Source organism: Andrographis paniculata, unplaced genomic scaffold (genome assembly GCF_009805555.1).
Source record: "Andrographis paniculata isolate CXL003 unplaced genomic scaffold, ASM980555v1 Contig65END, whole genome shotgun sequence".
Classification (NCBI taxonomy): Eukaryota; Viridiplantae; Streptophyta; class Magnoliopsida; order Lamiales; family Acanthaceae; genus Andrographis; species Andrographis paniculata.
Genome location: NW_026137601.1, coordinates 2764826 through 2883409, shown reverse-complemented (window position 1 = coordinate 2883409; position 118584 = coordinate 2764826). Strand labels below are relative to the sequence as shown.

The window sequence follows — 118584 nt, the reverse complement described above, 5'->3', positions numbered from 1 at the left end:
AACAAGTTTTCTATTCAGAAAATAGCTACAGAGCACAATCCAGCTGATATGTTGACAAAGGCGCTACCGACGGAGAAGTTTGAGCACTGCTTGAACTTGGTGAATATTCGTAGGAGGTAAAGCCCTCTCGGGGCATCTGGCAGGAAAGAGACGACTGAGAGATACTGACGAACCTTTGGCGGTTGGAGAAACTCCAAGTCAATGTGGAGATTGTTGAAACGTGACTTGGATTTAGCGGTCTACCCGACCCTAAACCAAAGCGAAATGGCTGTTTCAATTGGCAGAGTTCCTTTTGGCTTATCCTAATTAATAACAAATAGGTTTAGGATTTAGGGTGTTTTGGGGCGCTTATAAATAGACAACTATGGTTCTTAGTCGGATGACACATTGTAAATCTCTGAATCAGTATAATAAAATCTCTCCGGTTCCTGCCCGTGGACGTAGGTTGACACATCGTCACCGAACCACGTAAAAACCTCTGTGTTCTTTATTTGTTTTCTTTCTCGTTTTCTCATAACAGGTTTTTTACTCACAATTATTTAAAAATTTATTTTTAATAACGTTTAGTTAGAACTGATAAAAAAATAAATATGAATAAAAAATCTGAAAATTTGATTCGGACATGATATAAAAATTCGAAATTTGGCCGAACCAAACTGAATTTTTGAAAAAAAATATATATATATATATTTCTTAATTAAGAAACTTTAACGATGTACTTAGTTTGATATTTGGATTTTGAATTTGCGATTTTAATAATAAAAATTTTAATTAAATAGTTTTGTGATGTAATATAAATATGTATTAATACAATATTTTTAATATAATTATTTTTAATATAATATAAAATTGAGAAATAGGAGTTTAAGTTGAATATTTTTAGAAGAAAAAATTAGTAAATAGACTCTAAGAGTATGTTTGGTTAGGGTTTGAATTTTGAAAAAAATAATAATAATTTAAATAGGTTGTTTATATATTATTAAATATGTATTGAAATGGTATTTTGAATGTAAAATTAAATTTAATGTAATATAAAAATAAAAAATAATTGATAGCTTTAGAAAGAAAAAATCGGTGTTAAAGTTTTTACTATTCAAATTTTTTTTCTCTTAAAAAATATCACATCAAACAATTATTTTTTTTTATATTATACTACAAATTTATTTTACATTCAAAACATCACATCTAACTTCTATTTATAACACATCTAACAACTATTTAAATTCAATTTTTTACTATTCAAAAATCCAAACCCAAAAACTAAAACATACAAACAAACGCACCCTCAATGTGTATTTCATTAAGGTTTAGATTTTAATTTTGGATTTTAAACAGTACTTTTAATTTGAATATATTTTGAACAGTACTTTTAATTTGAATATTATTTTTATATTATATCAATAATTATTGATTTTATAATTTGAAGATGAAATTAATTTTTAAAATATATAAAAATAAATAAAAATAAGAGTTTGTTTTGATTTTTTTTTTAAAAGTAAAAATCGTTATTAATATGTATTAATGTGATATTGTGATATGAAATTACTTTAAATATAATATAAAAATAATAGAAGTTTGATATAATATTTTTAGAAGAAAAAATTATATAAATAAACTATAACTGTATGTTTGGTTGAGAGTTTAAAATTTAAATATTAAAATTTTTTTAATTTGAATAATTGCTTGATATTATATAAATATAAATTGATGTGATATTTTTAATACAACATTAGTTTTAAATTTATAGTTTAAGTAATTGCAAAATAATTAGTTATAAATAATTAATTTTTTTTAAAAAAAATAGTATTGTTACAAATAAAAAAAATTATTTATGTCAAAATCACTTAATATTTATTGCACTTGTAAAACATTAAATATATAAATGAATTTTACTTTATTATAACTATCACATCAATTAAATTAAAAATAATTAAATTTTTATAAAATATTATTAATATATCATTTAAATTAAAACTTAAATAAAAATATTTTTGTGAATTATAATATTGCTAAAAAGTAATTTAAATTACTTTAAATATTTTGTTAAAAAAATATATATTTATTAAATATATAGTTTTTTTTATTAAAAATTATAAAATTAAAAGAATAAACCCATAAAATCACTAGTTTGAAATTTAAATCTTGGCTATTTTTTTTTTTATTATTATTAATACTTTTTTTAGGGGGCACGGCAGGCACATGAAATCTTTTAAAATAAGTCAACTCTTGTTGGTTCTTGCAATATAATAAATAAATATTTATTAAAAAAGCAAGACGTGTGTTTATTTTATGTTTGTATTTTAATATTTGAGATAATTTTTATACGTCATTGTTTGTTTTTTCACGTCATTTTAAAAATATTAGTATTATATTTGGATATAGTAAAATAAAGTAGAAATGACTAAAATAATCTTATTAGTATGTATGATATAAAAATAATGACATTTGTGTAATATATTGTAAATTGTAAAGATATTTGTAACGAAAAAAATGAATACGTTGTTATAAGACGGAGAGAGTATATTAATATAGAAAATCACAATATTGTAGTATAAGAATTAAACAAGAAAAAGAAAAATCAAAATAGAGAATAAATTAAATAAATGAAATTGTTGTTTTTGAATTTAAAACGTAGCAAATTCGTCTGATAGTCTTATTATAATTTTATCAAGTACTAAAATAGAACAATATTAATACATATAAAAATATTATTGCACATATTCACCTAATATATATAATATATATAAATTTTATTTTCTTATAAAATAAATAAAAATTTAATATAAAATATTATTTATTATATTATCGACACAATTAATTATTTATACCTCAAATAAAAAAATATTTGTTTGTTTTGTGAGATTGTTATAAAGAAAAATAATTTATGTGAGGTATAGAAAGTTGTATAAGAAATATAAAAATAATAAATGCATATAGTGTATTATTATTATTTTTTTGAAAAATATGCGGAAAAAAATATAGAAAGAACAAATCTTCCGATTTATCGCTCTATTTTCTTTTGAAGTTTAATTTAATTGTTTTATACTCCTCCGTCCCAAAAATATAGTCTTGTTGTGTTGGACAAGTGATTTAAAAAATATTGATATTATATTGGTAGTCGGTAAAAAGTAAGGATAAATAATTTTTTTGCCCTTGTGAGTATATTAGTGTAAAAAGTAGTGGTAATTGTGTAATAATGAAAAAGTAGAGATAGTTTTACGGTGATATAGTTATTTATGGAAATGAGACTCTTATTTTGAAACGGACAAAAATGGTAAACAAGACTATTATATTACGACGAAAGGAATATATAATAATTACAATTTTCTATAAGCATACATTTTAATTATCTTATTTTATAAAATATTATATTTAATTATTCTTCAAATAAAATAAAAATCAAAGTAAAACTATTTATAGTTATGAGTTCATATTATATTATGAGGTCGGAACCCATGACCTCGTTAATATAATGTTATAAATTAAATTAATATAATATAATATTATATTATGAGAATAATTATTAAATAGAATATATTATATAAATTAAATTAATATAATGTAGAAAAATAAATAGATAGATTTTTAGGTTTTTTTTTATAAAAATATACTTCATTATTTTGTTGATATAGTATTATGTTTAATATTTTTTTTAAAAAAAAATTACCAAATAAACAAGAATTTGAATTAATTAATGAATTTAAAATAACTTATTGAAAATTAGGCTAAATATATAATGAGTGCGTTTACGTGAAAGATTGTATTATAATATTTAGATTATTTTAATAGATTACATAATCAATGAATTAATTAATATAACAACGTTTACTTTGTGTGATTAAATATTAGATAAAATTATATTATATTTATTTTATTTGATTATATAGTATGATTATTATTTTTTTACCCAAAATATCTTTAATAATAGTATAAAAATAATTTATTATATATGTTCCTTTCTAATTATAGCAATATAATATATAACAATATTAAAATTACATTGTAATATTGTCATGACATAATATATATAATTTGATATATTTTTTTAATTATTTATTAAATATATTTAATTTTTTTCATCAAAATTATAAATTATATTTTAGTAACATATTTTGTATCATTCTTATTACTTCTATATTATTAATTAAAAAAATTTTATACAAAAAATAAAAATAAATTACATTTTTCAAATGAAATAAAATATATTAAATAAAAATATTGTTATTATATTTATACAAAATGCTTCTAATGTTGAAAGAGAAAGAGTAATTTAGATAATTTAATAAGAAAGATTAAATAATACTAAGGGTTAGATTGTATTAATAACTCTATAAATTAATATAATTGTAATGAACTTTTAATTATATAGGGTTTTAATACATTAAAGTAAAAATAAAATTAAGTCCGATAAAATAATATGATACACTCTAATCTCATTTAGTAAATACACATTATATATTAAATAAATATAAAATGTATATAAAATGCAATTATTGTAGTACTAAATTTTAAAATTTTTTTATGTATAATAAAGACATGTGATGTTGGTTCATAATTACAAGTGTTATAAGTGTGTTATACAACAATATAAGGTGTGTTGTAATCAACTATTATTTGTGTTACGTAAGACTATAGCACGTGTTGTTAGTTTATTTGTTGTATTTATGTTAATTTATGTATTGTATTTGTATTATATGAATGCATACAGTGTGCTGTCTGACCGTCATCGTGGTGCTGAAGCCGCTGCTTAAAATCTTTTATACATTAAAAACTTGATAAATATATAATAAATTCTAAAAAAAAACATTATCCTATTCGAACACAACCGAAACAAAGGTTACTTTATGTAAATTACATGATGCTTGTGAAAAACCTAAAAACTGATCTTTTACCTCTTTTGGAAGTTCAACTTTCCAATGCAATATGCAAATAGTGAAGCAAAAACAATGGGATACAAAATCATCATCACACCAACAAGAGGCAGCCGATCATGCCGATACCCAAAGTAGTCTCTCAAGAATGCTTCCACCGACTTCGTCTCTCCGAACACCGTGATCGCCGTGTCGATGTCGCCGTACTGAGAGGTCAGCATCCCGTTTAACGACCACGAAGTCGGTACCAAATAATAGAACCATATCCACCACCGAGGAATTTGCTGCAATACGATGATGATTGTTAGTTTATATGTTAAATGACCGTCTTAGAAGGACGATGGAACTTAAACACGGGACCTTCTGCTCTGATACTATGCTAAAAGACCATTCTCAGCTAAAAGTGATGTAAATTTATATTCCACGTGAGGGGTATGACGTTCAATATATAATCAATGATACATTTTGTCGGTTCATCCTATGCTAATTTGATCGAATCTATAGGGGTGAGCAATATATTTTTATATATATCTCAGCATATGTTGTGTTATAAGATGACATATGCTGAGCTATAATATAATATACTATCTACATTCGGCTCTAAAGATCTCATTTACTTTTTGCGTGTTGATCTTTGAATATTAATTATTATGTCAAAACGTAGTACAAATTAAAAAAAAATTACAAAAATACTTCTATTAATGTCTTATTATACTAATATAAGGACATTTGTAAAAAAAAATTATACAAATATAAGGATATTTTTAATTTTAAGTACAATGATTCAAAAGGTAAATGTAACTATTAGAGGCGGACCGAGGGAATATATTGTATTACAAATATATTGAGATATGTAAAAATATTGTTGATCACTCTTAAAACATATGCTCATCTGGTCAAATCAGCACTATGCTGACTTGACCGGACCATCAGCTGATCTTAACCATACATTTTACTATTAGTAAGTTTTCAGGCAAAATAGATTATTTAACATAATGTTTTTTTCAAAAAACCTTCAATTTTTAGATGATGTAGTCATTTGATATAATTTTTAAAAATTTAAGTTTTTAGGTGATATGATCATTTAAGAGTCTAGAAGTGAATACGTAATAATAGTAGTAGCACTTACAGGACGGGGAATCAAGAATCCCGAAAACAAGTTGAACATCGTGTAGAAGGTCGACTGAGAAACTGCCGCGACCGGGAAGTTTGGGGTGATCGACACCAGCATCATCCCGAGGTAAGTGAAGGACAAGAGTGTGCAGAACATAGTGTAGAAGTACCAAAACACCTTGTACGCCGACCAGTAGTATCCGATCATCGGATAGGTGATCACCGTGAACGCTAAGGCTTGTGCAAACAGGTACGGGATCTCGATGATCACCTGTTGTTGTAATACAGTCGATGAATTTTTTTGCGCATCAAAACCAATCCAACAGTAACAACACTTACCTGCGCGATGGAATAAGCCCACGACGCATACATTCCGGCGAACCTTTCTCTATAAAGAACCATTCGTTCTTTACTGACGTATGGCAGAACCGACGAGGAGTTGTTTATGCCGCAGAAGAGAGTCGAGCTGTACATCGAGCCAAGCAGAGTGAATAGGCTCTGCTGATTATGTCTAGCAAAAACAGAGCTTTGTTAATAGAAACTAATGATCGAAGCTTAAGGTTTGTCGTCGCGACAAAAAGTACTTACATTTTCTTGCCTTGATCCCAAAATAAAAAGCCGTAAAGAAAAGCTGCGATTAGCATATGAATCGAGCGCATCAAGTTGTACGAGGGGCTTCGCCAATACGACCAATGTTGCTTCCACAGGCAGCTTTTGAACTGTCCCCAGCCGCTTTGCGCGTAAAGGGTCGCAAAATTTAAGTCCTTCGAACCAGGCGGCGCAATGCTTAGTTTTCGGATGAGTTCTTTGTTAGTCCTTCAGAAAAAAGAAAATGAAATGTTATACTAGGCGATGTTCGATTTTGTAGTTATATAAGAAAGATATAAATTGTCGACGCACTCGAGCAAAGTAGAGTTTTTGTATATCTCGGCGAAGTCTATCGCAAGCTCGGCTTCTGAGGATGCGGATGTGACCTCTAACATCCAAGTCGCCGGATTGTAATTGTCTCTAATTTTTGGCACGCCGGGGATACCCTGTCGAGTAATACATAGGCAACGATAATCAAGATTCGGATCGAATGAGTAAAAAATTAAATTGATGGAGAAGACTTGCCTCGAAATATTTTATCACTTCAGACGAGCATCGACCTAAGGGTCCGCAGTAGATCATTCGACCTCCGGTTTTCAAGAGTAGCAGCTGCAGGTACCAACGATTTATTAGCAACAAATCAAATTAAAGATAAGTACAAATAAAACGCCTCGGCGATTGACTACCTCGTCGAATGCTTCAAAAATGTCGATGCTAGGCTGGTGAATGGTGCAAACAATTGTTCTACCGGTAGTCGCAACATTCTTTACTGCGCGCATGACAATTGCTGCTGCTCGAGCATCTAGTCCAGTCGTCGGCTCATCCATAAAAATGATGGAGGGGTTGGCAACGAGCTCCACAGCTATTGTAAGTCTTTTTCGTTGCTCGGTTGACAGGCCATCGACGCCAGGCAAGCCTACCAAGGCATCTTTTATGCCATCAAGTTCGATGGTTTCAAGAACTTCTCGGACGAATTCCTGCAAGACAAGCAAAGATTTTAAAGAATTCTTTGTGATGGAATCCTTGGAGTACAAATGTTAACCATACATATTTTGTCTTTTTATCGATGTTTGGATCTAGACGAAGCCATGCAGAAAATATAAGAGATTCCTCCACGGTAATTTGAGGCGAATGAATGTCGGTTTGCTCGCAGTAGCCTGAAATTCGAGCGAACGTAGTTTGAACTTTAGGATAGCCTCCGATTTTGATTTCTCCTTGGACAATGCCACTCGTTTTTCGACCAGAAAGAACATCGAGAAGAGTTGTTTTTCCAGCTCCGCTTACGCCCATTAGCGCTGTAAGGACACCGGGTCTGAAAGCGCCATTGATGTCGTATAGAAGCTGAAACCTTTTCTGAGAGAAGCCATGCTCTTTCATTGCCTGAGGAGAAATTAAGGAACAAAGTAAAGCAGTTGTTCTTGTTGTTATTTAATCATTCGAAGATGAGAAATATCTAAGCCCCATACAACATTGAATGAAATTAGAAATAATAAATTAAAGTAATTAGTTTTTTTTATCTTTTCACATCAAAATCAACCCAATTCATTTCACATCATTTTTAATAAAAATATACTTACTATTTTCACAAAATATCACATCAAAATATTATTTAAACAAAAATTCGAATTAACACCTCATTTCAAATCAATTTCAAACAATGAGACTTTGTTTGGGTGTGTTCATTTTAAACAAATTTCGCCAAATTTCTATTATTCACTAATTTTTTTTTTCCAAAAATATCAAATCAAATACATCTTTTTTATTTTTATATTATACTAAAATTAATTTTGTGTTCAAAATATTAAATTCAACGTTTATTTATATCAGATCGTACCACTATTTTAATTTAAATTTTTAACTATTTAAATTCAAATTCAAATTCAAATCCAAACCGGCAAACGAACACTTATGACTGTCAAAACAATTATAGTTACATCACACTTTCTTGATTATGGAAATGATTCTTTAAATTTAACAGTTTGGGAAAATTTTTGTAATTTTCAAACTACCTTATTAAATTGAAGCGTAAACTGTTTTTTTCCGTAACTGGACCCCTTTATCATTTTCGTTCCGTAGGTGAAGTCTGTCGCAAACTAGTCCTATAAGTGAAAAACTTTCGTTGTTTTAGTCCTCCGGCGTCAGAGGTAACGTGTCCGCCAGGTGTCCCGTCGACACCTGGCGGACACGTGGATTTTTTTTTTATTTTTTTTATTTTTTTAACTTTTTTTAATTAGAAAAATTTTAAAAAAATTAAAAAAAATAAAAATAAGTTTTAAAAAAAATTAAAAAATTAAAAAAAATTAAAAAATTCACGTATCCGCCAGGTCAGCGACACTTGACGGACACGTCACCTCCGGCGAGCCACGCAGGCATCTCCGGCGCCGGAGGATTAAAACAGCGAAAATCTTGGGACTAGTTTGCGACGTGCAACTGATAAGGGTCCAGTTAAGGGTCTAAAAAAAACAGTTTACAATTTGAAATTTATAGTTTTCAAATTAGGAACTATATTAAATAAATTCCTACATAAAATCTTCTTAGATTTAAACTTATTTAAATTTAATTTGGCAAATACATATTGAATGATTGTATCTTTTGAAAATATAAAATTAATTATGTGTCTTCAACAAAAAGATATATTTTTGGATTCAAATTTCAAATCACATTTTCGAAAAAATAAACAGCATGAAATACATATTAACAACTTTTCACCTAAATTTTCAGTATTATTTTGTTTTTATCTAACATACGATTTTTTAAATCACATATCGTGTATAAAGAAAGCGTATTTTCTACCATTTTCCACCAGTCTTATAGGATATTCCCGACAATTCTGAAGTATAACTATGAAAATATGAATGAATAAGTTTGAAAGTTTTACCATGGGAGTGTCGATGAAGTACTGTACATCTTGGAACACAATACTTAGAGGTTCAAATGGCAAAACCATTCGATCTGCAGCAGATAAAAAGCACATCAACATTGAAGATCATATAACTTTTCTAAGTAAATTGAAGTCAAATTGTGAACCTGTATGAGATGTTTTGCTAGGAGGTTCTTTTGCATTAGCATTGTTTTCTGAGTCTTTACTTCCTTGTTGATTAGACAATTGCTCGGACGAAATGATGGCGCGGGAACCAGCAGCTGTTGCAATTCAAAAATGGTGTTCGATAATCAAAACATCGATTGTTAAACTACTATGTCGACTACTACACAACATTATAGTGATCGATGCTCTTACGCTTCAAGAACGTTAAAGCCAATGTAAACCCAATGTTGAAGACAATCACAAAGCCAAGTAGTGCTCCGAATGATATCCAAAAATAGTTCGCCGTGTAATTTAGCCCCCGGCTTTCAAGTGTTTGATGTCCTATTGTCGTATTCCCGATAAAATCCTTTAGAAAAGAAGTTAAGAGTCAGCAAGAAAAACTTATAAGCTCTGTTTACGTAGATACTTTTGTTTATCAAATACTAATTTTTACTATTCATAATTTTTTTTTTTCAAAAATTTCTATCTAAACAGAGCTAAGATCGCGGAAGAAATGTCAAGTTTAAACACCTTTTGCCATCTCGGAGCAAGGAATTCATTGATTGAAAGTCCTATCTCCCCGTACGAAAATGGCGAAACCCAAAAGGCCCATTTTAGCCACACAGGCATGGATGCTGCAACACAACTCAGTTCTTAAGTACATCTTCAAAGAACGTCGAATGCGCAAGAAAAAAAGAATGCAACGGCGCAAAGTGAGACATATCAATAAAGTATACGTACGCTTTGGGATTAAGAAGCCGCTGAATAACATAAGGAACAATATAGCCAAACTACCGGCAGTTGTAGCTGCAACAATAGTCCGGAAAACAGATGCTAGAAAGCGAAACATCGACATTGAGGCCATGTGTGCAGCAAACATCAGCATCATTTGTCGAAAAAATCTGAAAAAAAAGGCCACGCCACGATGTTAATTATCACAGGATATGAAGTTTCTTGCATGGTAATGAGTGTTTGATTAGTGATCTACTAACCTTCCGGCCTCAGGCGTAAACCCGATGGTGTAATAGGTAAGAACAGTCCATACTACAGCTTCTAATAATGACAAAGGGATCTTCAAAATGGCAGCTGGAATTGCATATGCCCAAGCAGGATAAAAGTACAAGTCCCTCTGTTTGTAGAAAACCGGGAGGCGAGCAACTGTCATGGAGAGCTCCGGCATCCCATCGATGATAAGAATGATGAGGGAATAAAAGATAGCACCTAAGTAGTTATTGGCATGGACAAGATCAACTCCCATTTGTGTTCTTAGGAAGACGGTCATCGTCACAGCTGCAATGATGACAATCTGCAGAGGAATTGGATTTTCAGAAATGGCGAAACCAAGTTGAGATCATCGATGATTTGCCAAAAAAAGAAAAAGGATGAGTTCCGCTGACCTGAGTAGCTTTGAATATGTAGACAAATGAATTCCTTTTCATGAGAAGGATTTCGCGCGACATACAGGCTCGAAAAAGAGTCCATTTCGAAAGGGAATACACGCTGAAGCTGATCGCATTCTTATGTCCCGTCGACTTATCAAATGGCGTAGAAAGATCTTCATTGAGCTTCTTTCCATGCTTAAACTCTTTATATTTGCGCGTAAACATGTCAACCGACACGTAGCTGTATGAAGCCCCGGGGTTGTGCCAATATTGTTCTTGATCTTTTCTTGAAATCACCTGAAAACCAATCAGCTATTTAATCATAAAAGATTAACTATCGACGAAATATATAAGTAATGTACTTGCCTCTTGGAGAAAATCAGCTACTCCTTTTCTTTCGGGACACCTAAATCCACAGATCCGGAAAAACTCTAAAACATCACTTCGAGGTCCATGATAGACGATTTTTCCCTCTCCCATAAGAATGATTTCATCAAAGAGATCGAAGGTCTCCGGTGCAGGCTGGAGAAGTGAAACAAGTATTGTAGAATCCGTGATGTGTGCTAGTTGCTGCAAGAAGCAAGTGATTTGATACGTAGTCGAGCTGTCAAGACCGTTCGAGATTTCATCCATGAATAAAGCTTTTGTTGGCCCAACGATCATCTCACCTGCATTTTTTTATCGATATGGACTTACTCATCCTCGCTTATGTTGAAAAACTTACTGCAGTTAAAATTCAGCACAATACTGACAACACATGCTACTATTTGTTTCATCGCATAAAATATATTCATACGGCGCACCTTATAAATAGAACGGTTAGAAAATAGTTTCAACTAACAGCGCATATGTTGTGTTAGTTAAAACTATTTGGCGTACGTCTATTAATGATTTGGAAAATCAGCATCGGAAAAAAAAAACATTTATGTAAAGATTACCTGTTGTCAATCTCTTCTTCTGACCACCCGATATTCCTCTTCTCATCTCATCTCCAAACATCGTGTCGGCGCATACATCAAGTCCAAGAATCTGAAATACGTAAGTATGAACTGTCAGCACAAGGTGCTCTACTACATGAAATTTGTAATAGACATAATAGTTTGAAGCGTAATGAATTTGAAATACTTTCAATATGTAGTCTGTCTGAAGTGTGGTTTTTTGTCCCTCGACAGAAATCGCCTGAACAAACGAGAAGCTATTACGACCACAAGCAAATCTTCGCCGAAATTCAATCAAATTTGCACTTAACTACCTTCATGTAAGTATCTATATCAGGGTCAGGAACAATTTTGGCATCTTTCTCCCTCCTGGTGACCTCAGTCATAATTTCTTCGAGGGATGAAGAGAACATCATTCTACGACTAAAAAAACATTTTTGAAGTAGAAAACTCGACTTTTTTGTGAATTTCTTACATACCTGCTCTGCTGCCAATGCCCTGACAACGAGAAGAAAAATCTAACGTTTCTCGGACAGTCATTTCAGGGATGTGCAGATCATATTGGCTAATGTAAGCTGAAGTTTTCTGCGGCACAAATTCGTCGAGTGAATATCCGTTGTATGAAATCTCTCCGGTAACCTGTTGCAGTGTAGGAATACAGCTCCAAAACTGAAATGTGACTTGAAACAACATGTGAAAACTTATGAACAAATGAAGACCTCGCCTTCAATGATTTGTCTAAATTCCCGGATAAAGCTTTCAACAATGTAGTCTTCCCACACCCCGGGGGACCGAGAAGTAGAGTGATTCTGTGAATCATACACGCTACGTGGTAAGAAAAATTGCATATTATGAAATGATTTTTCATAAAAATACATATGCCAATTCGAACTTTTTAGCCTTTTTTTTTTTACCTTCCCGGCTTGATGACACCGCTCACATCATTAATGATGCCAATGTGAGCCTCCTTTCGCGGCAAGCCCGGCAATCTCGTGATATTCTATCGAAAAAAGATTGAAATGCATAAACAAAGCAAGAACTAAAACTTATTGAATCAAACAAGGATTGAATAGGAAACCAAATGTGTCTCAAAATAATAGCTGAAATGGATAACATATACATTGACCGCTGTTAATTATAATTAATCAGTACATTGCTAACAACATATATATATAATATATTTTGGCAGCACATAAAAATATAAATCAACAGCACAAGATATATGAGCACATGAAACGAAAATACATGACAGTAGTCCAGACAAGACATCCGACATCACTCACCAAAATCGAGCTTTTTAGAGTTCCAAATGTCAGATGCAAGACAACACATAATAGTAGTTCATACAGTACATACTAAGTAATTTGCATTTAACAAACTAAGAATCGCACGCTAAAATCAAATTTTTTAAAGAGTTCAAAAAGATCACATGAACGACAATACCTAACAATAGTCCATATATCACATACTACTACGTAGACTTGTAAAACAAACGAACAGTTCACGAACTTGACTTGGTTCGGCTCATTTGAGCTCGCTAAGAGCCCGTTTGTTAAGCTAAACGAGCCGAACACGAACATAAATTATAGCTCGTCCTATTCACGAACGAGCTCTAACTTGTTCACGGGCGTTCGACAGTATTTATTAGAAAGTTTAAATTAATAAGTTTATAATTAATAAGTATATATATATTTATAAATTTTATATTTTAATTTATTAATAAAAATTATAATTATTATTAGTTGAATTAATTTTTTTAAAAATTTAAATAAATAAAATAAAATTCTCTTAACAAGCCAAGTTGAGTCGAACACGAATAAAAAAAAAAATTCTAAACGAGTCAATCTCAACCATGACAAGCTTAACTCTGTTCGGCTCGTTTACAGTTCTACTAATACGTAATGTGCATTTAACAAACTAACAAACTAAGCATCACTCACCGAAATCAAGCTTTTAAGAGAGTTCCAAAGTGTCGGGAGAGGCTTCCCGTAAACGACCTCGCACTCGGCTTCCACGCGCAGATTCGAATACCTAACCTCTATAGTCGGCAGCTCAACTCCAACTCTACATCGACATAAATTGCACCTATAAATACACGACGACTGAAAATAGTAAGAATGGACAAAATTGGATTAAGAGCCTCTCCTTACTTATCGATTCTTCTCCTCGTTTTGTGTAGGAGTTTGAGGTTGTCGTGCTCGATGTGCTTGATGAGCTTGTCGATGAACATATGCTTCTCGGAGGCGTTGAGTTTGGTAACATCGACAACCTTTTTCTCCTTAGGTTCGTCTTCATCGACTCTGGTTTGATCAAACAGAGAAGATCTCAGCCGTTCAAATGTTGGCAGCCTATCGATCGCCGCCCATTGCGCCGCCGTCTCGTCGTCGAGATTGACGGAGCTCACGGCGGAATCGGTGCGGCGGTGGAAGGATGACCGGAAGCTTCGACGGAGCTCGGAGACTTCGATTCGGAACGACTCTATCTCTTCTCTGCCGATGAACTGATCCATTATAGTGTAATGTATCGTATTGATTCTGCTGTGCCGTGTTGTGTGGAGCTACTCCATTAATGGAATTGAAGTTCCGTTGGCGTGGATTCTGTCATGATGCTTTTGTACATATTTATAACTATATACAAACTATCTAATAAAGTAAGAATCATAACTACTATAAACATAATATAATATATTATGTCATCTACAATCCATCATCTCCATTTATCCAGTTTTAACTACAAATATGCAGTTGCTACAGTAATTTTACTTCATCATAACTCCATTTTTCACTGTTATTCTTCAAATATTCAATTTTTCTTATTATTTTAAACAACTTTTTATTTAAAATTTTAAAAAATTTTAAAAAATAAAAATTAAATTTATAATTTCAAAATTTAGAAAAATAAAATAAAATAAATGGCGTTTTGCAGACTCCAAGATTGGAGCTTAAAATGGCGCTGGATTGGAGCAGCGTGGCGGCAGAAATGACATTGAAATATCGTAAATACAACGTTATTGGAAATGCTCTTACTAAAGTATATCCGAGTCAGCGCCATTAATGGAGTTATAGGTTAGAAATGCCGTAAATATATTTTAACATTATTGATGAGGGATGATAGGTAAGACAATACGTCATTGCTTGCCGTTGAATCCATGAAATGAGCCGGCGAGGTGGCTTTTTATTTGTTTTTATTTATCAAATAATTGGTGGACTTTTGAGGGGTGGAATTATAAAAATAAATAAATAAACTTCAAGTATGGGTGTTCAGTTGGGGGTGTTTGCTTGGGGCGTAAGATTTCAAATATAATACTTTTTCTTAATATAAAATTAATTTTTAATATTCTTTTGTCCCAAATCAACGGTCTAATCAAATAATAGTTTTTTATATTTTTTATTTTTTATTTTACGTATATAATATAATTATATGTTTGTAATTTAAGTAAAAGTTAAATGATGTTTTTGTATTAATATATAATTATTTTTTAAAAATAAAAAATATATATATTTTGAAGTGTGATAGACAAAAATAGTAAAAATAAATATATATTTATATTTAGAGGGTGTTTATTTAGGGTGGTTTAAGAAAATTTGAGTTGGAGTTTTGATTTGATTTGAACTCTAAAATGAGTTTGAATTTATGTGGTTTTCTTTTTTTATATATATTGATTAGACGAGTAATAAATAATAAAAATATGTATTAAATTTAAAATTTTAAAATTTATAATGTAATGATTTTAGGTCGAATCTATATTATATCTATGCATATGAGTATTTTTCATATTTTTATTTTTATTTATTTGTATTATAAAGAATTTATTTTATACAAAATGATATATATATTGTATATATTTTTTAAATTATAATTATTAAAATTATCAAATAATTGTTTTGCAATGATATCTACACAATTGTGCACATGCTACTGTAAATTTCGAACTTAAATTTTTGATAAAAAATCTATCCCGATTCCGCCTCATTTCAAATACGCTTAAATTAGTAAAGATAAAAATTAATAATATATTATTTATATAATCAATTATATTATATAAATTTATAATTTTGTCATTTTTATTAGTTTTTATTTTTAATTGTATTGTATTTTTCAATTTAATATCTATTCAACTCACTATTATGTTATTACTCACCATATCTATGTCACTCATGTAGAAAATATATTATTATATCTTTTATTGAAAATTTAAAAATTTAAATTTAATTACATTTTTAATATTTTATCCTCACATTTTGTTTGATATGTTATTATAAATTGTAGATAGGTAAAAATAAATAAATAAATAAACCTAGTCTTGTGTAAATAAAAGAGTTGTAAAGAGCCTCTAGGTTGTCTGTCACACATGATTCCCTTAGTGTGACTTTCATGTCAAATTTGGTTTGTAGGATATTAAGCTCGACCGAGAGTTTATTCAGTGCGCATTCTCGGATAGTGTGGATTCTCACGTCATATTAAAAAAAAAAAAAAAGGCTGTGAAGGCCTCATATTAAAAATAAAAAATAATCAAAATATTTTGAACAAAATAAATATACAAAAATATTTATAAGTGACGAATGCGTGTGGTGATTTTAGGGAGGAATATATTTTAGGTCAACTATTGGAAATAGAAATAATATTAGTAAATATTTTATAGAAGATGCATGCATGTACCATCCAGCTCTAGCTCTATTCTCTATAGTCTTTGGGGTTTTAAATAATTAGATTAAATAATTGTTTATAAATTATTTTTATAATAAAAATAACAGTGGGTTTACTTTTAATTTTTATCATTTTTATTGATCCAATTTTTAATAAAATTACATATAATTTTTTTTTTTTTATAAATAATATATATTTTTAAAAAAATATTTAAGAAACCAATACAAACATATATTGTAATACTTTTACCATTCTTAATAATTAATTATAAATATTTTAAATATTAAAAGAACACAATATGAATAGTTGATGCACTTTTTTTAGAAAAAAAAAAACTAAATAAACATAATCTTTAGTGTGTGTGATACAGAGAATTATATTAAAAATATGATATATTATTTTAAATTAAATATCTGATTTTTTGTAATAATTTTTAAATTTTTTTTTATAATGAATATTTTGACTTTTTAACTTTTGTGTAAAATATTTTTTTTATTATTATTATTTTTTTTAACAAATTGTAATTAAAAAATAATGTTGAAAAAATAAAATCATGAAAAATTAAATGAATAAACCATTTGATGTGGTTTTTTAGGTGTGAAACTAAAACCCCACTAACGCAAATAGACACATAGGTGAAATTTGTTTATACTATTCACTATTATTAAAAATTTAATCTAATATTTAAAATATTAAATTAATATATATATACATATATTATATCAAATAATTATATAAATTAAAATTGTATTTTATATAATTTCAATTCCAGCTCCCAATCGCTGGGAACAAACCCACCCAATGGGTTTGTGCATTAAGTGATTTTTATTTTTATTTTTTAAAATCGTTATTAAATATATTTTTCGTCCACCAAATTTATTTTTTTTTTTAGTCCGTCTATTAAATTTATTTCATTACTAATTTTGGCAAAATCAACAAATTAATATTTAATTATTACTCTTTATTCAAAACTTATTTACAACAAATATCACAAACTTTATTACATTTTCTCTCCGTTTACTTTAATTTCTAACTAAAATTTCAAATATAATTCCAACTACCTGTTACTTTTTAATAAAATATTAATTTCTCTTAAATTCCCTGTGAATTAATTTTAATGAAAGGAGGGAGTACAATATTTTGTATTTTATTTTTATTCCACAAATACATCCACTAGAAATCGAACTTGAGTTGAAGCTTCTGATATTCATATTTAAATTTGATCTTATTTATAGATTAAATTAATTAGATTTAAGTATATCGAGTTTATTTTATATTGACTATATATATATATATATTTTGATGCTCAATAAGACAATTTTATTATTTTTCAAAAAAATAGATACGATCAAATGTAAATATAAATCTACTAAATTTAAAATTGAATATCTAAAAAATATCTAACACTCCCAAACGAGGATACCTCGTAACTTATCTACAAATTTCTTTTGCCAAAATTAGCTTTTTACTATTACTACTTTGCGAGAAACACACCACATATTGTAATAAATAAAATGTATTTCATATTTGTTAGTTTCAATTATTTAACAATTAACAATGACACATATACAAGTTCAATTTTGAAACGCAAGTCCATAAGTAATATAAGAAGCTAAACAAATAAATATATGACGTCATTCATCTTCTAAAATAAATAAAGATCGACGTCATTTCTTAACTCCGAAGAAGTAAACGAATTTCATATTTAAATATATAACGTCACAAGTGTATAATGTATATCCCAAATCCTTGTATGACAATTAGGGATCACAATTGGGCGGGTCTCGCCCCGACTCCGTCCTTAATGGAACGGGTTCAAATTCAAAATTTTATAGTGGGTGAATTATAAATTTTGAGATTTTAAATTCGGTCAGATTCGAAATGGGTTATGAATTTGATAAATAAGATCCAATTAAAAATTATTATGGTTCCGATCATTAAAATTTAAAAACTTAGGGTATTTTTTTTTTTTGATAAGTTTGAGAAAATTTTAGTTTGAGTTTGATATTGAAATAATATATGATGAGATGTTTTGTGAGAAGAAAAAATGTATTTTTTAAAAAAATCTCACAATCCAAATAGTAGAAACGTGGGATTTGGTGACTAAAGAAGCAAACCCTTAATATTTAACATATGAGTTTTTTATTATATTTTATTATACAATCTATAAATAAGAATCAATATATAAATATGCTTTATAAAATAAGACGATTTTTCGACTTGGCCGCGATTCCGGCGAATTCAAGAATAGGCGGATTTTGGGGCAGGACTGAACCGTAGCAAGGTGGGATGTAGAGCCTATATATAATTTTCTAGCAGAGTGGATTCTGTGACCTACAAAACCTTTCTCGAATTCGCCCGTTGCCACCCCTAACGACAATATAGCAAGATAGGGGTGGACGTTCGGGTTGGATACTTTGGGTCCAACCCGACTTGATTGAGTTTGGTTTAATCGACTCGGTAATTAAAAATTACAAAAAATTGATTTTTGAACACTCGATCAAAAAGTTGGGTCAAATATTGCGTATGAAAATTCATATCCAAAATCCGATACCCAAATTTTATTTTTAATAAATATTATAATCTAGATTGTTAATAATAATAATGATGATGATAATAATAATAGATAAATCATTAATGTTTAGTTATAATATATTTAATATAATTTAAATTATAAATCATTAATGTTTAGTTATAATATATTTAATATAATTTAAATTATATGTATTTTTATATTTTGTTAATATACGTGGTCAAGGTATTAATAATATATGTTTTCCGTCTCAACTTAAAGTATCACTTTTATCATTTTTGTCCATCTCAACTCAAAATATTTTTCTCATGTTCGTCCGTCCTACTAAAAAATATTCATTTCTTATTTTAGTAAAAATAATCATACATTAATATAAAAATATCCTTAATTTAAACTTAAATTACAAATATATAATTACACATACAATTAATTTATTCGTTAAGTCAAATGTCAAAGTCCCTTATATACTTCTATTAACCAATACAAAACTATTACTCCCTTCGTCCCGATTCAAAGTACTACTTTTACTATTTTCGTATATCATACTTCAAAATATTCATTTATATTTTAAAAGAGTGATCATACATTAATACCAAAATATCTTTTAACTTTTACTTAAATTATAAATATACTCATACATAAAATCAAATGACAAATATGTCAAAAACTCTGAAAATCCAAAGGACCTCTTTGAAATAAAATGGAGGGAGCATTCTTTAATTTTACCATAAAACCTCCAAAAGCTCATTTGAAATGAGACGGGGGGAATAGTCCTTAAATAAAATAAATGAAAATCATTTCAAAATTAAGATGATAATATATCTCCCATGCTACATGTACGAAAGTGCTATGCATACTAAAAGAAATAATAAAACTTATATTTTAGACACAAATAAATAAATAAATTAGAATGCCTTAATTTAGAAATATCAAATATCCAAAAAAAAATTGGGTCGGATTTGGATAGCATTTTGTGCTACCCGAAATTTACTTGGTTCAATTACAAAAGACTTGTGTCTGTACGAGAGTTTAAACCAATGCATATCCACTAAATACGTAGGCTCATACATATCAACGTGTTTGTTCTAGGTTTTGAACTTTAATTTGAAATTTAAATAGTAAAAATTTTGAATTTAAATACTTATATGATATGATATAAAATACTTATATGATATAATATAAATAGATTTTGATGTGATATTTTAAATATAAAAATAATTTTTAATATAATATAAAAAATAAATATTTAATTTGATATTTTTGAGGAAAAATTCTTTTATGAATACTAAAATTTGGTGAAAAACCTTGAAACGAACACACTCGAGTATTTATTGTCATTTTTTATCAAGCATTATAGCGTAAACTTATACTTTCTGTCTCACATAATTTATTATTTTCCTTTTTTAAAAAAAAAATATAATTATACACTTTAATTACATTTTAAATTTTATAATTTATATTTTTTAAAAAATTTTAATTCAATTATTTAATTATAAACACCAATCAAACGAAATAGATATAGTACAATTTTTAGACATAGATATTTCATTCGATTTGTATTGTAATCAATAAATTGGCAACTATTTTATCAATTAACAAAAACAATATATGCACACACAAAAAATATATATACAACAGTGGTTAGAGAGCTAAATTGAAGCATGAATGAATGAAAGAACAGAATTCAACTCTACTCACAGTTGGAGTTGGAGTTGGAGTTGGAGTTGGAGGAGCCATTCAAGATGGCTGCAGCCTGTTTTACGCGCTCGGAGAGCTTCCCGTGTTGTTCCTCGTATTCCCTCTTCAGTTCCTCCAATCGCTTCGACACCTAGAGCAAGATGTGATGTGGTGTTAATGATCGATCACAGCGCAGCAGCATCTTTGGTATAGAAGAAAATGATGGAATCATACCTTTATGGAATAGGCCATTGGAAGTAATGTGTCGGGGTTCATTGCATCCTCGGGGAAGTTACGCAATGCATGTATAAGTTTTTCGAAAGGTAATTTCACCTGTTAATGTAATTAAAATGCTACTGAGGACATGAGCTGAAAAGGAAAACGGAGGGCTTAGTCGCGAGCGAAGGTAATCTCACCAGATCATCGTGGCAGTATTTCAATAGCGCCAAACCAACTTTGAAAACAATTTTGACACCCTGACAAAAGATGTATAAGAAATTAAGAATCTGAAATGACTTGAATGTGTGTGTTTAAGCAAAAGTTGAGATATAATCTTGTAGATGGAATGAACCTCGTAAAGGAAAACGTCCCATATCCTAAGAGCCAAATGGAATGGGAACGAATATGAAAAAACCGTTATGAACCACTGGCTCGCATACATGCTTGGATTTATCATTTCCTTTGTAAAATGCTCCGACACCATTGGTATGTATTCTTTAACCAAATGGTCAAACTGGTAAAGATATTGCTGGACAAGAGGTAGTCCAACCTGCGGCGAAACACATAAAATTTTCAAAATTAAATTGATGTCATAATATATAGTAAGAGGCAATGATGATATAATAAAATGAACACACATAGGACATCAAAGAGATGCAATCGTGCAATTAATCTCAGAACACAAGCTTCAAAGAAACCTGGTCATCTATCATATCTTAATAAATAAATAAACAAAAATCACGTCAACATTCTATGAATCCTACCAACACCTGAAGATGTGGTTTCAGGTGGACCAAAAAAACATTCGAAAAAACAATAATTATAAGAATACAGAACACTTTGCCTTATTTACCCGTCAAATGCAATGGGCCAGTGATTACATGAACTCCTTTGAAGGCATGTGATCAAGTTCAAAAAAGGGATAAGGACTTCTTACTAAAAACTGTGCCAGTATGTGTAACCACTTCATACTACAAATGGAAATATACAAGTCGATTATAAGTTCCTCCTCAGATTGTGACGTCATTTCTCAAATGTAATATAGACTAGCATGCTTATAGAAGATTCATGCAATAGAGTTTGACTTTTAAGATCAATGGTTATGATTATAGGTACAAGGTAAAATGAACTTTTTTCAACATAAGGATTAAAAGTTATATGATAGCTGTTCATTATTATGATCAGCCTTCTCAATAAAGGCTGAAATTGGTATGATTCATTAACATATGTTTCCAAACATAAGAATTCAAGGACTACTGTTTACCGATAAAGCTCTAGTTTAAAGAAAATCAAAGATTAACCATACTCTATTTCCATCTACATTTTAGAAAGACTCCCTTGCAGGGCAGTCAACTACAGAAGAAAATTAACGGGTGGAAACATACAAGGAAAATTTTGACTCAAATATATAGCTACATAAACTAACAACTCCTTCATAGACCCTAAACAGAAACATCCTAACAGAGTTAAGCATTAAACAGGTTGAAAAAGTCTGTGTTTGAATCAATGAAGATTGTATAATTCATTAGAAATATGAATAAATCATTGGAGATACAAAGATATTTCTATTTCAGAATTTATGATCCGAAGCCTAAAAACTCATTACACTATCAACACAATATTAAAAACACCATTGATTAAAACTTACCAAATACAATCCTTCCATGGGGGCATGGACAGCTCCTTTCAGTAATGCTACCAATAACCAAAATGCATCTTCTTCACTCATGTAAAGAAGCAAAAGACCGGCCACAAATCCCATCCCCTGCAATCAGTATTATCATGATATTAGCATACGGGTCAGAAGCCAGTAGCTGGATGGATACTTAAAATTGAAAGGTACAAACCTGCACGTATCCAACCTCTCTGTCATATACAGAATATGCTTTCAAAACATTGTAGAGCGATCTTTGACCTGGACCATGTCTCTGCTGGAAGAATACATGTGAAGGAAATGTACGAGAAATATCCCTGATAATATCTAGCTCAGAAGCAGATGTCTCGTATATGACTAGTTGCTGCGAAAAGAAAATTAAGATCTCAAACACCACAACAAATGCCTTCTCCATTATTCATGAGAGGAGGAACTAGACATGAAAAATAGTATAATATAATATTGCTTCTAGTTTATTGCTTCTAGTGCAATTAATTGGAACGGGGTAAAACATGAAAAGAAATCAGATTTGCAACAAAGGTGATGAACAGCACAGCTTCTCAATCAGGATAATGTACTTCAAAATTATAGTATGCCTTCAAAATGTGAAAGATAGCTAAACGGATTTCAACAATGCATATTTTGCACCCAATGCCTAATAAGTGCATTAATCATCAAAGAACAAGAAGATCGTTCAATTACCTCATAGACACCTGGATTCATTAGCAGCAGGTCCCGGCTTCCAGAAATTAATTGCCAGACTAGCCCTCGTAGACAATCTGGAATGCCTTTTCTTATTCTCCTTTTGACAACATGAGGTTTCCTCCGAGCATAATGCTTCCAATCACTCCCCCCAGCCCCTATCATCTTTCTCCATTTTCTAATTTTCCTTTCCTCCCTAAAAGAGCTATTGCATGGTGAGAAAATAAATAAATAAAAATCCTCCAAAAAGAGGAAAAACAATTATTATCTGCAATGAAAGAGAAAGTAACTTGGCATTGAGCAACATTAGTCTGTGGAACTTCATTATATTGAAGAAAGAGAGAGTTCCATGAAATTTTATCTCTTAATTCTGTCTAAAATCACTGAAAATTCCTATGCATGCCCAAGTGCCCTTCTTATTTACTATGAACCACATTGAGATCTCAAGTTCCACAGGAAACAAAGCACATTATGGCTTCTTAGGATACAGTGTCAAAATTCTCCAAACAAGTTTAGATCTGAATACATGAGTCAGGATAGATACCAAGGCTACTATGGACAACCTACAGCTAAACTAATAGCATTTCAGAGGAAAACAATTATATGACAAAAATAAGCACTTAGAAGGGCAGCAAACCTCTGATACTCAAGGGGTGATCTGCTCCTTGCTAACCCATCAGGAGAGTTCGATTCAAGCTTAAGAAATCCAAATCTATCAACTTTCGGCTGTGCAACAGGAGCAGCCACTTGTTCGTCCACTTTTTTCTTTTCCATCCAACTGCCTTACCGACACAACACAACCTTTAACTCTGCACCAGCAAGACTCTAATATGTAAGAAGTACTCCATGGAATACTATAACATTCTTCAGCACTGCGGTACAAGCTCCACTTTCAACATAATAATGAAATCTGGAAATCACAGCACCACAACATTACAGAAAACCAATCAGTCTAAAATCTAAATGTAGTTGAAACACCATTACTTCAAAGAAATTTCACAATTAATAGGGGGAAGTGTACAAATTAAGGAAAATGAATAATATGCAACTGAATATTCACATAATGAAAAACAGAAAAACAAAAAACCTAAGATCACAAAGCTCTCAGAGAAAAGTTCATAGTAAAGAAACGGAGTTCCATTCCACTCTACCTTCAAGCAAAAATGCGAACATGAAGAAAAAAAAAAAAAATCAATCAATCAATCACATAAATCATTCCAACTACACCGAAACATAACATAAATTCGCATCTGCAATCATTACATCCAATGCAAATAAAAACTCACAAAAAAAGCAAAGATACGCGAGACACGATAGTAATAAAAATGAAGCAATGAGACGACAAGCACATAACCTTAAGAAATCAGCAGAAACTCCCTCCAATTCAAGCTCCAGATATCTTGCCTTGAATAACGACGGCAGACGGACTGCGGATTCTAAACACAAAATCTTTCCCGATTCCAATTTCTCCCGATTGGTGTGTTCTCCGCTTACCCTTTTCGGGATGAACAAAACAGCGGAATAACGCGTGAGAACGAATGACTCGACGTCGTTGTCGTCTTCTTTGCAATTAACAATACGACGTCGTCGCTGTGTTTTGTAAAGTCCATCCACATATTTTTCCGTCATATGTCAGTTTTTAAACGAAAAAAAAAAATTGTATTTAAATTATATTATTTATTTTAATTATTTCAAGTTAAAGTTTACATTTAAAAAAAGATAGAAAATTAAAAACGTTGTATAAAGAATGTAATGTTACATGTTATTATTTATTTTAATTATTTCGAGTTAAAGTTCATATTAAAAAAATATATATATTAACTTACGGGACAGCTACAGTTTCCCACGTCATCAAGAAAAATAACGATTAATTTATTACGACAAGTCTTTGTGGATCCTTCAAGTGTTCTTGATAGATAACCACAATTCAAGCTCTTTCATAAACAATCTATTTTTACTTTTTGTATAATTTTTTCTAACATTAATCTACATAAACTATCAAATATTATTTCTAATAAATAACATTTTTCATAAATCACCTAAATATAATAATAAATTAGTAAAATAATACAATAGATTATAATAATTAATAAAAAAAATATATAAAGCAAACTTATAAAGATATAGATAAAATAAAATTATAATATCAAACTATCCATATTTATAACTACAATTGAAAGTGTCAATAATTATTATTTATTTTAAGATTTAAATAAATGAAAAAATTATATTATATGTAAAAATATTTTTAATTAGAAAAATTATGTAAAACAATTATATAATTTAATATTTTATTATCTTATTATTATTTTAATAGTTTTATCATTTTTTTCATCATTGTAATTTTTTTTTTTTTTGTATATATGCTCAAAAAATAAATTAATTTGTAATTATAGCATTATTGTTAGTAATCAAAAAAATATATATATATATATATACACATTATATATAGAAATAAATAAAAATTTTCAGATAATTTTTTCAATGACAACGCACCGACAGACAACTGAATACAATCAATTAAGTATAAAATAGAAAAAAAATGAGAAAAAGAGATGAAAAAATTAATTTGAAAAATAGATTGGAAAAAGAAAATGCAAACAAAATTGAACTATATATATGAATATCTGCATCTATTTTTTTTTTAATATTTTTTGCAGATATTATAAAATAATATAAATAAAATTTTCTAAAATACCTATCTAAAATATTATACACCCTCCGTCCAGCAAGAAGTTATGTGTTGATCTTTGAATATTAATTATGATATCAATATGTAGTACAAATCAAGAAAAAAAATAAAAATATGTTTATTAGTCTTTTATAATACATATACAATGATATTCATCGAGTAAATTATTCAAATATAAGAAATTTTTAATACTTGACGCAGAAACTAAATGACAACCTTCTTGCGCGACGGAGAGAGTATTCAATTTCAATCAATGAACAATTTCTTATGTTCACATAGTAGTGTATGAATGAATATTACCTAATGAATACAAGTATACACATATACACAAATCAGACAGATAAAAAAAATTATATTTACGGCCAAATTTAAAATAAATTGAAATTATAGAAAAAAAAAAAAAATTACTAGAAGAAAAATTGGTAAAAACGGCCACAGTCTCTCCAGTAGTGGTAGATTTCACCACATCCATCATATACAAAATCTATACTCCATAAAAATATGTATATAGTAAGAACAAATAATTTAGTAAATAAAAAAAATCAAGAAATTAAAGAGAAAAAAAATAAATAAATGATATGTATCTACTATGATTTTCTTCTTCAATGTAGATTTGTCTGGTGTGTCTAGTCTTCTTTTTCCATGAGAATTTATTTTGGGTGTATTTGTTTGGGGGTTTGGATTTTAGATTTGGATTTTTGAAGATTTGTATGTATGGATTTTTAAGTTGGGATTGTTTGAAGGTTTGAATTTTGTAACGATTATGTTGAAAGAAATTATTATTATATTGAAAAAAGTGACGTATTGACGTAATAGTTTGAAATAAATGATATTTAAATATTGTTAAAATAAATAAAAGTGATAAGTAAAGAGTAGCGTTGGAATTGATATTTTAAAAATAATTTTTTTTTTAAAAAAAATTAGAGATATTATTTATTTTTTTAATTTTATTTTAAGGGTTTGTTTGTTTGAAGGTTTTGATATTTGTTTAGAGGATTGGATTTTAGATTTGAATTTTTGAGGATTTTTAAGTATGAATATTTAAGTTGTGTTTGTTTGGAGGTTTGAATTGTTGGACTAATTTTATATTTGTTTATTTTATATTTTCAGATTTTGTTGTATTATTCTATCAATTTTTTTTATACTCATTCAATTCTTTTTTACACAAAAATAGCAAATCAAATAATTTTTCTATTTTCTATAATTATATAATAAAAACTTATAAAAATTCTTTTTTACACAAAAATAGCAAATCAAATATTTTTGATATCTTTCTATTTTTTATAATTACATAATAAAAATTTATAAATTTAAAATATAAATCATTAATACATATTATTTATTTTTTTACTAATAATAATATTATTTTAAGTTTATAAAAAATTAATAATATATAATAATGAATATCTTTATCCTAATGTGCTAATCAATGAATCCACCAGCAACGCCAAATTCTTTTTGCTTTCCCTTCTTCCTTTCCAATTATCTCATTTATTCTTTTTTTTTTTTTTTTTTTTTTTTTCTTTCGTTTTCTTCGCCCAGCAGTCTTTACCCACCGTCCCTGCTGCCCCACCACCTTCCTCATTCCCCACCTGTTAATATAATTTTTTTTAAAAATAAAAATAGAAAACCGTCGATTCGAATCAAAAACTGTTTATTTGAGTTAAAACAAAACCAGTTTTGGTTTGATGACGGTTTCGGAACCGCCGGTGTGAAATCGGAAAACCGGTTTCGGTTTGACGACGCCTGTTTGAAATCGGCAAACCGACGTTTTCAACGGTCCGTTCGAAATCGACTGAACAAGTTTGGACAAGACATACTGCGACCATTTCTGACGAAAAGAAAGCCTATGAATCAACAACAGACATAGGTTTTAGGTTTGAGATTTTTAGGGTGCGTTTGTTCGGGGGATTGGATTGGATTTACACTATTTATCTAATTTTTTTTTTCCAATAACATCAAATCAAACATCTATTTTTCATTTTTTATATTATACTTAAAAATAAATTTTACATTCAAAACATGCGCGTCAACAACTATTTATATCACATCATACAACTATTCAAATTCAAAATTTTTACTATTCAAATCTCAACTCAAAATTCAAACCCCCTTACATAATTATACAATATTTTCTAAATCCAATAGGCCAACCGAACACAGCCTTTATAAAATTTATCCAGATCAATTAAATGTAAAAATAAAACTAATTTTTTTATATTTAAAATTAATTCTAAAATCACCCACTGTCTATTATAAAATTATTAAATATTAATTTTAAAATAAAAATTACTTATATTAAATTTTGCCTTTTATTTTTCGTTTAAAAAAAGCTTATAAATTAAAAAAATAACTTATAAACTCCAAGAAAATAAAAAGTTTGGGAATCCACGCCCTGTGATATAGTTATATAGGATATGTAGGATTCTATTCACTCGAGAAACGACCCGACCCGACCCGACCCGACCCGAATTCCTTTTCCCGCTCAACCTCTTTCGAAATTCGGCTGCTGTAATAAGGTCGTCTTGGAAATTGGAATTTGACAGTCGGCATATGCCGAAAGAATGGCTTCGCGGATCGGAGGTACGTAATTTCAATGCATATGCAGAATAGCACAAGTGTGAAACCTCGATTTTCAAATGGTTTATCGGCTGTGCAGTTGATCTTTGGGCGGAAATCGTGGAGGAGGACGAGGAATATCAGCCACGGAGGGGAGTTTCGAAGCCTGATATTGCTGTTATATATCGGAGGAAATGCAGCGACGTCGTTGTAAGGTTTGTTTACGCAGTTCGCCTTTTGCTTTCTCTTTCAGAAATGTAAATATACTTTTCATATTGATGTGGTAGGTTGGGAAAAAGCTTTTGATTGTTTGCTTATGTTCTTGTTTTAATTTCAGGAGGCAATCGGATACAAGTAGTGGGAATAAGCCGAGGAAGAGCCTTGCATCTGTTAAGAGAGTCAGTTGGAATCGCTCACTATCTACCAGGTTTGTGCTCTGGACTCTGGTGTCGATACTTTTATTTTCTCTCATCGAAATCGAGCATAGGGACAGCATTTTTGTTGCATTGAACTTGGTACTATTTCATGGACGGAATTTTAGCTGTTTGTTTATGGCAATGCAAAATCATCTCGGCATACCTTGTTATTGATTATCATGTTATTTCCTTTCCTTTTACTATCTCCGTTGCAATTATATTAGTATATAAAAATTTACCCCAGTGGAGATAGTTTCAGTATTGTGACATAGTCATGTTCAATGATTAGAGGGAAATGGATTGAAGTTTTGAGTGTATCTGTTCGTTAGCTTTTCTTTTGTTACTGTTTTGACATAGTCATTTGGGTCTCATTAAATTTGTGCCGCTATTTGGATATATTCAAGCACATGAATGGTTTGAACTTAGTTTCAGAAATGGACATGCTTAGTAGAAGGGTGAAAATGATTGAACTTAAATGTTGCGAGTTCCCCTTGTTTATAAGGGTAAGGGTGATGGGCAACTTTTCTCATTACCAATTGGTTTTGAGATAGAGCCGGGATCCCTTTTAACATCTTATCAGAGTCATGGTTACCTATATTGGGTATGATATTGATCCTGATTAGGATTCGATTTCGAGATGGATATCATTTCGAGGGGGAGTGTTAAGAGTCCACATGGATAAAATGTTGGGAGCGCCCCATGTTTATCTAGGTGAAGGGAAAATCTTCTTATTACCAATTTGCTTTAAGATGAGTCCCGAATACCTTCTTAACACATACCAGCACAGGTAGAAGATGATCAAAAGTTTGACAAGTCAAGTGTTAGTATACTGCAGTTGCACCATGGTACCAGGAATCCAGAAAATTTGCGCAACCACAGACATTGACTTTCATGCATAACTTCACCTGGGAAATTTTTAACATGGAATATGTGGGAGTGGCACAGGGATGTGTATTCATAGATATTCTCTTCATGGAAAAGAGAGAAGTAACAGGTTTTAGATTTAGGGAAGATTAATGACAATTGGAATACATTGGGGTTTCTCAATATGCATATTGAATGACTGTGATAGCTTTACTTTTTATTTCTAGATGCAATCTTTATTTTGACCCATGTTATGTTACTTTTCAAATCAAATTTTAAGTTTAAACCTTGAACCTTATCTCGTATATCATAAAAGACGAATGAATGGCCATCTTAACAGTTTAAGAACCAAAATTTCTTATTTACAGAGGAAGAACTAGCATTGCTGCCACTGCATGTGTGGAACATCAGCCACAACAAAGGAAGCCTAGAAGAAATGCTAAGCCACCTGTTCCAAGAGTATGGCTAATTTAGATTTGTTACCTTTCTTTTCCTGAATTCCCTTACTGTACTAGGGACTGATATGTTGCCTTTCAGAATTCTTCTAGTGGCATTATCAACATTTACTGATATTTATTTTATTGGCAGAGGGAGAAGCCTCTGGTATTGTAGATTTACTGATGCATTGCTAAATGGAGACCAATAATGTTAATAAACAATGTCCAAGTTACTAGAGTGGAATATATTATAGTCTCTAATGAAACTTTGCACTATATTATTGGTTCTCAAAATCTTCTGATGGGTCTGAACAGGGAAAAGCAGCTCAACTTCACAATTATGACAAAGAGCGGGCTTATTTTCAGGACGTTGATGCCTTTGAATTGCTTGTAGAGAGTCCTTCACCCAAGAAGCCTGCAACGTGGATAATGAACACCGAAGCTGAAAATGTTATCTTACCACATTTATCCTCAGTATTACGAAAATGGCTGATCTCTAGGAAGTTAAATCCTACTTATTCTTTGCATGGATCACTTTCTAAAATATTGGAAACCCCTGCAATATCCAAGGAGCCCATCTTCCATGATAGTTTTACCTCTTCAGCTACAATAATGCACCAAAAAGACTATATGGAAGTTTGTTCAAGCTCACATTCTACCCAACAAAGTCCTAAATCACATCTGAGCAATAAACACGATTCTGAAATGGCAGTAGAAGAGTCATGTGAAGAAATTGAAGCTGCAGTTGGTAAACTATCTTTGACTTCAAGGCCTTCACTTGATGCTCAGGGCTGGAATTCTTTTTCAGCTCTTCTGACTGCTTGTGGTCAGTCAGCTCCTTCAACAATGACAGAAATTTTATTGAGCTACTGGTTTGTTTTCCCTCCCATATTATTGAATGCAGTTGAACTAGGCATAATGTGCTCGTTATTGATTTTAATGATCTCACATAGTAATTAAGTCGTTTGAATAGAACTTTAACCTCTGCCTATTGCTTGTCATTCTTGCATAATTATAACTGTGTTCCATTTGGTTTGTGTTTATGCTCTTTTTGTAATCACATTTTCCCATCTATTTCTTGTAGAGAATAAAATTTTTTTAAAGTTGCATTATCCATTGTTTTAAAATCATTTCTCCAAAACAATCTACAACTGTATATTGCAAAAATGAAATGGACGGAATGAGTCGGGACAGATTTTGAAATCTGATTTCTTTTAACTTCATACAGTTATGATTGTTGAGGGCAGAAGATTTTACATATGGTTATTTAATCATATAATATGATTGTAGTTATCTGAACTTGTATGATCTTTGTTGCTTTTCAAGACCATTTTTATGTAATTGTGGAAACAAATACTATTATTCTATGCTTCCTCATCTAATTCTCATTTACGTTTTATGTGTTTCTTGTTTTCTCATCATTATGGGATCCTACAACACAAAAAATCAGTGATTGCAAAAATATCACGAAGGTTGGAGAAGGAACTTATGGAGAAGCTTTCAAGGTTGGAGATTATGTTTGTAAAATTGTCCCATTTGATGGAGATTTGCAAGTCAATGGAGAAGTGCAGAAGGTATCTGTTATAATTGTTATAGCAAGCTGGTAACCTTTTGATTGAACAGATAAGGACTAAGTCATTATTCGCATGCTCTAGCAGCTCTAAAAAGCTAGAGTTGTTTTTCTTGTAGTAATGGCTGTTCTCTATTTTCTGAATTACTGAATTTGAGCCTCTGGTAATCTCTCAAGTCTTTCTTGCAAAAATCTATATCCTGAAGTATTACAAATGAAGTGGCTGCTTGTTTCCTTTTCCTAATTTGTTATAACACAAAGTTTGTTACAAAGTTCTTCTCATTGTGTTTCAATTTAACATGTTAAGAACATAACCTGTGGCTTTTGATTGTGGTACCTTGTCATGCTTCAGAAATCAGAAGAACTATTGGAAGAAGTTGTGCTTTCCTGCACTCTCAATCGCCTCAGAGGACATGAGGGTGACATATATAATGCTTGCACTACTTTTATACAAACAATAGAGTAAGATTTCTTACTCCCCTGATCTCATATTTAGTCCAAAAACTAATGACCAAAGGTTGGCTATACCATGATCACAGGTAGGAAGGGTACGACTAGAGAAACTGTGTCTGTCTTTGTCTAAAGATAGACACAGGTACTTCTCAAATAGTGTGGTTATAACTTCCAATGTTACTGCAGTAAATCTTTAGTAAAGTAAGATGGTCTGCTGCTAAAGCTACAATAAGCATTTTTGTTTCCTTGTGGTAACTGTCAATGTGTATATGTTCTTTTGTTCTACTATTAAAATTCGAGCAGGATGCCCATGACACCTGTACTGATCTACCATCTGAATTACTGTTTCTCAGCCTTTTAGTGGCCCAAGTTTGGCTTATCAGTTCTCGTCCCAATCCATTATTTTTTCTGGATTCTTGCTGGTCTGAATAATACACTATTAGGGTTAGAATGGGTAGTCATTCTGTCATCGATTGTCGTGATGGCTACTGTTTGAACATGGTAGTTACTTGTAGTGATGCTATAAAAAACAAAATAGTTTTATTCTTAAGTAAGAACCATGTGGTCTATTTCATGTTTTACTTGTTGGCTTTCTTGTTTTGCTAGTTGGTCCAGCGTTTCTCTTTTATGTACATAATTCCTAGGTATATAAATATATTGAGCTAAAACCGAAGATTTTAGGATCAATGTAAGATCTGAAAATGAACTATGTAACAATGTTGGCATGGCCCCTTATTACGGATTTTTACTCCTGTAGTTTGAGGGTGTGCCAAGGAAGTTATGATTCTGCTCTAGTAAGTGCATGGGAGGAGTGGGATGGAAAGCATAGTTCAGAAAATGACCATCCAAAGGAATTTCCTTCTGATCAGGCAAGTGGTAAACACTATTTATGATAGCTGTGCTCTTCTACATAATGTTACGAAATCTTCTTAAAATCACTAAGCAAATTGTTTCCAGTGCTATGTTATGTTTGTTCAAGAACATGGTGGTCGGGACCTTGAAAGCTTTGTGCTTCTAAATTTTGACGAAGCACGAAGTCTGTTAGTTCAGGTAATATCTTCTATATACGTCTTTTGGTTATAGGATCTATAAATCACTTAGAGTCTTATAGCAAGCTAAAACTGTTGCATTGCAGGTCACTTCAGCTTTGGCTGTAGCAGAGGCTGCATATGAGTTTGAACACAGAGATTTGCATTGGTTCTGTTCTTATACTTCTAGTTATCTGCAGCTTATAATTGTTCTGTTCCTTGAAAAGTATTCACTTGTGAATTTATCTTAAATAGGGGAAACATTCTCTTAAGTCGGAAAGGCTCTGCTTCTCTGCCATTCATTCTTGAAGGAAAGACGTTACAAATCAAAAGTTTTGGATTGGTTGTCTCCATAATTGATTTTACACTCTCAAGGATGAATACAGGTTTTACTTTTCTTCCAAACTTTCCACTTTACCATTCAGATTCCAGAAAGCATCATAAGGCAATAAAACTATGATTGAAATAATAGGGGAGGATATACTTTTTCTGGATCTATCATCAGACCCGGAACTTTTTGAGGGTCCAAAGGGAGATAAACAAGTAAGAAAAAATCCAGAGTCATAGATCTTTCTATTTTTCAGTCCTTTTCTTTTTTTGGTCCAATATTTTAGGATTGACTAATGACATTATTGTGCAGGCAGATACTTACAGGAAGATGAGGAATGTCACTGATGATCGCTGGGAGGGAAGGTTAAACCATATTCATTTTAAAGTTTATAGTGTAGTTACACACAAAGACTGAGTTAAAAGAAGAATATGAATTAGATAGTATGAACAAGACTCTAAGCTTGCCAGAAAACAACTTTACACCATTGATGAAAATCATCAAGATGAGCAGTACTTTTTCTTTCAAAAACTTCAGTCTAAGGTCTAGCACACAATAGAAGTAAAAAAGTGAATTCCTTTTACCATGAAATGCTATTGAAACTGATTTACTAATGTTTGGTTTCAATTAAGGATTTTGTTGAGAACGAAGGAACACAGTTTCAATGTAACAAACTTGGTTTAGCATTTAATATCATGAAAACTTATTCAAAAACCTCGTTAACTGTCTTCTTAGCAACGATAATAGAATACCGCGGAGGACATGCACTAGGATTTGAAATCCAAGCATAGTAGAGAAGTTTACATAATGGAATCTTTCTGAGTGACTCATCCTTTTTAAGAATTTCCTGGTGACACTTTGTGACTTTGTTTGACTCAACATATATCATATATCCTATTTTATTGCTGTCTCAATTACATTTCTCCTTTTTCTTTATGATTTCTCTTCGGCCTCAAACATGCATAGAAATTCAAAGAACCAGTTGCTTTTAGGGATTTTTGACCATATGAAATCTGCTTTATCTATATTAAATGAATCGCAAATATTTGCAAATAATAACACCATGGAAAATTTAAGAATTCTTGATTTGGTGCTAAAGCTAGAAAAGTAGGATGATCTGGTTTCCATGCAAAAGAAACTCTTTATTATCCTTTATCCAGATATTAATTTCCTCTCAATCCTATTGGTTTACAGCTTCCCCAAGACAAACGTGCTGTGGCTGCAATACTTGGTGGACATTTTGTTGTTGAAGAAATCCTATGTAAGCTTCCAATCAACTACTCGACATAATAATATTTGGCTTCTTTGTAGTTCTGTCAAAGAAATACCATAGAAGCTACACCTCAGTTTAGCAATGTTCAATGTGATTGGACCAATTAGTTTTTAAGAGATGATTTTTCTTCCATTTCACTTAAGGGTCTGTTCTGGTGTCCTAATGAAATTTAATCTGTCAGGAAAGAACCTCTAAAGATGAAAGGGATCTGCGGTCTCTAAAGAAACGCTTAACTAGTTACAGCTCTGCTAAAGAAGCAATTACCGATTCATTCTTCAGCAACTTGCTGGTGGAAGAATCATGAAGCTTGCATGCATAGCAGGATATGCACTTCAGGTATAATACTGTAAATGGAAATATGGATTACCCCTTGTTATTAGATATCCTGTGTTGGCTTTCGTCATTCTGGCATGCAACAAAGACACCATGTAAGAAGAGAGTAGGGACACTTATCTCGTCACTGTGTTGCTGTCATCTAGATAAGTATGGGATATCACATCAAACTTGAATTTGATGCTTATATCAGCCCACTACTATTTCACCAGATAAATTAAGTGTTCTATCTCTAAGCAATCCATGAGGTAAGAAAACTTTGCCGATGCTTATCTATTTATACGTATCTGTTATTGTTTGTGAGAATCCAGTCAGATATGAGAAACTTTTGTATCTTTTCAAAAGAGGTCAATAGATGAGGCCACATGGTTGGGGGGCCTTTAATGTGGCCTAATAGATTATAAGATAACAATAGGGTGTGTCATGCATCTGAGTTGATTCTTGAAGAAAGAACAAAAGCTCTGTAAAGACCATATGAAAAAAAAAAAAGTCTTTCTGCCGTTAATCCTAACCTTATGATGAGTGGTCCACGATTTCAGTAGTGCATCGAAAAGTAGAAATTTAAAATGTTGCCAGTTTGGCAACATTTTTCAATGATATTTTTAGAGCTTGAGTTAGTTAATTGAAAGAGTAGATTAAAAGGGTTTATATGAAGTGCTTAATTTGTGTTCAGTAAATTGATTAGGATTTTTGGTTTTTGTATGAGAATTGGAAGGCCAGATGAGATTTATATCAACCGTTTCAATTTCTTTTTCTTGAGATTCATCTTTGGTTACATGCATGTTTATCAATTCCCAAAAGCCTTTTTATGAATGCATGTGTTGTGTACATGCAAGATTCTGTTTAGGTTGAGGCAACCATAAAGAATCACGAATTCGAAAAATGAGTCAGGTGAAAAGGATACTGAGGTATAAATGTCTGTTTTTTATTAAATGGAAAGTACTTGCATTCTTTTATTTGAAGTTCCTGTCACTACATATATGACATATATTTTACATAAAACTTGTTATGCACAAATATATGTCTAAACAGGTTATAATAGTAACAAAAGCAGTAATTAAGTTTCAAGAACACACACAATTCCAATGTATTTAAACTGAAATAACTGTGGGTTTTGGTTAAATTTCATACTACACATTATGGCTGTTTATTTGATTGTCTGTTGCTTAGATTAATTCAGAATAAAATGCTCATTTTACTACATGTGCTGTAAAAGAAAAAATTTATATTGCAGAACTTGCTAAGCATTAATTTTTTATATTTTTTCCCCTTAATGTGTAATGGTATAGCTTTATTACCTTTAAGTTTAGCTTTCTATGTTAGAAAAAGAATAACACAATGACATGCATTCACATGGTGTAAGATACACAATATAAAACTCAATCTTTCACTTTATAAACCTGTTTTTTTTTTTTTTTTTTGTTATTATTATTATACAATGTATTTAAATTTTTATGGATTACTTGTCAATGTGCCTTAATACCATCTCTCTCATGTTTCCCAATATTTTATATCTGCTGATTTGATCACATCCTCAAAAACACAGATTATGTTCATGACTTGTCTTTAAATGTTGTTTATGTAAATTTTAATTTCAAGTTAGTCGATTCCTTTTCGTTATAAAGAGGCAATACTTATTCATATTTCATTCTTGATGACCAAGAAAGTGGTATTCTTTCATCACAGTGACACATTCCTTCTCTCTTTTGCTTTTTCTGATCCCTACTTTTATCTCTCATCTTTTCCTCTGCCGCCAACTTTTTCATACCATTCTCTCACCCCAAATACACATATATGTATTTGTATTTCTGGTAGTATATATGCATATACATGCATTGCAGGCATTAGTTCAATTGCAAATCTTCATATTTAATTGACATATTTGCCATTGAAGAACTGGAACTCTCTCTCTCTCTTTCTCTCTCATTAGAATGGATGCAGCAGCAGCAGCTTCCATGGTTCTCTTTGTTTCTATTTCCATTGTTTCATCTTCCTCAGGTATGTAGTACAAATCTATGGCTGTCTTGTGTGGTTTTAATTAGAAATTATGATTTTTCTGAGAGATATCCAAAACCCAATAATTATTTATTTATTTATTTATTTTTTGTGTGTAACACTTTAGAAATTACTAGTAATTATGGAAGCCATATATAATTTTTTCATCCATTTTATACAACTCAAGAATGCTGCACTACTTCATTTATTAGGATGCATGTCATGAAGTGCCATAATAGAGTTTACTTAATTATGAGAAAATTGTTTTAGCATTATTGTATCAAATTCCTTACATAAAGTCTATGTGTAATCATAAATATTACATAGTAAAGAAAAAAAAAAATACAAACAACAAGCTAAGATCTCTTTGTATTTTCAATGCTATTTTATATTGGTAATCAAATAATTATTTTTAAAAATATATATAATATTTATGAATCTGTTAAAATTTATATTTGTACTATTATAAAAAAAAAAAAAAAAAGCAATGTTCTATTTATATATATATATATATGTTTTCAAGTTATATATCTTAATTATTTATTCTTTAAAAACTTATTATTTAGACACAATGTCTCTTAACACTTATATATATAATATAAATATTTATTTATTTTAAATTTATTTTTACTAGTTCTTAAATTATTCGAAATACTTTTAACATATACTTATTAAAAAAACCCAAAAAAATCTAAATACATGCAAGGGTTTGCTATATACAAATTATAGTAGCGTGCAAGCCGCCATGCATGTTTTGATGTTAATTAAAATTACGATTATTGCATCCTTCATTTACTCACAGTAATTTATTGGAAATGCTTGTTTCGAAAGGAATTTTGAACATTGAATTTTTTTTTTTAGAATATTGTAAAATTGAGTATTCAATAATACTTAAATAAATATCAATATTCAACGAAAACATACATTTTTAATATAATATTTTAAATAAAAAAAATATTAAGCTCAATTTATTATTACATTTTGTAAGCGCAATATACTTTTTTTTAAAACTAATGTCAAATATTTATATTACATGCAGCAGCAATAGCAATAGCAATGTTGCCTTCTTCTTCTTCTTCAATGAAGCAACAGATCCTCCAAACTAAGCTCCTATTACACTCTTCTTCCCGGCGAGGATTAGCTTCCTTCGTCCCCACCGATTTTACACTCCCTCCGGACACCGCCGGCGCCGGCGCCGGTTCCATCCCCATTCCCCCGGAAGCTCCGGCCGCATTCCCCTCAACAACTCCCTCAATACCGACACCGGTAACCAATCCCGTGACCACTCCCAGCACCGGCACCGGCATTCCCGGTCCCCCGTCAACCACCACTCCCGGCACCGGAATTCCAGGTACCCCGCCGGTGACCAATCCCGTCCCGCCCCCCACCCCGATGACCGGAGGGTTCCCCGGTACCGTCCCTGCAGTAGCTCCCCCTGTTTCCACCGGAGGGCAGGGGCAGGGGCAGAGCTGGTGCGTGGCCAAGAACGGCGTGCCGGAGACAAGCATTCAAGTGGCCCTCGATTACGCCTGTGGGATCGGAGGTGCCGACTGCTCGGCAATCCAGCAGGGCGCCGCCTGCTACAATCCCAACACCCTTCAGAACCACGCCTCCTTTGCCTTCAACAGCTACTACCAGAAGCATCCGGGGCCTATGAGCTGCGACTTTGGGGGCGCGGCCATGATCACCAGTGCTAATCCGAGTAAGAAATATGCCGGGACCTTTATTGAAGAATGAAAGACAACTTCTCTTATTACCAATTGATTTTAAGATAGAATCGAATATCTAATAGGATTGTGTTTGATGTTTGCTTGTTGCAGGCACAGGGTCTTGTGTCTTCCCAACGTCCTCGTCTTCTCCCACCATGGCAGCTCCGACTCCTCCTACGGCATCTTCGACTCAACCGGCAACGACGATGTCTCCAACCACAATGACGCCCCCGGCTGCTGCGACGGATCCGACGATGGCGCCGCCTTTCGGAATGGCTCCGCCTGATTCATCTTCAACCGGAGCAACACCAATGAGGTACATATAAAACATTATATAGAAAATCGGTTTGTGGTTTGTTTGGTTTAGTTTAAAATTGATTTGAAATAAAATATTGATTTGAATTTTTTTTTGTTAAATAGGATTTTAATACTCCCTCCGTTCCGAAACAATAGTCTTTATATTTATAAATAATCATATCACTATAAAACTACTCAATACTTTTTCATTTTTATTATTGTCACTGTAATAATCATATTATTACTGTAAAACTACTCATACTTTTTCATTTTTATTATTGCCACTGTAATAAGAAGACAAAAAAGTCTTTTTATCTATACTTTTTACAAAGTACCAATATAATATTAATATTCCTTAAATTTTGTGTCCAACCCAATTAAAACTATATTTATGGAACGGAGAGAGTAAAATATTTTGTAAAAATAAATAAATACTCTCTCGTTGTCTTATTTTTCCATTTTTGTCCATCCCAAAATAATTGTCTTGTTTCGTTATTTATTAACCATGGTCCCCACTTTATAACAAAATTATTCTTACTTTTTCAAACTATCTCTAATTATTACTTTAACCTACTTTTAAAATCCTTAAAAAACTATATTTTTTTATTAAAAACTATACTAAAAATTTACATATGTTCACCACCAAGGTATAAAACATTACACAGAAGTTTATGGCTCTATCTACATATATTTTCAACTTCGTTTTCATATTATTCATTATTTTATATATTTTTACTATAGGCCATATTCAATATGTATATGTAGGCATCCCAATATTACATTGAAAATCTCTCTTTATTTAAATGTCATATTCAACTTATATGTTTTATTAAACGTTTATTTACTTTCTTTTATTAAATATATGAAAAAATAGTACAATTATAATGATAAATAATAATTAGAATGACGTAAATTGATTAGTCCAAGTGTGTAAAATAATTTTGATATTTTTATTATTTGTACTTTATGTATAAATTAATTATAAGTGTGATATATTTGTAATTTAAGGAAAAATAATAAATTTGATGTCAGGTACAAAATCGGTAATATAAAAATAATGAGTTTATATTATATATTAATTCATTTTAGAAAAATATGTTGGATGTTTTTGACAAAAAAAACACATCCTACCCTAAGTATTTTTTAATTTATATGGTATATTTATATTATAATATACATTAATACTCCATCTATCCACAAATTAACGTCCTACTTTCTTATTTGAAATGTTCAACAATTATTGTTCTCTTTCTACTTTTATACACAAAATTTATTCTTTTATATTTACTTTATTTACTCTATTATTTTCTGTACACAAGATTAAGGGCAAATTTATTATTTTATAACAAAAACTCTAATTGTCTAAAAAATAGGTGTAAATATCAAATAGGAGATAGTATTATATTAGGCACACTTATAGTCTATCATTTTGGATTCATATTTGACGACGATAATTGATTAAGCACAAAACGAGGTAACTAACAATATAACTGCACTAAGTATTATGTGTTTGAAATTTACCAGTTCAGGCATTTCACCAAACATCTTGAATGCAAGCAGCCCTGACATGGGCGGCGCCCCGGCAGGCTTAGGGTTTGGTGCCAACGCAACTTCGACGGCCAGCGCGCAGCCACTCACCGGTTGCATCATCACCGTGATATCCATCGTCGCAGGGCGGATCATCAGTGCTGTTTAGAGCTGGATCATTGCATTGCATTCACTACTCTAGAAAGTACATACATACAGACATATCGATATATGTATATGTATATTTATATGAGATTTGATTAGGTTGGGGATTGTAGGTAGAGATCCGAGTTCTTTGCGATATCATTGCAGGTGTACTCCTGCGTGGTAACCAGAGAGTGATGAGATCCTTCAAAACATTCGATTATTCAATTAAGTGCGAGCAGCAGCAGAAGAAGAAGAAGAAGAAGAGGATTAGGGTTTCTCTGATGAAGGAGTAATTTCTTAGTATGCACAACTAGCTAGTAGCTAGATATATATAATCAATCATGTATAATGTAGATATATATATATATAATATGCCAATTTTATTTTATTTTTTATTTATTTTATATGGTTAAGAGTGGTTGTTTTGTTGATGTGTGTTTCTTTTGCTGAGTTTGGAAAAAAATTGATTTGAGTTTGGTACGAAAATAATATTTGATGGGATATTTTGTGAGAGGAAAAAATGTATATTTTTTGAGAAACTCAAAATCTAAATAGTAAAATCTTAGAAAACTAGGCTAAAGAAACATATCAATTTCCTATGTGTAGTGCGCGATTTGGATTAATTCGATCATGCACTCTGAACATGTGTTTCGGGTGCCCAGGAGGCGTAATCTGTAAATTTATTTATTTATTTTTAATTTTGTTTTTCCACTTCTCCATTGTCTTTGGCGTGGCAGACTTCTCCAACGACATCTGTAATCGAAGATTTTATGTTCTTTAAGTTTATAACGCAATATTTTCTAAAAAAGACCGTTAGAGTTTCTACTGTTATTACCGCCATGAAATATGGGAAGTAATGGATGCTACCTTTAAACCTCGCATTATAATCCTAATTATATTCTTTATTATTTCCATGGCCCAAATAATTAAGTTCAACTGACAGTTGAATTTTTAATATATATCTTAGAAAGTCTAAATTCTCCCTCCCAATTTCTGGAAGGTTTTTCCATTAGGAATAATTTATGTGTTTCTATTTTGACAAAAAGGTTAATCCATTTTTTGGGGAGATTTTGCATTTTTATAGGTTTTGAGTTTTGGAATGTGTAATTTAGGGTTTGAGGTTTTTTTTTTTTTTTTTTTTTTGTCCAACCATTCTTTGAAAAACTTCAAGGAATTCTAAATCGAATGATTATTGTGCTTTGGCTTTAGCTCACGTTTTGCCTTAGTTTTGTTTTTTCAAAAAGATAATTAATTTGAATACTATTTTGATTTTATATTTTATAAAATTAAAAATTGTCTTCTTTTACTCAAAATAAATAGGCATATTTCTCCAAACAAAATTAATATATGTCTAAACAGGTTATAATAGTAACAAAAGCAGTAACAAAATATTTTATTCCCTCCTCCGTCCCATAAATATAGTTTTAATTGAGTTTGACACGGACATTTAAAGAATATTGATATTATATTGCTAGTTGGTAAAAAGTATATCTAAAAGACTTTTTTGTCCTTGTAAATGTATTATTGTAAAAAGTAATGTCAATTGTGTAATAAAAAAAAAAGTAGGGGTAGTTTTACAGTGATATAGTTATTAATAAAAATAAGATTATTGTTTTACAATAGACAAAAATGATAAATAAGATTATTGTATCGGGAAAGAAGAGAGTATTTTTTACATGCTAAAGAGAATATAAATTTATAATAAAATCCACTTGCATAATAAATAAATTATAAACAAATTTCAAATAAATAAAACCCTAATTTACATTAGAAAAAGTAGCATATCTCATGATTGAACCAACTGTTAAAATTAAAAAGACATTTTGGTGTGTTTGTTTGGAGGATTTTGTAAGATTTTTATTATTCAATAAATTATTTTTCCTAAAAATATCAAATTTATATATTTTTCATTTTTTATATTATAATAAAAATTAATTTTATATTCAAACATCATGTTAACACATATTTATATCACATCATATAATTATTCAAATTCAAAATTTTTACTATTAAAATTTAACTCAGAACGAGCGTTAATAATAATAATGATAATAATAATAATAAAAAGAAGAAGAAGAGAAGATCAGCCCATACTGCACAGTCCCGGTTGGTTTTTATTTTTTTAATCAAAATTATAATGATTTAATATGAATAATTTTCAATTAAAAAATATAGATTGTATTATAAAAAAATTTTACCACAAATTTTTATTATTAATTTTGTTTTCTTTTAAAAAATATTACAACAAACAAACACACCAATAATGTTTTATTTTTAAGAAAAAATATTATATTAAAATATTATTTAAATAAAATATTGAAAATAAAACCAAATAAATAGTATGTTTCTTTTTTCTTATTTTTATCTTGAATAGCAACTTTTACCTTTATAATTTAGTATGAACATATATCATTTCTTTGAATACGATACAACATTTACGGTGTGTTTGTTTGGGGAATTGGATTGGATTTACACTATTAATCCAATTTTTTTCCTCCAAAAACATCAAATCAAATATCTATTTTTTTATTTTTTATATTATACTAAAAATCAATTTTACATTGAAAACATCACATCAACGTCTATTTATATCACATCATACAACTATTCAAATTCAAAATTTTTACTGTTCAAATCCCAACTTAAAATTTTTACTATTGAAAGTCAAATAACAAAACAAAACATATCCCAATCTCTTCCAACCTTTCGTAGCAATTAAAATATGTCAAATTAGCAACAAATCATTCAAAAATGATTTACTCACTCCGTCCCGTAAATTTAATCTTATTTTTTTGCAAAAATATAAATGAATTAGGCTAAATTTCCCGGACTAACAGTATACTCCTTCTGTCTAAAACAATATGCAATATTTGTTTTTTATAGAGTTTTTATAAGTGGGTAGTATTAAATAAGATAATTTGAAAATTAGGTGATGTAATTGAAAGAGAAATGTATATTTTATTCTTTTATTTAGATGATGTGAGGATAAAGACTAAGTATAATTAATTATTTACTATTAAAAATATTGCAGATGTTTGAAATATAAAAAAAAAAAAATTGCAGAATATTTAAGACAAAGTATTATTTATTGCACAAAGCTTTTCAAACATGGCAGCAGGAAAGTGTAAGATACCAATAAATGTCCATAAGCAAAATATTTCAAATTCAGAATCCCTTTGAAGAAGGGCATTTTAGATGACATAACATAACGGTCTACTTCCATTTATAACAAATTTGAAATTCTAGAATAGATATCACATATGTATATATATGATATATATATATATATATGCCCTGGTTAGGATTAGAGCCATAAAAATGGGTTGAGCCCGGGTTGGCGGCGCCCGCCTTAGTTTTAAGGAGGGTTGAGTTATGATTTTTTAAGCTCGTTAAAATACGGACCTAAATAGGTCAACCCATGTGGGCCGCAGGTTGAGGGTGGATTAGCCCGCAATGGGACGAGTTAGCCTGCGAGCTAAGTAAATATAATAATTAATACTCACCTATCACATTAAAAAATTATAATAAAACGAATTAAATATTAATATCATAATATATTTTAATTTTATATAAACTACAAATATATTATTATAAATACAATTAATTTATAAATAACATAAAAGAGTAAAAAATATCAAAATCATATTGTACACTTTATTTAATAAATCACATAATATTATTTTTAATCTATCGAAAAGAAATATTTTAAGTTAAGACGAATAAAATAATATTTTTATTATCATTAGCTTAAATAACACGCTCGTTTTTCTTCTCTACCTCTATTATCCATGTCACTGTTATTTGTTTTAATTTTTCATCATTTGTTTTGTTCGTCTTCCATTTTTATTATTTTATAATTTTACATATTCATAAAATTAATTATGATTTATTTTTAAAATAGAGTATTTTTTATTATTAATTTCTTTAAATACGTCAACTAACAATATTTAGAATTGAGAATTTTTATATTTGTTATTTATTTTAAAATATTTATTACTTAAATTCTATAATAAAACTATTTTTAGCTAATTTTAAATATTAATTATGAAAATATTTATAATATTAATATTATTTTAATATTTTAAAAAAGTCCGTAGGCTAGCCCGCTTAGCTCGCCACCCGTCGTTGAGTTGGGTTGGGCTGATGAAATTTTGATCCGCCCCATCGCGGATTGACCAACAAACAACCCCTTATTTTCGAGTTAGAGTGGGTTGTGGGTCAATCCGCTCCACTAACCCGTTTTGACAGGTTTAGTTAGGATGTTGATAAGTAATAACAAAATAATATACTATATTAAACAATACATTATATATAAATTTTCGATACACATATAAAATAGTACTCCCAACACATATTAATACTTTATACAATATATCCTATCTCTATTATATTACATATGTTCTTTTAATATATTTCTACGTGTTGATTGGAGCCATCAATATAATGCTGATAAATTCTCAATCAATACTTTAACCGAAGCTCGTGCATCCTTTGGATAACATAACAGTCTACTTTCATTTATAACAAATTTAAAATGCTATGTCACAAAATATATGCATAATTTTAATGTTCATAAATGTAGAATAGACATCATTTACATGCATATCACATATAAATTAATGAAAGAATTATTATTCAAATGGAAGTATGAATATGGCAATACCCATACTTTCATTTTCAGTTATGGCCCTTCAATGCCGACCTCTTCCTTTTATATAATTGAGGGAGATTCAACATTGAAAGTGACCCTACAATTATGTATCTAATTACTACCAAGAAGAAACAGGGAGGTGGGGGGGGGTACCCCAGCTACTCAACTACTACTACTCAATGTCTACACTAACCGTAAGCCGTTGGATCAAAATGTACAAGACAGAAAGGTTGGATATATATTACCGTTTTGAGAACATTACCATGATCAGCATCGACATTGAGATCGCAATCTTGAAGCCTGATGTATCCCAGAAATTCTGTTTCTTGTCACTATTTGCAGCCTGTTTTTTGGCTGCTAATTGATCCTTTAGCTCCTTTAATGCTTTATCTTTTCTTTCTCCCGTCTGCAAGACCAGAAAAGATCGACAAATGTGATTATAATAAGCTTGTGTGTGAATTTGTTCTTTGAGCCTATTTGTTGGATGTAAAGGGTAGTGAAAATCAGGATTACTCGTTGCAGCTTGCGAGTTTGAGCTCGAGCTTCTTGAAGATAGAATTCTAATTTCACAACTTTCTTTCTCAACTCCTGATCCGCCCTACGATGCTTCTCTAGCTACGCAAGAAATAATGTAATTGTTGCAGATAGTTAAATCAATAAAGGGCGAGGCGAGCAATGGATGGAGAGACAAACCTGAGATTCGAGCTCTTTAGCTTTGAGCTTCCAATGGGAAGACATAATCTTTATTTCATCTCTGAGTCTATCAATTTCCTCATCCTTTAGTGAGAAAAGCTTGCTTAGCTTTTCGATATGTTTCAGGGACGACTCATCTAGAATCTTGCGAAGCTCGCCATCTATATCTTCCCCGGCCCTTGCAACTGACTGCATGATTTCATACTCGATTCTTTTGACTTCTTCTCTCAACTGCATATTGGAAACTTCCCTGGCATGGAGATCCTTCTGTAGTAGTTCTAATTGCTCTGCCAGTTTATTTACACGACCCTCTTGCTCTTTCAGAGACCAATTCTTTTCTTCCAACTCCTTCGCCAGCGCAGAACGCCGCTGCTCTGCAGATTGTGCAGCACGAGCGCTCGCCTCTGCAGTCGCTTGTGCTGCTGAAAGCTGCAGTCTTAGATCATCCAATTCCTTTACATACTGCAGCAATTTATCATGGAAGATCTTAAGATGACGAAGCTGAGAAAATCTCGGTATGTCACTATGATAAGGAGTTCCCTCCCTCTCTCCATAAAGAAACAATAAAGCCATGAAGATGATAACCAACGGGATCCCTCTAATTTCGAACCTCATGCTATTCGCTTTCCGGAAAGATCAACCAAAAAAGCCAAAATTTTCCCAAGCACAAAAGCAGGTATGCTCAAGACATTCGACCTATGCAGAAGTTTGACTCTTACTGGGGATTTTCGACCTATGGAACAGAAAGTCTAAAGAGGCAAAAGTTTGAAAGCTTCTACTATCCATTATCAAATAAAGAATCCAAAATTTCAATGTCGAAAATGGTATATTCACTAGGACAAGTAGCCAATATTCATATGCATAAATGCTTCAGACTCATCTTGGTCAACTGCAGGATAATTTACAGTAGACAAGTTTCTATATCCTTTTAAAATACAATACTATGACAAAGTTGAATTCAAGTCCCAAATTCACAAACACAACAGACAAAGAAAGGCCAAAAGCATATCAAGAAAGCAAATTGTGGCCTCCATAAAAACCAGAACAAATGAGAACAAAAAGTGATAAAGTAAGTTCATAAAGCTAAAGGATGAAAAGAAGAAAAGGGGGAAAAACTGCAGTACCGTTTCAGCAGCAGATGTTGAAGCCTGCAGCTGAGAATTTCTCTCCTTTATGCTCTTCTCCAACCTATCTATCTCCTTCTCCATGTTCTTTGCTTTTGTTTCAACTTCCTGTAGAATTGAAACATGAGCCAAACAAATCTGTATCTATGTTCCCAACTAAGGATTAATCATCTGATACAGTAAATAAAAATTGGATGATAAGCACGCAAACTATGAACTGAGTTCCATGCCTGTTTACTTCGTGTTTCTTTGGCGAATGCCAGCTCTTGAGAAGCGAGGCGGCTGCGCGCCTCCTTGAGCTCCGCCGCTAGCGACACCACGCTCCGGCGAAAGGTCTGCTTCTTCTCCGTCAGATCCTTCAGCAAAGGATCAACCTCCCGCGCAGCCGCCGCCGACGACGACGAAGAAGAATTAGCAGCCTCTTTTTCGGAAATCATCGCCGGTCAAACCTACCAAATTCCTCACTAATTCAAGGCCTATAAAATGAAGTGAAGAATTGGTTACCATAACTCGGCGCCTAGAAATCGTAAGAGGAATTACCATTTCCGCTGCTTGTATTTATTTTGATTCTCACTTTGCATTTAATGAACGCCAACCCCGCCCACCCCTGCAATCCCCCCTATCCATCCATCTCCATGTGAACACGTTGCTGGCAGCATTTAATACTCGAGAAACTTGAATCGAAAAATATTGAAGAAATAAATTATTTATCCTCGTGATAAATCTCGTTGAATAAGAAAGCAGCATCGCTACTCAACCACGAGGCAATCGATCACAGTCGCACAATTGTTGCATCCAGCTTTCAAAAGGCTTCTGCAGATTCCAGCACCAATTCCAGATGGAACTTCAACCGTTTCTCATCGACCAGCTCACATCCGCCTGCGCATCAGAGATACTAGTGAAACTGACAGTGGAAAATCAACAACGAAGTCATCTTCTTCTCTCTCCATCAACGATGATCGAGCTGTAACAACATCCGCACGGAGATACCCGCAAATGCAAATGCATTTGGTATTACCACTACTTTTTCTTCTAACGTCACATCCTCGCTCACTTTCACTTCAGCTCAAATATTCTTTTCTATTTTATATTCACAATAAAATATTTTTCCTAGTTTTCTAATAAAGTTTTATTTTTATATTATATATATATATATATTTTTAATTATAATTATAATTTATAGTATTAATTATTTATTTAATTATTATACTATATTATATTATATTATTATTTATCAATATTTTAAATTATTAAAAAATTATGAAAAAAAAGTTATATTATTTATTATTTAATTAAATTTAATTTTAATTTATTTTTAAATTTTAATTTTAATATCAAATTTATATTTTTATTGTTCTAATTATTATTGATTAATTAAAAAAATAAAATATAAAAATAATAATTAAATTTTTGAAGAAAAAATTACATTATATTATATTACATTGCAATTACAATATAAATATTTAAAATTAAAATAAGAACAAATAATTTAATTATTCATCGAACTAAATTTTTGTCATATGTTTTCAATCAAATCTGCTTTGAGTTGTTGATGTGCTCCTCTGTGTCGAAGTCACATTCTATTTCTTAGAAACTCAATCATTCCAGCATGCCTATCTGCAGAATATGTCTGACTCTGACTTGAACAGCTTAAATTCTCGATATCCACTTGTTCGAATTGGAATACATCATAATGATGTAGATATGTATCTTTTTCATCTTCAACTATCATATTATGCAAAATTATACATGTTTTCATTATCTTACCAATCAAATCAATATCCCAAATGAGTGACGGACGTCGAATAATAGCGAATCGAGCTTGCAAAATACCGAAAGCACGTTCTACATCTTTTCGAGCAGCTTCTTGACGTTGTGCAAATAATTACATCTTAGGTCCTTGAGGCAGACGAATAGATTGGATAGATGTCGCCCATGGAGGATATATTCCATCCGTAAGATAATACCTCATATTATATTGGTAATTATTGACAATAAAACTTACTTCTGAACTTCTACCATTCAACAAGTCATTAAAAATCGGAGATTAATAAGTACATTAATATCATTCCATGTACATGGTGCTCCGAAAAAGGAATGTCAAATCCATAGATCATACGATGCCACAGCTTCTAATACGATGGTTGGTTTGCCATAATCTCCACGTGAAAATTGGTCTTTCCAATCAGCTGGACAATTTTTCCATTCCCAGTGCATACAATCAATACTTCCCATCATTCTTGGAAAACCACGTTATTCTGCAACATACAACAATTGTTGTAGGTCTGTTGCATTTGGCCTTCTTAAATATTCCTCACCAAATATTGAAATGACTCATTCAACAAACTTTTTTACACACGTTCTTGTTGTACTCTCTCCAATACGGATATAGTCATCTACAACATCAGCAGCTACACCAAAAGCCAACACACGCAAAGCAGCCGTGCATTTTTGTAATGGCGATAAATCAAGTCTTCCCGTTGCATCTCGACGTTGTTGGAAGAACTCATTTTCTATTGTTAGACGATCTACAATGCGCATAAAGACATGCCTCCTCATTTGAAATCTACGACGAAATTGAAAATCTGTATAGACAGAATTTTCAGAAAAATAATAGTTGAACAAATGATTGTGACCTTCTTTACGATTTCTCTCAATGTATATTCTTCGGTGTGATTGATTTTCTCTTCGTGGTTAGTGATAACATCTTGAATACGCTGAAATTGCATCCACAAATTAAAAGAAATCACATCATTCTCATTGGAGTCTGAACTCGAAATTGTTTGAGATGAATTTGACATTTTTTTTGTAATAAAGTTGTTTGTTACAAATATTTTTTGAAGTGAAGTATAGTGTTGAGTTTTTACCAACATAGGGTATTTATAGTTTAAATTATATGAAATAAATAATACTAATAATAATAATAATAATAATAATAATATTTAAAAGTATGTAAATAAATAGTACAATAATAAATATGATATAACAATAGTGATGTGATATACGTACAATAATAACTATGATGTGATTTAACAATGCATAGTACAGTTAAATTGGAATACATGGCAGTGGCGCATGCCCTAACTCTTCACAATTTAGCGATGATCCGATTGCCGTCGATTTGACGACGGACGCTGGAGATTGCCGAAACGAATGAGACGGGAATCACGCTAGATAAGACAAAAGGCGGAACTTGAGGTTCGGAGAATCCGAGCCTCAAGTGATACGAAAAATGATAGCTTCGGAAGTAGGCTCGGATGACAATGGCGCGGCAAATCTAAAAGCTTTTGTGATGGGCCTATAATATTTGGGCCTACAGAGGAAATGGGCCCGAATGTTTTAGGGTTGTCTCAATCAATTGAATGGGTAATGCAATAATAATAATAATAAATGTTTCTTGAAAATATAATACTGGTAGTGTTTCTTTACCCAAAAATTTACAGTTTTTTACTCTTTCATTTATCCATTTTTGAAAAAAAAAATATTTTTTTTTCTTTAAAAACTTTTCATCGAAATATTATTTTAATACTAAATTCAAACCAAATTTCTTTTCAACTAAAATATTCTCTAATATTTTTGTTGTTTTATTTTTGGGCTGAGCTTAATAAATTGAGTATTGGGCCACATGGGCCATCCAACGGCTCTGTTGATGGTGAAAGCTATAAATAAGATTTTCATTTTTTATTTCGGCGCGCCATGGAATTGGTAGGATATCGCGAAGACCGTACAAACCCTAGATTCTTTAACCAGATTGAATTCATATTTTTTGCAACTTCTTCTGTGCGCTAAATCCCGATTTCATCTTCTTTGTTTAGTTAATTGAATCAAATTTTGATATTTACTTCGATTTGCGAACAGTGTTGCAAACTAATATGCGCGAAGCCATCGTCGGTTGTCGATTTTGGAGAATGACGATCTAGACGAGGATGATGCGCATTGGACTCCGGGCAGGATAACCGGCGGAGGTGGTTACGCGCAGCATCCGGCGAGTTTTTCTCCTGGCGGGATCATGAGCGGAGGTGGGGCTTGGCCTTATGTGCCGCAACCGAGGAGTTTTTACCCGGGCGTGGTGATGGGCGGAGGTTTGTGTCTATCTCAGCGGCAGCCGCCAGTTCTGAGCGGCAGCGACAGCGGCGTGGACCAATTTGGAAATCGTAGTCCGGTTGTGGTGGGCGGCGGATGGCCTCAGTTTCCGTTGCAGCAGCAAGGGATGAATGGGATGACGCAGCAGCAACTGATTAACTGCGAGGTGATTAGAGGAGTACAGTCTCAGTTGCAGCAGCTTATAAATTCTAATATGGCCATGGAGGAGAGCGGGGCAGGAGCTCAGCCGGGAGCGGCGGTGGATGCGGCGGAGGAGCAGTACGGGAAAAAGAAGATATCGGTCTGGTGAGACATTGAGAACTGCCCGCCCCCCAAAAAGTTAATCCCCACACCATTGCCCAGAGTATTAGCTCCGCTCTATACAATTTGAATTACCGCGGGCCACTCTCTATCTCTGCTTACGGAGACACCGCTAGTCTCTCGCCGGTGGTTCAGCAGGCGCTTAATAGCACCGGAATCGCACTGAATCACGTCCCGGCAGGTGAGTTTCTAGTAGAGAGCTGTTGTAAAATTTGTAGGATTGTGATGTTTCCTTTTTAACTGATTATACTGTGCCCCTTGACTAGTTAGTTTGTTAATTCTGGCAATTGCTAACTTCGATATTACTCTCTCTTGAATTATGTGGTTTGGCTAATTTTTTGGTTTCTAACTGTATGATTAAATGGATTTTCTGTATTTTCTTTGAATGAACTAATGTTTCGGGGAGTTCTGTACACTTTCGGCACTTAGCCGATGTTTGTTTTTGTGCTTTGTGCATTGAGAATATTGTTGTATTAAACTCAATGTTGTATTATGTCATCGCCTTTGTGTTTGTGCAATAAAAATTGTTGTTGTCATACAACGGTGATTGCCTGTGATTCCAGGAAAGTGGCTGCATATTATTTTTCATTCTCTTGATATGTCATAAGATGATGCTTATAAAATCACTGCTTATATTTCTGTAAGATGATGTGCTTACACTGTGTATGTTCCCTTGAATGGATATAATTGATTGATTGATTGTAATTTTTTTACAAGGATTGCATTTGATGGTTGGTGTAAGCTTTTGTCCCTGAGTACTATTTGGACAAGTTGGTTTTTTCGGAAAGTTGGTTAAAACAGAATTTATTGATTGTTAGTTTATCTTCATAGTCTTTTAGGGCAATATTTATTATATATATTTGTCTGTCCATTCCTATATTTAATCAGATCTAGCTGTTTACAATCAATGACGTAGGTGCAAGCTTGTTGTTAACATCTTTGTGAGAATGTGTGTAGCCAATATCTGGTATACCGGTAATTTTCGAGTGAGTTATTAATTATAACTTTTCTCCTGAAAGTGTGGTTTCATGAAGTGTTCTTTTATTGTTATTTATTCTGTTGGATGCAATTTTTATAATGAGATATTTGATGATCAGATGCAAAAAATGCAAGCGACAAGAAAATTCTGGTGGATATGTTGTTGTGGGCAGTTGGTAATCCTGCACCTGCCACTTATTTGTTGATTTCTGGAGACCGTGATTTCTCTAATGCTCTTCACCAGTTGCGCATGCGTCGGTACAATATTCTTCTAGCTCAGCCAGAGCAAGCTTCTCAATCACTTGTTGCTGCTGCAAGAATCATATGGCTTTGGAAAAGTCTATCAGCTGGAGGGCCACCTATTACAAGTGTTGAGTCTTCCCAAACTGTAAACAATGTCTATGAATACCCGTTGAACCCTCAGCCACTGGATAACATTCAAGCAAACCTTCACGTGGGTGCTGTTAACAGGGTTTTGAATAGGCAAAAAGCTCTCAATTGTGCGGCTCCTCAAAGAAATGCCTACTTCTTCCAGTGAAAAAAATAAAGAAGAAAAAAATGAAGAAGAAAGCCAATTTTCTAAAGGTTCAGCTCACCACAAATGAACTTAGTCAGGAGACCCCCTCGGGTACATCTCCACATGAAAAGAGACTATGCTACAACTGCGCCAAGGAGGGCCATGTGATAAAAAATTGTGATCAAACAAACGAAGAACATAATATTGCATCCCAACATGAGAAGATTGGTAGTGAACCTTGTCAGGAGACCCACTCCGGTACATCCTCACATGAAAAGAGACTATGCTTCAACTGTGGCAAGGAAGACCATGTGATGAAAACTTGTGATCAAGCAAAGGAACAACAGAATACTGCATCCCAGCATGAGAATAATGGTAGCGAACCTTGTCATGAGACCCACTCAGGTACATCCCCACATGAAAGGAGACTATGCTTCAACTGTGGCAAGGAAGGCCATTTGATGAAAAATTGTGATCAAGTAAAGGAACAACATAATACTGCATCCCAGCATAAGAAGAATGGTAGCGAACATTGTCAGGAGACACACTTCGGTATATCCCCACATGAAAAGAGACTATACTTTAACTCCGGCAAGGAGGGCCAAGCGTTGAAAAATTGTGATCAAGCAAAGGAACTGCAAATTACTGCATCCCAGCATGAGAAGATTGATAGCGAACCTTGTCAGGAGACTCACTCCGGTACATCCCCACATGAAAATAGACTATGCTTCAACTACGGCAAAGAGGGCCATGCAATGAAAAATTGTGATCTAGCAAAGGGACAACAGAATACTGCATCCCAACATGAGAAGATTGGTGGTGAATTTTGTCAGGAGTCCCACTCTAGTAGATCCGTCTCACATCGAAAGAGACTATGCTACAATTGCCGCAAGACGGGCCATGTGATGAAAAATTGTGATCAAGCAAAGGAACAACAGAATACTGCACCGAGGAACGTGTCCACAATGATCCAGGCAGGGAATGTGGCTGTTAGTGAGGGTAATTCCATGTTCGATACAAGCAAGTCTTTTTTTGCACTTAAACTTCTCGCTTAGATGTTAGAATGACTTCATCTCTATACTATCTTTCTTTGGATTCTATAGTATTTGCATGCATGTTTGTTTCTGCACAATTGCATGGGTTGCATGATCCGATGTTTTGAATTAATGTATCTTTTAAAATTATTATTAGCATAATGCCCACAAAGTGAAATGATCAATGTAGGTGGAATTGAACTATGTAGGTGACTTGGACCTAAGCACAAGACCAAATGATTCAAATTCACATTCCGAGATAGAGATTCTAAGCTATATGTAAGTTTACATAGATCTATAGTAGATACATGCCTATTTTGTTATGTGATTGTGTGGGACCGGGTCTACATGTTTCTATGTTTCAAATGAATTTTATTTTTTCTTTTTCTCATTTTAGGGATTCTAGTATTTGATATGCCTGTAAACCTACTTGAGCGCAAGCACAAAGAGTTGTGATCATATAGGTGACTTGAACTCATGTCCTACGTCTATACATTTACATTCACATTATGGATTTCAGTTAAGCCTATATAGTATGTGTGTTTTTATTATATTTTGCAAGTGCATGGATTTGCATGTTGTGATTTTTACTTTTTTTAATGAATGGATGTATTCGCAAATGATTTTTGCATCATATATGCTTATGAAGCGAAGTTTGCATTTATGTGCATGAAATTGAATCACATAAGTAACTAGGGCTGAAGCGAGTGGTTTGGTATAAATTAACATTTACGAAACTGTTGTTTGTTCGTTAAGCATTTGAACGCGTTTGTATTGTTTGTGTTCGATTTGCTAAACCATTTTATTGTTCGAGCACATATTCGTGTTCGGTTCGATTAAGCTCGTTTGGATATATATGATATTTTATTTTATTAATTCAAACTTAATAATTTCATATATATACAATATATAACGAACATTTGAGAACAAAGCTTGAACTTGTTAGTAACAAAATGAGTATTTATGTTGTTTAACTAGACAAGTTTACATTCGCGAACAAGTTTAAACCGAGTCGAATTAAGTCAAGTTTACGAACGGGTTGGTTTGTGTAACAACTCTAGAGCTATTTTATGTGTGTGCTAACTATGTTGTGTGGATTTCAAATGAATGAATGTTTCAGAATGAATATTTGTATTTTATATGCCTACAAAATGATATTATCTTTATAGGAATAGAATTGCACTGTAAATGAGATGTGGACTCAAGCTCGAGGTCAAATGATTTAAAACCCATTTTCTAGCTTTCCAGGTAAGTAGATTCACTCATGTAAATGATTTGAATGCAATTTGAAGATGCTAACTAAATATTTCACTTCTGTTACATAGATATATAATGCATTTGTACCTTCTTATTTGTGTGGAATTGTATGGTTTTACATCCTGCTATATTTCTAATGAATCCATATTTTTATTTTATTTTTTTGAAGGAAAAAAACCTACAATTTTTGTAATTGCCGTAACATGTGTTTACACACTTACTTTAATATGTGTCATCTGATGGGAGGTTATACTTATGCATGACAATAGTAAATGTATTTTTAATATGTATTCAACGATTGGGGTTTGTAATGCATGCTTATTAACACAACTTTTATCTCTGGGGCGGAGGTGCTATTTTTTTATATAAAATTTAAAAATTATGGTTTTGCACGGAAACAATAATAGCTTTACTATCATGATGTTTCCCACATTGTGGCTATCCACCTCAGGATGGTGAATGGCTTGTGGTATGATGTTTGTTGCCTTCGAGATTCAGTATCTCAGGCAGTGAATAACGGATGCTATGATATATATTGGTCTCGAGGCTTTGTGCCTAGGGTTGGTGTATGTATGATGTTTTGTGCATTTTGAGGCTGGGAGTCTCAAAACTCCACGTGTGATTCCATGTTATGTTGTGATGATCATTGTGCCTTCGGGGCCATGAATCTCGGACTCTACATGTTATTGTTCACAGTGGATTGAGGAATTCCAGACCATTTTAGTCCTGAAGTTTCCTACAAACAAGCATACATGGATTCATCTAACATCATGCATAATACAAAAGTTTCCTAAATCGAAGGGCAACATGTTTTCCAAGTGTTTTGTTGTTGCTCTCTTTCATATGCGTAATTTTGAGTGCAACACATTTTGTGCTGTTCATATCTTTAGAATTTCGCATGATTTCACTGCAAAACACCCTTTTTCTTCTTCTTCTTCTCTCTCTTTTCGACATCAGCATATTTTGCATATCAAATATATGCTGCTTCACATATTATGTTTGTGCGTGCAATGTAGGTGAGGCAAGGTGACACTACCCTCAATCTGACCAAGTTTGTCGATGAGTTGTGGACAACAATGACATCTCAAAGGTGATTTGGGCCTAATCATTTTGATTCATTTCTCAAGCTGTTTAGTAGGGTATCTTGCAGTTAGTTCGAATCGAACTCATGCGGGCTTCTTGCTTAGAACCATGTATAGCAATCAAATTTTATTTTTTTTGGTGCTTTATAAAATGGCTCTCTTTACATTGTTATGTAAACTTCCATTTACATATAGGGTTTTTGGAATTTTAGAGTTTTAAAATGTTTTGAAAATAGTACAAATTTATTGTGATATTTTTTTATTTTTTATTTTTAAAGTTATTGTTCGATTAATAATGTCAAACATTAATGATGTAGTTTAGAATGATAATTCCTTTGGCAACAAAATATTACTCATGGCTTTATTTTGTGAATTTAAGCTTTCATAATATACTGATACGTGATTTACACTAGACAGCACTAGGTTGTACTTCCTCCGTCATTTAAATCTATGCTCATTTTCATTTTTAGGTTAGTTATCGAAAAATATTCTATTTTTTTTAAGTAAGAATTTTTTTTTTTGTACTGTTTTTTACTATAAAATGAAAAATTAACAATTATTAGTCACTTTTATTAAAATTCATATTCAGTCAAATGAGCACACATTTGCATGACGGAGTAGTATTTAATATCATTGCTTTTTAAGTATACATAAATTGGTTGCATTTCATTATTGTATAACCCATTATTAAATTTGCATTTGTTACAATATTAGATCGTTTCGTATTTTTTCAACTTGTATTACTCGGCAATGTGATTTATATATAAAAGAATATTTAATAATTTATTTGTGCAAATTCATATGTATTTTTTTATGGCTACATTCAATCAGCTGGCCGGCCTTTCTGCACAATTTTTTTATTCTAAAGTGTTTTATTTTATTTTTTTTTAAAATAATTGTTTGAATATGATATTTGTAAAAATAATTTATGGAACATTTATTTTTTTTTTTGCATTCTTTATTTGATAAAAATTAATATTAATAATCTTTCTATTCAAATTTTTATTTATAATGGTTTGGGTTGTGCTTTTACTATTTTCAATTTTTTTTTTCTTTTAAAAGTATCATATGAAATATTTATTTGTATATTTAAAATATTACACTAATATATATTTTATATCACATTAAGTAATTATTTTTATTTAAAATCAAATTCAAAAATAAAACTCCCCAAACAAAAAAACAAGTATATTTAAGATTTGATTATCTTTCAATTTTTATTCAAAGAGGATATTTATTATTTTCTTTTCCGTCCTACGTAATTTATTCTTATCTTTTATTTTGTCTGTTCTACTTAATTTGTTCTTTTTTTTAAAAAAAAAATTGATTATATATTTTAATCATATTTTAAAATTTAAAATTTTTTAATCTTAATTAAATTATTTAGTTATTTTAATTTATAATTATTTTTACTATATGATAATTAATTTTACTAATATATTTTTTAATTACCTAGGATTGAGGGAGTACTATCTGATTTTATTTAGAAAATTTAAAATATATTAATTTTAATATCCTAAAAATAAATTTGTTGATTTTTTTTCAATTTTAAACAAGATGATGTTTATTTCAATATTGATATATATATTGAATTCAAATATTTTAAAATATTTTACCAAGAATTTTTAAATTTTATTATTTGAATTTTTTTACCAAAAATAAATGTATTTTTAAAAAAATATATTTTTTTGGTTCCATATATAATGTAATACTCCCTCCGTCCCTAAAAGTTACTGTTTACTTTTTCAAATAAATTTTTTAATATTAATATTATATTTGATTGTAGTAAAAAAGACAAAAATATTCCTATTAATATTGTGTAATATAAAAGTAATGATATTTGTGTAATATAATTTAAGTTTTAAAAATATTTGTTATGCAACTTTATTATGAAACGGACAAAAATTAAAAATGGCAATAAACTGACGAAGTATAATTCTTTTAAAAAATTGTCTTATAGTAGTATATTCTATAATATTTTTAAAATACAAAATAATTAATTTTTTAATAAATATATAGTATTAGATTTTTTTAAAATTTTATCACTCAAATAAAAATATACACTTCTTTCTTTTATTATCTTATTTAATTAATTGACAAAATATTTCATCGAATATTATTTTAAAATAAAATTGTATATAATTCAACTATAATTTCACGTGTAATATAAAAATTGTGTCAAATTTATTGCTGATGCGTCTAACTCATCAAACTACAAATAGATTTTTATCCCAATTTTTAAATTTCTAAAATTACAAATATATTCATTTATTTAACTAAATATAAGAAAAAAAAATTATATTCGTAATTTTTCCGGTTTAGAAATAAAAATTCTAAAATCTACTCGCGGTTTAAGCATGGATAAATCAAACACTGTTAAATAAGGACGATCGAAGGTTAGTTACATAGTTTATGGAACAAAAAAAAATTTTGACGATTTTTTAAATATGAAAATTTTGATAAATTTTATTTTAACACCAAACCTAACCAAAACTTTTTAAACACGATATTTTTGAAAATATTTAGAGATTTGAAAAATATAAAAATAAAAAATAAGATTTAATTAATGTTTTACCAAAAAAATAAATAATATTTAATGTAATACTCCCTCGGTCCAAACTAAAAGTTTACGATTACTTTTGAGCCAAGAATAAGGAATAATAGTATTTTAATTACAATGGGCAGGTAAAAGTAGTAAAATGACATTTTTGCCTTTACTTTTTTGGTATAAAAGTAATGATGTGATATAAAATATAGGGTATTTATGGAAAAATAAAGTATTTAATAAAATAATTACTTTGTAATTGGAGATCCAAAATAGAAATACGTATACTTTCTGTATCGAGAGATATATTTAAAAAATAAATTGTTTAAAATCATTAAAAAAAAGTTATGTAAACGGACCCTTACTATTTGATTTTCTCTCCCAAATTTCCAATTATGCACAGTCGATATGATCTATAATAATTAATATATATATATATATTATCCCTCAGTTACTCACTGGGCAGCGAAGACTCATCGACGCAGAAATAATTGCCAAAATCCCTTTCCTTTCTCTCTCTATATTTTCTCTCTCACTCTTCCTTCCCTTCCATACCCTATTCAATAATTCCGTTCCTCAACCACCACCAAATCCAAATTCGCCTACTCCAATGCCGCCTCCCACCGTCTGCCCCTAAGATTCTCCGTCACTTCATCGCACTGATTGATAGTTCTTGGTTAATCGGAGCCTTCTTGTTTTTGTGGATTATCTTTTCGTAAAACTGTAATCGTTTCGGTGGCGGGGATGGGCGGAGGCGGAGCGCAGTCGCAGACGCAACAAGCGGCGGATGTGGCGGAGGAGCAGTACGTGAAGGCCAAGATCTCGGTCTGGTGGGATATCGAGAACTGTCACGTGCCGAAAGCGTGCGATCCCCACACTATCGCGCAGAATATTAGCTCCGCCTTAGTCAAGTTGAACTACTGTGGGCCCGTCTCCGTCTCTGCCTACGGCGACACCACCAGGATCTCCTCCTCCGTTCAGCAGGCTCTTAATAGCACTGGAATCGCGCTTAATCACGTCCCTGCAGGTGACTTTGAGATTTGTAGTAGTTTTGTGCTTATTGTGCTGTTGATTATTTTTTGATATTTGGGTTGTTCTGGTGAGTGTTAACAGTGGGATTGAGTGGTTTCTAACTGCGATTTATGTTTATGTGTAGCCTTTATTTTGATTAATTTATTGTTGGTGGACTTCTGTGTACTTTTTGTTGCTATGCTAGTGTAGGGGAAGATGGATTTGTTAAACATGGTGTTTTTATTGTGTTATGAGCAGTACTTTTATGCAATTCATGTTTTGTTTTGCTCCTTAGCAATAATTCTATAGATAGTAAAAAATTGATGATGAGTTTCAATTTCGTGTAAGTAAATTCGTATTTCCATGACATTGATAGAGGCTTTTTGGAAGTTGGTATCAAGTTGGAGCCAAGCCACTGCAGATTTCTATATTTGCATTTGTAACAACAACTTTATCCAATTTTCACATGCTATGAGGAATCCGGAACTTGAAATAGTAATGCATATTGAATCCCAAATTATGGTTGAAAGTGTGAGTTTGTCGCTAGCGGTTTGTTGGAATTTTTTGAGCATCTATTTCAAATAATAGAAAATTGCAACTAATATGTGACGTAGCCTTTCTTGTCGAGTAGTTATTGATGGCCTATTTGCTTTTGGAAGTGTTTTCGTGAAATATCACATGTTAATTTGTGAATTTATTTGGATTCAATTTGATCTTACAGTTTTTCTCCATGCTTAGGTGCCAAGGATGCGAGTGACAAGAAAATTCTGGTGGATATGTTATTTTGGGCAGTTGACAATCCAGCTCCTGCAAATTATTTGTTAATTTCCGGAGATCGAGATTTCTCAAATGCTCTTCACCAGCTTCGCATGCGCCGCTATAATATTCTTCTAGCACAACCACATAAAGCTTCTGCCCCACTTCTTGCTGCTGCAAAGAGTGTTTGGCTCTGGACAAGTTTAGTGGCTGGAGGACCACCAGTTAAAAATGTCGATTCTTCCCAAATTCTAAACAACGGTTATAGATTTGCAGCAGGCACTGAGCCATTAGGTGCGGAATCCATTCAGGCAACCCAACCCATGGAGTCGTATCATCAAAGCTTACATCTTGGAAATCAGAAATTTTCAAATATGGCGAGAGGAGTTGACCCAAAATATAAAGGGAAACTGCATCGTAGAAACTTCACCCAACAACCTAGTATGCCAAGAAGCTCAAATACCATGGGTGGATCTGAAGAAGATTATAACAATGTCAACCCCCGGAAACTGGCCTTTGGACAGTCTAAACCGTTCAACAATGGTACTTACAACCCTAAGTTTGCAACTAGCGGGCCAGGATCCTCTTTTGTTCCCAATTCTTCTGATTCTTCTTGGAATAACAGTTCCAATTCTCATGGATCTCATCAAAATCATTTTCATCCATCAGCAGCAGGGGGAAATGGAGTCACTGTTGAACCTGCAATGCTGCCTGTTAACTCATCAAGTACTGCTCCGCTTTGGCGTCCTCCTATTGCAATGCCTAACAGGCCAGATTCACAGAACTTGGGCTCTGGCGCTTCTTCAACTTATTTAACTGATTTTGGCAAATTAAATATCTCCGAGTACTCTAGAAATGAATGGCATCCTCCTGCTTCCCAACCATTACAAGGTGGGTGGGAGAGAAGACCAGCTTCTAGTGAATCTTCAGTTCCCTTTGGCTTTGAATGTCCACATGAGGCTTATAACACACAAAGCAAACCTTTTAATCAAGACATACAGACCAGTCTGTCATCCCAAGTTATGCTAGAAAGTACACTGTCATTTTCTTCTGCACTGGAAGCTGCTGTCCCGCCAGATAATAGTGTTTGGGGAGCACCTGGATGCCTTAAACCTTCTGAATATGTACAAGGTCTTATAGGGGTTATTATTCTTGCTCTAAACACCCTTAAGAAAGAGAAGATTGTGCCAACTGAGGCTAATATCACCGATTGCATTAGATATGGAGATCCTAGACATCGTAATACCGATGTTAAGAAAGCTTTGGCATCTGCTGTTGAGCAGCAGCTGGTAGTAAAACAGCAGTTAGGTACTCTGCAGATGTTTGTTGGAAAAAATGAGAAACTATGGCAATGTGTCAATCCAATCGCCGGTAATGAGAAGCACTATGCAAAATCAATATGGGATGAAATTCTCAAATTTCTTTCATCCTCTGAAGGACGAGCTTCATTGCTGAATGCTCAATGCAGGTGTGTTGTCCTGTTGTGTTTTCATCTTTCATTTTGGCTGTCTATTTCTGCTGTATAATTTCTTCCATACAAACCTTTACATTTCTCAATATTTTTATTTTTTGTTTTAGGTACGAGGCAGCTACAGTATTGAAACAGATGTGCTTAAAAGAGATCTCTTTGGGTGAAATACTCCAGATCTTGCATATGGTAATTACCATTAAAAAATGGATAGTATGTAATTATCAGACTGGATGGAAACCCATTAAAATTATGGTTGCAGAGATCAACCCTGACATGGGGTTGGCCGCTGCTACCTAAGCTCACAAAGCATTTTGTTATGGGAGGGGAGAGGGGGTCAAGGATGCAATGCTTTGCCGTGTGTCATGCGAGTAAATTTCAGTGAACAATGTGTTATATGTGGCAGCCCTTTCTTCCCTTTCACTTGGCTGCAGATGAAGCAGCCGTGGATGATAGAAAAGTAGTAGGTTTATATTCTTCTTTAGTGTTTTTTTTGGGATAACGCCGAAGCACTCCCAACAAGAGATATATTGGAGGTCAGAGAACATCAAGACTGCTTTATTTTATCTGCTCATCAATGTGGCTTCTCTACAGCATCAGCAACCTTTGTGGGCACTCTGTGGTATAAATCATCAGATGTTCCTTCCAGGTACATTGTGGAATATCAATATTGAAATTCTGATACAGCAGCAACGCATAAAATTTCAAACGAGTATGTTGTTGAACGTACAAGGGTTCATCTGATTCCGTAAGATCCTATTGTTAACTAAAGCTGGGAGATAATTTTGCTGTTACAAACCTTTACTTGCTGGTTTTGGCTTGGTGCTTGGAGAGCCGGAAGTTGTGCTGGACTGAAAATTTGACTTGAGGTTCGATAATGAACAGAATTCTGCTAGATTTGGCACTGGATTAAGATATGATTACGAAAGATTCAGGAACGGGGGAGACAGAGATTGAGACAGGATGGAACTAAAATTTTTTGATTGGGAGATCAAAGAACTTAGTATGGCATGGCAATGAAGCAGTATAGTTTCTAGAAGACATTGCAACCCAAATCAACTTTTAACACCGAGTTTTTATCTGAGTCGATTACGTTTGGAACAATCAGTTGCTAGACATGAAGATCAAAGTACTATTCCTCCTTGCAGCCTTCTTGATACAACCTGCATTGCCACCCTGAAACAAACTGAGGTGAGATGGCATTGATTACAGCAGATCAAGTGCAAGGTATAAACTTTAATATCAAAATCTGGTTTCATTCTGTCGCAGTATTTTTGTTGCCTTCATATTATCATGTTTATCGTCATCACCGTCTCCTGCTTGTTAAAACTGTGTAAATATATGCTGAGACCTCTTGTGATGCTGCTTGTGATAAGAAGAACCGTTTATGTTAGTTCTGTTTTTTGTTTATGCAAAACTAAATGTCGAAATTCTGTTTGTTGTGCTATTTGGTTTATGCTGATATCAGTTTGCCTAGTTGTTGGTATTAAATCTTTTTGTAGTATAAATAGAACTGGCAACTACTAATTCCAGTTCTATTTATCCACGAGATATTGTCAAGAGGGTGGTTAATAAGAAAGAACACTCCAATATCTGAATCCGCCTATGATGGGAGTTTCTTGTTTTAACTTACGACGAGAACTGCAAAGGTTGTGTTTGACTTTGACATGTCAACTTCGACAAGTCTTTGGCACAACCTATAGCAGTCCAAAGCACTGGATGTCATAGAATTTTGAAGTTAAGAATGAGCAACTTTTTAGGAAGTGCTCGACTTGAAAAAGTAAAAAATAAAAGCAAAAATTTATATGTAATTTTATGAAATTGCTTCAAATTTATTATATTTTAAGTTTCGCGTTTAAATGCTTCCACAGTATATAATTTGTAATTTGTACGAATTTGAACTATTTAATGGTATTTAATGCCTCTTGAAAGTATAAATATATTATTTTTCTTTTATACTTAGAGAACAATTTTATTATTGATAAGTTAAATATAATGATAAGTTAGATATAAGTAAAATAAATATATTTAAAGATTTAAAAAAATTGTTGCATTTTTTTATTTTAAAATAAAAAAATTAAATATATATATATTTATAGTTTTTTATAAAAAAAATAGTGCAGGCAACTGGTGTAATAACTTTGTGCTTTTGCCTCTTCTCCCGAACCCTAGCCGTCTACCCACTCTCCTCTCTCTTCTTCTCCTTTTACGCGACATCCTTCATTCAACTTACATTTTATAAAATTAAGGGTATGTTTCTTTTTTACTGATTTAAAAAAAAATTTAATTTAAATTTGATATTAATATAATATATGATAAAATATTTTGTAAAAAAAAAATAATAATAACGAAAATCTGTAGAGTAGAAATATGGTATTTTTGGGCAAAAAAAAAAAAAAAAAAACAAATTCTAAAACATGGATAATAATAATAATAATAATAATAGTATTCAGTAAATTCTACCTAGGGAATTTTATTTTTTTTGGCTATTTCTCTCTTATCCTATCTATGTTGCAGGTGCCTCTTGTGAGATCATAAGTTCTCAGTTCGCCGCTGTAAGTTTAAATTGATGGATGATCAAGATCGTCCTCCATTCATTGGATACAGTATTTGCTTCGATCAATCTCGTGTCCTTTTCCTACACTCTCCGTTCTCTGTATTCCAAGCCGAATTCTATAAGAACATGCCCTAATCCTCCGAAAACTACTATTATTATTATGCCCTAAATTTGATTCAATGGGAACCCTAATTATTTTTCGATCGTCTGAGAGTCTCTGTTAATTTGTTCGTCTATATATATTGACCTCGGAGATGAATTCCCGGCGCTTCCAATGGCTGTGAAACTTTCATCTTCAATAGTGTCCAGGAGAATCCCCAATTGGGTTTCTCTGAAAGCCAATCTTTCTTCAATTTCCTGCGCAATTAATTACCTCCACCCCACCTCAGAATCCGACAATTGTATTCCTTCGAATTCCCCCGATTTGGAAGCGAAGATTCAGAGATTGAAGAACAACAAGCTTTGCTCAGCTACCTTAATATCGGTGCTGGAGGGAACCCCCGATTTGAATTCCTCCATAAAGCTATTCAAATGGGCCTCCCGTCAGAAGCAGTTCCGGCCGACGGCGGAGACGTATCGGATGCTGATTTTGAAGCTGGGCCTGGCCGGAAATCTGTCGGAGATGGAGAGGTTTTGCAATGAAATGGTGAGGGTGAGATGCTGTGGTTTCGAAAAGTCTTTATTGTCATTGATTGATTCATTTGTTGGTGATCGTAGGTTTAGTGAAGCTTTAAGGGTTGTTTATGCGATGAATTCAAATGGTTGCAGTCATCATCTAAGTATCGAAACTTTTAATTCATTGATGCGTGTTCTTATGGAGGAGAAGAGTGATTTCAAGGATGTGGTGTTTGTTTATAAAGAAATGGTGAAAGCGGGGATTGCACCGAATGTCGATACTCTGAATTACTTGTTGGAGGGGTTGTTCGAATCCGGGAGAGTGGACACAGCCATGGATCAGTACAGGAGAATGGGGAGGAAAGGGTGTGAGCCAAATGTGAGGACTTTTGAGATTGTTGTAAGAGGTCTTGCTTACGCCGATCATGTGGGAGAATCGGTTGCCGTGTTGGAGGAGATGTTTCGATCCGGATGTGAGGCTGATGCGAAGTTCTATGTGTGTGTTGTGCCTATTTTTTGTGGAATGAAGAATCTTGATGTTGGTTTGAGATTGTTTGGAATGATGAGAGCTTCGAATGTTGATCCGGATTGTGCGACTTATAGTGCTGTGATAAGGTGTTTGTGTGAGTTTCTTCGGTTGGATGATGCGATTAAGCTTTTGGAAGAGATGAGAGGTAAAGGGGTTATGCCGGAGAGCCGTGTTTATGTGGATATAATCGATGGGTTGTGTAAGTTGAATAAATTGGCTGAAGCTGAGGACATTTTGGTAGAGAATGGCATCTTTGATCCTTACTTGCATAATATGATTCTTGGATCTTATTGTAAGAATGGCATTTTCCCGAAAGGTATGTTCGATAAAATGTTAGAAAGTGGTGCTCTTGATGCTACGTCGTGGAATATTCTCATCGGATTCCTTTGTAAGAAATCGATGATTGACGAGGCGTTGGAGTGGCTTTGTAGAATGGTTATTTCTTCTTTCCATCCGAACTCGGATACATACTCATCACTTATTCTTGGCAACTGCAAAGCAGGGAAGTTTTCGAATGGTTTGGACTTGTTTGCCTCTATTAAATCGAAAGATTGGGTTTTGGATTCTGTCACGTACGCTGAACTTGTGGAATGTCTTTGTGAGACGGGAAATGTTCGAGAGGCAGCCAATGTGTTTCGCTACATGGCAAGCAAAGGTTGTGCTCTTCGATCGAGCTCATTTAACTTTTTGATCGGAAAAATCTGTGCAGGTGGAGACGTTTACAAAGCAGTTGGGTTATTACCATTGGCGTATTGCTGCGGTACGTTTCCTTTAGGCTATGTGTACAATAGTATTTTGAGAAGCTTATCGAAAGTAGGTTGGGAAGGTCATATCTCGGCAATTCTTGCAAAAATGATCGTATGCGGCTGTGTTTTCGATTCAGAAACTTACAGCATTGTTATTCGATACATGAGCGCAACAAATCAAGCAGGAAGCTGTGTTTCGGTATTCAACTTGATGCTGAGCGTAGGGGTCATGCCGGATGCGGAAGCATTAGCTCGTTTATTATCATGTCTGGCCAAGAATTCTCGTGTGCATTCGATTTTGCGTTCGATGGATAAGATTGCTCTTGAATCAGAATTTTTAGATCCGGTGGTGTATAATTTACTTATCCGTAGTCTCTGGAACGAGGGATTCGAAACGGAGGCAAGGCGCGTGCTGGATAAAATACTGGAAATGGGTAGGGTCCCGGATGCTTCTACCCACGCATTGCTCGTGGGTTCTGTCGAAACAGATGATGTGAAAGGGAATCATCGAAACGATGATAGTGTGAGTTGCATACTCGAAGAGGGCCTGGGGAAAACAAAACGCGATAAAAGAAGCCATTCTTGCACGGTTTTTCGATAGATCATAAGTTCCTGTGTCGATACAGAACTAATGCTGTCTTGGCGCCGAGGCAGAGCAGGAATTCGAAAGAAGCACGGCGTTTGGGCTGGACGGGTTAGTGTTTCAGCGTTTGGCTTTACAGTGCAAGTAGAATATGTGAGTTTCTTTGACTAGTTGTTGATGTTTTTCAGATGGGTTTTTGCAGATCCGCTCGATGGAAGGAAGCGAACCGAATGCGACGACGGAGCACTTGCGGTATCGGTGGTATGTCTCCGGCTCTCTCTGTTTCCTTAGATGTGTGTTCTTGTCATGGTTTCTTCAGAAAAAAAATGTGGATATATTATGTACATATATGACATTTTATTTTATGATTTGGTGCATGTTGTTGCTAGTTTGTTTTTGTTGATGTTGAAGATAGATAGATAGATAGATAGATAGATGGATGATCACCAAGGATTGGATTCACTTAGGGTTAGGGTGTGTTTGTTTGGGGGTTTGGATTTTGAGTTGGAATTTGAATAGTAATAATTTTGAATTTGAATAGTTGTATGATGTGACAATAAATGTTGATGTGATTTTTGAATATAAAATTGATTTTTAGTATAATATAAAAAATGAAAATAGACGTTTGATTTGATGTTTTTTGGAGAAAAAAATGAGATGAAAAGTGGAAATAAAATCCAATCCCCCAAACAAAGTATAGATGCCCTTAGATTTTATGTTGCATTGGGACGATATCGGGCCCCATTTTTATCCGCCTCCCCGTCCAACTTCATTTGTTATTTTTTTAAAAAAAATATATAATTATATGCATATTTTAAATTTTATAATTTATATATTTTTATTTTATTTTAATTAAATTAGTTAAGTTATTTAATTTTAATTTAAAATTATTTTTATTAATATATTTTTTAATTATTCACTAATTATATAATACTTAAAATTTTGTGTATTTAAGTTGAAAAAACAAATTATCTAATAAGCAGGGAGTATGGAGATGGTATGGAATCCTCACTCAAATACGATATATATCATATAATGTATATATGTGTATATATATATACTTCTTTTCTCCCACCAAATTAGTACATTTTTTTTTAGTCCTTCTATAAATTAGTTCATTCTCCTGATATAGTAATAATTAATAACTAATACTTCTAATTAAATAAATTTAACTATATTTTATTAATTTACTAATATCTTTAGTTTTATTATTTGTTAATTGTAAATTTAGAAGTTAGATTAAAATTTTAAATAATAAAAATAAAATAAATATTTAATATTATATAAGTAAATATTCATTTAGTTTTAAATTTAAATTTTAATGTAATATATAATAAAAATTTGATGTTTGATTTGAAAATTTATGGCTGAAAAAATTAATTAAAAATAAAATTTGATATTGATTTTTTTTTTGTTAAAAAAATAATAAAAAATAGAATTTATTTATAATGCAAAATTATAAATTAATTTTAAATTTTGGTATTTGACATAAAATGTTATATTCTAATACCATGTATACAATTCAGTTAGAGATGGTTTAAGATAATATATCGAAAATATCGAAATATATTGTATGCCGTACCAAATTTTTTAATTTATTAAAAAAATATCGATATTGTATCAAATAATCAATATATACAAAAATATCAATTTTTTTTAATTATGTATATATATTGAAAATATTTTATTGTATATTGTTATCATACAAAAAAAGTCATATTGTATCAAAATTTTGAAATTTTTTCGGTATTTTTTTTTTACAAGTATGCATGTTTCGTAAATTCGATATACCAAAATATTTGTACAGTAAGGTAATATATCATACCAAAAATTTTGTACCGTACATATGCAATGTGGTATTAAATTTAGTATATCATAACGAACTATCTCTAACAACAACCAAATTCGAAAATAATTTTGTATTGTTTATATAATTTTGTATTCAGCACCCTATCCTTTCCCTTTTTTCTATTACATTTTTTATTGTATAAATTACATTTAAGTTATTAAATTTTATTTTATTTTATCTAAATGCATGCATTGATTTACAATAAATACAATTATTATTATTATTATTTCTAAATAATATCAGTAAATAAAAAATTTAATATTTAAAAATTAAAATAAAAGATATTTTTAAATTTTTAATTTAATATTTGATTAAATAAAAAATATTTAATATAATACTTTATTACATTCATTAATCAAATTAATTAACTAACTAACACAATAATTTCTTAAACTCCCAGCGCCACACACACAACCCCTTCTGCCCCAATGTGTCACACACCCGTGGATTATGTATGATTGGAGAATAATTTTTTTTATTAATATATATAATTATATAAACACAAATTTTATAAGTATTATATATTTATAAATAAACTTATTATATTTTTATAAAATAAAATTAATAACTAGATAATGGTATATATTTATTAATAATGTAAAAATATTATAATATATATTACTATATGTCTATAACACTACTATATTGTACTCCTTCGTCCGTTATTGGATTGTATTTAATATTAAAAATATTTTTATATTTGTATATTTTTTTGTACAAATGTCCTTTTATTAGTATTATAAAACACTAATAAAAATATTTTTGTAATTTTTTTTAATTTATACTACATTTTGATATAATAATTAATATTCAAATATCAACACGCAAAAAAACCTCAGAGCCAGACGAAGGTAGTATTATTATATTAAAAATTGTAATTATAATTAGTATTATATTCACAATCAATATATTAAATTATTTTTAAAATTTTTATTAGTTATTATTATTATTATTTATATAATTTTTTTACATAAAAAAAGTAAATATGTATATAAATAAAATAAAATACATAATTTATGATTTTTTTAAAAAATATTAAAATAAATAAATATAAACTAACGGTTCAATGAAAAAATATACTCCCTCCGTCTCAATGAAAGGTTGTCATTTTTTATTTTCGTCTGTCTCAAAACAAGATTACTATTTCCTAATTTACATAACATAATAAATATCATCCCAACTTACACTATATTACACAAATGTCATTACTTATATATTACTCAATACTAATAGATGTATTTTCGTCATTTTTACTAAAATTCATTATAGTACTAATATTAAAAAATTTACGTGCAAAAAGTAAATGACAATTTTGCACCGGGACGGAGGGAGTACATAAATATCTATTCCACACACCCATATGATAATATAGTGCATTCTTTAATTGAAAAGTGAGAGCGACATCGGAACGACAAAATATATTGTATTCAATAATTGAAAAAAAAAATGACAGTAATATATAATATTTATCATGATAATAATATTTTTTAAATATTATATTTATAATATAAAATATATATTATTTTCAAAAAAAATAATAATAATTCACTAATATATTTTAGTTTTAATTATTTTTATTAAAAATTATAATAAAATTAATAAATATTTATCTTATTATTTATCCCATATACAACAACTAATAATAATAATTTTAAAAATTCATCAAAATTTCTACTTATTTGGAGAGATTGTATACTATATAAATTTTTCATCATTTTTCATCAAAATCCATAAAATTAATAGATACCTCACAAATTTTAAAAGTTCAACAAAATTCTAATTGAATACACTCTCTAAACAAATAGATTTAAAATAGACTTTATAATTTAAAAAGAAAAAAAAAATTGTTTATATCCACTAACAGTATAAATGCCCTGCTATCATATAAAAATAGTGATAAAAAACTATAAAACAGAAAAAAAAAAATCAAATAATAAAAAAAATCTGAAAATGCAAGAATTAGAAACTGATCTTAAATACTCCCTCCGTCCTATAAGTAAATATTTATTTGTTTTTTCACGTAGTTTTAAAAATATTAGTATTGAAATATAGTAGAAATGACTAAAATAACATTATTAGTTCGTGTGTGATATAAATGTAATGACATTTGTATAACATATTATAAGTTGTAAAGGTATTTGTAATGTTAAATAGATAGTACAATTATTAAAAAAAATAAATAAATACTTTGTCATTGGATGGACTAAAATGAAAAAATGAATATTTTGTTATATGACGGATGTGGAGTATATAATACTATAATATAGATGATGCCACCAATATCCAAACCTTCAATATATCTAAAGCTTTTTCTTATTCATTAATTCACAGGGTGTGTTTGTTTGAAGGATTTTGGTAGATTTTCACTATTCATCCAATTTTTTCCCCCCAAAAACATCAAATCAAACACCTATTTTTCATTTTTTATATTATACTAAAAATCAATTTTACATTCAAAACATCACATCAAACCCTATTTATATCACATCATACAACTATTCAAATTCAAAATTTTTACTATTCAAATCCCAACTCAAAATCCAAACCCCCAAACAAACACACCCTCATATAATTTTTCCGGCTCTAAGACGCGGACCCAAAAGATAAACGCACCCGAAAAATAGTAAATACAAATTTAGAAATTAGCACATAAATTATATTGATATAATACAAATATATGAGAGACAAACAATATATAAATTATATTAATATAATATAAATGCGCATTTTACTTATAACAAAAGTTTTCAAAAACTTTAAGCAAAAAAACAAAATTGAATATTACAAAAATAACATATAATATCATTAATTGTCATTTTATGTATAAACAAATAATATCAAACAATTATCTTACCAAAACACTTCAATATAAACAAACTAATTGCACACTAAATATATTATTCCTTCCGTCCAAAACTAAATTTCTCGTGTACTTCAGGTTGATCTTTAAATATTAATTATTATATCAAAATATAGTACAAATTAAAGAAAAATGACAAAAATACTTATATTAGTATTTTATAATACTAATATAATGATATTTATACAAAAAAAAATCATATAAACATAAAAATATTTTTATTTTTTAAAAGTTTATCTTGGACGGAGGTAGTACTAATCTTGAAACTTTACAAATCTCCAGAGACTAAAGAGACTCAAATTTACAATCCAACTATGAGTGGCACTAGAAGGATGCGTCCCAAGTAGGCTTATGCAAGTAAGCTGTTCTTTAAAATAATACCATCAGAAGCACAAACAAGTAATAGTTAACTTGTTTGAAATACACTAATATCTCATCCAAACCACAAACACTTGCTCACCAATTAAAACCAAAAGTTTGATGTAAGAATGCATACAATTGTAGGGTTAGTTTAAGCACAACTTATTTGAAATAATACCATTAGAGGCACACACAATCCAACATATTAAAACTAAAAGTACACAACCCAACCCGACCAATTAAGACGAAGAGCACATCGTTAGCATAGGGATGTATACAAACTATAGGCTTATTTTGACTATTCACTAACACCTTTCAAATAATACTATAGAAGCCGTAACACTCCGGCCGCAAGCCACACAAGAAGGACATGTGAGGATTATAAACTATCCCCATAGGTCAACACAAGTCCTTAAACTTTCCACGGGATCACTCATTTTGAAATTATCCTAAAGTAACCACATTTTAACTTTAGAGTGTGGACTCCAAAAAAAAATATACACATGGTTGACATAAATAATTTAAACAATCCACTTAAACTCTACTCAAACTCAGAGCATCACTAGAGCACACATGAAACAACTAGTTAAGGCCAAGAGCATACAAGCCTACAGCGCATCACCAACAAAAGGATGTATACGAAACCGTACACTTAATTTGAGTAATGTGAAACTTATATGAAAAATACCATCCAAAGCCTATACAACCCGGCTAGTTAAGGACAACAAAGCATCACAAATGCTAAGGCCAAGAATGCATAACCCTACTAATTAAGACCAGAAGCACATCTCCAACAAAATGATACAAGGATCATATACCAAAGAACATCCATGTTCAATACTAGGAGATAGGATAAACAAAAGAATCAACTAGCCAAAAAAACACAATTAGCAACACAAAATGGAACACAACAATCTCAGGTTGAACCAAATGGCATAAGTTTAGATTTCACATTCAAAACAAACAAGAGTCACACAGGAATTAACACAAACATTGCAAGGTTTAAACTTCAGATCCACCATGGAGATATGCTAAAATAGTTTTTACCAAAGACACAAGAGTTCTAGCAAATAAAGCACATGGTTCATGACCTGATGATCACAACAAAAATATCTAAATTTTCCAAGAAAAGGGATGAGAAAACGATACTGTGAAGACGACGGGAATGAGCAGACTAAGAAGATTCAACAGCTACTGTCCATTGCAATCCAGCCCCGACCCCTCCTTAGGACGATGTTCTTGGAACTCCCTCGGCTACAGGGTACTCACTCGAGCCGGCCCTGTTATTTCCATTCTCCTTGCAGTCCATCTGACTCGCCACATTGCTGATCATACCATCTTGCACATCGAGAACCTCCTCGCAGCCTGCCTCCAGCTCAGCAACAAACATCTCGTCATCGCTACCATCGTTCGTCTCTGCAATGAAGTCATCAATGTCATCTACAGCCACCTTCTCAGCATCCTCGTCCATAGCAGCCGGATTGTCTTTCCCGGAAACTCCACCGAGCTTCTTCCCGGTCTCCCTCAGCTCAACTGCATTCAGTGCTGCCAGCACCTGATTTGGATGATCGACTATATTGTTGGCATTTCCGGCCGGATTGACCCTCTCTGCAACCACAGATGGACTGGATATTCCATTCCGGACAGCGGAAAGTACATCTGCACCAGTGATTCCGTTGTTGATTCTCGCAGCCGTGTTGAATCCAACTCCGGCATAACCAAGATTTCCACCGGCGCCGCCAGGGGCTGCCGGAGCTGCTTCTCTCCTCATATTTTCCCTCATTAGTAAATACGCCACGTGCTCTAAAGCCTCCTTCGCACGTTTCCTCGCCAAAGCCGCCTCCTTTGCCCTCCGATCTGCCTCCTCTTTCGCAACCACTGCTGCTCTGCTCATCGACGCGTAAGCAATCTTCGCTGCAGCCAACAATATCGTAACCGACTCTCGATCCAACTGCCGGAATCCTTCGGGCAGACTCGGGTCTTCTTTGGCGGTTATCGGTTTAAAAATTGGGGAATTAGGGCTCACGCAGAGTGGGCAGATGTAGGGATTAGGAATCGGTCCGGTGGCGGTGGAGACACAACGAGAATGAGACAACGAGTAGCACTTACCGCAAGTCACCGCGTCCTCGACGGACGGCGTCGGAGGGTAGACCTGGAAACAGGTCGGGCAGAAGGACTGCGGATGCTCGCGCAAGACGCAGGACGTACAGAGGCGGCGGAACGTTCCGCGGTGGCGGACATGGTGGATCAGCAGCCTGTCCACCACATCGCAGTTTCCACAGGCCGTCGGGACGCGAGTATTGAAGGTTTCTGGTTTAACCATCCTGCCAAATGATGAGCAATCGCAAAATCGGCACCGATCGAATGCAAAAACGAAGTGAATCACACGCCGGCGCAGATGCCGGTGATGAATTCTGATTAATGAGCGAGAGAGAGTTTCTCGCTCTAGGTTTGCGAATTAGGGTTAGGGTTTGGGTGATACGAAGGAGTGAAAACGATGAACCAGGGCCAATAATTATATACGAAAAATTTATTACTATTTCCTATTCACAAACAATTAATAAAAACATATCCTTAAAAATCTTGTTTGGTTGATATTATTATTATTTGATACTATATATAAACAAATATATCACATATTTGTAATATTTGATTGATATATAATCTTAAAAATATTTAAAATACAAACAACACTGTTCATATAAAAAAAATAATAATAATATTATGTGTAATTTTTTGTATTTATATAGTGAATTGATTTATTTTATTTTAAGCAATATTTTAGGAATAACTCGTATTCGGCCCAAAATACGACTAATCGATATGGACTCTTATAAAGTTCGGATAATGTACTAAAGTAGTATGTCAACATTTCCGGCCCATTAAGTAGAATCGATAGTGTATCGTTAATTTCAGTGGATCGATCGACTATATATAATTAGTATAGTATAAATTAAATTTACATGATTGTAAAATTAAGATTAATATTTCATATATTTGTAATTAGAATATTACAATGTATAAGAACATTTGCATGGGTAGGCTAATAATGTGAAATAAACAATTAAAATGTTACGTAAGTATAAAATATTTTGCATGGCTAGACTAATAACATGAGAAATATAATTTATTATATATTAATTGGTATTACAAAATTAGGTTATAACCATAATAAAGTGGCTTACATAACCCACTTCATCTAGTTGAACTGAGAAATTGCCTTTTTTAGACTCTATTCTATTTAATAAAAAATAAATAAATAAATAAAATTTAACCTTTTCACTATTCAAGTAATCTTGAGTTAATAAAAACATATTCTTAAAAATCTTATTTGATTAATGTTATGTGAATTTTATATTCAAGTCATTTTGAGTTAATAATAATTTATTCTTAAAAATCTTGTTTGATTTGATGTTGTGTGAATTTTGAATATTATTGTAGCTATTAAAATGTCTAGATTCAATTAAATATTATATATTTTTAAAAGAAAATAAAATCTCAATCAAATAAATATATAGTATTTAATTATGTATATATGTTAATTCTTGTACAATAACTATCAACTATTATTGCAAAATATGATTAAAATGGAATATATCACATAAATATTATGGGCATATACAAAATCATAATAATTTTGGAAGTAAAATAAATGAAGTATTATAGTCAATATCTTCTAAAAAAAAAAAAGAAAAGGAAATGATATAAAAACTTTGACAATAAATGAAGTTGTACAATCAAATAATTCAAAAATGAAAAACAACATCAGACAATAAAAGAAGGATTGCAAAATCCTCCATCCGGCCAATTGAAATGCGCCACGTGGCACCATCCGAAAAGGAAGCCGAAGCTCTCTTCCTCTCTTTTGTATTATTTTTCATGTTCTTCGCGTCCTTCAAAATATTCTTTGTAAAAAATCATTGAATTGGACAAATGATCCAATGTTGGTTGATAAATCAATTAAGTTAACATTATTCATGGTATGCTTAAACTGAAGAAAAAATCAAAACACAAAAACCGTTGACAACTTCAAAATTAAGTATATAAATAAAAACTCGAAATTTATATAATTATTTGACACTATATATAAATAAGAATGTCAGGTCTTTGTAGTATGTATTTTATATTAGGTTTTTGACTTAAATGTAATAAATATAATGTGTAGTGAAAGAAAAATAATACTAGTATAGTTTTATTTTGTAATGAAATTGTTAAGAAAAGAAAAAAGTAAAAAATCTTTAACATTTAGGCCATAATTTATTTAATGAATGCTTGATTGAGTTAAATGATAGAATTTAATTCAATTGATAGGATGGATCAAGATTTTTCTTGTTGTCTAGAATATATATATATATATATTTACATATATATTGAATCGACTTATTTAAAAGTAATATTTTAACAAATAATTTAATTCGACCCAAAATACAGTTAATTTGATTCGACCCAAAATATCTCCGGCCCACTAAAATAAAATCAATAGTTTTTTTTTAATAATCTCATAATCTATCCTAACACCACTAGACTACCTACGGAATTCACTATATATGATTAATATATTATGAATAAAATTTTATGCTTGTAAAATAAAGGTTAAGAATTTCATAAATAAGTATTACAAATATAAGAGCCTTTGCAATTATAGAAATAAAATGTTACGTAAGTAGAAAAATATTTATTTGCATGGCTGAATTAATAAGATAAGAAATATTATTGATTAGATATTAATTGGCAAATTGGCAGTTAGATTGTAGCCATAATAACATAAACCAGTTCCTCTATCTAGTTAAACTGAGTTGTTGTTACCTTTCAAAATGTTCCGTACTTTAAATACTACCTACCTTAATAAATAAATAAATAATACTACGTACCTTATGAAAATAATAAAGAAATAATAATAATAAATGACACTACCTATCTTATACATATAATGGGCCTAATAGGATAGATATGCTTATCTTCTAACTTTTAATTATGCATTTCAAAATTTAAGAAATATTGACATTATATTGGTAGTTGGTAAAAAATATAAATAAAATATTTTTTTTGGTCTTGCGAGTATATTAGTGTAAAAAGTAAAGTCAATTGTATAATAAAAATGAAAAAGTACGGATAGTTTTACGGTGATATAGTTATTTATGAAAATAAGATTATTATTTTGGGACGGACAAAAATGGTAAACAAGACTATTGTATTGAGACAAATGAAGTAAAATATAATTGTTACGTACAAAAAATAATAATAATGGTAGCAGGATCTTAAAGGAAGTCATGACACGAAGTCGGGTGAAAAAAGAGAAAATATGCACTCAGGTCGGTTGGTCCGCGGTCGGTTGGTCCACAGTCGGATAAGCAGGTCGGTTGGTCATCGGTTGGATAGACAGGTCGGAAGGTCTGCGGTCGGATAGGCAGGTCGGAAAGTCCGTTGTCGGATAGGTAGGTCGGATGGTCTGCAGTCGGATGAAATGATTTGCAATCGGTTGATTCGCAGTCGGTTGGTCCGCTATCGTTTGAGTCGGCTAATACGGAGTTTGGACCAAGCAAAAAAGTCTGTTAATCAGTCGCTTAAATTAAGTGAACACTAGTTCAGTCGCTTGGTTGGGGCGACCATTGAATCGTCTGGAAAGACCAGAGGATAGTCGCTTGATGGGGTGACCAAGGAATCGTTTGGTCCAGCGATCAGTTAGTCTCCAGATTGGTCGATTGGGTTATGCGGTTGGCAAGACGGTTGTCGTAACTGACCAGACGACGTTTCAAAACGTTTCGTTGTGGGCGATTGACGGCGGTTGCTGGCAACGGTTCCGAAACGTCTCTTACGAGGAATATTTAAGGATTGGGGTCGGCAACTGACAGATCATCTTCAATCGACATCAAATTCAAAAGAATTGCATTTAAGGATCACCACTTTATTTTCCGGTTTGTATTTTTATTTATCTATTTTATTTATGTATCCTACAGTCTTTAGGGATTCCTAATCTCAGTACTAATTATATCAAATTCGAAGATAATTTCCTATTTTCGGATTTTATTTATTTATTTATTTTTTTTGAAAAAAACACATCAATAATAATATAAAGGTTCCGGGAGTTTTTAAGGTTGGGTTGTTTTGTGGGTTTTACTCTATATTTTTTATTATTATTATTTTTTTAAATATCAAATCAAATAATAATAATAATTATTATTTTTTTATATTATACTACAAATTTATTTTACATTCAAAACATTATATCAACATCTATTTATATCACATCAAATAATTATTCAATTAAATTTTTTACTATTCAAAAATTTAAACCCAAAATCTCGAACCCACAAACAAACACACCCTTAGAGCAGCAGAAATAATACAAGTTTCGAATCCCTTTTTAACTGTACCGAAGCTGGTTTTGCAAACTAAGAAAAATAAATCACACAAGGGGTATGAAATTGAGCCAATTTTGTCCATGTCTCTCCCAACCAACTTGGACCAATAGAGGGCCAATTCGTACTTTTTTTTTCTCCCTCTCATTTCTCTTTCCTCCTTCCAAAAGCGATTTTGTTCTTCGTCGGACGCAAAAGCAAAGGTATTCCACAATCATGTCCATTCAAAGGTATTCCAACTCTATCTACGCTGCATTCCTTTCAAACTTGAAAGCAAAAGCAAAATAAATCAACAATTCAAAATATGTGCGCTATTGCACACAGATTTCAGAAGAAAATCAAAATCGAAACTAAACAACAAAAAATTCAATAGAAACGAAATCAACAGTTCAAGATTCACCCAAGTTGAAAACCAAAACTCCAACAAATGAAAGTCCAATTAACACAAACATTAGCGAAACACTAAAAGATAAGGCGAGAAAAAGAGCTTTCTTACCTTGCGTGAGTTGAAATCTTCCAGACTTTGGCCGACGAAGGAACTCCCACCGGGTTGAAGCTTTATGCGAGAAGATGGAAGCTGGAGATGTACCGATGCGGCGTGAGACAAGGGGCAAGCAAATCGGTGAGAGAATGGCAACCAATTTTTGAGAAGAATTAGATTTGGGAGAAGAAAGAAGGGATGGAAAATAAAAGCCATTGTGTAATATATCCGCTTCCATCCATGGGCTTCTACACATCAGCTTTACGAAGCCCATTTTTAAAGAATCCATTGCTGTGTTGCTCTCAGGGTTCTGAACCAAAAAATAGAGCTCTTACTAATTTTATTTCATATATAATCAATATTTTTTTAATTTATTTGATATTATTGTCAACAAAATATTCTATTATTTCTTTTACAGTATATCATATTAAAATATATAGAAACAAAAAACTTAAATGTAAATACAAATAAAAGATTTTAATATATTTGTTTATATTTACATGTATTTATAAATTTCATTTTATAAATAATATATATATTTTTAAGAAAATGAGGCCCAAATGTTTGGGCCCTGGGCGTGGCCCAGGTAACCCATGCCCAGGGCCGGCCCTGGTTCGGTGGCTTGTGGATTGATTTAATATGTAGATTAAAATTTCAAATGATTTACCGAGGGTGTGTTTGTTTGGGGGATTGGATTTAATATACACTATTCATTCTATTTTTTTTCCTAAAAATATCAAAACAAACACCGATTTTTTATTTTTACATTCAAAACATCACATCAACACCCATTTATATCACATCATACAACTATTCAAATTCAAAATTTTTACTATTCAAATCCCAACTTAAGATCCAATCCCCCGAACAAATGGAAATTTAAATATTTAATACTATATAATAACTTAAATGATATATACTCTTAATTCAATATATTATTTTTACTATTTTTATTTTTTTATTTATTTTTAATTGTAATAAAAATAATTCTATTTAAATATCAAATACCTTTAATTTTAATAAGAATATTTATTTTTTATTTTAGAGGCAAAAATATTAAAATATCTTATACACTTCAAATAAATATTTGTATAATATTTTATATGAATGTCATCGCATTTATATTATACAACACAAATAGATGTATATTTGACATTAGCATATAGTTTTTTCAATCAACTGTTTTCACTAGCTCTTTTAATTAGTTGTTTATATGAAAATGACAATTAAGATCATTTATGTTATTTTTTTAAAATATTTAATTTTGTTCATTTTGATTTATAATTTTTGAAAGTTTTTGTTATTAATTATTGAATATTATAATATTATTATAATTTCTTTTTAGATTTGAGAAAAATATTTTATTGAAAAAATAATATTTTTTATTGAAATTGTGTAAAATATAAAATAATAATTATTTCACATATATTTTTATTATGTTAATTATTATTTATTAATTTATTCTATTTTATTTATTTTTAATATAAAAATTATATAATAAAAATATATGAATAAATTAATAATATTTGTATTTTATATTTAATTTAATTTTAATAAATTTATATATTTTACAAGTAAAATAATTTATATCTAATATAATAGTAATTATTTTATATTTATAAAAATAAAATTATAATTTAGTAAATAAATATATTGAAAATAATTAATTAATACTGTAATAAAAATATATTTATATGTACCAAATAAATGATTATTTTTTAAGAGTAAATAAAAAATAAACAAAATTAAAGTGTAAAAGTTTTCTAAAACAAAAAGTTAAATTAACTTTTCAGAAATAAATTCTTTGAATTCAAAAAATTATTTAAAAAACTAATTTACCAAATATATAAATAAGTTGTTACATAGTCTGATTGTTTGTTATATGTTCCGACTGCGAATGCACATATATTGTTGATAACAAAAACAAAAAATATCGAACAATTGATAATTCACTTCGGCTGTAACTAGCGTATATTTGAAAGTTTTAACCCATATGAAATTCACTATAAACTTGTCGAAGTATGAGATTTCACATATACAATTCGAGCTACTGAAATCAACACCCCAATTTGTTGAACATTCCCAAATCCAAAATTTATCCTATCTCACCATCAATCTAATGTCTTCCCTTATTTATCGAAATTATACGCTTCCTAGCACGCATATAATTTTTCATCACGATTTTTTTTTTTTTTCTAAAATCTCTCATTTTTTTTTTCTAAATTAATAGGCACTTAAGCTCAGATTATTTTTTTTACTTAGTTATATTCATTCCATTTGTTGATTCAACATCTCTTTCGTACGTCTCATCTCTAAAATATTCTTCAACAAATTTTTGTTGCATCATCCACGTAAAATCAATTTTGTTACAATCGAATTTTTTTATTTCTACACGTGGGGACTAACAGCTCGGAAAATCTTAATCAATTTTGTTACGATCGAATTTTTTTTTTCCCCACATGTGGTTTGTTATCCCCACAAGTGGAACCAACAATTCCGAAAATCTCAATCATTAGATTGATTAATTTTGGATCTATCTTTTTATTTTTATTTTTTTGATTGTGCTCAAATTAAATTGGATCTCATTTGTCCATCATAATTCGTTTGTTCGTTGATTGAACATCTGCCGACAACATCAACTAAAATCAAATACAAATTGCAATCTGTTTCTCAACAATCTCCTATTTTCTTGTTGATGTTTACCAATGATAATATATCTAAAATCAAGCATATTCTAAAATTTAGCTCTCCACCTTAATTAGCACCAAACAAACTACAGCCCAATTTTCATCATCAATTATATTTTTAAATTTTAATTTAAATATATTATATAAATTAAAAATAAAAATACAATTTTATTTATATCTTAGTTTAATTATAATATATAAATTAGTTTTTTTTTTTTATAACTATATTATATTATTATTATTGATAATAAAATAATAATTTTGTTTTTTTAAGCTAATCTCCATAAAAAATAAATATAAAATATATGAAAAAAAGAAAAAACAGAAGCCAAAAATTAATTTGAAAAATTAATCCAAAGTGAGATCCTAAAATGACCACGCATATCCCATATCATTGGCACGAACAAAAATAAAAATAAAGTCATAATCAATTACATAGTCGTCATTCACTTTATTAGGAGAAAAGAAGAGAACCATCCTTGAGTTGATCATGGCGACAGAATGCAATCAACCTCTAGTTGATCATCAATTCATATCTACACTGACACAGACACTGTAATAAGCACCCAATGCTGTCGTGTCGACCTGTTATGCACCATAAGGCATCTGCATCTGCATCAGCATCAGAATAATTACCTATTACTATTAATTATTCGATTCGATTCCATACAAATACATACAATTCAATCATAAATCAAAACAACCACCCAAAATGCAAGCAAACAGATATATAAGGGATGGCCTGACGGCGTAGAGAGAGAATTTATGACCGTGAGGTGCCTCCAAGTCCATCTGTCACGCATTGTTCGCCTAGTGTTACTTGTCAGTCGAGTCTAGTTTGTAGGTTCGACCGCGCACTTTAAAAAGTGCCTCAAAATTACTACAATGACAAATTTTCGAGTTTCTAGTCGCGCGAGTAATTTATAGCAATACTCAAGAACAAATCATCGAGCAATGATATGAAAGATTAAAAAAGATCGCATAACAAACAAAAAAGGTAAGGCCAAAATTACCTCTCCATTCAGCCGAGGCAAGCGCAAGTAAATCCATCCTCGACTAACTTGTTAACAGCATCCCGAAACCTATAGTAATCCTCGACCACGTTGTAAACCTGATGAGAAATTCTTGCATAAGCTGTTATCCGTTCAATCTCACCTCCCACCGGCGCCTTGTAATAAATCGGCACCTCAACCTTAAAACATTCGCGCAAATGCGCCCTTAGCTTCAATGCATCCTCATCGCTGTTAATTCCCAAACACGTCGGCAATCCAACCATAGCCATGCTCGCGCACATCTCCGGCGGCGCCCCCAACTCCGTCCCCCACGCCTTCACTAACATTTCCGCCATTTCGACAACAGCCCCGTGATTCTTCAGCATTATCCCCTCAATTCCACCTTCGAATCGAGCAATGAATTCCATCACCTCAGGCAACACTAGCTGCGCACTGTAATCTCTTGTCCCTGTCCACGAGCTCTCCATTGCTAAGCCATTGCCGTACTCGTGCGACACCACCGGATGGTGCAGTTCCGATAAGCTATCGGATTTGCAGTAGAGGAAGGCTGCGGACGGCGGGCAGAAGAGCCATTTGTGCAGATTGCTTGTGTAGAAGTCGGCGCCAATGTTCTTCACGTCGATGGCCACATTGCCGATGGCGTGGGCGCCGTCGACGAAGATCCTGTCGACGCCTTCGTCTCGGCACATTGTGACTAATTCCTTCACAGGTATGACTACACAAGGCATGGAGGTAATGTGATCGATTACAGCTAACCTAATTTTTCTACCATTGGATTTCCCCAATTCAAGCGCCTTTCGGAATTCGGAAATTACTTCGGAATTAGAGGTTAGAGGGAAAGGGAGATGGACCTCGATGATGTGGCCGCCGGCGCGGGAAACGTAGGCCTGCACGGACTTCTTCACGGCGCCGTAGGCGTAGTGAAGCAGGATGACGGCGTCGCCGGGGTGGAAATCGGCGGAGAAGAAGGACCACGTCGTGTGCTGGAGAACAACGGCGGCGGCGGTTGTGGCGTTGTCCACGATTGAAACCTCCTCGATGTGGTCGGCGTTGATTAGGCTCTGAATCAGGCGGCGCGTCTTCAAAATCGAGGGTTTGAGGGTGTTGAAATAGAAATAATCCGGCTGCCGGAGGAAGAGGAGCTGGTGGCGCTGCTGGGCGGCGATGATGGAGGCCGGGCAGCTCCCGAAACTGCCGTTGTTTATGCGGGCGACCGTGGGGTCGTGGTGGGCGAACTCCGCGAGGATTTCCGATTGGGTGATTGGCTGGGGTTGAGATTTAGCTTTCGATTTGGGAATTAGGGCAGCGGCGGTGGCGGTGGCACCGTTGCAATCGATGAAGGAAGCCATTGAAGGACAGTAGTGAAGAGATTCGGAGTTCACTAAAATCGAAATTAGGCGAAAACGAAGGAATAGGAAGTCAGAGTCGAATCAATCGAAAGCTCTCTGACAGTAGCTAAATGACGACGCCATTGCAGCCTCGAACTCGATTTCGAAGGAATAAATTAATGGAGGGGTTCTGTCCTTTATGGGGTCGAGGGTTGACGTCTTTTCCTAAGGGTAGAGTAAACTGTAATTTGACTCCGGTGATGAAATTCTAACTTAGACGGAGTTAACTGAAACGTGATCGGCGCCGCCGTCTGCGGCGGAGCGAGGACCGGACCGGGGATGTGTACAGTGGTGGAACGGAAGCAGGAGAATGCAACGAGGAAGATGCTGTGAAGAATATACTAACACCGTCGCAATACGAGGTAGATTAGAACGTAATAATTTTAAGCCCACATATATCTCAGTTTTGTTTATATTCATTCATATCGAAAATATGGTTACAACTTTTGATTATATTTTATAATTTTAAATTTTAATTTAAAATTATTTTATTATATTATAATATTTTTATTAATATATTTTTTTAAAATTCGAAATCAATCGTTTCAAATTTTTTCGAGATTTGAACAAAATTTAGTAGATCCTATAAATATATGATTATACATAATTGTAAAATAATATGTTGATTGGATAAAAGAGTGAAGACAACCATTTGACGGTGTGAAAGATAAAAGATATATATATATATAATTAGAGTTTAAATTTTATTTTAAAATTAAAATTGAATTGGATAATTATAATTTTTTTTAATAAAATTGGAAAAAATATAAATTAAAATTTTAAAATTTAAATTGAATTGAATAATTATGAATTTTTTTAATAAAATTTTAAAAAATATAAACTAAAATTTAAAATTTAATGTTAGAATTGAAATTTTAATAATAATAATATGCTAATATTTTAAAATATAGTATTTTTTAGTTATAGATTCGTTACAGTTGCTCACCTTGTTCCTGAAATGAGCCCGTTGTCCTATGGTAACTGTCACATTATTAAATGGAAGTATATAAAATAAATTTTGATATTTGATATTTATTAATAATCATATTTATTATACTTTTTTTATATAAATTACCTGTTTGATCAGGCCCTTCTAACTATCAATATATATAGTAATTGTGACACTACATATGTTATGAATAAATTATTGGTTATTTGAAGTATATAAGTTGATTTTAATAATTTTATCATTTATAATTTTATATAAATATGCAGTTAGTTTTATAATATTAGAAAATATTTTCTTCATTCCACATAATTTGTTTTTATTATCTATTTTTGTCAGTCCCACATAATTTGTCAATTCTATTTTTGGAAATATAATTATGCATTTTAACCGCATTTTAAATTTTAAATTTTATAATTTTCTTAATTTTAATTAAATTATTTACTTATTTTAATTTTAATTTATAATTATTTTTACTAAATAATAATTATTTTTACTAATACACTTCTTAATTAATTACTAATTATACTTTACCTAAATTTCCGTATCTACGGTAATACACCCATATTACATGGGACGGAGGGAATAATTTTTTTTGAGTTAAAACAAAACTTAAAAAAAAAATTTGTACTTTAAGTTGCCACGAAAAAATATTTCTTTCGCAATCGCTACCCTGCGGTAAATTCTCGATCAAACTTAATTAAAAAAAAAAAACAATAGAGGCAATTATGGAAGTACACGGTGCCGCACTTGTCACCACCACCTGTATATATGAACAAGAAATTGGACAGCAGATTTTTATGTTGCTTCTAATTACGAACTTCTTTTGAGGTTTGGGTTATTTTTTAGTTTTTGTTTTGTAATTATTATTACTGAGTATATAGTGTTTTGATTTGTGTTCTCTTTGGAATTTCTTATGTAATAATGGGTTGCTTTCATAAGATTTAATATGCATTTTGAAAAATATATAACGAAATAAAATAACAAATTTAATAATTAATTATTTTTATATTCGGCGAAATGGTTCAATTTTTTTTGGCACGTAATTTTAGAAAAATTTGATTTATTTTAACTATTTTTATTTGTAATGAAAGATTATTTTAATTATTTTTATTTGATGTAATATTGAAATAAAAGTTAAAATATATATTTTTTTGTTTTCTTAATATTTAATATTTTATTTATTAAATTACTATTATTTTTTAAAAATTGTTATATTGATTGTAAATCAATTAGATAAAAAAATAATTAATTTACTAATTTAAATACCAATTAACATCCATAATAATAAAAATTCTAATATAACCAATACATCAAGTTTATCGAATTTGATTGTCGGTAGGGATAGTTGGATATTATATACCAAAATTTATAACACACACATTAGGCTATGTTTACTTGTAAGATTTTAGCCATGATTTTACTATTCTAACTTTATTTTTCCTCCAAAAATATCAAGTCAAACACCTAATTTTTATTTATTTTATTACACTAAAATCTAATTTTACATGCAAAACATCACGTCAATACATATTTATATAACATTAAACAACTATTTCAATTCAAAATTTTACTATTTAAAATAAAAACCTCTCAAGTATATCGATATGAAAAATAATGAATTACCGAAATAGCGCATATCGTACCAAAAAAATATAAAAAATGCCAAATTTTGGTATAATGGTATGACATCTATATATTTTTTAATATACCAAAAATTCGGTACGGTATATAATATGATTTGGTGACCGATGATGTTTTCATTCCTTTGAATAGCATTGCTTCGCCTCAAAAGTTAAAAGGAAATGCCAACTATATAGAAGTAAATATCTTTGTGCATATATCATAATTATTTTGAAAATGATAAATAAATTATTTTGGTATATATCTCATTTTAGAATGGTTGTGAAATAAAAGATAAAATTGATTTGAACTAGATAGTCAAAACTCGAGGCAAGTGTCGTACTTTGGAATGCCATTGAGAGTCGGAGTTGGACTGAATTTGTGAAGCACTGACCGGAGAATTCTTCGTACGAGTGCGAGAATTTTATGTAAACGCCTAGGTATTACGGGACTACAAGAGCATAGTGTAAAAAATTATAATAAACTATGATGCAAGAACTATAAACTGACTTAATTAGGATAGTCTCAATGCCAGAGGGCCACCAACTTTACACGCAACTTTACGATGATATTAATGAGATTGCATATAGCCGAACGGCGTTAGAGTCGTTGTATCAACAGGCGGGAGAGATAAAATGATATAAATATTTGAGGGCCCGAATATAATCATCAAAGATGGACACACCTGCTTATTAATGGTTCTTATTATGTTGCAAAAAAATTTATGCAACATCACACACTAGGAATCCAAAGATGTTAGATGTGTACCCAACCTTTAGCATACTATGATGGACGAAGTAAATTGGCTTAACTTAGCCTAATCCTATAGCTATGTAGGCTGGTTGGAGTCTCATTGCACAACTATAATATGAACTACAAGATGGGATCCTATATCTGTTTCAAGCCTACTTTAGTGGCTATAGAATCATGTCACCCTTTGATCAGTACCTAATTGCAGGAACGGTCGTCATCCTCATCGTCGTCATAGATGCTCTCCGCCATCTCCCACACTTGCACAATGTTGTCTTCGGCTACGCTGGCGACGACCCAATCCGTGTTCGGGTTCCACGAGAAGTCACCAATTCGGCTGGTGTGGCCGCCGTGAATGAATAGCAGCTCCGGTGGCCCTTCCACATCGTCCTTCGGGTTCTGTTCTTGCCCGATCCTATCAGCAAAAACAAGATCGACGATGCAGATGAAATTAACAATCTTCATTTTACTCTCCGGTAATGTAATTCGATGAAAAAAGAATGTTACCTGCTGAGATCCCAGATGATCATTCTACTTCCAAGACAAGAAGAAGCTAAGACGGTCTCGTTTTTCGGATGCCATCCGACCTGGGTCACCTCGCTCCTGTCGTGAAAAAACGAAGTCGAATTAGTGCGACTTAAGAGGACGTCGTAGACATCATCTGTAGCTAAAGTTCACTCACTTGTGGCCGATTAAAGTGTGCATTGGTATGGAAAGCTTGCGGAGGTCGAACAGTTTAACGGTCTTATCCGTGGATGCAGTCGCCCCAATGTACTCGTTAATTGGACTGAACGATACCGAGTTCACCTACGGTGGAAATAACGGTCTCAGTCATGCAGTCATTACAAGAAAACACGAAGCGAACGCTAAAATTCATCGACTGAATCAAACAGCGGCACCAACCTCGCCTTGATGAGCAGTCACTTTGTGACAAGGCTTTAAAGGAGACGGCATTCGCAGATCCCATAAATGGAGGTAACGGCTATCTCCAACAGAGCCAAACAAGTGCTCGTAATTGTAATGCCAGGCGATGTCTTCGACTACATTGCCATCAGTCTGATCTCACACACAAAAACAGAGATATACATTCTAATATATAGTTAGCCGTAAGTAAGAGTTTACAAGAACCTGGATAAAAATGATAGGATGATCGAATAGCAAAACCTTGAATATCTGCTTAGCATTCGGAGTCTTATCATTCGAGGCAGAGTTAATATCCCATAAACATATCTGCGCATCGTCCGAGCCACTCAATAAGTGCCCGTGTTTCGAGTGACTCCAAGAAAGGGCATATCCTTCAGCAGTGTGGCCGGTGAGCTTCAAGTCGGGGTTGCAGGTGCCATTCGAGTTAGGTTTAGGCGGATGTTTGCTATAATCGAAAATGTAGATTGCTGAACTGACGGTCTTGGTCGCGATAATGTATGGATTTTGAGGCATGTGGCGTGCACGGTTAATCTCTCCGTCATGGCTGATTTGTTGGATGATCTGCACCTGTAAGGACATACAAATAAACGACAAAAATGCCTTTATATCGCTGGAACAAGACAAGATATGTTTGTCGCCCGTTAGCCATAAAAGAAGACATCTACATCTTAATCTGTATAGCCATTAAATGGTACTAAATGTATACGACAATGAAATGACAATGTGCTCCGCTTAGCTTGGAGATCAGCTCATAGCTCGATGACAATAACTTGTCGAGTAACTCAATGGGAAGCAAACATGAATGAGCCATCAATGAAATGGCCCAAAAAGCTATGAGAATCTGCCAAGCCAGCGCTGATCAAGGAACTTACGCAAGAGTTTTTGTCGCATTCGAGACAAAAACAAGCCAAGTCCGTGAGGCATTTAGCGTCGCGATAATGATTTCGAGCTTGAAGATGAGCATTGTAAAGCATATCTTCTACTCGATCTCACACTCAGTCCAAACAAACAGAACGTTTGTCTTGATCATTAGCATCTTCACTTGTTCTTACTCGATTATCTCTCCAACCAATTCCTACACTTGATTTCGATTCTTTCAAATAGCCAGAGGAATTAAGTTTATTGTTTTATATGCTATTTATAAATCTGTGAAACGAATCTGGAGCTAGAACTCGATTACAGTAGAACAGAATCGTGTTCATGCAGCAGAATTAGGGCATTCTCAGATCCCAACCATCATCAACACAGAAATTCAATTCAGGTTCCCCTGCCCTAAACATCGATCATCAATCAAATACCGTATTCCAAACAACCAATCACAAAGCGTTTCGTAAACATCGAGAGAAAGTAAAAAGCAGATGAGATTATACCTTCCCGCCTTTATATCCAAATTGGGAGCGATTGTCGCGGACGTCCTCGTCGGTTTCGTCGAGCCGCAATCGGACCTCCGCCAGCAGCAGATGGTTGGGCTCGCCGTCGGAGGTGTGCGTGCCGAGAATTAGCTTGTGGATTGCGAAGTCCGTCCCCGGCGGCTCCTCCTTTCCCGGCAGCCACTCGACGGTGAGTGAGGGCCAGTCGAGGGCGTGCGTGATGACGGTGTCGTAGAGGAATGGGACGTTTCTCCTCCAGTCCTTGTACTCTTCGTTAATGAGGCGCTCCTCCGCCTCTCCCCTGACGTCGGTGCTTTCGTCCTTGGCCATATTGAGATTGCAGAAGGAATGAGTGAGATTTTGGGGATGGAGAATTGGAGGGAAGGCGGAGATTCCAGAGAGAGAGAGAGAGAGCTGAGAGTGCAGAGTGCTCGTTCTCTCGCTCTCTGTTTCACGCGGAAGGAAGGATGGTTTGTTTTCTGAATCAGCACTATTTATTAATATACGTTCAAATTTCGGACACCAGATTCTATTATGACGTTTTTTTTGTTTATCTAAAATAAATAAACAAATAAATTGTATTTATATGTGATATTTTGTATTATTTTTTACTAATGATATTATATAATTATTTAAATTTTATCATTTTTATTTTAATAAATAATACTCTTTTGGTAATGTAAAATTATATTGATTTGATTGGCCAGAGTTTTAAAAAAATGAGTAAAACAAATGATATTATTTTATTAAAAACAAAAGAATAATAAGTTTGAAAAATAATACCAAACTAAATTAAAAAAAAAAATTGAATGACTCAGAAAAAATTTAAGAAAAGGTTGTTGTATAATTACTCAATAGCTACCCAACAATATTTTTACAATTTCTTTTAAATACTATTTACTGACATGTAAATTTGTTTCTCTTCATAGCATTTAGTGCACCCGCAATCAAGATTTTTACCTAAGGTATCTCCTCCTATTTTATTTACACATTATTTTTTCTACCTCATACTTTCTTTCCTCCACATCAATTTATATTTTTATAAAATTATTATTTTTTTTAAATTTAAATTTTTTAAAAATATCAATATCGGTGTTATTGTATAGAAAACAAAATTTTATATAATACACAAATATAAAATATAAAACAATAAATATATTATAATAAATATTTAAAAATAAAAGATAGAAATTTCTTGGAATTCTTTGCATAGATGTATAATAAATATTTAAAAATAAAAAATAAAATTTTTTTGGAATTTTCTACATAGATGCTCAAGAAAGTTTTTTAATTTTTCTTTTTTTAATTATTGTTTATTTGGCACTGAGCTGGAATGAGGTGTAGTTATGTCCGCAGAGGAGATATTACACTTGTATGCATAATTTTACAATGGCCTTGTTGAAAATTGGTTTTGAAAGACTTGACATGTCAAGCCCAATAGATGCGATCACCAATGCTCTCAGATTTGTTAGCCTGAACTCAAGTCTATTCGCTCACTTAATTTATTTTTATTTTTGTATTCAATCAAATTTATATAATTTTATTGAATGAAGAAATTAGAAAATATATATAAAAACATTAATATTATAACATTAAACTAAAATAAATAAAAAAAAAAAAACAAAAAATAGAATATTAGACTAGTTACATTGAGGGTTTTTCCATTGAGCAAGATACACTGACTCACAAATCGAAAGTTTATTCGTCCCATTGATGCCTTTTTTGCACATAATCGGAAAAAAATGATTGAATACTGGCTTTAAAATAGAGGGTGAAATTTCGATATCAAATCGCCCCGGCTTCATATATAGTAGAATCGACCTTGACGGATTTCTCAATTCTTTCTTCCACGAAAACCACAAAGATGCGTTTGGAATATTATTTTCTCTTCTTCTACAAAAAAAAGAATGTCGAAAGGAGTTTTGAATTTCTCTTCTCATTCTTCCTCAAAAACATTCAAAGGCATTTTGGTGGCGTGGTAGAATCGGAGAGAAAATCGAGGTGAGAGCATCGGTGTGAGAATGGGTGAGCAAATTAGTGAGCAAATCGACTTGAGATCCGCTGAGCAAATTTTAGAGCATTGGCAAGAGAATGAACAAGCAAATCGGGCCATCAAATTTGGGCAAAAAATGGGTTTTGGAGGAGGAGAAACTACAGTCTTATCTTTTTGTACAAAACTCCTAATTTTATTTAGGGAAAATTCAAATGAACGAAAGAAAAGAGTCGATTGTATAATATTTTCACTTTTATCCATCGATCATATTCATTGGGTTTGACATTTTAGTCTTTCAAAGTCAGTTTTCAATAAAGCCATTGTAAGACTATACATATCGGTGATATCTCCTCTCCGAAGAATATCCACACCCCCTTCCAACTCATGCCAAATTAGTAATAATTTTTTTTAAAAAAATTGAAAAATCTGCTGAGCATCGCTACAGAATTTTCAGAAAATTTCTACATTTTTTTTTTTTTTATATATATTTACGATAATACTCCCTCTGTCCGCAAGAAGGTTGTCATTTGATTTTTGTGTCATTGTACTTAAAATTAAAAATATTCTTATATTTTAATAATTTACTCGAAAAATATTGTAATATAAGAGACTAATAAACGTATTTTTGCTTTTTTTTTTCTCTTGATTTCTACGGCGTATTGATATAATAATTAATATTCAAAGATCAATATGCAAAAAGGTCATGACAACCTTCTTGCTGGACGGAGGGAGTATATTTATTTTTTAATATTTTAATATTTATTTATTATATAAAATTTTATTTTCTATAAATTATATTCATATTGATATTTCTTAAAATTTTTAATTTTAAAAATAAATAATTTTGATATAAATATAAATATTTATGTAATATTTTTATTGACGTAGAGGAAAGAAAGTATGAGGCAAAAGAAAGATGGTGTTAATTAAAAATCTTAATTGCCGGTGCCTTAAATGCTTTTGAAGAGAAACAAATTCACACGTCAGCCAATAACATTTAAAAGAAATTGTAAAATTATTGTTGCTTAACTGTGCAGAGTAATTCTACAACAACTTTCTATATTTTTTTTAAATTTATTTTTTTATTTTTTTTATTTTTTAATAATTTTGTATTATATAAATTTTAATTTTTTACAAATAATATGCATATTAATATATTATTTTATTTAAATTTAATTTTTAAAAATAAACTATATTGAAATAAATATTAAAAAATATATATTTTTTTGTTGAGATAGAAAAAAATTATGATTTAAAACAAATATATACCCATGAGGAAGTGTTGGAAATTTTTGGTGTGGTTCTTTAATAATGGGATGGTCTTATAAAAAGTTTACTAAAGAGTAAATAAAATAGTAAAATTCTAAATATATATATTATTTTAATTTTTTTATGACATGATCCGATAGGCAAATCACGAGGGAATCATGTGTAGCAGTGATACGAGGCATTAGAGATTTGAATTCATGATCTCACAATCACACATTCAATTCCACACAGTTATCCCGTACGGGATATCTAAATTTATTTTTAGTTTAGTTTTGTATTGTTTTTTAAGCATAGTATATTTTTAGTAAAAAAATATTATTTTTATTTTATTTTTATTTATTTTTTAAACCCTAAACCCTAATAAACTCTAGCCAATCAAATGAAGATTATTTTACATGACTGAAAGACTATTATTTTTTAAAATAAAAATAATAAAATTATGAACGAATAAAATTTAGTGAATTATATAATATGATAAGTAAAAAAAATCAGTACAAAACAAAATATGACCTCTAAATACTATTTATTTATTTAAAATTAGAAAAACGTCATAATAGAAGTTGGTATCCAAAATTTGAACGTATATTAATTAATAGTGCTGATTCAGAAACAGACCATCCTTCCTTCCGCGTGAAACAGAGAGCGAGAGAACGAGCACTCTGCACTCTCTGCTCTCTCCCTCTCTGGAATCTCCGCCTTCCCTCCAATTCTCCATCCCCAAAATCTCACTCATTCCTTATGCAATCTCAATATGGCCAAGAACGAAAGCACCGACGTCAGGGGAGCGGCGGAGGAGCGCCTCATGAACGAAGAGTACAAGGACTGGAAGAGAAACGTCCCATTCCTCTACGACACCGTCATCACGCACGCCCTCGACTGGCCCTCACTCACCGTCGAATGGCTGCCGGAAAAGGAGGAGCCGCCGGGGACGGACTTCGCAATCCACAAGCTAATTCTCGGCACGCACACCTCCGACGGCGAGCCCAACCATCTGCTGCTGGCGGAGGTCCGATTGCGGCTCGACGAAACCAACGAGGACGTCCGCGACAATCGCTCCCAATTTGCATATAAAGGCAGGAAGGTATAATCTCATCTGGTATTTACTTTCTCTCAATGTTTACGAAACGCTATGTGATTGATTGTTTGGAATACGGTATTTGATTGATGATCGATGTTTAGGGCAGGGGAACCTGAATTGAATTTGTGTGTTGATGATGGTTGGGATCTGAGAATGCCCTAATTCTGCTGCATGAACACGATTCTGTTCTACTGTAATCGAGTTCTAGTTCCAGATTCGTTTCTCAGATTTATAAATAGCATATAAAACAATAAACTTAATTCCTCTGGCTATTTGAAAGAATCGAAATCAAGTGTAGGAATTGGTTGTTGAGATAATCGACTAACATAAGTGAGATTAGTGAAGATGCTAATGATCAAGACAAACGTTCTGTTTGTTTGGAGTTAGTGTGAGATCGAGTAGAAGATATGCTTTACAATGCTCATCTTCAAGCTCGAAATCATTATCGCGACGTTAAATGCCTCACGGACTTGGCTTGTTTTTGTCTCGAATGCGACAAAAACTCTTGCGTAAGTTCCTTGATCAGCGCTGGCTTGGCAGATTCTCATAGCTTTTTGAGCCATTTCATTGATGGCTCATTGATGTTTGCTTCTCATTGAGTTACTCGGCAAGTTGTTGTCATCGAGCTATGAGCTGATCTCCAAGCTAAGCGGAGCACATTGTCGTATACATTTAGTACCATTTAATGGCTATACAGATTAAGTTGAATATGTCTTCTTTTATGGCTAACGGGCGACAAATATATCTTGTCTTGTTCCAACGATATAAAGGCGTTTTTGTCGTTTATTTGTATGTCCTTACAGGTGCAGATCATCCAACAAATCAGCCATGACGGAGAGATTAACCGTGCACGCCAAATGCCTCAAAATCCATACATTATCGCGACCAAGACCATCAGTTCAGCAATCTACATTTTCGATTATAGCAAACATCCGCCTAAACCTAACTCGAATGGCACCTGCAACCCCGACTTGAAGCTCACCGGCCACACTGCTGAAGGATATGCCCTTTCTTGGAGTCACTCGAAACACGGTCACTTATTGAGTGGCTCGGACGATGCGCAGATATGTTTATGGGATATTAACTCTGCCTCGAATGATAAGACTCCGAATGCTAAGCAGATATTCAAGGTTTTGCTATTCGATCATCCTATCATTTTTATCCAGGTTCTTGTAAACTCTTACTTACGGCTAACTATGTATACGAATGTATATCTCTGTTTTTGTGTGTGAGATCAGACTGATGGCAATGTAGTCGAAGACATCGCCTGGCATTACAATTACGAGCACTTGTTTGGCTCTGTTGGAGATAGCCGTTACCTCCATTTATGGGATCTGCGAATGCCGTCTCCTTTAAAGCCTTGTCACAAAGTGACTGCTCATCAAGGCGAGGTTGGTGCCGCTGTTTGATTCAGTCGATGAATTTTAGCGTTCGCCTCGTGTTTTCTTGTAATGACTGCATGACTGAGACCGTTATTTCCACCGTAGGTGAACTCGGTATCGTTCAGTCCAATTAACGAGTACATTGGGGCGACTGCATCCACGGATAAGACCGTTAAACTGTTCGACCTCCGCAAGCTTTCCATACCAATGCACACTTTAATCGGCCACAAGTGAGTGAACTTTAGCTACAGATGATGTCTACGACGTCCTCTTAAGTCGCACTAATTCGATTTCGTTTTTTCACGACAGGAGCGAGGTGACCCAGGTCGGATGGCATCCGAAAAACGAGACCGTCTTAGCTTCTTCTTGTCTTGGAAGTAGAATGATCATCTGGGATCTCAGCAGGTAACATTCTTTTTTCATCGAATTACATTACCGGAGAGTAAAATGAAGATTGTTAATTTCATCTGCATCGTCGATCTTGTTTTTGCTGATAGGATCGGGCAAGAACAGAACCCGAAGGACGATGTGGAAGGGCCACCGGAGCTGCTATTCATTCACGGCGGCCACACCAACCGAATTGGTGACTTCTCGTGGAACCCGAACACGGATTGGGTCGTCGCCAGCGTAGCCGAAGACAACATTGTGCAAGTGTGGGAGATGGCTGAGAGCATCTATGACGACGATGAGGATGACGACCGTTCCTGCAATTAAGTACTGCACAAAGGGTGACATGGTTCTATAGCCACTAAAGTCCGGATAGGCGATTCCATCTTTTACTTCACATTATAGTCGTGCGATGGGACTCCAGCAATTCACTTCGTCCATCATAGTATGCAATACGATGGCTGATGTCGTCCTGTATCAACTAACCAATATTTATTGGTACTCCGCGCATGATGCAAAAGATCGGGTACACATTTACCACCTTTGGATCCGTAGTGTGTGATGATGCATAAATTTTCCCGCAACATATTAAGAACTATTGCTATGCAGGTGTGTCCATCTTTGATGATTATAGTCGGTCTTTGAAATTTCTATACCATTTGATTTATCCTGCCTGTTGATATAACGAGTGTAATATTGTTTGGCTATATACAGTCTCATTGATATCATCGTAACGTGGCGTGTAAAGTTGGTGGCCTCTGGCATTGAGACTACCCTAAAGAACTCGTTTATAGTTCTTGCATCATAGTTTATTGTAATTTCTTACACTATGCTCTTGTAGTACTGTAATACATATCCGTTTACATAAAATTCTCGCACTCCCACGAAGAATTCTCTGCCCAGTGCTTCACAAATTCTGTCCAACTCCGACTCTCAATGGCGTTCCGAAGTACGATATTTACCTCGAGCTTTGATCCCTCAACTATCTTGTTCAAATCAATTTTATCTTCTATTTTCACAACCAACCTAAAATGGGATACATACCAAAATAATTTATTTATCATTTTCAAAATAGTTACGATATATGCACAAAAATATTTCTTTCTATTGTCGTTCGTGTTTCCTTTGAACTTTTTAGGCGGATTAGTGCTATTCAAATGAACGAAAATATCATCCAACTTTGTTTTTTTATTCACTCATGATCTAATATTATGGGTAATTGATGATGGTTCTAACCATTTTTTCATATTTTCCTTGTATTAACTGCAGAATTATAGGTGCAATGTTCTAGTGAGAAACAAGCGTCTCTTTGTTCCCCAACAATCAAAATCACGCTCATTCCTCCTCTTGTACTCCTTGAGAGGTTGAGTTAAATTCTGGTCTTAGTATATAATATTTTCAACATTTCTAAACAACACAATTGTAATTTTATTAGTAAAACATAAATGACATTAAATTAAAAGAAACTATTAAGAATATATTTATATTCGTTGCTACTCCAACCACCATGGAGTTGATGAATTTTTCTTCGTATTTTATTGAGATAAAATCTAATATGTTACTATAAGTAATTTTTATCAATAACTTTTTGGTTTCTCCAATGCTTTTTAGCCCTCTTGATTTAACCCATTGGGAACATCGAGGCACATCTAAAAGGTCTTTACATGGAGCGAAGGTGCGCATTCGCTTATGTAACAATGCCTGCAAATTATTGATACAAACGTAATTAAACCATGATAATAGTAGTAAATATCTTTCATTTATTGATAGCATACTTACCAAAATCCAATAATGTATCCATCAAGTACTTTTTAACATTTGCATACCCATTCAAAGAATGGTGAAAGAAAATAGTAAACACTTATTCCTCATGTATACTTGCTAATTAAGTCTAACTTATCTACATGGTTTAATAAAAAAAATGGAATAACGTAATTGGAAGTTGGAAATAAAATACTAAAAATTTAAATAGATATAATATTGTAAAAATTCTTGAATGTTCCATAAGCTATTGTCAAATCTAAGAGTACTTCTCATTCGCTCTAGAATAGCTTTCCTTCGAACATTGGTGTCCTCCCCTTCAAAGAAATAGTTAACAAATGAAGACTTATTTTCTACTTTATCGGGAATGGACCGTCATTTGAAAGGTAGCCCAATGACTATTGAAAATTTATTCTTCAAAATGGGAATAAAAACACCATCACCAATATAATATCAGTTGGATTCAAAATTATAACAATGTACAATTGTCTCTCTATGCATTCCCAACCAATGTAATCAGAAGACATTTGCAAAAAATGTCCGAGGTTCGATGATTCGGTGCCATTAATGATTCCAATTCGGATATAATTGATGAGAAACATGCAGTGCAACATCGAAATTAAATTGTCATGTTATTGCTATTTGTAGTGTTATTGCTATCTTCTTTCTCGATAAATTTCCTACAAATATAAGAAATATGTATTTCACAAATTGAGATTTCTTAACATAAAAAATAATTTATTTTATTCAATCAACGTACAAAATTATTACCAAACATTACAAGAAAAAAAAAAAAAACAGAGAACCGATTACATTTTTAATAGTTTAAACATAAATAATCAAATCAAATAACTAAAATATAGACTTATAGAACACAATAAAGGAACCAAATAATACTATAAAAATAATAGTAAGATAACAATATTACGGGGGAGAACAAAACTTAATTTAGATGTAGAAAATAAATTAAATAATAAATTATACTCACTCTGTCCCATTGAAAGGGTGACATTATTTTTTCACGTTTGATATTTTTTTAATATTAGTATTATATTGGATTGTAGTGAAAAAGAAAAAAATATCTCGTGTAATATAAAAGTAATGACATTTGTATAATATATTGTAAGTTGAAAGGGTATTTATTATGTTAAATAGTTAGTCCAGTTACTAAATTAGGAAAATGATAACGTTATTTTGGGAAAGACGAAAATAGAAAATAATAATCTTTTAATGGGACGGAGGGAATAATATTATTTTATTATTTTTATATGAGTGATATATTTGGTATTCTAAATATATAAATTAATATATATAATTAAAAATAAATAAATATGCGTTTAAATATTTTTAACATTATATCTAAAATAAATATATACAATACTGATATTATTTGTAAATAATAAAATTTTATATAATATAAATAAATAAAGATATTTATTTATTAATTAAAAACAAAAGATATTTATTTATTGAGAAGAGAGATAGAAATAAATCAATTTTGAGTGAGTTCTACTGGAAATTTATTTAAATTAATTTATATTCGTTAACTATGCTTAAAATGAATATGTTTATTGAAAATAAAAAAGAGTCATTTGGACGGAAAGGAAAAAGTATAATATTTGGTTGAACACGAAAATTATAATAATTTTTTTTTTACTTTATTCATTCGATAAAATTATATAGATTTGATGAAACACAAAAAAAAATTAAAAAAATTATAATATTAAATAAAATTAAAATATTAGACTAGTCACATTGAGTGTTTCTCCACTGACCAAGATACGCTGCATCACAAATCGTAGGCTTCTTCTTCCCATCAATGCTTTTTTTGTACAGAATCGGAAAAAAATTGTTGAGCAGTAGCTTTAAAATAGATGGTGAAGTTTCGATATCAAATCGTCCCAGCTTTATACAGTAGACGTGGCGTCGATGCATTCTTAATTCTTTCTTCCCCGAAACCACGAAGATGCGTTTCGGATTTTATTTTCTCTTCTCCCACAAAAACAAGAACGTCGAAGGGAGTTTTGAATTTCTCTTCTCATTCTTCTCAAAAGAATTCAAATGCCTTTCAGCCGCGTAGAATAATCAGAGAGAAAATCGATGTGAGAGCATCGGTGTGAGAATTAGTGAGCAAATTAGGAAGCAAATCAACTTGTGATCGGGGAGCAAATTTGAGAGCATTGACGAGAGAATTAACAAGAAAATCGGCCGTCAAATTTGGACAAGGAATGGATTTGGGACAAGGTCTTATCTCTTTGAACAAAAGACTCCAAATTTTTTTTTTTACTGAGAAATAGAACGAATGAAAGAAAATAAGATCATTGTATAATATTTCACTTTTATCCGTCGATCACATACATTGGACTTGACACGGCAGTATTTCAAAATCAATTTTCAACAAGACCCTTGCAAGACTATACACAGCGGTGATATCTTCACTGCGGACATACCCATATCCCTTTCCAGGTAGCTACAAATAAGCAATACTTTTAAAAAAAATAATTAAAAACTATCTTAGGCATCTCTGCAGATATTCGGAGAAATTTCTACATTTTTATTTTTATATATTTATTATAATATATTTATTGTTTTATATTTTATATTTGTGTATCATATAAAATTTTGTTTTCTATACAATAACACCGATATTGATATTTTTAAAAAATTCAAATTTTTAAAAAATAATAATTTCATAAAAATATAAATAATTATATATTTTTTTATTAATGTGGAGGAAATAAAGTATGAGGTAGAAAAAACGATGTGTAAATTAAATAGGAGGAGATCCCTTAGGTAAAAATCTTGATTGCGGGTGCACTAAATGCTGTGAAGAAAAACAAATTTACATGTCAGCAAATAGTATTTAAAAAAAATTGTAAAAATATTGTTAGGTAGATATTGAGTAATTCTACAACAACTTTTTCTTAAATTTTTTCTGAGTCATCCAAATTTATTTTTAATTTCGTTTTGTATTATTTTTCAAACTTACTATTCTTTTGTTTTTAATAAAATAATATCATTTGTTTTATTCATTTTTTTTTAAAACTCTGCCAATCAGATAAACATAATTTTACATTACCTAGGGAGTATTATTTATTAAAATAAAAATGATAAAATTTAGATAATTATATAATATCATTAGTAAAAAATAATACAAAATATCACATGTAAATACTATTTATTTGTTTATTTATTTTAGATAAACAAAAAAAACGTCATAATAGAAGCTGGTGTCCGAAATTTGAACGTATATTAATAAATAGTGCTGATTCAGAAAACAAACCATCCTTCCTTCCGCGTGAAACAGAGAGCTAGAGAACGAGCACTCTGCACTCTCAGCTCTCTCTCTCTCTCTCTGGAATCTCCGCCTTCCCTCCAATTCTCCATCCCCAAAATCTCTCTCATTCCTTCTGCAATCTCAATATGGCCAAGAACGAAAGCACCGACGTCAGGGGACCGGCGGAGGAGCGCCTCATGAACGAAGAGTACAAGGACTGGAAGAGAAACGTCCCATTCCTCTACGACACCGTCATCACGCACGCCCTCGACTGGCCCTCACTCACCGTCGAGTGGCTGCCGGAAAAGGAGGAGCCGCCGGGGACGGACTTCGCAATCCACAAGCTAATTCTCGGCACGCACACCTCCGACGGCGAGCCCAACCATCTGCTGCTGGCGGAGGTCCGATTGCGGCTCGACGAAACCGACGAGGACGTCCGCGACAATCGCTCCCAATTTGCATATAAAGGCAGGAAGGTATAATCTCATCTGGTATTTACTTTCTCTCAATGTTTACGAAACGCTATGTGATTGATTGTTTGGAATACGGTATTTGATTGATGATCGATGTTTAGGGCAGGGGAACCTGAATTGAATTTGTGTGTTGATGATGGTTGGGATCTGAGAATGCCCTAATTCTGCTGCATGAACACGATTCTGTTTTACTGTAATCGAGTTCTAGTTCCAGATTCGTTTCTCAGATTTATAAATAGCATATAAAACAATAAACTTAATTCCTCTGGCTATTTGAAAGAATCGAAATCAAGTGTAGGAATTGGTTGGAGAGATAATCGAGTAAGAACAAGTGAAGATGCTAATGATCAAGACAAACGTTCTGTTTGTTTGGACTGAGTGTGAGATCGAGTAGAAGATATGCTTTACAATGCTCATCTTCAAGCTTGAAATCATTATCGCGACGTTAAATGCCTCACGGACTTGGCTTGTTTTTGTCTCGAATGCGACAAAAACTCTTGCGTAAGTTCCTTGATCAGCGCTGGCTTGGCAGATTCTCATAGCTTTTTGGGCCATTTCATTGATGGCTCATCTGATGTTTGCTTCCCAATTCGTTAGCGTTTAGTTAGTCGACAAGTTGTTGTCATCGAGCTATGAGCTAATCTCCAATCTAAGCAGAGCACATTGTCGTTTCATTGTCGTATACATTTAGTACCATTTAATGGCTATACAAAGTAAGTTGTAGATGTCTTCTTTTATGGCTATCGGGCGACAAATATATCTTGTCTTGTTCCAACGATATAAAGGCATTTTTGTCGTTTATTTGTATGTCTTTACAGGTGCAGATCATCCAACAAATCAGCCATGACGGAGAGATTAACCGTGCACGCCACATGCCTCAAAATCCATACATTATCGCGACCAAGACTATCAGCTCAGCAATCTACATTTTCGATTATAGCAAACATCCGCCTAAACCTAACCCGAATGGCACCTGCAACCCCGACTTGAAGCTCACCGGCCACACTGCTGAAGGATATGCCCTTTCTTGGAGTCACTCGAAACACGGTCACTTATTGAGTGGCTCGGACGATGCGCAGATATGTTTATGGGATATAAACTCCGCCTCGAATGATAAGACGCCGAATGCTAAGCAGATATTCAAGGTTTTGCTATTCGATCATCCTATCATTTTTATCCAGGTTCTTGTAAACTCTTACTTACGGCTAACTATATATTAGAATGTATATCTCTGTTTTTGTGTGTGAGATCAGACTGATGACAACGTAGTCGAAGACATCGCCTGGCATTACAATTACGAGCACTTGTTTGGCTCTGTTGGAGATAGCCGTTACCTCCATTTATGGGATCTGCGAATGCCGTCTCCTTTAAAGCCTTGTCACAAAGTGACTGCTCATCAAGGCGAGGTTGGTGCCGCTGTTTGATTCAGTCGATGAATTTTAGCGTTCGCTTCGTGTTTTCTTGTAATGACTGCATGACTGAGACCGTTATTTCCACCGTAGGTGAACTCGGTATCGTTCAGTCCAATTAACGAGTACATTGGGGCGACTGCATCCACGGATAAGACCGTTAAACTGTTCGACCTCCGCAAGCTTTCCATACCAATGCACACTTTAATCGGCCACAAGTGAGTGAACTTTAGCTACAGATGATGTCTACGACGTCCTCTTAAGTCGCACTAATTCGACTTCGTTTTTTCACGACAGGAGCGAGGTGACCCAGGTCGGATGGCATCCGAAAAACGAGACCGTCTTAGGTTCTTCTTGTCTTGGAAGTAGAATGATCATCTGGGATCTCAGCAGGTAACATTCTTTTTTCATCGAGTTACATTACCGGAGAGTAAAATGAAGATTGTTAATTTCATCTGCATCGTCGATCTTGTTTTTGCTGATAGGATCGGGCAAGAACAGAACCCGAAGGACGATGTGGAAGGGCCACCGGAGCTGCTATTCATTCACGGCGGCCACACCAACCGAATTGGTGACTTCTCGTGGAACCCGAACACGGATTGGGTCGTCGCCAGCGTAGCCGAAGACAACATTGTGCAAGTGTGGGAGATGGCGGAGAGCATCTATGACGACGATGTGGATGACGACCGTTCCTGCAATTAAGTACTGCGCAAAGGGTGACATGGTTCTATAGCCACTAAAGTCGGGATAGGCGATTCCATCTTTTACTTCACATTATAGTCGTGCAATAGGAGTCCAACCTGCCTATATAGCCATATGATTTAGGCTCGCTTAAGCCAATTTACTTCGTCCATCATAGTATGCAATGGGATGACTGATGTTGTAGTGTTTCAACTTACCAATATTTATTCTTATTCCGCCCATGATGCAAAAGGTCGGGTATAAATCTACCGCATTTGGATCCGTAGTGTGTGATGTTGCCTAAATTTTCCTTCAAGATTATAATAAGAACCATTGGTACGGAGGTGTGCCCATATTTGATGATTATACTCGGGCCTTGAAATTTTTATACCATTTGATTTCTCCCGCCTGTTGATACGACGAGTCTAACACCGTTAGGCTACATATAGTCCAATTTATATATATCTTTAGAAAAACTATTTTTTTTTTGCAATATATATTTTTTTAGGGAAACTATTTTTTTTTAAAATTTTTTTGGCAGAAATAGTCCTCAGGCGTCGAAATTAGTAGCGTAGCATGCTGGAGATTATATGGGATACGTAGATAACGTCTGAAAATCATATCTATAAAAACTTTTTAATTATGAGACTAATTCAATATAGAGTCTAATTATAAAAATAAAATGGTTCTCAAATATTTTTCATTTGTTACCCACATGTTCCAGCGAGTTACGACGGTGCCACGTCGTTCTTTAGCCCTTGCTTTACAAAAATTGTTATGAATCCAAATGCCCCAACCGTTCTTCTTTATAGCATCGTTGCCAGCGCAGCGAACCCGGCATCAAGTGTAAGAAGGCAAGCCGACTCCCATCAGATGGATCTTATCATCTGAACCAACCTTCTGATTAACGAATAAGTCTCTATAACCTGATTGTGCCTAAAGTCCCTCAGGTAGTCAAGCTATAGCAAAGAAGGCAACCAGTCGATTTGAAGACTATTTTTGTCAGTTTATTTATTTATTTATTAACTTATGGAACTAATTCAATGTAGAATCTAGTTATAATCTTAAAATGATAAAAATGTCACATACAATATTGAATTTTTTTTTTTGTTTTGTTTTAATTTCACATCTCTAAAAATATATACTTCATCTGTCCCAATTCAAAATACTATTATTTTTTAATATAGTATAAAACTTCAAAATGCCCCATTATATTGGGATGAAGAGAGTATCATATTCAATACTTATATTTATATAATATTATATTAAATAATGATTTTATTTCAAAATTATAAAAAGAAAAAAGAAAAAATACTATTCTTTTTGTCTCACATATTATGTTTATGATTTTATTTTCGTCCCTTCATATTTTATGTCATTTTTATTTTTTGAAAAATAATTATATAATTTAATTATATATTAAATTTTATAATTTATAATTTATAATTTTAATTAGATTAATTAATTATCTTAATTTATAATTATTTATATTATACTATAATTAATTTTATTAATACATTATTTATTAATTTTATTCTTTCTAAATTTTTGTATTTATAAAAATTGTGACAATATATATATAGCTGAAAAAAACAATGTCTTAATATTTTTATTAATTATTGGCATAATAATTTTACAATATCACTACGTTCGATAATGATAACGACGGTGGTGATGATGATGGCCTAATAATGTCATTCAAATTGTAATAGGTTATTAAGTTAAGTTATAAAAATGCATTAACTTATACAGTTATACCTATGGCAAATTCAATGATAAATAATAAAATCCTCAATATTAGAATTTGATATATTTTTTTTATAAAAAAGAATAATTTTGTTTATATACATAATATTTAAAAATTTGATATTATTAGTTATTTTTACATAAAATATATATTAAATATTTAATTTTTTATTAAAACGAAAACTATCCTAAATTTATATTAAAATAATAATAATGAATTAGAAAAAAATATTTTTAATAAATATATATTTCTTCATTGTAAATATAAAATTTATAAAATTATTTTAAAAAGAAGATTGTTAAAAATATATATCAGAATTACATTATGTATATATATATATATATATATATATAACAAGTAAATAAAATAGAATGAAAATAGTATAATAGTCATAAATATTACTCTCCGTCCTAACTACCGTGTCTTTTTTACAGAAGACATGAGAATTTATGAGGGATATAATAAATAATTAAGAATGTATTAGTAAAATAATAATAATATAATAAAAATAATTTTAAATTACGATTAAGATAACTAATTAATTTAAATTAAAAATTAAAAAAATTATAAATTAAATCTTTTTAAAATGAGATTAAAATGCATAATTCGTTTTTAAAAATTAAATTGACAAAATAATTGGGACCAACAAATATGAAAAAATGAACAATAAGTGAGTTGATAAGGAAATACTTCTTCCGGGGTAAGGTGACTCATTTTTTATGGGTACTAAAATTCAGATAAAGTAACTTAGTAAATTAAATAATAAATTATAATATTATTTGATTATTTTTATATGAGTAATATTTGGTATTCTAAAGATATAAATTAATATATATAATTAAAATAAATAAAAGCATATGTTTAAATATTTTTGCATTATATCTTAAATAAATATGTATAATTTAAATATTATTTTGTAGATAATAAAATTTTATATAATATAAATATATAAATATCCAGGCTTTTCCAAACCAAGTGGACGAAATTATAGAGTTCATTTTTTGCGGCAAATACTTTGATGCATACGTCTTCTGGTTGATTTACACCATAGTCGATTCTGGTAAGATGATACACACTCGCTAACAGCCCGCCAAATGATACATCATAGACACATTGGGAGCGTAGATAATTGTAACCATATACATATATGGCGTGTTTGGCAATTAGCTGATAGTTGTTAGCTGTTATCTGATTTAATTAGTTGATAGCTGTTAGCTCATACAATTAGCTGGTTTGACTAGCTGATTCGATTAGCTGTTTGTATTAAAATGTTTGGTAAAACAACTATATGATATTAGCTGTTTATACATAAAATGACAATTGAGGACATTTCTATTTTATTCTTGTTTCTAATATATTCAATTATGTTTTTTTGAGTTTAGAATGTTTAAAATTTTTTTGTTATTAGTTATTGAAAATTGTAAAAGTGTTATAAAAGTATTTATTTTTATTACAGTTAGATTTAAAAAATAATATATTTAAATTAAAATATATAAATAGTTTTTTTTTTATTGAAAATGATGTAAAATATAAAATAATAAATTTTTCGTGTATATATTTATTATTTTAGTTATCGATTAGTTCATTATATTTATAATTTTCAATAAATTTAATTTATTTTTAGTATAAAATTTATATAATGTAATTTTAATTAAAAAATAAATTATTAATATTTATATTTTTATTTTATGTTGATTTTAATAAATTTATATATTTTACAATTAAAATAATTTGTATATAAAAATTAACTATTTTAAATTTATAAAAGTAAAACTATAATATAATAAAATATTCTAATATAATTAATAAATAATTAAAATATATTTATTTGTGTAAAATTTATAATAAATTTTTAAGGGTATATAAGGAATAAAAAAATTTTTACAGAAAAAGTTATTTCAAAACGCTGGGTAAGTTAACTTTTCAGAAATTAGCTTTTTGGGTCCAAAAAGCTATTCTAAAAAGCTAATTTACCAAACACCTAAATTAGCTTTTTGACTGCTCAAACAGCTAAAAGCTATTCAATAAGCTAAAAGCTTTTCAAAAAGCTATTTGCCAAACACCCCCATAAAATGAGAACAATAGAATGCCAATCGTCGGACCTTATTTGTAAGGTCTCTATTCCTTGATAATCAAAGCCCTAGGAGCATAATTGGTACTGCTTCTTTGATCACAACAACAATAATGCCACCAATATGAGCATATCTACAATTACTAGCTCCTATGATTCAAATAGATTTCTAAGTCATGTGTGGCCGTGCCTAAGGGCATACCGGTTGAAGTAGATTTCTCTTTTTGATCAATCAAAACCACTTTCTAAACCGTACAAGCTTCTTCCATAGCATACAACTTTCTGAATGTAGATGATGATATATATACAAATGGAACTACAATTATTGTTAACCAAGGAAAATGATTTGTGGTAAAGAAAAGATACACTTGGTAAAAAAAAACCTGTGCTTGAATTTAACCTCGGAAAATGTCTGATGTGATCAATTTTTCATAGGAATATTGAATAGTAACAGGTAAATGATTTGCGTGCGACAAGGTAATAATGAAACCTTGATAAATGTTCATAGCATTGCACCAACATTAGTGGTTCTTCCTTGTTGTAAGTGAATGCAAAGAAAAGACCCGAAAATAACGAATAATGAAACAATTCATATATTGACATTTCGTACTCATTGGCGATGCCATACGCAAAAAGAAAAAGACTTATAAAATGACAGAGGTGACTTCATTTAACTTAAAACAATCTAGGCCGGAGGCAGACCTACGTCAAGATAACCACATCTTTGAAACACTTTGGTAGTGTCCTTGGATCTTTAAGGGCCAGGGCCTTTCTCGTTGGGCGAGCACATCCGATTCTAAAGTGTTTTTTCAAATCACTCCACGTTCAGTTGTCAAAAGGTTCAATAATGTATATATATTGGACCTTTTGTTGTTGTGATCAGAGAAGCAGTACCAAATATGCTCCTAGAAAAATCCGATATAGTTAGATGTGATTGTTCGTATATAGGAAAGTCAAAGAATAGGCATGTTGGAGCTATATCAAGATTAGAATGAAAAAGAATATCTGTATGTAATAGAATAAGTTGGGCTCTATCCTTCCCGCCCACGACTTGCACACTAGCTACCTTTTTTCCGAAAGCTCCGCGGGACCACCTACCACTAGTTTTCGGCCAGAGGGGTTTATTGTACAAAAATGTTGGGACGCGGGCGGACGACTTAAGAAATATCCTATAGTTTTAGGATAACTTCGTTTTCCTGGTCAAGTTGATACATGGTTTTCTTTTAGTCTTTTTGGGATCGGGCGTTGAATCGCTATCTTTTGGCTCAACTTTATCCGAGTTTTGCCGATGGAGCATCCACAATTTTCACCTTGAATTGGTCAAGGTATGTGCTATTTCTTACTTTTCGTGGAGGATTAGATCCAATAATTCGGGGTTTATGGTTGACTGGTATTGCACACCAGAATCAACACTCCGGAAGTTCCTGAGTTTTCTTTCAATAGTTGCTAAATTTCCACCAGAAGTTAATACCATAGAGAATCTTCATTTCCCTAGCTTTTGAATATCTCGTTTAGTCAAGGCCAAACCATCCCTCTATTCAAGTGTCAGTCTAAACCAAACAACGGCATCCCCAAACAATAACCACAGATGGAGGAGCATTAATTCCTTTTTTGTTCCAGTTTTCCCCAACTCATCATCTCTTTCCGGATCATAACTTCATTCATTCGTTGAACCTTGGGGATAACCATTAGCATTTAGGTCAGTTACCACACCACCTCTATAATACATACGACATTAGCCCATGCGGGTCTCCCTGCATGCGGCTCACACCATTCGAGGTGGCCCAACCCGAGCAAGTCAAAGCCAGCGTTATTGCCTTTAGGTTTGGCTTACCTAACAACTTTTCCAATTAATTGCATATAATTTATACTCTCATACCCTCCCTGGGGCAGGAGAGGGAGCTAGAGGGAAACCCTTGAGAATAAAAAAGAAGGCGTTAAGAGACCCTCTTGGCCCAACCCAAGACACTCTAAGATCCTTTTTCAATTCTGCTTCCATTTCGAGTCAAGAGATAGATAAACTAGACACATCCCATTGCACTGATCGGGGGCGTTCGTAGTGACTGGGGGGATAGAAGACCAAGAAGTGAGTTATTTATACCAATCATTCTTCTTACAAATAAATCCAATCTCTCAGTCCTTGCGGAAAGGAAAAAGAATTTCACGGAAAAAATATTATGATAAAGACGTTCTTCAAAAGATATACAAATTAGAAATTTCCTTTATCGAAATGAAGGGATCGGGCGCGCTAACAATCAAACTAAAGAAAAATAATAAAGACTTCTTTATGTTGATTTTTTGTTCGAAAGGCTCTTCTTATTCGGATGGCCTGGCCTGGTCAGTACCCTGCCAGACATTTTTTGTTTTAACGAATTCTAATGATTTGTGTGAAATTAAATGCGTCTATTCTTAATTTCTCATTATGGCACAATGTGAACTCAAAGATCATTATCAAAGACAGGTTCCCTATTATTATTAACTTTGATACCAAGGTTCACTAGTCTTTCTTTTTTGATGATGTTCAATTTATTCCAGACTAAGAAAATTTTAATTGTTTTCCCTTTCTATGCATTAACCGAAGAAAAATGGGAAACCAATTCATTCTTTTTCGTTTAGTGAATCAAGAATATCGGTTCATTCGTGAAAGAATTCGTTTGACGAAGAAAATCCTTTTCTATCAAAATATCCAATAATTGCAAAAAAAACATTGCAATGATTCGATAAGTTTTAGAGTGTGAACCCTCAATTCGCACACTGAAATTCTTGGATAATCGGCATAAATCCGGCTTACGCTGATTTTCTCAATATTTCATCTATTAAGGAGAATATCCTGAATACCTAAAATAAAGATGATCATAGAAAATGTAAAACATTTGATAGGATCCATTTCCTGAACGAAAAATATTGACCGGAAGCTAGTTCAAAGAAAAGGCAAGCCAAGAAAACAAGTGAGAATATTGGTTTCAACCTCTTCCCTAGGTTGTCATTTCTTCTTTTGGAATTCTCCATTGACCTAGGAAAAATCCAATATAGGCTTATTGATAATCCATGATCAACTTTTTTTTTTAGTACCCTGAGAGTATGTATGGGTTCTTTCCAAGTTTGAATGAGGGAATCACTCAATTGCACGGATTCGATATATTTCTCTAGATTCGATGACTAAGAACTCGTCACACCTTTTACTGTTAAGGGAAAGATGAGTCAACACTATCCCACATAGCCAAGCCAGAAAAAACCGCCTTTCTCTCAGGTTTCAATCTTCTTTGGACAGATCGAATTTAAACAATCATTTCTATAAAAAAAAGGGGAGTTGGCATAGAAGGTCGCAAGAGAAAAACAATTCTTCTTCCATTTTATGTGCTTCGTTCCGCTTCTTGCTCTCATCATGCAAAAGACTTTTCATAAATCACCTTGGTCCAACCCTGCTGAATCCATAGGCAGGCAAGAGGCAACCTGGCGAACTGGACCCCTATGAAAAAATAAAAAAATCTGTATAATTTTCAGCAAAGTTGTTTCTTTTTTGTTTCTTCAATTCAAATCCAAAAAATTCTTCTTAATTATACATACTTAATATATAAGGCACAAGTCGTCGATTCAACATTGGATAAAAGAGGGAGGATCATAATAAATTTTACAAGTCATTTTAAGATGTAATTGAAGGCAAAGAGGAAAGATTTTGTGAGACTTTGCTTGGCAAACAGGTCGATCATTTACGGCGTTACTTTGATGCATACCTCTTCTGGTTGATCTACACCATACCATTTTAGTAAGATGATACACACTCGCTAACAGTCCGTCGGGTGATAAATTATAGGCACTGCCTCCCGTAGGAGTCTGGGATGTGTCTCAGTCTCAGTGTGGCTGATCATCCTCTCGGACCAGCTACTGATCATCGTTTTGGTAAGCTATTGCCTCACCAACTAGCTAATTATATATTAATTAAAAATAAATAAAATATGTGTTTAAATATATTTAGCATTATATCTTAAATAAATATATATAATATGGATATTATTTTGTAGATAATAAAATTTTATATAATAAATATATTTATTTATTTATTTATTTATAAAAAATAAAACATTTTAAATATAAATAAAAATATTTATTTATTGAGAAAAAAGATAGAAATAAATGAATTTTGAGTTAGCTTTACGTGTAAGATGTTGAAAATTTATTTAAATTGATTTATATTTGCTTAAAATAAATAAATTTACTAAAAATAAAAAGAAAGTCATTTGTGACGGAACGAAAAAAACGTACTATAATATTTGATTGACCAGGAAAATTATAATAATTATTTTTATTTTATTCATTCAATAAAATCATATAAATTTGATTAAATACAAAAATAAAAAATATATTATAATACTAAACTAAAATAGATAATAAAGAAAAAAAAGAAAAAGAAAAAGAGTATTAGTAGTCACATTGAGTGTTTCTCCAAACACTAGCTCACAAATCGAAGGCTTCTTATTCCCATCGATGCCGTTTTTGCACAGAATCGGAATAAATTGTTGAGCAGTGGCCTTAAAATAAAGTGTGAAGTTTTTATATCAAATCGGCCCAGCTTCGTAGAATAGAAGCGGTGTTGACACATTTCTCAATTCTTTCTTCAACGAAAGCCATAAAGATACATTTCGGATTTTATTTTCTCTTCTTCCACAAAAACAAGAACGTTGAAGGGAGTTTTGGATTCCTCTTCTCATTCTTCTTCAAAAATATTCAAAGGTGTTTTGGCGGCATAGAGGAATCGAAAAGAAAATCGACATGAGAGCATCGGTGAGCAAATAAGTGAGCAAATTGACTTGAGATCCAGCAAGCAAATCTGAGAGCATTGGCGATCACATCCATTGAGCTTGACATGTCAAGTCTTTCAAAATTAATTTTCAACAAGGCCATTGTAAGACTATACACAATGATAATATCTCCTATGTTGACATACTTACACCTCCCTCCGGCTCAGTGCCAAATAAGCAATAACAAAAAAAAAAAGAAATTGAAAAAATCTCTTGAGCATCTATGCAGATGTTTCAAGAAATTTCTATTTTTTATTTTTATATATTTATTATAATATATTTGTTTTCTTATATTTTTATATTTGTATAATATATAAAATTTTATTTTCTGCATAATAATATTCATATTGATATTTTTTTAAATAATTAATTTTAAAATAAATAATTTTAATATAAATAAATATTTATGTATTTTTTAATTGATGTGAAAGAAAGAAAGTATGAGGTGGAAGAAAGAGGATGTAAATTAAATAGGAGGAGATACCTTAGGTAAAAATCTTAATTGCAGTTACCCTAAATACTATGGAGAAAAACAAACTCACTCGTCAGGAAATAACACTTAAAAGAAATTGTAACAATATTTCTGTGTAAGTAACTAATTGTGCAGAGTAATTTTGAAACAATCTTCTTTCTTTTTAAATTTTTTAATATTTTATTTTTATTTTAATAATTTTGTATTATATAATTTTTTTTTTCAAATAAATGAATAATATACATATTAATATACTTTTATTTAAATTCAATTAAAAAAAACTATATTCATATAAATATAAATATATATGTATTTTTTGTTGAGATAGAAAAAAATTATGATATGAAAAAAAGAAAATACGATTAGGAATTAGAGAAAAAAAATTGGTGGGTTTCTTTTAATGGGATGGCCTAATAAAAAATTTATTAAAGAATAAATAAAATAGTAAAATAAAAAAATATATATAATAAGATATTAATTATTTTTTAGTTATTCAAATTTATTTTTATTTTTAGTTTGTATTATTTTCCAAACTTATTTCTCTCTAAATAATTAGTAAAAAAATACTATAGTTTTTTTATTTTATCTTTGTTTTTATTTTTATTTTATTTTTTTAAAATTCTGTCAATAAAATAAATATAATTTTAAAATTAATAAAAAATATCATATCAAAATACTATTTATTTATTTAAGGTAAAAAAACGTCATAATAGAAGTTGGTGTCCGAAATTTGAACGTATATTAATTAATAATGCTGATTCAGAAACAAACCATCCTTCCGCGTGAAACAGAGAGCGAGAGAGCTCTCTGCACTCTCTCTCTCTGGAATCTCCGCCTTCCCTCCAATTCTCCATCCCCAAAATCTCACTCATTCCTTCTGCAATCTCAATATGGCCAAGGACGAAAGCACCGACGTCAGGGGAGAGGCGGAGGAGCGCCTCATTAACGAAGAGTACAAGGACTGGAGGAGAAACGTCCCATTCCTCTACGACACCGTCATCACGCACGCCCTCGACTGGCCCTCACTCACCGTCGAGTGGCTGCCGGGAAAGGAGGAGCCGCCGGGGACGGACTTCGCAATCCACAAGCTAATTCTCGGCACGCACACCTCCGACGGCGAGCCCAACCATCTGCTGCTGGCGGAGGTCCGATTGCGGCTCGACGAAACCGACGAGGACGTCCGCGACAATCGCTCCGAATTTGGATATAAAGGCGGGAAGGTATAATCTCATCTGGTTTTTACTTTCTCTCGATGTTTACGAAACGCTTTGTGATTGGTTGTTTGGAATACGGTATTTGATTGATGATCGATGTTTAGGGCAGGGGAACCTGAATTGAACTTCTGTGTTGATGATGGTTGGGATCTGAGAATGCCCTAATTCTGCTGCATGAACACAATTCTGTTCTACTGTAATTGAGTTCTAGTTCCAGATTTGTTTCTCAGAATTATATATAGCATATAAAACAATAACCTTAATTCCTCTGGCTATTTGAAAGAAAAGAAATCAAGTGTAGGAATTGGTTGGAAAGAGAATCGACTAAGAACAAGTGAAATTAGTGAAGATACTAATGATCAAGTCAAACGTTCTGTTTGTTTGGACTAAGTGTGAGATCGAGTAGAAGATATGCTTTACAATGCTCATCTTCAAGCTCGAAATCATTATCGCGACGTTAAATGCCTCGAGCGATCACGAACTTAGCTTGTTTTTGTCTCGAATGCGACAAAAACTCTTGCGTAAGTTCCTTGATCAGCGCTGGCTTGGCAGATTCTCATAGCTTTTTGGGCCATTTCATTGATGGCTCATTTGATGTTTGCTTCCCAATTCGTTAGCGTTTAGTTAGTCGACAAGTTGTTGTCATCGAGCTATGAGCTAATCTCCAATCTAAGCAGAGCACATTGTCGTTTAATGGTCGAATAGATTTAGTAACATTTAATGGCTATACAAAGTAAGTTGTAGATGTCTTCTTTTATGGCTAACGGGCGACAAATATATCTTGTCTTGTTCCAACGATATAAAGGCATTTTTGTCGTTGTCCGTTGCTTTTTTGTATGTCCTTACAGGTGCAGATCATCCAACAAATCAGCCATGACGGAGAGATTAACCGTGCACGCCACATGCCTCAAAATCCATACATTATTGCGACCAAGACTATCAGCTCAGCAATCTACATTTTCGATTATAGCAAACATCCGCCTAAACCTAACCCGAATGGCACCTGCAACCCCGACTTGAAGCTCACCGGCCACACTGCTGAAGGATATGCCCTTTCTTGGAGTCACTCGAAACACGGTCACTTATTGAGTGGCTCGGACGATGCGCAGATATGTTTATGGGATATAAACTCCGCCTCGAATGATAAGATGCCGAATGCTAAGCAGATATTCAAGGTTTTGCTATTCGATCATCCTATCATTTTTATCCAGGTTCTTGTAAACTCTTACTTACGGCTAACTATGTATACGAATGTATATCTCTGTTTTTGTGTGTGAGATCAGACTGATGGCAATGTAGTCGAAGACATCGCCTGGCATTACAATTACGAGCACTTGTTTGGCTCTGTTGGAGATAGCCGTTACCTCCATTTATGGGATCTGCGAATGCCGTCTCCTTTAAAGCCTTGTCACAAAGTGACTGCTCATCAAGGCGAGGTTGGTGCCGCTGTTTGATTCAGTCGATGAATTTTAGCGTTCGCTTCGTGTTTTCTTGTAATGACTGCATGACTGAGACCGTTATTTCCACCGTAGGTGAACTCGGTATCGTTCAGTCCAATTAACGAGTACATTGGGGCGACTGCATCCACTGATAAGACCGTTAAACTGTTCGACCTCCGCAAGCTTTCCATACCAATGCACACTTTAATCGGCCACAAGTGAGTGAACTTTAGCCACAGATTATTTCTACGAGGTCCTCTTAAGTCGCACTAATTCGATTTCGTTTTCACGACAGGAACGAGGTGACCCAGGTCGGATGGCATCCGAAAAACGAGACCGTCTTAGCTTCTTCTTGTCTCGGAAGTAGAATGATCATCTGGGATCTCAGCAGGTAACATTCTTTTTACATCGAATTACATTATCGGAGAGTAAAATGAAGATTGTTAATTTCATCTGTCTTGTTTTTTATGATAGGATTGGGCAAGAACAGAGCCTGAAGGACGATATGGAAGGGCCACCGGAGCTGCTATTCATTCACGGCGGCCACACCAACCGAATTGGTGACTTCTCGTGGAACCCGAACACGGACTGGGTCGTCGCCAGCGTAGCCGGAGACAACATTGTGCAAGTGTGGGAGATGGCGGAGAACATCTATAATGACGACGTGGATGACGACCGTTGTCCTCCGGAAGACGGCTTCTCCGCCGGAGATTCCATGGATGATGACATTGAGGTATTTGATCTTTGATATGTTTGCATTTGAATTTTGCATAAAGACTGTGCATAAGTAGAGGGATTGTGGAGGACATTTGATCCCCCCATGTTTATGCTCTTATTGATGGATTTGAGTTCAAACTTTTCTTCATTTTCAATTCCAACTTGATGGAGATCTTTTCTTTTTTCTTTTGTTCTAGATTGCTTTGGTTGAATTATTATAGTTCGATCATGAGTTTCTTCTGAGTTTGAAGGGTCATTTGTTTATTTTTAGGTGTATTTTGTTGGTTTTGAACATGTTTGAATCCAATATAGAAGATTAAAATGGGAATTTCCAATGATTTTATGTAAAATCAAAGCATTGCTTGTAAATGTGATCTCTCGATCACATGTCCAAAAGGATTCGCAAATAAAAGTGCTAATGCCTTAGTTCCTTTGACAGGATGAATCCTATTGATGGAATAATTAAGTCATAATTCATTGGTTGAGCCCAGGCACAACGACCAATTATTAGGGGCGCGCTCTACCACTGAGCTAATAGCCCGTCGTGCGAGCCTCCCGCTGGGGGCGAGAAAAAATTTGAAAAATTGATAAAATTCAACCCTACACCACTGGATCATTTCTTACGGGACGAATGTCAATATTTCATTGATTTAATGTAGATTGTCTGATCATTTATACGATATATTATAATGATTTAGATTTTACAAGGTAATTTAGTAGTATTATATGTATTTATTAACATATAATGTTGAATGAATGTTAATTTTGTAATGTTTATATCTATATGTCATATTATTTGAATATAAACTACAATATGGATCTCGCGCTGAAAAAATAATTTCAACACCATGCTGAATGCTTAAACTTTAATAATATATAATTATATTAATTAAATAATTTAATGGCATAAATTAACATAATTATTTTTTACTTATTCAACCGTGTGTTGAAACTAATTTTTTCGGTATTTGATCTTTTTTCTGTAAACTATGTGCTATGTGTATATAAATGTGAGATTGTCCATATATATTATTCGTAGAGTGGTAAATGAAAGTTAAAAGTTAACTATACGATATTTGTATTTATATGCCATATTATTTGAATATAAACAATGTGTTATTTGTACATAAGTATAAAATTGTCTCAATATATTCTAGATTATTTCTAAATGAATATTAACTATATAGTATTTTTATTCATATGATTTCGGTTTGAATATACTCTATGTATTATTTATATCTATTTGAATATATTCTATCCAGATTTTATGAGTTTTCTTGCCACTACAATCCTTTCATATTTTGTTCTTTTGTTCCTCATTTTATTTTTTCACTAGTTCCTATTATTTTTTAAATTTGTATTTTCTACATTATCTTTTTTCAGCTTTTCTTCTAATATTTATTTTATATCTGAATATCTCCTAAACCCTAAACATCTCTATCTTTATGTTTCTCCATTCTTTCTTCTTTTTCCAATTTTTTTTTCAAATATTTATTTTATATCTGAACATCTCTATCTTTATATTTCATCTTCACCTTCTTCTTTATTTTATTTTCTGACTTACTCTTATTATTCTTCAAATTTGTATTTTCTTTTGTATATTTTTCCAACTTTTTTTCAAATATTTATTTTATATATGAACATTTCTATTTTTATCTTTCTTAATCTTTGCATTATTCTTTACTTTATTTTTTGATTTATTCTTATTATTCTTCAAATTTGTATTATTTTTAGGTATCTTTTTTTCAGTTTTTCTTCATATATTTATTTTATATCTAAACATCTTTGTTTTTATTTTTCTCCATCTTTTCCTTTCTTTTTTACTTTATTCTTTGACTTATTCCTATTATTCTTCAAATTTATTTTTTTTTTTTTTTATCTTTTTATAGCATTTTTTCAAATATTTATTTTATATCTAAACATTTTTATATTTATCTTTTTTCATTTATTTTATTGTCTGACTTATTCCTATTATTCTTCAAATTTGTATTTTCTTATGTATCTTTTTCCAGCTTTTCGTCAAATATTTATTTTATATCTGAACATCTCTATCTTTATCTTTCTTCATCTTCTCTTTCTTTTTTACTTTATTTTCTGACGTATTCATATTATTCTTTAAATTTGTATTTTCTTATATATTTTTTTCCAGCTTTTTTTCAAATATTTATTTTATATCTGAACATCTCTATATTTATCTTTCTTCATCTTCTCCTTCTTCTTTACTTTATTTTCTGACTTATTCCTATTATTCTTCAAATTTATATTTTCTTTAGTATTT

The 118584-nt window shown here is 32.0% G+C and overlaps 13 protein-coding genes, 1 long non-coding RNA gene and 1 pseudogene across 24 annotated transcripts; 8 read left to right on the top strand and 7 right to left on the bottom strand.

Moving 5' to 3' along the window:
* Window positions 1–4744: 4744 nt before the first annotated feature.
* On the bottom strand, window positions 4745–14513 carry LOC127262228 (pleiotropic drug resistance protein 3-like). The gene is made up of 24 exons (XM_051290819.1): window positions 14068–14513; window positions 13858–13981; window positions 12832–12917; window positions 12642–12726; window positions 12397–12556; window positions 12232–12308; window positions 12105–12158; window positions 11918–12008; window positions 11346–11647; window positions 10995–11276; window positions 10590–10903; window positions 10339–10499; window positions 10129–10232; window positions 9811–9964; window positions 9600–9713; window positions 9451–9524; window positions 7620–7952; window positions 7259–7549; window positions 7098–7181; window positions 6885–7018; window positions 6573–6800; window positions 6324–6495; window positions 6001–6255; window positions 4745–5155 (listed from the first exon to the last, which is right to left on the bottom strand). The coding sequence occupies exons 1-24, from the start codon at window positions 14424–14426 to the stop codon at window positions 4889–4891; spliced, it is 4305 nt and encodes a 1434-aa protein (XP_051146776.1). The 5' UTR covers window positions 14427–14513; the 3' UTR covers window positions 4745–4888.
* Window positions 14514–20689: 6176 nt separating this feature from the next.
* Window positions 20690–24937, bottom strand: LOC127261958 (uncharacterized). Of its 3 annotated transcripts, none has more exons than XM_051290402.1 (9): window positions 24704–24937; window positions 23987–24259; window positions 23350–23554; window positions 22841–22921; window positions 22642–22758; window positions 21346–21543; window positions 21191–21250; window positions 21009–21107; window positions 20690–20925 (listed from the first exon to the last, which is right to left on the bottom strand). In XM_051290402.1, exons 2-9 carry the CDS (start codon window positions 24121–24123, stop codon window positions 20788–20790), a joined length of 1035 nt encoding a protein of 344 aa, XP_051146359.1. In that variant the 5' UTR covers window positions 24124–24259; window positions 24704–24937; the 3' UTR covers window positions 20690–20787. The 3 variants fall into 3 exon arrangements, with proteins under 3 accessions (XP_051146359.1, XP_051146357.1, XP_051146358.1); XM_051290400.1 differs by having other exon boundaries at window positions 22841–23011; window positions 24704–24932; XM_051290401.1 differs by having other exon boundaries at window positions 22841–23011; window positions 23350–23545; window positions 24704–24929.
* Window positions 24938–28494: 3557 nt separating this feature from the next.
* LOC127262042 (serine/threonine-protein kinase haspin homolog) lies at window positions 28495–36363 on the top strand. Its single transcript, XM_051290531.1, has 15 exons — window positions 28495–28624; window positions 28701–28815; window positions 28938–29027; window positions 30249–30339; window positions 30633–31189; window positions 31768–31891; window positions 32240–32349; window positions 33098–33209; window positions 33298–33390; window positions 33476–33537; window positions 33624–33754; window positions 33841–33911; window positions 34009–34061; window positions 34891–34957; window positions 35151–36363. Exons 1-15 carry the CDS (start codon window positions 28606–28608, stop codon window positions 35271–35273), a joined length of 1818 nt encoding a protein of 605 aa, XP_051146488.1. The 5' UTR covers window positions 28495–28605; the 3' UTR covers window positions 35274–36363.
* A 703-nt stretch (window positions 36364–37066) lies between these two features.
* On the top strand, window positions 37067–41382 carry LOC127262030 (PLASMODESMATA CALLOSE-BINDING PROTEIN 4-like). 3 transcript variants are annotated; one of them, XM_051290509.1, is made up of 5 exons: window positions 37068–37300; window positions 38337–38999; window positions 39118–39322; window positions 40828–41035; window positions 41143–41382. In XM_051290509.1, the coding sequence occupies exons 1-4, from the start codon at window positions 37234–37236 to the stop codon at window positions 40997–40999; spliced, it is 1107 nt and encodes a 368-aa protein (XP_051146466.1). In that variant the 5' UTR covers window positions 37068–37233; the 3' UTR covers window positions 41000–41035; window positions 41143–41382. The 3 variants fall into 3 exon arrangements, with proteins under 3 accessions (XP_051146467.1, XP_051146466.1, XP_051146465.1); XM_051290510.1 differs by having other exon boundaries at window positions 37067–37300; window positions 38340–38999; window positions 40828–41382; XM_051290508.1 differs by having other exon boundaries at window positions 37069–37300; window positions 40828–41382.
* A 4149-nt stretch (window positions 41383–45531) lies between these two features.
* LOC127262604 (nuclear envelope-associated protein 2-like) lies at window positions 45532–48480 on the bottom strand. Of its 2 annotated transcripts, XM_051291364.1 has the most exons (7): window positions 48204–48480; window positions 47986–48119; window positions 47676–47894; window positions 47446–47553; window positions 46322–46783; window positions 46142–46243; window positions 45532–46034 (listed from the first exon to the last, which is right to left on the bottom strand). In XM_051291364.1, exons 3-7 carry the CDS (start codon window positions 47880–47882, stop codon window positions 45870–45872), a joined length of 1044 nt encoding a protein of 347 aa, XP_051147321.1. In that variant the 5' UTR covers window positions 47883–47894; window positions 47986–48119; window positions 48204–48480; the 3' UTR covers window positions 45532–45869. The 2 variants fall into 2 exon arrangements, with proteins under 2 accessions (XP_051147321.1, XP_051147319.1); XM_051291362.1 differs by having other exon boundaries at window positions 47986–48480.
* LOC127262370 (uncharacterized) lies at window positions 48284–53374 on the top strand (annotated as a pseudogene).
* A 931-nt stretch (window positions 53375–54305) lies between these two features.
* LOC127262621 (uncharacterized) lies at window positions 54306–63561 on the top strand. 2 transcript variants are annotated; one of them, XM_051291393.1, is made up of 5 exons: window positions 54306–54343; window positions 56652–56725; window positions 59714–60289; window positions 61012–62497; window positions 62608–63561. In XM_051291393.1, exons 3-5 carry the CDS (start codon window positions 60007–60009, stop codon window positions 62795–62797), a joined length of 1959 nt encoding a protein of 652 aa, XP_051147350.1. In that variant the 5' UTR covers window positions 54306–54343; window positions 56652–56725; window positions 59714–60006; the 3' UTR covers window positions 62798–63561. The 2 variants fall into 2 exon arrangements, with proteins under 2 accessions (XP_051147350.1, XP_051147349.1); XM_051291392.1 differs by lacking the exon at window positions 54306–54343 and adding an exon at window positions 55590–55626.
* A 15-nt stretch (window positions 63562–63576) lies between these two features.
* Window positions 63577–67915, top strand: LOC127262619 (pentatricopeptide repeat-containing protein At1g63330-like). 4 transcript variants are annotated; one of them, XM_051291390.1, is made up of 4 exons: window positions 63577–63724; window positions 65015–66958; window positions 67082–67638; window positions 67730–67915. In XM_051291390.1, the coding sequence occupies exons 2-3, from the start codon at window positions 65329–65331 to the stop codon at window positions 67543–67545; spliced, it is 2094 nt and encodes a 697-aa protein (XP_051147347.1). In that variant the 5' UTR covers window positions 63577–63724; window positions 65015–65328; the 3' UTR covers window positions 67546–67638; window positions 67730–67915. The 4 variants fall into 4 exon arrangements, with proteins under 4 accessions (XP_051147347.1, XP_051147345.1, XP_051147346.1 ...); XM_051291388.1 differs by having other exon boundaries at window positions 65015–67638; XM_051291389.1 differs by having other exon boundaries at window positions 65015–67638; window positions 67716–67915.
* A 5602-nt stretch (window positions 67916–73517) lies between these two features.
* Window positions 73518–75108, bottom strand: LOC127262494 (uncharacterized). The gene has a single exon (XM_051291199.1). It carries the CDS (start codon window positions 74917–74919, stop codon window positions 73822–73824), a length of 1098 nt encoding a protein of 365 aa, XP_051147156.1. The 5' UTR covers window positions 74920–75108; the 3' UTR covers window positions 73518–73821.
* A 3790-nt stretch (window positions 75109–78898) lies between these two features.
* LOC127262495 (uncharacterized) lies at window positions 78899–79754 on the bottom strand. Its single transcript, XR_007841141.1, has 2 exons — window positions 79452–79754; window positions 78899–79221 (listed from the first exon to the last, which is right to left on the bottom strand). It is a non-coding gene; the product is annotated as an uncharacterized LOC127262495 (long non-coding RNA).
* A 2730-nt stretch (window positions 79755–82484) lies between these two features.
* LOC127262664 (probable L-cysteine desulfhydrase, chloroplastic) lies at window positions 82485–84903 on the bottom strand. Of its 2 annotated transcripts, none has more exons than XM_051291461.1 (2): window positions 83137–84902; window positions 82485–82735 (listed from the first exon to the last, which is right to left on the bottom strand). In XM_051291461.1, the coding sequence occupies exon 1, from the start codon at window positions 84483–84485 to the stop codon at window positions 83145–83147; it is 1341 nt and encodes a 446-aa protein (XP_051147418.1). In that variant the 5' UTR covers window positions 84486–84902; the 3' UTR covers window positions 82485–82735; window positions 83137–83144. The 2 variants fall into 2 exon arrangements, with proteins under 2 accessions (XP_051147418.1, XP_051147419.1); XM_051291462.1 differs by lacking the exon at window positions 82485–82735 and adding an exon at window positions 82765–83003 and having other exon boundaries at window positions 83137–84903.
* A 2931-nt stretch (window positions 84904–87834) lies between these two features.
* LOC127262523 (WD-40 repeat-containing protein MSI1-like) lies at window positions 87835–90571 on the bottom strand. The gene is made up of 6 exons (XM_051291237.1): window positions 90138–90571; window positions 89008–89334; window positions 88747–88899; window positions 88526–88650; window positions 88351–88446; window positions 87835–88258 (listed from the first exon to the last, which is right to left on the bottom strand). The coding sequence occupies exons 1-6, from the start codon at window positions 90465–90467 to the stop codon at window positions 88042–88044; spliced, it is 1248 nt and encodes a 415-aa protein (XP_051147194.1). The 5' UTR covers window positions 90468–90571; the 3' UTR covers window positions 87835–88041.
* A 3506-nt stretch (window positions 90572–94077) lies between these two features.
* LOC127262132 (WD-40 repeat-containing protein MSI1-like) lies at window positions 94078–96909 on the top strand. Its single transcript, XM_051290668.1, has 6 exons — window positions 94078–94480; window positions 95281–95607; window positions 95716–95868; window positions 95965–96089; window positions 96169–96264; window positions 96357–96909. The coding sequence occupies exons 1-6, from the start codon at window positions 94151–94153 to the stop codon at window positions 96571–96573; spliced, it is 1248 nt and encodes a 415-aa protein (XP_051146625.1). The 5' UTR covers window positions 94078–94150; the 3' UTR covers window positions 96574–96909.
* A 4423-nt stretch (window positions 96910–101332) lies between these two features.
* LOC127262133 (WD-40 repeat-containing protein MSI1-like) lies at window positions 101333–104029 on the top strand. Its single transcript, XM_051290669.1, has 6 exons — window positions 101333–101760; window positions 102576–102902; window positions 103011–103163; window positions 103260–103384; window positions 103464–103559; window positions 103652–104029. Exons 1-6 carry the CDS (start codon window positions 101431–101433, stop codon window positions 103866–103868), a joined length of 1248 nt encoding a protein of 415 aa, XP_051146626.1. The 5' UTR covers window positions 101333–101430; the 3' UTR covers window positions 103869–104029.
* A 9698-nt stretch (window positions 104030–113727) lies between these two features.
* On the top strand, window positions 113728–116445 carry LOC127262131 (histone-binding protein MSI1-like). Its single transcript, XM_051290667.1, has 6 exons — window positions 113728–114156; window positions 114999–115325; window positions 115434–115586; window positions 115683–115807; window positions 115885–115980; window positions 116064–116445. Exons 1-6 carry the CDS (start codon window positions 113827–113829, stop codon window positions 116335–116337), a joined length of 1305 nt encoding a protein of 434 aa, XP_051146624.1. The 5' UTR covers window positions 113728–113826; the 3' UTR covers window positions 116338–116445.
* The last annotated feature ends 2139 nt before the right edge of the window (window positions 116446–118584 follow it).

Bases quoted from the DNA above. Each gene is read 5' to 3' on its own strand.
- LOC127262228 (XM_051290819.1), bottom strand. From the start codon at position 14,426: ATGGATCAGTTCATCGGCAGAGAAGAGATAGAGTCGTTCCGAATCGAA. The intron at 7,019-7,097 runs GCAAGTCTTCTC...ATTACTCGACAG, and splicing joins AAGTGATAAAATATTTCGAG to GGTATCCCCGGCGTGCCAAA. The intron at 6,801-6,884 runs GTGCGTCGACAA...TTTTTTCTGAAG, and splicing joins AAAAACTCTACTTTGCTCGA to GACTAACAAAGAACTCATCC.
- LOC127261958 (XM_051290400.1), bottom strand. From the start codon at position 24,123: ATGGAAAAGAAAAAAGTGGACGAACAAGTGGCTGCTCCTGTTGCACAG. The intron at 23,555-23,986 runs GTTTGCTGCCCT...ACCATGCAATAG, and splicing joins TCACCCCTTGAGTATCAGAG to CTCTTTTAGGGAGGAAAGGA. The intron at 23,012-23,349 runs GTAATTGAACGA...TTCTTTTCGCAG, and splicing joins TGAATCCAGGTGTCTATGAG to CAACTAGTCATATACGAGAC.
- LOC127262042 (XM_051290531.1), top strand. The intron at 31,892-32,239 runs GTATCTGTTATA...GTCATGCTTCAG, and splicing joins TCAATGGAGAAGTGCAGAAG to AAATCAGAAGAACTATTGGA. The intron at 33,912-34,008 runs GTAAGAAAAAAT...ATTATTGTGCAG, and splicing joins GTCCAAAGGGAGATAAACAA to GCAGATACTTACAGGAAGAT.
- LOC127262030 (XM_051290509.1), top strand. From the start codon at position 37,234: ATGGATGCAGCAGCAGCAGCTTCCATGGTTCTCTTTGTTTCTATTTCC. The intron at 37,301-38,336 runs GTATGTAGTACA...TATTACATGCAG, and splicing joins CATTGTTTCATCTTCCTCAG to CAGCAATAGCAATAGCAATG. The intron at 39,000-39,117 runs GTAAGAAATATG...TGCTTGTTGCAG, and splicing joins GATCACCAGTGCTAATCCGA to GCACAGGGTCTTGTGTCTTC.
- LOC127262604 (XM_051291362.1), bottom strand. From the start codon at position 47,882: ATGATTTCCGAAAAAGAGGCTGCTAATTCTTCTTCGTCGTCGTCGGCG. The intron at 46,784-47,445 runs GTACTGCAGTTT...AAATTGCTGCAG, and splicing joins CAACATCTGCTGCTGAAACG to TATGTAAAGGAATTGGATGA. The intron at 46,035-46,141 runs GTAATCCTGATT...CTGGTCTTGCAG, and splicing joins AAACTCGCAAGCTGCAACGA to ACGGGAGAAAGAAAAGATAA.
- LOC127262621 (XM_051291393.1), top strand. From the start codon at position 60,007: ATGGGCGGAGGCGGAGCGCAGTCGCAGACGCAACAAGCGGCGGATGTG. The intron at 60,290-61,011 runs GTGACTTTGAGA...CTCCATGCTTAG, and splicing joins GCTTAATCACGTCCCTGCAG to GTGCCAAGGATGCGAGTGAC. The intron at 62,498-62,607 runs GTGTGTTGTCCT...TTTTTGTTTTAG, and splicing joins TTGCTGAATGCTCAATGCAG to GTACGAGGCAGCTACAGTAT.
- LOC127262619 (XM_051291388.1), top strand. From the start codon at position 65,329: ATGGCTGTGAAACTTTCATCTTCAATAGTGTCCAGGAGAATCCCCAAT.
- LOC127262494 (XM_051291199.1), bottom strand. From the start codon at position 74,919: ATGGTTAAACCAGAAACCTTCAATACTCGCGTCCCGACGGCCTGTGGA.
- LOC127262664 (XM_051291462.1), bottom strand. From the start codon at position 84,485: ATGGCTTCCTTCATCGATTGCAACGGTGCCACCGCCACCGCCGCTGCC.
- LOC127262523 (XM_051291237.1), bottom strand. From the start codon at position 90,467: ATGGCCAAGGACGAAAGCACCGACGTCAGGGGAGAGGCGGAGGAGCGC. The intron at 88,651-88,746 runs GTTGGTGCCGCT...TTTCCACCGTAG, and splicing joins TGACTGCTCATCAAGGCGAG to GTGAACTCGGTATCGTTCAG. The intron at 88,447-88,525 runs GTGAGTGAACTT...TTTTCACGACAG, and splicing joins CACACTTTAATCGGCCACAA to GAGCGAGGTGACCCAGGTCG.
- LOC127262132 (XM_051290668.1), top strand. From the start codon at position 94,151: ATGGCCAAGAACGAAAGCACCGACGTCAGGGGAGCGGCGGAGGAGCGC. The intron at 96,090-96,168 runs GTGAGTGAACTT...TTTTCACGACAG, and splicing joins CACACTTTAATCGGCCACAA to GAGCGAGGTGACCCAGGTCG. The intron at 96,265-96,356 runs GTAACATTCTTT...TTTTGCTGATAG, and splicing joins ATCATCTGGGATCTCAGCAG to GATCGGGCAAGAACAGAACC.
- LOC127262133 (XM_051290669.1), top strand. From the start codon at position 101,431: ATGGCCAAGAACGAAAGCACCGACGTCAGGGGACCGGCGGAGGAGCGC. The intron at 102,903-103,010 runs GTTTTGCTATTC...GTGTGAGATCAG, and splicing joins ATGCTAAGCAGATATTCAAG to ACTGATGACAACGTAGTCGA. The intron at 103,560-103,651 runs GTAACATTCTTT...TTTTGCTGATAG, and splicing joins ATCATCTGGGATCTCAGCAG to GATCGGGCAAGAACAGAACC.
- LOC127262131 (XM_051290667.1), top strand. From the start codon at position 113,827: ATGGCCAAGGACGAAAGCACCGACGTCAGGGGAGAGGCGGAGGAGCGC. The intron at 115,587-115,682 runs GTTGGTGCCGCT...TTTCCACCGTAG, and splicing joins TGACTGCTCATCAAGGCGAG to GTGAACTCGGTATCGTTCAG. The intron at 115,808-115,884 runs GTGAGTGAACTT...TTTTCACGACAG, and splicing joins CACACTTTAATCGGCCACAA to GAACGAGGTGACCCAGGTCG.